Here is a 144,179-nt window from a genome sequence, read left to right as displayed (position 1 = left end):
TTATGGTTTTGTAATGAAGTACAAGGATCATCTAAGATATTGGTTAAATGATGTATTGATAACATACTTGAAGATATAGAGGTTGGTCACACTTAGAAACTTTGGAGGAATAAGTTGCAACAAGGTTGACTACAAATCATAAACTAAGTTCATTAGCAAGTTCCAAGAAAGCTAGTTTAAGCCGAGAAAATTTTTAGTTGGAGCTGAGAAAATGTAAAATCTAGTGTGTGCTGTGTAAACTTTAGGTGTCAAGTGAAGTCCAAGTGGTGAGTGATATAGAAGGATTTGAGTATTAGAAAATCTTAGTAGGTGCTGAGTAAACTTTAGGTGCTGAGCATTAGTAAAACATAGTTGATGCCAAGTAACACAGTATGTGCCATGCACTAGAATTTCAATAGTATCGAGCTACTGCATTATTGGAAATGTTAAAGATTCATTGAATCCGAGACAACAAAGTTGTTACCTTGAATTTTGTGAACTAGTTGGAGGATAAGGATGATGAGTTGGTGACACATAATTTTATGTAAACATTTTTTGAGTGAATTCAAGAGGATTCTTCATGATGTTTTTAGAAGAAACCAAATATGGGTTAGATTCAATAAATCCTAGATAATCCATACGAATTGAAATTAAAGGAGGAAAGAATCAAGAAAGAAAAGAAATTTCAGATTTATATTTAGGAAGTCACAAACCAAGAAGCAAGAGCTTCTGGCATGCCAAATTATGAAGTGATTGAAGTGTGTCAAAGAGAAGGCATTTGGGAGAAGGAAGAATAGAGCACAGAGACTTTGCTTCAATAAGTGGTTAGAAAGAGAGGATTGAACTGGTACATTGAGCATGGAGACTCAAGGAGACTAAGTTTGAAAGGAGGGCAAGCTATTAGAGCTATAGAGACTAAAAGCCAAGCAATGTCATGAGCTAAGAAGTGATCTAAAATTTGCAAACTACATTGTATGCCGTAATCAAGTGAAAACCCCTTCTTGGTACTCTCTAGTAATTGTATCAGTTAGGGTAAAAGAAAATCCTATGGAGTTAGGTTGGTCTAAGAGCCATTTCTAAATCCTTTAATAGGGTGGCATTCCAAGTGAATGTTCTAAAGTCCTCTAACTAGGCTGACTTCTAACAGGGTGGTTAAATCCTTTAACTAGGTCACATTTAACCGTGTGTTGTAGCCTTTAACAAGGCATGCCTTTCATAGGGCATCACTTCAAAAGAGTGAGAATTAAGTAGCATGTTACTGGTGATTTTTCTCAAATTGGGTTTCCATTTAAATCATTATGTTATGTGTTGTTCTTTTTATGTGTTATGCTTGCATGTTGATTTACAGTAACTTACTGAATAGGAAAGTCAAAGCTTGGATGAATGAATAAGTTTGATGGGCACACTTTACTTGATGAAAAAGTTTGAATAGGAAATTTGGACCTTGAATAACTAATTCACTCCCCCTCTTAGTTACTCTAAAGCATTTTTAACAATTGGTATCAAAACCATCTGTTGATTTAGTTTTAAGTACTAGAAGTAGGAATATCAAGATGTCAAAGGGAGAAATTTCCAAGCTCAACTAAGACAACTTTTTTGCATGAGAAATTCTAACAAAATTACATCTTGGATGAATAGGTGATTATGCAAAAAAATCAATTGGAATAGAACATGTAGACCCAACTAGGCCCCTCTCTGTAGATGATTTGAATAAAATGAAGGAGCACAATCAGGCAATGCTGGAGATTGCCTCTACACTCAGTTATGCTGAATTTGATGATATCAAGGGTGGTGATATTGCATTCAAGATGTGGAAATCCTTGTCAGATATCTATGGAGGAGATTAGAATGTCCAGAGAGCAAAGATAGACATGAAAATGGAGGAAGGTGAAAATACTACTCAATATGCTGTTAGAATGAAAGAAGTGGTAGGTGCAATAAGAAGTCTAGGTGGTCAATTGGAAGAAGAGATTATCAATAGAAAATACTTAATGACCCTACTCCCCATCTATGCTATTAAAGTTTCAACCATTCAAGAGCTAAGGTGTGTACAAGGAAACACACTAACCTTTAAAGGAATAGTAGGAAGACTTACTACATTTGAATTGTCCAATTTTGACAACTACAAACTTGAGAACCTTGAATTTTATTTCAAGGCCAAGCTAATATTGAAAGACACCAAGGAGGTGACATCAAGGAAGAAGAGTAGAAAATGAAAACATGCATCCAGTGATAGCAACACAGATGTGGAAGATGTGGAACAATTAGAAACATGACTGGCTAGAAGATTCCATTGAGGCAAAGGTAAATTCAAAGGTAAGCTACCTATCATTTTTTTTAATTGAAATCAAGTAGGTCATATTGCTACAAGTTGTACATAGAAAAACAACTATAAAGAAAGAAATAAGTACAAGAAAAAAAGAGAAGATGATAGCAGAGATTACAAGGACAAAGGGAAAAGATGCTACATTGTTGAAGAAGATTCTGATGAGAGTGATGATGAAGTAGTCTATGTAGCTATGAAGGATGAATCAAATGAAGATGAAGCAACAACACTAGTGACTTGTGTGAATAAGAATGACAAGTGGATCATAGACAATGGTTTCTCACATCACATGACAAGAGATAAAAGTAAGTTTATTACCTTCACTCAATATGATGGAAAAAGTGTTAGATTTGGTAATGATGCTCCATGTCAAATCAAAGAAAAAGGCTCAATTAAACTTACAAAGAAAATTTCATGTGATAATGCTTACTATGTTGAAGGATTGAAGTGCAATTTGTTGAGTGTATCACAGTTAGGCAATGTAGGTTGTAAAGTAGAGTTTGGAAACAAAACTACCAAAATCTATGACACTAATGGAAACTTGATAGGAAAAGGTGAACAAACTAAAAATAATTTGTTTTACCTAGATATGGAAGATGTAACCTATCTTGTTGTTAGAGTTGATGATGTGTGGCTATGGCATAGAAGATTGTGTCATGTTAACTTTGACGATCTGATTAACATCAGCAAAAAGAAGAAAGTCAGAGGTTTGCCTAAGCTAAAGAATCCTTAAAATACAATGTGCAAACAATGTCAACTAGGAAAGATGACTAAATCTAGTTTCAAAAGAAAAACATACACTTCCAAAGAAGTACAAGAGTTAGTCCATATAGACTTATGTGGTCCAATAGAAGTGCAAAGCTACCTAGGAGATAAATACATAATGCTATTTGTAGATGACTATTCCAGGATGATGATTGCCATATTTTTGAAGCAAAAATCTGATTCATTTCAAATGTCTAAGTGGTATTTGACTAGAGTTGATAAGGAAACAAGAAAGAGTTTTAAATTCCTAAGATTAGATAGAGGAGGAGAGTTTACATCAAAGGAATTTGAGATATTCTATAATGACAAAGGTATCAAAAGGAAAACATCAGCACCAAGAACTCCACCATAGAATGACATTGTTGAAAGAAGAAATAGGTCATAAATAGATTGTTCTAGAACCTTGATGATGGAGAAAAATCTTTCTCTAAAGTATTGGAGAGAAGTTGTAAGTACTGCGATTTACACCTTGAATAGAGTCCAAGTCAAGAAAGGTACAAATGCAACACCTTTTGAATTGTGGTATGGTCACTCACCTAATGGAAAAAATTTAAAAGTCTTTGTCTGTAAATTCTATATTCTTATAGATACTAGAAATGGTAAGTTTGATGCAAAAAGTGATGAAGGCATATTCCTTGGATACACCACTAGAAGCAAAGCATATAAGTGTTTGAATACTAACACTAACAAGATTGTGGAGAGTGCAAATGTAAATTTCTATGAACATGTAGAAGTCCAAGTCCATGAGTCTAAGCAATCAAAAGATTATAGATCCTTTTTATACTTCTATGAAAGTATGACTATTGAAGATAATACTACTGATCAAGTTGAAAATTAGCAACAAGTCTCAATATCAGTCGAGTCACAACAATTGAATGCCAAGCTACATTCAGAAGCCGAGTTGTAGAATGAAGAAAATGCACATTCTAATTCTAAAAATAGAATACATGAAAAAAATGATGAAGTCTAGATGAAGAAGAGAAAAATGACTATGAAGCTGAAGGATCAAACACGGGAAGAAGGATAGAACCAGGATTAGCCAAGTATGTAAGGAGACATCACCCTGCAGATCAAATAATTGGTGACAAGGATGCAAGAAAATTGGCAAGGAATATACTAAGAATTGAATCATACCTATTGAGCAAGGTTGAGCCCAAAATAGTGACAGATGCACTTCAAGATGATGATTGATATAAATCTATGGAAGAAGAGACAGACTAGATTGAGAAGAATAAAACATGAACCCTAGTTCCCAGACTAGCTGATAAGAATGTAATTAGTACCAAATGGGTGTTTAGGAGCAAAATTGATGAGAATGGTGAGATAAGTAGAAACAAAGCCAAAATATTTTGTAAAGGCTATGGACAAGAAGAAGGATTGGTTTATGGGGAAACATTTTCCCTTGTTGCAAGAATGGAAGGAGTGAGAACATTGCTCGCATATGCTGCTTACAAAGGTTTCAAAGTCTACCAAATGGATGTGAAGTCTTCCTTTCTAAATGGTATACTAGAAGAGGAAGTCTACATAGAACAACCAGAGGGATTTGTTGATGACAACAACAAGGATATGGTTTGTAAACTACATAAGGCACTTTATGGTTTGAAGGAAGCACCTAAAGCATGCTATGAGAGACTGCATAGATATCTTGTAAAGATAGGATTTTAGAGAAAATATAAAAAAAACAACCTATATATCAAGATAGAAAAAGGTAAAGACATTTTGATATTTGAAATCTTTGTTGATGATATAATATTTGGAGGAAAATATGTTCTATGCAAATATTTTTCTGATCAAATGAAACATGAGTTTGAAATGTCAATGTATGGAGAAATTAAATTCTTTGTTGGATTACAAGTACATCAATTGAAGCATAAAATATTTGTAACCCAATCAAAATACATCAAGGAGATACTCAAAAAATTTGGATTAAAAGACTCAAAACTAGTTAGCACACCAATGGTGATAGGACATAAGTTATCAAAGAATGATGAGTGAGCTGAAGTGAATCAGACAATGTATAGATCAATGAATGGAAAACTGCAATATATTATTCATAGTAGACTAGACATTGCATTAGTTTTTCGAATAGTGGCAAGATTTTCTACAAATTCAAGAGAAAATCATTTGATGGTAGTAAAGAAAATACTGAGGTACCTAAAAGGAACTGATGACTTTGGTTTGCACTACAAGAGAAGTGAAAAGTTTGAACTAAGAGCCTACACTGATGTAGATTGGGGAGGTAATATTGATGATAGAAAAAGAACCAATGAAGGAGAACTTTTTTTAGGAAGAAGATTGATTACATGGACCAGAAAAAAGAAAAGTTATATCTCATAGTCCACAAAAAAAGTTGAATATGTTGCAGCTGCTATAAATTGCACTAATATTGTATGGATCAAACATCTATTGCAAGGTACGAAGGAAGAGGTGAATGAGCCTATAATAGTTTATTGTGATAATACAAGTGCTATGAACATATCAAAGAATATTGTGATGCATGCCAAAACTAAGCATATTGCAATCAAGTATCACTATGTAAGAGAATTTGTGGAAGACAAACAAGTGAAGATGGAATATGTTAGCTCAAAGGAACAAATTGCTAACATTTTCATAAAAGCACTACCTAAAGATGCTTTTGAGTATCTTAGAGGTAAGTTAGGGGTAATAACTCTAGCCAAGGCTACTTAAGTAATAGCAAAGACTGCCCTGCATCAAATGAATTAAATGCTTGAAGTATTACACACTAATGTAGAGGATATTTACTTTAGGATTCATACTTAAAGTAATTGAGGTGATGAAGTTCCAAATCAGTCACAAGCAAGGTGACAGAGGGGAAAATTGAAAGAACCTGCAAATGTTACACTTGCATAATAAGATGCTGAGATGTTAATATGTCTTTGGCATTGTTGTCAAAGAGGGAGAATATTGGATACTAATAAAAAACATTCAATAAGATTAAGGGAGAAATAGTAGAAACTAATCTGAAAACATGGACATAGAAAGAAATAGTAGAAGATAAGCAATGCATATAAAGGGAGAGAATGAAAGAAAGGATAAAATAGATAAGAGGGAGAAATAGAAGTAAAGCAATCAGGAGAGTAGATCAAGAGAATGAGATGAGACAACTGATGGTAATACAGTTTCCTTTTGGCATTTGACTTACTGTTCTAACCTAGTTATCACTTTGATAACATGGTTGAATAGTTTGGTTTTCCATCAATGTAGTGCCTCTCCCATTTGAATTTTTTAAGTTGTCCTGATGGATGCAACCTTGCTAATCTTTTGTTGTGATGGGAATCATGATTGCGACCTTGAGTGGTCTACACCGTTGAGGTGTTTGGATTTATGTTTCTTTATCAGTTGCTTTGTTTATGCTTTTGACTAATCTATGAGATTATGTTGTGATTTTTGGTTCACTGAGATTTTTGCTAGTGGTTACCAAGATTGATATGGTATCATGAGGTTGTTCTTGATTACCTTGAGATGTGTGCAGAGATTGCACTATGTACTATTACCATGCTACACTGGACTAGGTTCCTGTAGCAGTGATTAGTCATGTTTATGATTGTGTTTGCTTATGTGTTTTAAGCACCTTTTTAATGTAGTGTAATCAACCATTATTAAATTCTTAAGTAATTAAATGGGTTGTTCTTGTTGAATTCTTTGGTTATGTGTTGCGGACATTTACCTTGTTATATTTTTGATTAGAGAGATATTTGTTACTCATGTGATGCTTTACATTTGAGATGACCTGAGGATTAGATGTTACACTTTGATTTCAATAACATAGATATTAGACTACTATGATGTTCAGTTAATCATATTGCATGATGATGCCATTTTGAGATGACAGTGTGTTTTTATGATGATATCTAGTTATCTAGTTTTTGGTCATTCCTCTGATTATGTTATGTGATGGATTGAATGCTATGGTTATTTACTTCATTCCTGCATTGTTATGCCTTATGCGAACATGAGTGATGTAAATAGATTATTTTAATATAATTAATTAAATGGTTAAATTAGGCAATTTAATGCATTTATTTTTTCGGCTATGTTATTATATGCAATTGCACTTGATCGTGTTGTTTAGTGTGCAAGATTTATATCCCTGGCAGTGGCACATGGAGTTAGTGATTCAGCCATTCATATTTTACCAATGTCGTCCTTATATGGTCAACGTATCCTTTATTAAATGTTTAATTTAAACCTTTTGGTGATTATTAAATCCAAGCTCATTTGCATTATGTGATTGGACTAGTAAGCGTGTCTGTGCATTTAGAGGTTCGCTTTGTCGTGAAAGTTATTAAGGAGATTTATGTGTTTTTGGGTTTTCGAGATTTTTAATTGATTTATTTTAATTTTTGGCACTTTTTCCATAGATGAATTCCTATTTATAGGAATAGCCTATTTTCGTTTGGGTCAATTTAGAGTTTAACTAGGTTGGCTAGTTATTTGCCCTAATCGATTATTCACTTGAAAAGTGAATAAGTATCTAAAGAGAAATTTAATTCCTCACTTCTCACTTTCAAATTGGAAAGTTGGAGAGTAAAACCCAAAATCCTCTTCATGAGGATTTACTATTTTGTTTGTTGTGGGAGCTACGGGCATGGGATCATCGCGAGGTTGGGCTCATTGGATCCAGCTCAGGAAAACTTTGGATTGCCATGATTTTCAACTACTTCTGTGGGATATTTATTTTATACTTTAGATTCCCGTTTTGCCCTTTTGGCTATGAGGTAGGGCTTTCCTGTTTTATTGTTTCTACTCCATTTCTACTTCTGTTTTTGGTAGCCATTTGGTTGGAGGCTGAGAACTAGTGTTCCCCTCCGTTTTTGTATTTTAGTTCTACCCAGTTGGGCAGGTATGAACATTTCCTTATTTTTTGTAATGAGGGTTTGAGATTTTGCACCGTTATGCTGGCCATTTTTGCATACGATGTTTGATTCTATTTATTTTTATATTTTTGGGGTTTTTGAACCCAAAGGCCAAACGGGTTTTAATTTTGGAACTTTTCTAAAATTTGAGGTTTTTACCTCATTTTGCATACCACCCTATTTTCTCGAGTTTTCTTGGCACAATGTGGGTCGTGCACTTGGATGATCCATTTGGATATCAATCAAACCACTTCTACACTTTTATGTTGCATTAAGATGCGTGTTGCATCCGTACTCCCGACTTTGTGTTCGGTTGAGTGATTTGTTACCTGTTATGGTTTCTTTTGGACCTTTGCTTTTGTTTCATGAACGCTAGGATTCGTGTAGAATCCATACTCTTGGATTGAGGCCGGTTGAGTGAGTTCATGATGTTTGGTCTTGTTACATCATTGAGATTCATGTAGAATCCATACTCTCAGATTGAGGCCGATTCAGTGATTTCATGATGTATGATTTTATTGGCTTTGGGATTTGTGTAGAATCCATCCTTCCTGTGTTGCTTTCAGTTGGGTATTTTCTTTGCATTGTGTTCTCATTCCTATCCTTGTTTTATGATCTTCATGATGGTGGTGTGCCACACATGAGTACGTTCGCATACATTTCTTGAGTGACTTGCGAGGCTCGATCTTCTGTGGTACTTTTGAAAGTTATGATCATTGGGGTTGGGATGGGAGTATGCATGCCCACGGGCACTTGTCGTAGGATGAGCATGGGTAGGGTAGGGTAGCATATGGAGGGGGCTTCTATCTCGCAGCCTGGTGACCTTAGTCCCGTAGGGTTGACGGAGGATAGGAAGTTTTAAATAAGTGATAACTAAATAAAATGTGTGACTGGTAATAAAACTTAAGATAATAAAATGGTACTTTTGTGTATTGGCCTTCCGTTAAGGGAGTTGAGCTACACAGTGTATTGGCCTTCCATTGAGGGAGTTGAGCTACATAGATCCGAGCTTGGGCTTTTCGATGCCAAGTGACTCTCCATGATGTTAGTCCCTACTTAGTAGCCTATTGAGTGTCTGACCGGGACTTGTACTCCTTGCATTGTCTTAGGTTCTTGGTTGCAGCCATCATACTGTCAGGCATGAGTGTTAGCCTTGGATTTTGTGCTTTATGTGTGTTTATGGTTTGATCTTTATCTCCATTAGCATGATGGGTGTGGACCTATGGGTTCCATGTGGTTGGGAGGTGTAGCTACCTTCACCACTGCTAGGGATTGATGTACAGAAATGATCTTTTGTCCTAGTGTGACTGTTGCTGGATGTCTTCACTTGGTACTTCGGGTTCCACAGTATGCTTTCTTGTGATTTATGCTTTCATTGGGATGCTTGTATATGATGTTTAGATGATGTTATTTTATTTGATGCATTCCCTTATTATGATATTTAGCATATGATTAGATGCTATGAATTGTTGTATTAGCACATCTGTTGCTTATTGTTGTTTAGCATATGATAGGTGATGTTATCTACTGTAGGATTATCTTATGCTTTTCTACTAGCATGTTAGATTTCCTTATGCTTATATTGTTGCATGTTTTTAGTAGTGATGTCCCTATTACAACAGTACTGACGATCTGGTCAGTGGCTTGGGATGTTATGCGCGGGGGATGGCTAGGACCTACAATGGTCTTATGATGCTATTGATGGTTGGGAGGAACCACGCACTTAGTTTGGTTGTTCAGTTCATTGTGATGTTTATTTCAGTGTGTTCTTTGCTGCTATAGTTTAGATGGATCGATGTTCTTCTTTCTGTGTTATTCTTGCACTCGAGTCTTCTTTCCTTGAGCCTTTGTGGATTCGGTACTCCTTGGTGTGGAGGTTCTTTGGTTTGTTTTTCCCTTTTCTGAGTTCTAGAAGTGTCTTTTTTTTCTTTAGGTGACATTTGTTCAACATGGTGTGACACTTTAAAAAGTATCGCACGCCCATGCAAACTATGTCATACGACACTGGAAGAGTGTCGTACGCCTTCTTGAGAAATGTCATACGATGTTGAAAAGTATCGCATACCTTCTTGAGAAATGTCGTACGACACTGGAAGAGTGTTGCATGCCTTAAGGAGAAGTGTCACCCTCCCTTAGTAGAAAGTGTCGCACGGTTTTTGTGAAAAACCTGCGCGTGCCATCAGCAGGCACTTTTCTTCATGATCCGATCTTTTTGAGAGTTGTTTTGGATACCCTTTTGGATGTTCTTCGACCCTTTATTGTTGCATTTTGTATTCTGGTAGTTTTCGTTCAATGCAATTTTTTATGTTTTGTTGTTGTCTCTTGGAGTTTAAAATATATCATTTAATTCCTTATACTTAAGATATATTTTAATATATGCGATGAATCTTTTGAGATAGGTTTTAGACCTCTCGGAGACAAGTTAAAGATTCTAGGAAATTTCAGGGCTTCATAAATCTAGACTTAGCCATTTTCCAGGGCTTCAAGATTTTAGACTTAGCCAAATTTTGGGATTTGCATTTTACCCCAGCTTGGTGTTTTGTTGATGAGTGGTCATTTCTTGTGCCCTCATCTTGTTGTGGTCGTTGTTGTCTTTAGTTTAGGTGTGTCAGTTTGGTAGTGGCATTTGGAGATTTGTTGATTGCCAAAATTGTGTTGAAGTCTTCCGTTGCAATCTTTGTGATCCCTGTATGATGTTGTCATGTGCATTCGTACTTGTAAAAAAAAAAAATCTTGGCTTGATTTGAATCCTTGTTTCCAAGGATCTCCGAGCGGGGCATTACAATCAATGCCAAAGTGGGAGATTGTTGGAAATCTAATTGAAAAGATCATTGATGAAGAAAATTGATTGAAAGAGAGATTTTTGTTAAAAGAATGTTTTCAATCATTGTTTTTTCATTAATGTCAAACCTGCTATTTGTAGGAATGACAATTGCTTATAAGATCCAAGTACTATCACTTAGTTGATTGATGAAGAGGATTTAATCAACAAGATGTAACAAGAGCACCTAAGGGAAAGGTTGAGTTATGGTTTCATAATGAAGTACAAGGATTAGCTAAGATATTGGTTAAATGATGTATTGATAACATACTTGAAGATATAGAGGTTGGTCACACTTAGAAACTTTGGAGGAATAAGTTGCAACAGGGTTGACTGCAAAGCTTAAACTAAGCTCATTAGTAAGTGTCGAGCAAGCTAGTTTAAGCTGAGAAAATTTTTAGTTGGAGCCAAGAAAATGCAAAATCTAGTGTATGCCGAGTAAACTTTAGGTGCTGAGTGAAGTTCAAGTGTTGAGTGATATAGAAGGAGCCTAGTATCATAAAATCTTAGTAGGTGCCGAGTAAAATTCAGGTGCTAAGCATCAGTAAAAAATAGTTGATGCCAAGTAAGATAGTATGTGCCATGCACTAGAATTTCAATAGTGTTGAGTTGTTACATTATTGGAAATGTCAAAGATTAACCAAATCTGAGATGAAAAAGTTGATAAGGATGATGAGCTGGTGGCATAGAATTTTATGTAAATCAATTTTGTGTGAATTCAAGAGGATTCTTCATGATGTTTCTAGAAGAAAAAAAACATGGGTTAGATTCAATGAGTCCTACCTAATCCATATCAATTGAAATCAAAGGAGGGAAGAATTGAGTGGGAAAAGAAATTCTAGATTTCTATTTAAGGAGTCACAGACTAAGAAGCAAGAGCTACTAGTGTGCCAAATTGTGAAGTGGTTGAAGAGTGTCAAAGAGAAGGCATCTAGGAGAAGGAAGAATAGAGTACAGAGACTCCACTTTGACAAGTGGTAAAAAAGAGAGGATTTCACTGGTACATTGAGCATGGAGACTCAAGGAGACTAAGCTTGAAAGGAGGGCAAGCTGTCAGAGCTGCAAAGACTGAAAGCCAGGCAATGTCATGAGCTAAGAAGTGATATGAAATCTATAAACTAAGTTGTATGATATAATCGGGTCAAAACCTTTTATTATTACTCTCTAGAAATTGTGTCGCTTAGGGTAAATGAAAACCCTATAAACTTAGGTTGGTCTAATAGCCATTTGTAAATTCTTTAATAGGGTGGCATTCCAAGGAATGTTCTAAAGTCCTCTAACTAGGCCCCCTTCTAATAGGGTGGTTAAATCCTTTAACCAGGTCACATTTAATAGTGTGTTGTAGCCTTTAATAGGGCAAGCCTTTCACAAGGCATCACTTTAGAAGAGTAAGAATTGAATAGCATGTTATTGGTGGGTTTTCCCAAATTGGGTTTCCACATAAATCACTATGTTATGTGTTGATCTTTTTATGTGTTATGTTTGCATGTTGATTTACAGTAACTTGTTGAATAGGAAAGTTAAAGCTTGGATGAATGAATAAGTTTGATGGGAACACTTTACTTGATAAAAAAGTTTGAATAGGATATTTGGACCTTGAATAATTGATTCACCCCCCTTAGTTATTCTAAAGAATTTTTAACACATAGTGCAAAATATTAAAACAAAAGTATTTCTATTTTAGTCTACAAAGAGATGAATCCTTTTAGAAATTATCTATCACATATTTATATGGCATAGGGCTAGATAGTTATCCAAAATTACCCTGCAAAGAGTAAATTTTCTCTTAGTTAACACAACCATGCTAACTAAAATGCATAAAAAGAAATAAATGAGAGGAAATGAAATGCAGCCTTGCAATGAACACGTGCCATGTTAGGAGGAACTACGTGTGCCTATCATAATTCTTATGACTTTCCATGTCACATAAGTAGTGGTAAATGTAGAGATAATTGATTGATGAGTTAAGTTGATGTATGCAATTCTCTACTTCTAGACTTCCTTTTCCCTTGTCAGTTTTGTTATCTTTTCTTCATGCATCTCCAAATGTTTTAGGTTTATTATCAAGATAGCCTCAGTATGAGCGACATTAGAAAAATCTTGTTGACATGGAATTTTCTTCTCTTGAATCTCTTGAAATTTCTTCTTGACTTCATTTATTAATTCTTCTAGGTGGGCTATGGAGTCATTTTCCTTACCTATGCAATGCTTTCTAAGCCACTTTATATCACCTTGGATTATTTCATGCACAAGCTTAAGACCATCAAAGATTTCCTTGATCTCACTTACTACCTGGACTAGTGCCTCATTCCACCATTTGATGCAATCTTTAATCACATACAAAGTTTTATCATCCAGGGTAGCCACAAGGTATTCAACTTGGAACCTTTGCAATCCAAATCCTTGAATTTCCTCTATGCAGAGCACCACTTTTATCCAATTGTTTCTTTCTTTCCAAAAGCCTTCATTATTGGAATCCACCTTCTTGATGATGGTAGTAGTTTCTTTTGAAGCTTTGTCCAAAAGGCTTATCTATTTCATAGTTTCACTCAAGACATATTGCAACCATTCTTTAGATGTCCTTACAATAGCTTTACATTTTTGCAAATTATTGAGAAACTGTTGATTAGCCGAAGACGATACATCCACAATTGTTGACGTCTCATTTAGAGGCTTCGGTTCTAGATGCAGGATAACATTGATGTATTGCACCATGCTCCTCATTGTTTCCTTCATATCTTTCTTATACTGAGCATCTTTCTAGACTCTATTTTGTAATTATTTTAACTGAAGCTTCAAAAATCTTCATATCCACTACATGACTCCCCTTTCCAAGATCAATCCTTGATACCTTATAATCTTTAGTGGTGAGATTCTCATGTGAACTGCCTTTTGGTGGCTTGGCAATATCAACTGACCAATGCCCTGAACTTTCAACAAACTTTATCTTGGATTCAGTTCTAGCTTTTTGTGATTTTCAAAGACTTTCCCAGACTCTTGCTAACCAGGTCATCAATAGGCATTGATAGGGATACTAACCTTCTTTTCTTCTCAATGGAAGTTTCTAACCACTTAGGTGTAGTAGGGTATTTTCCTATCAAGGGAGAAACCTTAGTTAAAGTAAGGGTACCTAATTGAATACCAATGCTTTCAGGTAACTTTTGAGGATTTGATATATTATCAGCCATGGGAGAACTAGGAGACTACTCTGGAATTGACTTTTTTTTGGTAGGATCTAGATCAACTATCACTATGTCCTTTCCTTTGCTTGGTGCTGCTTTCTTAATACTTGAGTGAGTTACCCTTATGACCTTCAGCACCTCCTTATGAACTTGAAGTTGAAGTAGCTATGAAGTTACTTCAGCTTCAACTTTAGAGGAACCTACAACGGGATCATTGATACTAGGTTTAGTGATGGCCTTTGGCTTTGAGTGTACCTTTTTGTGTTTGGCTCTTGAGTGTTTCTCTAGGGCACTATGAGTAGTTGATTCAACATTCTTTGACTTCAACCATTTTTCAATTCTTCTCAATACTTTTGAGGTATGAGAGAGTAGATCATCCTCTTCCCTTCTAGTCTAATCAATTTCAGAGATGGGCATGCATTCAATTTGACTACCATAAAATGGGTTAGTCACTTCTTCAACTTCATCCTTTATTATTCCATGGGTGCTAAGGTTAACTTTAAACATATTAATCTAGCTAGCCATCAACCTAGACCACAATCTTTTTCAAACTTCAAATTCATCAAGACAATTAGCCCAATAATATTCCAAATGTGAAACATGGACTAGTGAAGTTGCATGCTTGAAATTATCTCTAGAAAAGCTTGTATAATCAAAATCTCCTCTAGGAGAGTAGGGTTTGAGTTGTAAGCATGATAATGTTATTTTTGTTAACACAGCTTGCTTGAAGTTTGAGCATCTATAATGGTCAATTTCAATGGGAAATATGAAAGAAGATGACTTTTTAGTTCTTTCAAGAGACTCTATCACAGAAACAAACTATCTACATATCTTAGATAAGATAAAATTGTCTAGACAATAGTGTGGTAACCTAAGAGGTTCACCAAAATAACCTCCAATTTTGAGATACATAAATTTAGGAAAATGGATATAGAAATAGCCATAAATATTGATGGCTTGCATTGATTCTTCTAATAACCTATGATTTTCGTGTCCTTAAATCTCAAATATTAACCTTCTAAGGAATACATTATTAACCCTTCTGAATTCTTTGCAAAATTTAGTTGCCAAGAGATCTTTGTAGTACTGATAGATTGTCATTTCATTGGTCCAAGGCATGTGTCGAAGTCCCTCCCATTTCTTAGATGTCACTAAAATGTAGATTAAGAAGGAATAAAGAATGAATGAGCTAAAATTACTCATAGCTAATAGGCCCTTATGTATTTTTGATGATTAAATAAGCCCAATCAATGAATTTTTCACCTTTGGAAATCTTTTGAATAAAGAGGTACATCCAACTCTCCTAGTGGAAGGCGTGGTCATTACCCTTGATTTTTTAAAAGAGAAACACAATGTATGCAATCTCTGTAATGAAATACTCAATTGTCAAGGGTTTGGGCAATCTAGAACCTGCTTTAGCTAATTTTAAAAGCTAGGTTTGAGCTACAATAGCATCATAGTCCTTCTTTCTATCACCATACAAGCATTCTACTTCCTCAAATGTCCAAGGCTCATAAGGTTCTTTGTGAGGAATTCTTAGAGTTGAACTGACACTGGGTAAGTGCACCAAGTTGTGGTGCCAAAAGGGGGCTATAAGTGGACAGCTTTTTTCTAAAATTAGTAATTTCTGAACTTCAACAAGAATTTGAAGATAGTTACGCTCAAAATTTTAAGATATGACAAAAAAAAAAGTAGTAGTCCTTTGAATCTAGTTTCTAAACTACCAATTTTTTTTCAAAATGGTTTAGTTTTAGGTCCTCAAAAAAGGGGGCCATAGAAAGTGGTATTATTTATTCCAAAAAAATATAACAAAGTACAAAGTGTGGCCCCCCTAAAATTTAAACTTTTTTTTCAAATTATCTAATCACTTTAGTCAAAAGTTACTTAACACTATGTAGTTTATCCTAGATTTTTTGGGTAATTTTATAATGTGTATTTAATTTTTTATGAATTTTTTCACTAGACACATCCCAAAAAAGTGAAATATTTATGTGCTCTCTCTAGAAATGATTGAAAACTAATCTAAAATCAATTTTTTTTAAAAGTGTGTAGAATGGAGCCTAGTTTCTAAAAAACTATGTTGTTGCAAAATTTGATGAATGAGCTAAAATCTATAGTCCAATTAGTACATGTTGGTTTTTGACAACAAATGGACATACATTCAAAAGAAATTATAGATGAAAGGCTTGAAATAGTTCAAATAAAAAATAAATTATATAGGTTTATAGCTAACACAGAGACCTACAATGTCATATAAATTGATCTTATTGATGCTCAACCACGAGGAATCTTGAAGGAGAGCACACAAGACAAATCAATCATTTTTTGTATGTTTGCAGCAAAACACGTCTCAAACTAGTTTATAGACTCCAAACCTTTGAGTTGGATCCCCAAGGCAAAAACAAGCCTTAGGCTTCGTAGAATGCAAAGGTTTGAATAGAACATGTGAACTATAGTGCACACACACTATTTAAAGCTTTTTAAATTTGGCTCTCAATAGCACATGCGCACTATAGGGCACACACACTATAGTGCGTGCACACTATTGAGACCTAAATAGTGCATAGAGAGGGAATAAGAGAGGCAAATCAAGAGTCAAAGAAAGAGAGGGGGGACTGGGTATGTGTGTGTGTGTGTGTGTGTGTGTGTGTGTGAGACAGAGAGAGAGAGAGAGAGAGAGAGAGAGAGAGAGAGAGAGAGAGAGTAGGGGATGGGAGAGGGGAGAGATAGAATAGGGGATGGGAGAGAGGAAGTGAGAGAGAGTATGGGTAGTAGAGAGAGTATAGGATGGGAGAGAGATGAAGTGTGAGAGAGAGTAGGGGTGACAAAGAGAGAGTAAGAGATGAGAGAGAGAGAGAGATTGAGAGTAGGGGATGGGAGAGAGAGGAAGTGAGAGAGTGAGTAGGGGTGGTAGAGAGAGTACAAGTGGGAGAGAGAGATAGAGAGTACGAGATGGTAGAGAGAGAGAGTAGGCAATGGGAGAGGGGGAGAGAGATAGGGGGGAGGATGGGAGTGTGTGTGAGAGAGAGTAGGGAATGGGTGAGAGTGTGAGAGTGTGTGGGAGAGTAGGGGTGGCAGAGAGAGAGAAAGTAGGGGATGGGAGAGGGGAGAGAGAGTAGGGAATGGGGGAGAGAGAGAGTAGAGAGGGAGAGAGTGAGAGAGAGAGACAATAGATGGTGGGAGAGGGAGTGGGAGATGGAGAGAGGGGGGATGGGAGTGTGTGTGAGAGATCTAGAGAGTAGGGGATAGGAGAGGGGAGATAGGGGTGGGAGTGTGTGGGTGTGTGAAAAAGAGAGAGTAGGGGATGAGAGAGAGAGGAAGTATGAGAGAGATTAGGGGTGGTAGAGAGAGAGTACAAGATGGGAGAGAGAGATTGAGAGTAGGGGATGGGGGAGATAGAGTAGGCAGTGGGAGATAGAGTGGGAGAGGGAGAGCAAGAGAGAGGAGGATGGGAGTGCATGTGTGTGAAAGAGAGAGAGAGTAGGGAATGGGAGAAGTGAGAGAGAGAGAGAGAGTAGTGCATGGGAGAGAGAGCATAGGTGGTGGGAGAGGGAGAGAGGGGGGATGGAAATGTGTTTAAGAGAGAGAGAGTAGGGGATGGGAGAGAGTGTAAAAATGCGAGAGAGAGTAGGGGGTGGCAGAGAGAGAGTAGAGAGGGAGAGAGTGAGGGTGAGATTGAGACAGAGTGAGAGTGTAATGCCCTGCTCGGAGATCCTTGGAACAATGATTCAGTACAAGCTAAGATAAAAATTTTTTACAAGCATGAATGCACATGAAAACATCATACATGGATCACAAAGATCGCAATAGAAGACTTCACCAAAATCCCAACAACCAACAGATCTCTGAATGCCACTCCCAAACTGATACATGTGAATGAAAGCCAAAACCACCACAAACAAGATATGGGCTCAAGAAATGACCACTCATCAACAAAACACCAAGCTAGGGTAGAATGCAGAAACCTAAAATCTGGCTAAGCTTGAAATCTTGAAGCCCTAAAAATTGGCTAAGACTGGATTTCTGAAGCCCTAAAATTTCCTAGAATCCTTAACTTGTCTCTAAGAGATCTAAAACCTATCTCAAAAGATTCATCGCATATATTAAAATATATCTTAAGTATAAGTTGAGAAATTAAATATACGTCAACTTATACTTAAACGATATATTTTAAACCCCAAGAGACTGACTACAGAAACACACACAACAAAAATCAAAAAGCAACACCAAGGGATTGAAGAACACCTAAGAGGGTACCCCGAACCATCCCTAAAAAGTTCAGATCAGATTGAAAAGTGCCCGCTTCCCACCCATGCAGGTTTCATAAAAATTGTGCGACACTTTATCAACACTGCATGCGATACTTTACCAGTGTTGTGTGACATTTCTCTAGAAGGAGGGTGACACAATCAGGGGTTGAGCAATACTTCTCCAAAGGGCGTGTGATACTGGAAGTGTATCGTACAAAATTTATTCTAATGGAGTGTGATACTTTAAAGTATCATACAACAAAAATCCAAGAGGCGTGTGACACAAACAGGGTGTGCAGGACAGAGTTCAAATGGGCATGCGATACTTTATTTTATTGCACCATGTTGACACATGGTCAGCTAGGAAAAGACAAGAAGACTACAAAGGAAGAACCTTAAGCCAAAAAGAGCTAGAACCTCCACACCGGAGAGTACTAGATCTACATAGATCTAGGAGAAAACACTCGAGTGCATAAACAAAAAGATGCCAAGATCAAGAAGGAGATACATCTATCTAGCTTAAACTACAACAAAAAAGAATGCACTGAAAGAAACATCGCAATGAACTGAACAAAAAAACTAAGTACGCGGTTCCTCCCAACCGTCAATAGCATCATAAGACCATTGTGGGTCCTAGCCATCCCCCGCGTGTAACATTCCAAGCCATTGACCAAATCGTCAGTATTGTCATAATAGGGATGTCACTACTAAAACATGCAACAATATATGCATAAGGAATCTAACATGCTAGTAGAAAAGCATAAGATAATCCTACAGTAGATAACATCACCTATCACATGCTAAACATCAATAAGCAATAGGTATGCTACTACAACAATTCACATCATCTAATCATATGCTAAACATCACAATATGGGAATGTGTCAAGTAAACTAATATCATCTAAAAATGATATCCAAGCATTCCAATGAAAGCATAAATCACAAGAAACCATACTTTGAAACCCAAAGTACCAAATGAAAATATCCAACAATGGTCACACTAGGAAGGTAGCTGTAGCTCCCAACCACCCACCGTGCTGATGGAGATAATGATCCAACCACAAACACACATAAAGCACAACATCCAAGGCTAACACTCACACTAGATAGTATGATGGCTGCAACCAAGAATCTAGGACAATGCAAGGAGTACAGGTCTTGGTCAGACACTCAATAGGCTACTAAGTAGGGGTTGACATCATGGAGAGTTGTTTGACATTGACAAGCCCAAGATTAGATCATACATTTCAACTCCTCAACGAAAAGCCCCGTACACACATTTTATTATCTTAAGTTTTATTACCAGTCACCCATTTTATTTAGTTATCACTTATTTAAAACTTCCTATCCTCCGCCAACCCTATGGGAGTAAGGTCACCAGGCTGTGAGGTAGAAGCCCCCTCCATATGCTACCCTACCCTACCCATGCTCATCCTATGACAAGCCTATGGGCATGCATACTCCCACCCCAACCCCAATGATCATAACTTTTGAAAGTACCACGAAAGATTGGGCCTCACAAGTCACCTGACAAATGTACACGCATGTACTCGTGTGTGGCACACCACCATCACAAAGATCAAAATACAAGGATAGGAATGAGAACACAATGCAAAAAAAACACCCAACTAAAGGCAACACGGGAAGGAGAGATTCTACATGAATCCCAAAGCCAACAAAATCATACACCATGAAATCACTCAACTGGCCTCAATCTGAAAGTATGGATTCTACATGAATCTCAATGATGTAACAAGACCAAACATCATGAACTCACTCAAGTGGCCTCAATCTAAGAGTATGGATTCTACATGAATCCTAACGTTCACAAAACAAAAGAAAAGGTCTAAAAGAAATAATAACACCAAGTATAAAATCACTCAACTAAACACAACATTGGGAATACTGATGCAACATGCATCCCAATGCAACATAAAAGTGCAACAGTGGTTTGACTGATATCCAAGTAGATCATCCAAGTCCACGACCCACATTGTGCCAAGAAAACTCGAGAAAATAGGGTGGCACACAAAATGAGGTAAAAACCCCAAATTTTGGAAAAACTGCAAAATTAAAACCAATTTGACCTTTGGACACAAAAACCCTAAAAATTCAAAAAAAATGGAATCGGACCCATATGCAGACACGGCCAGCATAACGGCATAAAATCCCAAACCCTCATCTCGAAAAATAGGAAAATATTCATACCCGCCCAACCGGGTAAAACTAACATACAAAAATAAAGGGAAACACTAGTTCTCAACCTCCAAACAAACGGTTACAAAAAATAGAAGCAGAAACGGAGCAGAAACAATAAAATAGGAAAGCCCTACCTCACAGCCAAAAGGGCAAAATGGGAATCTAAACCATAAAATAAATATCCCGCAGAGGTAGCTAAAAATCGTGGCAATCCAAGGTTTTCCTAAGCTGGATCCAATGAGCCCAACCTCGTGACGATCCCGCTCTCGTAGCTCCCACAACGAACAAAACAATAAATCCTCATGAAACGAATTTAGGGTTTTACTCTCCAACTTTCTAATTCAAAAGTGAGAAGTGAGGAATTAAATTTCTCTTTGGATATTTATTCACTTTTCGAGTGAATAATCAATTAGGGAAAATAACCAGCGAACCTAGTTAAACCTCGAATCGACACAAACGAAAATATGCTATTCCTATAAATAGGAATTCATCTATGGAAAAGCTACAAAAAATTAAAATAAATCAATTAAAAAGCTTGAAAACTCAAAAACACATAAATCTCCTTAACAACTTTCGGGACAATGGGAACCTCTAAGTGCACAGACATGCTTACTGGTCTAATCACATAATGCAAATGAGTTCAAATTTAATAATAACCAAAAGGTTTAAATTAAACATTTAATTAAGGATACGTCAACCATATAAGGACAACATTGGTAAAATATGAAAGGCTGAATTACTAACTCCATATGCCACTGCCAAGGATATAAATCTTGCACACTAAACAACACGATCAAGTGCAATTGCATATAATAACATAGCCGAAGCAATAAATGCATTAAATCACCTAATTTAACCATTTATTTAATTATATTAAAATAATCTATTTACATTACTCATGTTCGCATAAAGCATAATAATGCAGGAATGAAGTAAATAACCATAGCATTAAATCCATCACATAACATAATCATAGGTATGTCCAAATACCAGATAACCAGATATCATCATAAAACACATTGTCATCTCAAAATGGCATTGTCATGCAATATGATCAACTAAACAACATAGTAGTCTAAAATCTATGATACTAAAATCAAAGTATAACACTTGACGTTTGGGTCGTCTCAAATGTGATCATAAAATGAGTGACAAATATCTCTCTAATAAAAAATATAACAAGGTAAATGTCTGCAACACACAACCAAATAATCCAACATGAACAATCCATTCTAATTACTTAAGCATTTAATAATGGTTGATTACTCTGCATTAAAAAGACATTTAAAACACATAAACTACCATAGTCATAAACATGACTAACCACTGCTACAAGAACCTAGTCTAGTGTAGCATGGTAATAGTACATAGTGCAATCTCTATACACATCTCAAGGTAATCACGAAACAACCTCATGATACCACATCGATCCTGGTAACCACTGGCACAAACCTTAGTGAACAATAAATCATATCATAATCTCATAGATCAGTCAAAAGAATAATCAAAGCAACTGATACATAAACATAAATCCAAACACCTTGATGGTGTAGACCACTTAGGGTCACAATCATGATCCATCACAACAAAAGACCAACAAGGTTGCATCCATCAGGATGACTTACATAAGTCAAATGGGAGGGGCACTACAGAGAGTGAGAGTGAGAGAGAGAGTAGGCAGTGGGAGAGGGAGAGTGAGTGAGAGATAGAGTAGGGGATGGGAGAGGGGAGAGAGAGGGGGGATGGGTGTGTTTATGTGTGTGTGTGAAAGAGAGAGTATTGGATGGGAGAGAGAGTAGGTAGTGGGAGAGAGAGTAGGAGTGGGAGAGGGAGAGAGAGAGGGGGATAGAAGTGTGTGTAAGAGAGAGTAGGGGATGGGAGAGAGAGAGTGAGAGTAGGTGATGGGAGAGAGAGAGTAGAGAGGGAGAGAGTGAGAGAGAGACAGTATGGAGTGGGAAAGGGAGTGGTAGAGGGATAGAGAGTGGGGGATGGGAGTGTGTGTGAGAGATCTAGAGAGTAGGGGATGGGAGAGGAGAGAGCGAGGGGATGGGACTATGTGGATGTGTGAAAGAGAGAGAGTAGGGGATGGGAGAGGGGAGAGAGAGTAGAAAATGGGAGAGAGAGTAGGTGGTGGGAGAGGGAGTGGGAGAGGGAGAGAGAGAGGGGGGATGGGAGTCTGTGTAAGAGAGAGTAGGGGATGGGAGAGAGTGTGAGAGAGTGTAGGGGGATGGGAGAGAGAGAGTGAGAGTAGGGGATGGGAGAGAGAGAGTAGAGAAGGAGAGAGAGAGTGAGAGAGAGATAGTAGGTAGTGGGAAAGGGAGAGAGAGGGGGGATGGGAGTGTGTTATAGATTTAGAGAGTAGGGGATGGGAGAGGAGAGAGAGTGAGAGAGAGAGTAGGGGATGTGAGAGAGAGAGAGTGTGAGAGAGTGAAAGTAGGCGATGTGAGAGGGAGTAGGAGAGGGAGAGTGAGAGAGAGTAGGGATAGAGAGAGTAGTGGATGGGAGAGAGAGTAGGTGGTGAGAGAGGGAGAGAGAGGGGGGATGGGAGTGAGAGAGAGAGAGAGTAGGGAATGAGAGAGGAGAGAGGGTGAGAGAGAGTAGGGGATGGGAGAGAGAGTAGGTGGTGGGAAGGGAGAGCAAGAGAGAGTAGGGGATGAGAGAGGGGATAGACTAGGGAGAGAGAGTAGGGGATGGGAGAGGGGAGAGAGAGTAGGGAGAGAGAGAGAGTAGGGGATGGGAGAGGGGAAAGAGAGAGTACCCCAAGAGGGAGAGAGGGGGGATGGGAGTGTGTGAGACAAAGAGAGTAGGGGATGAGAGAGGATGGATGATGAGAGAGAGTAGGTGGTGGGAGAGGGAGAGTGAGAGAGAGTAGGGGATGGAAGAGGAGAGAGAGTGAGAGAGAGAAGGGGATGGGAGAGGAGAGAGAGTGAGAGAGAGTATAGGATGGGAGTGGATAGAGAATGAGAGAGTAGGGGATGGGAGAGAGAGAGTGAGAGAGAGTAGGTGATGGGAGAGGGAGAGTGAGAGAGAGTAGGGGATGGGAGAGGAGAGTAGGGAGAGAGAGAGAGTAGGGGATGGGGGATGGTGGGATAGGAAGATTTGTGTTTTGACATAGTGCATATGCACTATAGTGCATACATGTTTTATAGTGTGTACGCACTATGTGAAATCACCTAAAAATGGTTAAAAATAAAGTTTGGGTCCCTTTTGATCCATATTCTACTTTTTTTCTATTATGAATTTTGTTGTTCTGATAGAAAAAATAAATTTCAAGTTGTTGAAATTCAGCAAACACTATCTAAAGACTTTTTGAAGCTAGCGAACACCAAATTCAATCACTGGATCAACTTTTTGAATATTCTTTCTATAGAAAAGTTGAGTGTAGTCCTTTTAAATTATTGTTTATTGATATATAGAGACAAATTTGATTATAATTTGACATGTTGTTTAATATATAGTGAATTCATTGAAATTTGTATGTTTGAATGAATTGTTATTTGGAAATGGTTAGAAATTTGGCAAGTTGTTTGATATATATTGTGTATTCATTAAAATAATTGTAATTTTTATATTTATTTGAATGATTTGTAATTTAGAAATTGTAAGTAATTCAGATGTTTGAATAATTTGACATATAGAAATCATCATCATGCTAAGAAAGAAATCAAAACCTCAAACAAATGAAGATAGGGAGAGAGATTTGGCATATAAAAGAGATAAAATGAAACTACTACATGAACAAAGAAAATTGCAACACAATGACGAACAATTTACTTTCAAAGAGGATCAAGAATGACCGATATAAAGAAACAAAGAGGAAGAATTGAAAAGACAAAGAGGAAGAATTGGAATGACAAAGAGAATGAATGAGACTGTTATGCTCAAGAAGACAATTGAATTGTGAAGCTACACCATCTTTCAATGTTGGAGTCATATCATCCTCTCATGTTGAAGAGACACTAATTTTTAGATCCAATGATGTACAAACTCCATCATGTCATGTTGAAGGCACAACATCAACATATCAAGTAGGTTATATTCCATCTTTTGCATCTTATTTCCAAGGCACATCATCTTTGGTTCAAGATACACAAAACACTCAACCTTATGTTGAAATTCAAAATGTTGAGGGAATGGAAGAGAATATAACACCTTCTAGAATTCATTTTAGAAGACAAAAATATTTTATTGATATTGATATTAACATTTTGAAATCAATGCCTGACAAGATTAGCATGTGTGCTTGTCAAAGAAAAGTTAATCGTATGTGGAGATTATTCTTTGAAGAATTAAGTATTATAGGTCAATGCCAATTTTTTGTTGAAATGATGAGAAATTTGAAATTTAGGCCTATCATGAAGATTCTTTGGCTAAGAACGATGCACGATTCAAATGAAAAAAACATTGTAAAGAATCTAATGAGTGCTTATGACAAAGTGGGTTCTAAATCATGCACCAAAGATAGTAATATCACCAAATGAGTACTTACATCAACAATAATAAGTACCCAAATGAAGAAAGCTTGACTCATGAGAAAGACAAGAAAAACATTGAAAATTGGTAGAGGTACTCTAAGGAGATCCGTGCTAAGGCGTTAGAAATTGGAAGATCCAACATAAAATGAGTTATGGACATTTAGCGGTAGAATACCATGAAAGGATAAAGAAATTAGTGAAGCTTTGAAATCATTGATCGAATATTTTTGGAAAAATAACACAAGTGTTTCCCATAATCAAAGATATGTTGTAAGGAGGATTAGTAGCCAAAATCATGACCCACATGTGAAACATTTTTTTGACTTAGCTTAGACACAATTTTTTGCAAAAATTTATTATTATGTATTCTCAAATTCAAATAGGTCAAAGATTTCTTGAGATGGGTAAACTTTTTTATGTCAAGATAAATCACACACACACACACAACTTCTTGTTGTAGGATACATATTGAATTTTCTAGCCATTTTGATGTTTTTAGGTATATATGTGTGTTTCTACATTCTAAGTTTGTTTTGTAGGACTGTGACATGAATGAGCCACTGAGATCTTCAAGGGAATTCATATCCAACATTTTATGTGAAATAGGGGACGACCAAAATTTTTAGAAGACATCGTGCTTGGATGGTTCATGTTTAGTTTGTGGTTCTTCACAACTTTTATCAAGTTGTAAACATATGGATAGTACACATGCAATTGGAAATGAAATAGTAGATTACAAAAAATTTAAGATAGTGACATATGCTCTAAAAGATGGGAAATAGGGTAAAACATGTGATTTAGTCATTGAAAAGATTCCAGTGTATGAGTTCATGAAGATTTTTCAGGAAAAGATTATTTACAAGTATGCAAGGTATACACATAGAGCTTGATGGCTGGATTTGCAATTTAAATTGTGCAAGGATACATTTTCATTAGATACCATTGTTTCAGTTGTAGACTTCACAGTGAACTACACACTACAACCACAAAATGAGGTGCAAGAAAAGTATTATACTTCTCAATAGGTTTCCATATTTGTTCACATAACATTCATGCATTCACCTAAAAGTACAGAGGATGACAAGAAGATTTTGAGGGAGTACCATTTTTATATCAATGATGATTGATCACATTCTACAGAGTTTATACATGGTTGTTTTCAACTATTTTATGGAGATTTGGCTAACATGAGCATAACATATCGTCAACACATTATTTGGCTAGATAATTGTGCATCTCAATTCAAGAATGCATGGATGTTCTATTGGTTGAGTAGGATGCACAAGTCCTATAGAATTTAATATATGTGGAATTTCATAGAGGCTAGTCATAGAAAGGGAGAGTACAATGGTGCAGGTGCATGCATCATGTTGGCCAGGTTTTTCACTACCCTTGTTTTGTTATATTTAGCAGTGAAAAACCCTAAATGTGTACCCCAAATAATTTGAAATTTGGTCAAAACCCTAGGCAAAATTCAGTAAGTAACCTTGTACCTAGCCCTATTTGGCCCTAGCCTTTGAAAACCTTAGAAAGTATCATTTCAAATAAATTTTGGAGGGACATTTTATCCTAAAGGTTTATTTATGTAAGAATGGCCTTTTAATCTTTTTTATAAACCTTATAAAGCTTGTCTTAATTGCAATTTCATTCGAGCATTGTAGATCCTTTTGAGATTAAGGGTTGAGGCTTGCTCACAATATGGAGTTGCAAGGTCTTTAAATATTGCAGGCAAGCACCTTTTCGACACATAGCCCTTCTTGACATTCCAGCTTTAGTGCGCTGCAAAAGGTTCATGGTTGTCAGAGCTAGTCAGATCTTTTTGCAGAGTTGTCAGTGCTCTCGTACAAATTTTTAAATTCTTGCAATATCATTGGCTCATTCTTTAATGAAGGTATTATTTTATATTTTAGAATTTCTGATCATCGATCTTGCAAGAATTAAGGGCTAGCACATGCCCACAATAACAAAGAGCACAAATGTAAAGAACAGCTTGATTGACAATTTTTGCTCCATTAAGTGGCTTTTTCAGGAAATTGAGACTCTGAAGGATAGGTCCAACTAGACCAAAAATAGGGGGGATGTCAAGGATCATGAGGCCAGAGGTAGTAAAGACCAGGTGGGCAGCCAAGAAAAAGACAGAAGCCAGGACCCCAGAGACAATCAGGAGGACAGAATCACCTGGCTCGAGTAGAAGGTCCAAAGGCTAGATTCCGTCCACTAGATTGTGACTAAACAGATTGTGGATACCCTCCATACCTTGAATGAAAACATTGTTAATCTGGGGCACTATCTGACTAATGCCGATCTTGTGGGGAATGTGGAGCAGAGTACAGAGCATGGAACCAGTCAGGAAGATCCTCAGAAAGAGACTGGAATCCAAGAAAGTCAGGGGGACTAGATACTTTTCCTCCCCACGATCCAGGAGGAAGAGGCCAACCAAAAGGAAAGTGATGCTGCAAAAATCCTGCAGGAAATGGAAAAGAAGGGACACTAGTTTGCCTGCCAGGATCTGTTCCTGGCCTTTGTTTCTTAAGCTTCGGGCCTTTTTGTTTCTGGCCTTTTGAGGCAGGTTTTTTTCTATCTTTTCTGCTTTAAGTTTTTTTCTACTGTAAAACTTTGGGTTTCAAGATCCCTGTAAAACCTGTTTTCCTAATAAAAAACAAAGAGCACAAATGTTATACATTGTAGGGAAGTGCCCATGCTACACATGGCACAATGTGACTTCATAGGCCCACCTTTCTTAGAATATAATAATAGCTTGTCTTTCATGGCAGTTGTCAAGTGAGTTGGAATACAAAGGAAGTGTCTCATTGGTTCGTCCAGCTGATTAGGGATACAGTTGTGCAAGATTTTTAATCACCATAGATTTAAACAAGATCGATGGAATGTGCTTGCCCACAATATGGAATTGATTGAGTTTTAAATAATGTAGGCAAGCACCTTTGTGACGCATGGAAAAGTAGGACCGAGCCTTGAAAGGAATGCTATGTCATGCCATGCTGGAAAGGTTAGATGAAGTAAAGAAGGCTAATTGGTAGTAGGTGACAAGTATTCCAACTTGGGAGTAATGTTGTCATGGGAATGAAAACTTTAAACGCTACAGTTAGATTAGTCAGAGCATGTTTGTTAAAAGATTATATTTTATTGGTTAGACAAGCTAAGTGGGCCGTCAAGGAAAAAGATTTGGACTTTTCATCAATATGGGTAAGATTGATAGAGAGAACATGCCCACAATAAGAAGTTGCAAGAATTTGAAATAATGCGGGCATGTGCCCTTTTGACACGTGGCTAGGTGCTTTGAAATTTTAAAGGCTTTTTGTGTTTTCAAATAGAGTTGTCCGATCATCATAGGATCAATGGGTGAAATTTAAAGTTGAAGCACAAACATGAAAATAATGGCTATAGGAGTTAATATGATTCAGAGTTCTTTTGTACGACCTTAATGCATAGGTATAACATGAAAATTTGCCATTACTGAGTCACAAGATTGTAGATTTCTTAGCACAAAAAGATTTTTTGAGCTAGGGCACAAAATTTCATAGTGGTTTCAACAAATTTGCAAAAAAAGTTGAGAAATAAGAAGGGAAAATTTTGTGGGTAAGTAATCTGTAACCTGTAAAAATCAAGAACGTGGTGTTTGGAAGGTTTTAAAATTTTAAAAGATGTCTCCATGGAAGGAATTTTATGGGCAAACTAATTATTTAAAGAGAGCTATGCATGATGATTTCCTAGAACAATTTCCCTTATCAGTAAATGAAATAATTAAAGGAAGGAAACTCATTCCTAAGAACCCTAGGGTAGTTGTCGCTAAGGGTTTCTATGATAGGGTAAATTGGGTAAGAGATGCCCAGGTATCTATGGGAGGTTTGAAATTGTTCAAAAAATGGTTTGTAGAAAGGAATTTAGATACCCCCATGAGAAATGTCTGGGAATTCAACATTGGAAGATTAACAGTCCCTATATTTTTCTTTGATAGTGATCTATTGACTGACCTGGCTAAGAAATATGATGCTATTATGCAGTGGGTAAAGAATCATTCTAGAGTGAATCTTTTTAGGGTTTTCCCTGAGCTTCTCAGTGAAGTTTTTAATCTCAACCCTAACCATGTTGTGTATGAGATCATTGATATGGATGATTTGCAAGCAAGATATGATGCACAAAGAATATACCTAAGGATAGGGCCATTGTAGGAGCATGTTGCTAAAGTTAGAACCTTGTCTATGATTATTGCTAGCACACCCGAGCCATTACTAAAAAGAAATTTTAACCCTAGGGCTCAAGCATTATATATTTCTCTTTGTAAGATTTTTGGAATGGATGAAGCTAAGAAAATCCCAGGCTCAATTGTCCTCATAATGGCTCAAACTCTTCAATTTGGAATGAGCACTATTCTAGATTTTGCTACTTTTCTTGCAAAAGAGATTCACAATAGTTTGGTGGGGATACCAAGGGGAAAAGTGGATAAACCTTTCTATTGGTATTCATTTCTTATGTATGTATGTTTGTATAAGGGACTTGCCTTCTTTTCTAAGGGTATGGAGCTAGAAACAACTAAGAATGGAGAGAGGAATCTAGTATAGTTATGGAGTGTGGATTTGACCTTAGAAGCCACAGATGCCACTTATATGAGGTTTGATAGATATTTTGCATCAAAGCTTTGCTTTTGAGAGGAGACAACCCTAGAATTCAACAAAAACTGTTAGAATTGGCCAGACCCAAGGACCATTCATAAGGGCTACTAGTTAGTCATAATTAGGGGGATATAATTCCCTATAATGTTTCAATGTAATAAGAGTATATGGATTTTTGGGAAAGCCTCATGTGCTGCCATTTCATGTGCCTCTGAAGATAGGAATAATTGAGCTGTTATGGAAAAGAGGCACTATAGATGAGAGGGAGTTTCCAAAGAAGGGTACATTTTTTCCAATTATTACTATGGCACATGAATTTGTCTTCGTAATGAAAGGGTGGAAGCATTTGAATTTGTCTTCGTAATGAAAGGGTGGAAGCATTTGAATTTGTTCCTAGATAGATATAACATAGCATAATCTAATGCTAGGTTTATTGATCCTAAAGGATTCCATGACCTCTTAAGAGAGAGAATAAAAGCTTCACACATGGTGCAACAAGTTTACTAGCTAGAGGATGTGATTAGAAATGTTCTTACTTTGCAAGAACAAGAATTGAGAAAGGGGAAATGGATAGTCTTTAGCAAAACCCTAGAATTCATTAATGCTTTTGACCCCCATTATGATCCATTGAAAGATAAGAAGTAATGGGGAGCCAAGATGCAAGAATTGATGAATAATTTTGCTACGATAATACAAGCCATGAATGAGAAGAAGGATGCATATGCCAAGGCTTATCTAGACAAGGCTACAGAGGTGCAGAGGAGAATAAATAGTAGAGATATGGTTTCTCTAGGTCAATATACTTTGCAGAAAAGGGTAGGATATGTAATGATCAAGAATGTGCAACAGGTTCCTCCTCAGCAGAGACCAAGGCCAGAAAGCCCATCTATAGCCAGTGCTCCAAAAAGACAAAATTTAGAGCAAGGATCTTCTTTTCAGATGGAGCAATATTCCCCAAGTCAGTCTCCCATCAGAATTGATGATGAAACATCTATAAGAGAGAAGCTTAGAAAAATTGGTGGAGAGGGAGATGTAATTGTTACCACCATAGATTTGGAGATTGGAGAGCCATGAGAACCACCTACACCTTCCTTGGATTTAACCATTGCTGATTACCAAGGTAAGGAAATTGATCCAATAGTTTCCCAAGCCTCTGAGAGGCTTATTAATGATGAAAATTTTGTGAAGTCTAGGGCATTTGCTCAATTTTTATGGAGGCTAAATATAGGAAATTTTGAGAAGACTTGTGAAAAGATAAAGGCAAAATAACTTGATAAATTGGATTCTGCTATTAAGGAGGAGGTAAAATCTAAGTTTCTAAATGAATTTTCTCAATTTACACCTGAGGCCAAAAGGCATGTAGTTAGACAGTCAGAAGTCCTTATTTTACTTGAATGGGATATAGTGAATGCCATAGTTTTTGATTTAGTAAGGAAAAAAAAGGATGTCCAGCTTAAGATTGAGGAAGAGATATTACAGGCTCATAAGGGAGTCAAGTTTAGTGATGACCACCAAGCCCTTGTTATTTGGTCAATGGAAAAAAGAGACAAGACTAGAATGGAGGAAATCTCTACTGCACAATATACTGGTGCATTGACAATTTTTAGAGTTGGTGAGGTAGGTAGTAAATAGATAATAGGAATGGCCTCAAAAATGCTGAAATTTGGTAGTGTGGTGTCTTGCTAGGAAGATGATAGATTTTCTCAACTAAATGCTAGGTTTGAAGAAGTATTGAGATCATATGAGGAGATGGATATGCAGATACAATCATTAGAAAAAAAAGTATCTCAAATGGAGAAAAAACTAGGGAAAAGAAAAGTTGAAGAATCTAGTAGACCTAGGATTGTATACCCCCCTAGGCCACCTATTGAACCTTTCAAGTCCACTCCAATTGTTGAGGTACCAGATACCCCTGAAAGGATAGAGTTCTACATTGTAGAGGATTTTGAAGAGGAAAAGAATAAGTTGTATGCATTGCATGTAGAAATAAATAATTAGTTTGAGGAGAAAATAAGGCAGGCTATAATGTATTTAGTAGATAAGATTGAGTTGCAATCATTTTTTGATTTATTAACAAAGATTGTATCTATTAATGATGAATTAAAGAGAAATGAGGGTAGTTTCAGACCCCTTATTCAGAAATGGATAGAAAGGAATGAAGATATAACTGCTATGCGTATATCTTTCATTCAACTACCATGTCATCAAATAGAATAGATCTTCAATTTGCTAAATAAGTTGCAAGGTTTCGATGAAAAACAAGATTCTTTTCAAAAAAGATTAATTATTTGTTTTTCCAAGTATATTGTAAAGGAGTTTGATTTATTTCCTTGTGCTTTAAAGACCATTGATAAAGTGAAGGAAAAGGAAGAATGGAAGAAAGAGCTAGATGAGATCTTTTCTGAAAGGATGAATAAAGTCATTAATGAAATCGGTCATTTGTTATGGGCTCGGACAAATGAGGAGGTGGTAAAAGTATAGTTATTTTATAAAGATGTCAAGAAAAACCTTGTTCATATAGAGGCAGTTGCAAATTCCTTAATAACTATACAAAGGGAGGTTCTAAATTTTGATTGGCCAGATGACACTACTTATAATGAGTGGAAAGATAAATTCATGTCGATAAAGCAAATGTTAGAAGATGATGAGGTAAAAGATGATGCAAGTGTAATTGTTACTTTAACAGTTGATGATGAAGATAGAGAAAATTCCCAAGTTAAAGTAAACTTGCAAGTAACTGAAGAGGACACATCACTTTCAAGCCTCATCGTCACTTATTCTAAGGAATTAGATTGATAGAAGAATCAAATCATTGTACTTTGCTGATTCCAAAGGATCTAATAGAAAGGGGCCCACAAAAGGAATGTTTGATGTATAAGTCTTTTTGTTACTCACATTTTGTCATTTTGTGATAGGTGTGTGTAAATATCTCTTGTAAAGGACACCTATCAATTTATTTTAGCCTGAATTTTGTTGCATCTCACATTATATAACTGAGACTCTAAGGCTATAGAATGGTTTGATTTTCTAATGCTTAAGTGATATACTTAGTTTGTTTTCAGTCCAATGTTTGGAGCAAGTTTTATGATGTATTATCTCTGTTAGTTCCTGAGAATGCATTAATATATAGAATGATCTCCGTGTTTCTTCCTAAGGTCATTTTGAGTTTATTGTGAATGTATACAATTTTAAAAGAAAATGAGTACAAATTATGAATTGTCCCCATATCAGTTCTTTCTGAATTTTGTATCCTTTTATTTGTTTGGTCATCTTGATATTGTATGAGTAAAGGCTTGTGCAATTGAATGCAATCCAGTTAGGTTGTATATCTGTTCACCACTGTTATTAGTTCAATGGATTAAGTAAAAGCTTTGATGGATTTGCTGAGGTTACTATAGTAGTGGGAAGGATTTTTTGAATGATGAATTGTGATAAGAATTGCTGATAATATTTGTTGTAAGGCAACAAATTAGATCTATGGATTTGTAGTAGACTTTGAAGCCCAATGGATTAGGCACTGGTTAAATTGATTCAGCTAGAAGAGAAATATGTCATAAATTGTTTTCAAATGCAGAATTATAATCAATTTTACTTTTATTTTGTGAAGATCTTCAAAGTTGGCCGGTATTTGTTTGCATGGAATGTTTTAGCTTCGGTTAGCCACTATTGCTAAGAACACGTGCAGATCTATAGAATTTTTTTTGCCAGATCTGTTATATGGGATGTGTTTATCAAATTATCAAGAATTATGCATGCATTTGAGGATTTGAGATGAGAATTAGAATGAAACTAAAATAATTCTCATACAGTGTTTCCCAGTCTTGAATCATCCCTAGGTATACCCACCCTGGTTTTGCAAAGCCTAAAGAGTAGAAAGCCACCCTTGGTTTTGTTGAAGTTGGGTCCAAGTGGTTTGCACATATAATTGTTAATAGGTATTAGCTAATCCTTAGATTGTGTGAGTGAAATCATTTTGGTATAGAGCATTTTGTTGATTCAATAGTTTTAAAACACCAACAAAATGGCGACTCTATTAGGGAGTTGTCCAACACATTTGTGGAAAGTACTGCAATTTCTTTGGTCCTATTGTGTACATGTGTGTCAGATTATCTAAGTTTTTCCTATGGTCGTGTGCAAATATTTTAGTGAGAAACCTTGAGAATTTAAAGAAAAATAGCCAGAATGCCATGAAGATGCACTGATGTAAGTGTCTTATCTAACGAGCAAGAGTTGCAGTCTTATAATCTCAATGAATTGTCTATCTATGTCAGATATTTCTTTTTCTATTTGTGTGTTTCTCCTTGGAGTTAGGAATAATTGTCATTGTGTATTTTCCAAAGAATAGGGTGGCGACTCAGTCAAGGTTTTGAAGCTAGTGCTTGTTTTAACAAAAGGTGAATATGGCTAACAAGAGAAAGAATACAAGAGCTTACATGAGAGCCAATCTTGATGTACCAATGTATATCGATTTACCCCAAGGTGATAGGAAGAACCAAAATAAGAAAAGGACAGATCCAAATCCCACCTAGAAACCCAGAGGTAGTGTATCCATCAATTCCTAGTATCGACCAGTATTGGGGAGAGAGTCTTCTTCACTCAGTTCTGAATCCAAAATGACAAGACTCTTAGGAGGCATTTTTAGTACCCCAGTACTAGATGAAAAAACATATCAAGATAAAGATAGGGTTCTAGTAGGGAATGCTTCACCAAGGCTAGATCTCATAGTAGATATAAATCGTAGGCTAGGATTTAAGAGTTCACTTGATGATCCTTTTAATCCCAGAGTAACCCCATACATGGAGCCCAATCTTATAGATCTAGACAATCTTGCTGATTTAGAGGCTACTTCTATAGACCCTAAAGAAGTCCAATCTGAGATAGGATTTTTGAAGAAATGGGTTGTTGAGGAAGAAGCTAAATGCATTCATCTTGAAAAAGAAAAGGAGCAAGCCACCTTAGATGCCATAATAAAAAGAGATGCTCTGCTAAGAAGGATGGCTACCTTGAAGGAGCAAAATAAAATTTTTGAAGAAAATACCACAACTCTCCATACTGATGTTTTTGGAGATGTACATAGTCTGAGAACTAAAGTTCAAGAACAAGAACAATGCTTGAATCAAAAGCAAGAACCAGTTATTGCTCAAGTCCAAGACTATAAACCTGTCCAAGTAAATCCAATAGAACCCATTGTGAAAGTTGCAGACAAAGGAAAAGGTAAAGCCATAGGAATCCAGATAAATGAACCTCAATCTCAACCAAGAAAATCCACAAAACCTTCTATGTCAAAGTTAGATTTAGACCTGGAAAAGGCTAGAAAAGAGAAGGAAGATCTTGTGAAAGAGCTTGAGAAGGTGGAGAATGAAGCTCAAGTAGCAAAAAATAGGAGAAAAATTTAGTTTAATAAAATGAATTCTGCATTAGCCTCATGGCCAAATTTATCCTTCCCAGCTTTAGCTTCTATACCTCCCTTTAGACGTATAGTTTCAATGCAAGGAATATCTCAGTCTACTCCTACCTCATCATCCACTAATTATACTCAAGTCCTTGTTGTCCAACCTCAACAATACCAAGTTGCTCCTCTAAACCATGCTAACATAGTGAGTACCTCAAATGTTCCTAGTTTCTAGAAGAACCCTGTATACTTCCAAAAGTATAGAAAAATATCATTTTATGGTATTCCTGGTGCTCAACATCCCATATTGTTTGATTTAAGAGACAAATTTGTTAAGTTCTCTGGGAATAATGCTATTAATGGTGAAGAATATTTGAGAATTTTCATATATATGTTAAATGATTATGAAGTTGAACATGAAGATGTGGTCATGAAGTTGTTTGTTCATTCACTAATTGAGGATGCAAGGGATTGGTTTAGAAGGTTACCTGATGATAGTATTACCTCTTGGAGTGACCTGGAAAAATTATTCAAAGAGCAATATGGAGACAACACTAATGCAAGATTCACATTAAATGAATTAAATAAATCAAGAAGAATCCTAATGAGTCTGCATTTGATTTCAATGTTAGGTTCCAGAAAGGTATGTACAAACTATTTCAAGTTATGAGGCTAAATGAGGATGTTTATCTCACAACATATTTTAATGCTTTTGATAGCAAAATGGCTTATCAATGAGGGATAAGGATCCCAAAACTTTAAGGGATGCCTATAAAGTTGCAATAAATATAGAAAACAATAGGAAAGCATCTAGCAAAATGGTTAGAAGAGATGACCCAAAGTTTTTCAATCCCAAGAACAATAACAAAAGGGAAGGTGATAAAACTCCTACAGGAAAAAAGCTAGAAGAACCTATAATAGGCCAAGTTTTGGAATTACTAAAGAAGATGAAACCCACTAGTTTCAATAAGCTGAATGTTGTTGAGAAAACCCCTAGGAGTAACAAAAATTTCAATAGGCAACCTAGAATGCAAAATTAACCTTACACTACCCAGTGGAAAGATGGTAAGCCAGTTCCTAACTAGACAAAAAATGTGAAGGATAAGGGTACCCCAAACCCCCTGCAAAGGAACACTGTAAATATGAATGATGATGTACCATGGTGCATTGTATTTCAATCACCTCATTCTTCTGATTATTGTGCTATTGCTTAATCATTTTCCCTAGATCAAGGTGTGCAACTTGAAGAAGAAAATGAAGAGAAAAGCCATCATGATATAAGTTGCAATATGGTAAGCATGTGTGATGATTTTATAGATTCTAATTCTGAAGAACCTAAAATTGATATTACCAGCCAGAGAATTGCTAATCATTTACATCATTAGCAAGTGCTTTTAGATGATGAAGGTTACGATGAAGATAAGGTATGTGTTACATCTTCTGATGTAGGTCACAGAAGATTAAGAATGTCCTCCAAAGAGGAGATCGATAGAATCACAATAGAAATGATTTCCCAAGTTCATAGTAACTACAATTTGAGAAATAGAATAGTAAATAATGATGTAGGAAAGCCATCTACTGTATTCATCAAAGATATTACCCATAAGATGAATGATGAAGATAAGAAGGTCAATATAGATGTGCCTAAGATCAAAGACAACAAGGTTAAGAAGTGGGAACCAAAAAAGAAGGTTCAATTTCAAACAAATGAAATAAAAAAAGTAGTTGTGTAAGAAAAGAAATTAGGACCTGATACTATCAAGCAAACAGTGGTGTGTGTTGTTCAAAAGACTTCAACTCCAAGTATTCTTGTAAAACCCACTATTGTTGAACCTGTTGATATGATATCCATGTTGTCCCAAATAACTATAAAAGTACCTTTGTCTAAACTTCTTAGAATTGAAGAGCATAAAAGAAAGGCTTTATCATGGTTGGGAGGGATAGGAAACAACAATATTGTTGTAGAACAAAGTGTTATCCAACAAACCCCATTAGTAGTAGAAGATAGTGGTACCATATCTCAGATTCCCCAAATGTTTTTAGATGATTCCTCAGTGCCATATATAGAAGATATTGCCCCATTTTTCCTCAGTTTTGATCATAAATGGAAAGACCCTTAAAAATTGCATGATAGATTTAGGAGCCTCTAGTACCATCATGCCCTTCAAGATAATGGAAGTATTAGATTTGAAAGTAGACACTAAGTAGGGACGATGTAGAGGTATGGATGCTAGGGAAGTCCCAGTCATAGGTACCATAAATGCTTTACCATTCAAATTAGCTGTATATCCTAAAGTAGAGTCCATGTTAGTCCTTGTAGTGGATATACCTCCACACTATGTAATGGTTCTTTCTAGAAAATGGAGTGCTGCTATGGGAGACAGTCTGCAATGTGACTTAACCTATGCTACTTTTCACATTAGAGATAAGGCTGTCAAAGTGGATAGAAAGCCAAGGGTCAGTTACCTTTTAGGGGAGGAAATTGATAGAGACTCCACTTGATTCTTAGATACTAGTGTGAATGCATTCAGAGCTGAATTGATTATTCAAGAAGTTGAGAATTTTCCTATTGTAATTGAACATGAAGTTGATTGTTGTATGGACTCATCGGTATTATGGACAATTTTTTTTGATGGGGCCAGTTCAAAAGAGGGTTTAGGGGTAGGGGTAGTTTTTGTTTCTCCTGAGAAAAATACTTTTAGATACTCATTCACTTAAAAATTTTCTTGCACAAATAACATAGCTGAGTATGAATCCTTTTTTTTAGGGTTGAAAGTTACTACCCATCATGGAATTAAGAAATTACATGTCATAGGGGATTCTAAACTAGTTATATCCTAGATAAAAGAAACCTATGCATCCAAGAACAAAAGATTAAAGCAGTATAGAAATGTTGTTTGGGACCAGATAGAATCTTTTGATGCATTTGGTATCTCATGGAGAGATAGGACTCAAAATAAGATGGCTGATTTATTAGCAAATGTAGCAATCAAACCTAAGGAGATATCATTTGTAGGAATTTCTCAAATTGAAGTACAGAGCAAACCTTCAATACCTAATAATATTGAAAATTGGCAAGTATTTGAAGATGACAAAGACATTATAATTTTTTTGTTAAATGAAGACAAATACCATGGTCAAAAAATGGATTGCAGTGATTTAATTGAAACCATAGATGGTAAGGAAACTATTTTTGGTCAACAGATTATACAGTTGAAAACCAACAAGGTGCCAAAGGGGTTAGTGGTTTTGAAAAGTATTTTTGATAACCAGGATAGAGTCAAACTAGGAGTTAAGGACCCTAAGCCTCAAGAATTAGAAGAGATAAACCTTGGTACAGATGAAACTCCCAAGAAAGTTTATATTGGCCAAAATCTGCCTACTGAAATCAGAAAACCATTGATTGACTTGCTTAAGAAGTAAAGACATGTTTTTGCATGGTCATATGATGACCTTAAGGCTTATAGGGAAGATTTTTTCCAACATGTCATACCACTAAAGGATAATGTAAAACCTTTTAGACAAAAACAAAGACCAGTAAACCCTCCCCTAGCTCCCAAAATGCAAGAAGAATTGATGAAATTAAGGGATGGGGGGATAATCAAACCAATTAGACATTCCACCTGGGTTTCAAATTTGGTACCTGTTAGAAAGAAAAATGGAGACATAAGATTATGTGTGGATTTCAGGAATTTGAACATTACATCCTTGAAGGATAGTTATGGATTACCAAATATGGAAGCCATGTTGCAGCAAGTAACTGGTTCTGAGCTAATGTCCATGATGGATGGTTTCTCTAGGTACAATCAAGTTCTAGTAAAGGAAAATGAACAATTTAAGATAGGATTCACAACCCCATGGGGAATATATATATATGTAAGGATGCCATTTGGCTTGATCAATGTAGGAGCTACTTTTCAAAGAGCTATGGATGTGGCATTTCATGATTATATCAACAAATTTATGGTTGTATACCAAGATGATCTTACAACCTATTCTAAGAAGGTTGAGGATCACTATAGGCATTTGGAGAATTTTTTTATCAAAGCTTTGGAATATGGAGTATCATTGAACCCAAAGAAATGTACATTTGAGGTGACAAAAGGAAGATTTCTAGGACATATAGTGTCTAAAGATAGTGTGAAGATAGATCCTAAAAGAGTGGAAGCCATTGATAAGGTGCCTAAGCCCAAAAATGTGAAAGGAATACAGTCTTTCTTTGGGCAAGTTAATTTTTTGAGAAGATTTGTTACAAAATTTGCTGAAATTAGTAGACATATTTCTAAAATGCTCAAAAAAGGAGCTAATATTGACTGGAATGGAGAACTTTCACAATCATTTCAAGATATTAAGACTGCCATAAAAAATACCCCAGTCCTCAGAACCCCAGATTATACAAAGCCTATGCATATTTTTTCTTTTGCATCCTTTCACACTATAGCCCCAGTCTTGTTGCAAAAAAATGAAGAAGGATATGAACAACCCATTGCTTTTTTCAGAAAGTCACTATAGCTTGCTAAATTGAAATATGACATAAATTAAAAACAAGCATATGCTTTAGTAAAGGCTGTTAAGGCTTTCAAATGCTACTTAATAGGTGCTATTGTCATTGCATTTGTGCCTAGTGTTGCTATTAAAGACATATTTTCTCAGCAAGAAGTGTCGGGAAGAAGGTGTAGATGGATCAACATGATCCAAGAATTCAATATTGAAATACAGATAACTAAGTTGGTAAGAGGTCATGGTTTGGCTAAACTCATGGCTGAATCTAATTTGGATGCTAATCAAATAAATGTGGTAGTTGATGACCTCAGATCTGACTTATGTGACATGGATAATTGTAATTGGTATGTAAATGCTATCTATTATTTTCAACACATGGAAGCTCCTTCCCATTTGATAGAAAATGAAAAAAGGAATACTAAATTGCAAGCCATCAGATACATAATTGTCAAAGGCAGTCTATGGTGGAGAAATTTTGAGGGAGTGTTACTAAAATGTATTTATCAAGAAAAAGCAAAAGAAGTTTTAAACAAAATGCATGATGGAGTTTGTGGAGGACACTATATGGCCAAGACCACTGCACATAAGGTGGTGAGAGCTGGATTTTGGTGGCCCTCGCTTTTCAAGGATGCTCAAATCATGATTAGAAAATGTAATGCATGCCAAAGATTTGCTGGAAAATTGAAATTCTTAGGTAATACTCCATTAAAGCCAGTTGAACTCCAAGCACCTTTTCAACAATGGGGTATGGATTTCATAGGTGAAATCTCTCCCAAATCTAGCACTGGCTATTCTTGGATTCTAGTTGCTATAGACTATTTCACAAAGTGGGTAGAAGCAATCCCTGCAAGAAATGCCACTAGTAAAGTTTTTAATAGTTTCTTGTTGAATAACATTATTTTCAGATTTGGTTGTCCTCAAAAAATTGTAACAGATAATGCAATATGCTTTAGGTTTGAAGAATTCAAGAAATTCTATGACAAATATGGGATCACTAGATCAACATCATCCCCATATTATCCACAATGAAATGGACAAAATGAGTCTACAAATAAGAGTTTGTTGAAAATAATAAAAAGGACATTGGATGATAATAAGGAAGCCTGGGATTCCAAGTTACAGTTAAAAATATGGGCCGACAGGGTAACTATGAAGAAAGCTATTGGTGTGGCACCATTTGATTTGGTATATGGAATTCAAGCAAGAATGCCTCAGAACAACCTAGTAGGTCTGTATAACTACATTCAAATGTATGATGAGGATATCATTGATGATATGCAAGAAAGATTGGATGAACTAGTTGGGCTAACTGAGACTAGAAAATAAGCATCAATTAGAAACCAAAAGTTGCAACTACATGTTAAAGTGCTCTATGATAAAAGGACAGTGAGCAAGAAATTTGAAGATGGAGATTTAGTCCTTATGTGGAATGCTAGGATAGAGGATAAATGAAAACATGGCAAGTTTGGTCCGATATGGTTAGGTCCCTTTCTGATTGAAAACACATGGGGAGAAGACTCCTATATTCTTAAAGATCTATCAGGTAACATTCTTGAACTATTCTTGAAGAGGTATTTCTACTGAAATACTTGTTTTTCCATGAACAATAGTCTAGGTTTCCTTGTACATTTTGTATAATCTTTGTGTCTTTTGTACAGTCCGTATATATTTTTTTGTTCTATGTCTTTCCTCTCTCTAAGTTGTCTTAGTTTTTAAGGTCAAGGTTGTGGTCTACTTCTCCTAGGGATTCTAAGCCCTCATATGAATCTTGCTTATTCATTTTCCCTAGATAGAGCCACTGTTGGCCTGGTTTTTAACAACCCTTGCTTTGTTATATTTAGCAGTGAAAAACCCTAAATGTGTACCCCAAATAATTTGAAATTTGGTCAAAACCCTAGGAAAAATTCACTAACTAACCTTGTACCTAACCCTATTTGGCCCTAGCCTTTGAAAACCTTAGAAAGTATCATTTCAAATAAATTTTAGCAGGATATTTTATCCTAAAGGTTTATTTACATAAGAATGACCTTTTAATATTTTTGATAAACCTTATAAAGCTTGTCTTAATTGCAATTTCTTTCCAGCATCATAGATTCTTTTGAGATCAAGGGTTGAGGCTTGCCCATAATATGGAGCTTCAAGGTCTTTAAATATTACGGGAAAGTGCCTTTTCGACACATAGCCCTTCCTAACATTCTAGCCTCAGTGCACCTAGAAAAGGTTTGTGGTCGTCAAAGCTAGTCAGATCTTTTTGTAGAGTTGTCAGTGCTCTCATACACCTTTTGAAATTCTTACAATATCATGGGCTTATTCTTCAATGAAGGTATTATTTTATAGTTTAGAATTTCTAATCGTCGATCTTGCAAGAATCAAGGGCTAGCGCATGCCCACAATAACAAAGTGCATGAATGTTATACATTGTAGGAAAGTGCCAATGTGATGTGTGGCATAGTGTAACATCATAGGCCCACCTTTCTTAGAAGATAATAACAACTTTTCTTCTATTGTAGTTGTCAGGTGAGTTGGAATACAAAGGAAGTGTCTTATTGGTCTGTCTAGCTAACTAGGTATATAGTTGTGCAAGATTTTTAATCACCATAGATTTAAACAAGATCAATGGAATGCACTTGCCCAAAATATGAAACTGATCAACTTTTGAATAATGCAAGCAAGTGCCTTTGTGACACATGGCAAAGTGGGACCAAGCCTTGAAAGGAATGCTATGTCATGCCGTGCTGGAAAGGTCAGATGAAGTAAAGTACACTAATTGGTAGTAGGTGACAAGTATGCCAAGTTGGGAGTAATGATGTCATGGGAATGAAAACTTTAAATGCTATAGTGAAATTAGTTAGAGCACGTTGGTTAAAAGATTATATTTTATTGGTTAGACAAGCTAAGTGGGCCATCAAGAAAAAAGATTTGGACTCACTATCAATCTGGGTAAGACCGATGGAGAGCGCATGCCCACAATAAGAAGTTGTAGGAATTTAAATAATGTAGGCATGCACCCTTTTGACACGTGGCTGGGTGCTCTAAAGTTTCAAAGGCTTTTTGTGTTTTCAAATAAAGCTGTCAAATCATCATAGGATTAATGGGTGAAATTTAAAGTTGAAGCACAAACACAAAAATAACGGCTATAGGAGTTAATATGATTCAGAGTTCTTTCATGTGAGCTTAATGCATAGGTATAACATGAAAATTTGCCATTACTGAGTCACAAGATTGCAGATTTCTTAGCGTGAAAATATTTTCTAAGCTAGGGCATGGAATTTCATAACAGTTTCAACAAATTTGTAGAAAAAGTTGCGAAAGAAGAAGGGCAAATTTTGGTGGGTAAGTAATCTGTAACCTATAAAAATCAAGAACTTGGCATTTGGAAGGTTTTAAAATTTTAAAAGATGCCTCCATGGCAAGAATTTTTTGGGCAAACTAGTTATTTAAAGAGGGCTGTGCATGATGATTTCCTAGAACAATTTCCCTTATTAGTAAATGAAATAACTAAAGGAAGGGAACTCATTCCTAATAACCCTAGGGTAGTTGTCGCTAAGGGTTTCTATGATAGGGAAAATTGGGTAAGAGACACCCAAGTATCTATGGGAGGTTTGCAATTGTTCAAAAAATGGTTTGCAGAAAGGAATTTAGATACCCCCATGATCAATGTCTGGGAATTTGACATTGGAAGATTAATAGTCCCTATATTTTTCTTTGATAGTGATCTATTGACTAACTTGGCTAAGAAATATGATCCTATTACGGGGTGGGTGAAGAATCATTCTGGAGTGAATCTTTTTAGGGTTTTCCTTGAGCTGCTCAGTGACGTTTTTAATCTCAACCCTAACCATGCTATGCATGAGATCATTGATATGGATGATTTGCAAGCAAGATATGATGCAAAAAGAATACTTTTGTTAAACCTACTCTTACTGAACATGTTGATATGATATCTATGTTGTCCCAAATTACTATAAAAGTGCCCTTGTTCGAACTTCTTAGAATTGAAGAGCATAAGAACAAGACTTTATCATGGTTGGGTGGAATAGGAAACAATAATACTATTGTAGATCAAACTATTTCCCAACAAACCCCATTAGTAATAAAGGATAGTGGTATCATATCACAGATTCCCCAAATGTTTTTAGATGATTCCTCATTGGCGTTTATAGAAGATATTGATCCCTTTTTCCTTAGTCTAATCATAAAAGGGAAGACCCTAAAAAACTGTATGATAGACTCAGGAGCTTCCAACACCATAATACCTTTCAAAGTAATAGAAGCCTTAGGATTGAAAGTGGATACCAAGCAGGGCAGATGCAGAGGAATGGATGCTAGGGAAGTCCTAGTCATAGGTACCATAAATGCTTTACCATTCAAACTAGCCGCATATCCTGACATAGAGTTAACCATGCCTGTCTTGGTGGTGGATATACCTCCACACTATGGAATGTTACTATACAGAAAATGGAGTGCTGCCATGGGGGGAAGCCTGCAGTGTGACTTAACCTATGCTACTTTCCACATTGGGGATAAAGCTATCAGGGTAAATATAGAACCAAGGGTTAATCACATTTTAGGGGAAGAAATTGACAAAGATGCCAATTGTTTCTTAGATACTGGGGTCAATGCTTTCAGAGCTGAATTGATTATCCAAGAAGTTGAGAATTTACCTACTATAATTGAACATGAAGTTAATGTTGTACAAACTCACCAAAATTATGGACAATGTTCTTTGATGGGGCTAGTTCTAAAGAGGGTGCAAGGGTAGGTGTAGTTTTTGTCTCCCCTGGGAATAATAACTTCAGATATTCATTCACATTGAAATTTTCCTACACAAATAATATTGTAGAATATGAGGCATTATTGCTAAGATTGAAAGTTGCCACACATCATGAGATTAAGAAGTTACATGTTATATGGTATTTTGAGTTAGTCATCTCCCAGATAAATGAAACTTATGCATCCAAGAATAGGAGACTAAAGTAGTATAGAAATGCAGTTTGGGATCAAATAGAATCCTTTGATGCATTTGGTATCTCATGGAGAGATAGGACTCAAAATAAGATGGCTGATTTGTTAGCAAATGTAGCAATCAAGCCTAAGGAAATATCATTTGCAGGAATATCTCAGATTGAGGTACAAAATAGGCCTTCTATACTTGATAACATTGAAAACTAGCAAGTCTTTGAAGATAACAAAGACATTACAAATTTTTTTTTAAATGAAGATAAGTACCATGGTCAGGAAATGGATTGCAGTGAACTGGTTGAAACCATAGATGGTAAGGAAACCATTTTTGGTGAAGAGATTATGCAATTGAAAACCAATAAAGTGCCTAAGGGGCTAGTGGTCTTGGAAAACATTTTTGATAACCATGGACAGAGAAAAACCTGGAGTTAAGGATCTTAAACCTCAGGATTTAGAAGAGATAAACCTAGGTACTGATGAAGCCCCCAAAAAGGTTTATATTGGCCAAAATTTGCCTGTTAAAATCAGAAAAACATTGATTGACCTGCTTAGAAAGTATAGACATATTTTTGCATGGTCATATGATGACCTTAAGGCTTATAGGGAAGATCTGTTCTAGCATGTCATACCCTTAAAAGATGATGTAAAACCTTTCAGATAGAAACAGAGACTAGTAAACCCTACCCTTGCTCCCAAAATGCAAGAAGAGTTAATGAAACTAAGGGATGGGGGAATAATCAAACCAATTAGGCATTCAACCTAGGTTTCAAATTTGGTGCCTGTCAGAAAGAAGAATGGAGATATAAGATTCTGTGTCAATTTCAGGAACTTAAACATTGCATCTTTGAAGGACAATTATGGATTACCCAATATGGAAGCCATGTTGCAGCAAGTGACTAGCTTTGAGTTAATGTCAATGATGGATGGTTTCTATGGATATAATCAAGTTCTAGGAAAGGAAAGTGAACAGTTCAAGACAGCCTTCACAACCCCATGGGGAACATATGTATATGTAAGGATGCCTTTCGGCCTGATTAATGTAAGAGCTACTTTCCAAAGAGCCATGGATGTGGCATTTCATGATTATATTGAAAAATTTATGGTTTTATACCAGGATGATTTTACAACATATTCTAAGAAGGCTAAGGAGCACTACAAACACTTGAAAAAAATCTTTATCAAAGCTCTGGAATATTGAGTATCCTTGAACCCAAAGAAATGCACATTTGGGGTGACAAAAGGCAAATTACTAGGACATATAGTGTCTAAGGATGGGGTGAAAATAGACCCTGAAAGAGTAGCAGCTATTGATAAAGTCCCCAAGCCAAAAAATGTAAAAGGAATTCAATCCTTCTTTGGCCAAATCAATTTCCTTAGGAGATTTGTTACCAATTTTGCTGAGATCAGTAGACCTATCTCAAAGATGCTCAAGAAGGGAGCCACTATAGATTGGAATGGTGCACCTTCACAAGCATTCCAAGATATTAAAACTGCAATAAAAAATGCTCCAGTACTGAGAACTCCAAATTACACAAAGCCTATGCATATCTTTTCTTTTGCATCTTTTCACACTGTAGCTGTAGTTTTATTGCAGAAAAATCAAGAAGGATATGAGCAACCCATTGCCTTTTTCAGTAAGTCACTACAGCCTGCTGAATTAAAATATGAGATAAATGAAAAGTAGGCATATGCTTTAGTAAAGGTTGTAAAAGCTTTTAGATGCTACCTAGTAGGTGCTACTGTTGTTGCCTTTGTACCTAGTGCTGCAGTGAAGGATATATTTTCTCAACAGGAAGTATCAGGCATAAGGTGTAGATGGATCAACATGATCCAAGAATTCAATATTGACATACAGATAACTAAGTTGGTAAGAGGTCAAGGTTTGGCCAAACTCATGGCTGAAGCTAATCTAGAGGCTAATTAGATAAATTTGGTAAGTGATGATCTCAGAGTTGACTTATGTGATATGGATCAGTGTGATTGGTACACCAATGTTATATTTTATCTACAACACATGGAAGCTCCCCCTCATTTTCTTGAAAATAAAAAGAGAAGTACTGAATTGCAAGCCATCAGGCATATAATTGTCCAAGGAAACCTATGGTGGAGAAATTTTGAGGGAGTATTGTTGAAATGTGTTGATCAAGGAAAGGCAAAAGAAGTCTTGAAGGAAATGCATGCTGGAGTGTGTGGAGGACACTATATGGGCCCAAATGCTTTGCACATACAATTGTTAATAAGAATTGGCTAGTCTTTAGATTGTGTGAGTAATGTCAACTTGGTATTAAGCATTTTGTTGCTTAGTAGTTTTAGTCTTTTTTAAAACACCAATAGATCTTACTCCACTTTTATTTTGCGATGCCATCTTAGGTGATGTTGAAACTTGTAGTGTTGGCCAGTACAAAGTTGCCAATTGCCAAATCTCTCACCTTTCATCGTGGGATTGAATTTTCTATTTCATTAGCTCTAGGTGGTCAGGTAAACCCTATCCCCAACCTCATCTGATCTTGTTGAGTGCTCAAACATTTTTGGGCACACCGAACTGAAATGTCCCTAAGGGTCACTAAATGCCATAGGGCAGCAATCTTTGATGGGGCATATCTCAAAGCTTGTGCGAGGTATGGATACAATTCTAGTTCCTATTGGACCATATTGTAGAGACCTACAATAGCCTCTCTCATTTTTTGAAGATCTTACTCTATTTTGTTTTTTCGATGTTATCTTGGGTGATATTGAAACTTTTACTGTTGGCCAATACAAAGTTACCAACTGCCAAATCTCCCTCACCTTCCATCATGGGATTGAATTGTCTATTTCGTAAGCTTCGAGTGGGTGGGTGAACCCTATTCCCAACCTCATCCCATCCCATTGAGTGCTTGAATGTTCTCGAGCATGCCAAATCGAAACATCCCTAAGGGTCACTAAATGCCATAGGATAGTGATCTTTGACGGGGCATATCTCAAAGCTCATGCAAGGTATGGATACAATTCTAGTTCCTACAGGACCATGTTGTGAAGACATATAATAATATCTCTCATTTTTTGAAGATATTACTCCATTTTGATTTTACAATGCCATCTTGGGTGATGCTGAAACTTGTAGTGTTGGCTAGTACAAAGTTGCCAACTACCAAATCTCGCTCACCTTTTGTTGTGGAATCAAACTATCTATTCTGTTAGCTTTGGGTGGTTGGGTAAACCCTATACCCAACCTTGTCTCATCTCATTGATCGCTCAAACATTTTTGGGAATGTTGAACTGAAATATTCTTAAGGGTCACTAAATGCCATAGGGCAGTGATATTTGATGGGGCATATCTCGGTGCTCGTGCAAGGTATGGATGCGATTCTAGTTCCTATAGGACCATGTTGTAGATACCTACAATAATGTCTCTCACTTTTTGGAGATCTTACTCTATTTTGATTTTGCGATGCCATCTTAGGTGATGCTAAAACTTGTAGTGTTGGCCAGTATAAAGTTTCCAATTACCAAATCTCTCTCACCTTTCTTCATGGGATCAAACTATCTATTTTGTTAGCTCCAAGTGGCTAGGTAAACCCTATCCCCAACCTCATCCCATCCCTTTGAATGCTTGAATGTTCTCGAGCATGCTGAACCGAAATGTCCCTAAGGGTCACTAAATGCCATAGGGTGGTGATCTTTGATGGGGCATATGTCAAAGCTCATGTAAGGTATGGATGCAATTCTAGTTCCTATAAGATTGTGTTGCAAAGACCTATAATAACCTCTCTTGCTTTTTGGAGATCTTACTCCGTTTTGATTTTGCAATGCCATCTCGAGTGATGCTAAAAATTGTAGTGTTGGCTAGTATAAAGTTGCCAACTACCAAATCTCTCTCACCTTTCATCATGGGATCAAACCATCTATTCCATTAGCTCTGGGTGGCTAGGTAAACACTAGCCCCAACCTCATCCTATCTCGTTGAGTGCTTGAACATTCTTGAGCATGCCGAACTGAAACATCCCTAAGAAAGACTACGGAGAGTGTTATATTCCAAGTAATGATTGGTTGGGATGTACGTTATAGACTAAGGGAGATGATATTCATGAAGGGTTTTAGATAAAAGGCTACTATAATTGTCAAAACAATGTTAATGATAATCAATGCATAAGGTAAAGGCATTACAAAGGAATGAGATCAAAGGAAAATATTCAAGGCAACAATAGTGAGTGTGATGAACAACTTTTTAAACCTTTGTAGTAGTGTAACTATCAATATCTCTTAAAAAACTCTAAATTTTTTTAATCAAAATACTAATTTCCATGAAAACAATGACATGGTATTAAACTTAATATTCATGTTCATTTCTAGGGCTTTGTGGTAGGGTTAAAGAAAGTGGAATTGTTTCCTATGTAGATGGAATAAGTAAAAGAATGTCAAGTGGAAAATTATGGTCATGAAAATATTTAAAATCATCCTAACTTTTCTTTCAACTAAGCACAACAATAGTGCTTAGTTCAAACAAGTGAAAAAGTACACGTGAGAAGCCTATGTAGTAGTTATGTGCAAATGGAATAGAGGTGTCCAATTGAGATCAATGATTGATGAAAGTATAATGAAAAACCTCTTAAAATCTACTTTACTACTATATCATATAGATTATAGTCATATGGTAAAATTCATGGAGAACCTTTAGGGTAGAGGTATATAAGAACTAATTTAATGGATCACATGATAGTGAATTTAAAAAATAATAAGACATAGTGAAACAACAATCTTAATAAATCTAGTAATCATGTGTAATAGAATAGAAGAAATTTAGTACTATTTATAGTAGGAGTAATAAATTAAAATCTTTCAAGGATCTTTTAACAAAACACCTAGTTTTTAATGTGCAAGATGACTCACAATCAAATACTACAATGAGTTGTAAATTTGTGAGTTAGTTCATAAAGGGATAACAATGAAGGAACAATCATAGTTCTAAAGCTATGAAGAGGAGCTCCTAATGCCATTTAAGTGGTGGTAGGTTGGTAGTTTGAGGAAACTTATTATCTACTCCTAGTTTTTCAATGTTGAACTCTATTAGAATAAATTTACAAGTTTCACCAAGCATGAAATGAGAATTCAACAAAGGCTTTCAAATATTTTTGCATACATGTCAGTACACTAGTGATATATGGTGATTTTGAGGCTATACTATATCAATATATTATTATATTGTTATGATGAATGGTGATCTAATGAATAAGAACCTAACAAATCTAGAGGTCCAAAGTTGTGCAATTGTCATAGCATTAAGAATAAGACATTGAAATAGTGAGGTTTTCCCTTTGGAGAATGTGATAGTTATAGCATTATGGTAATAGTAGTGTTAAAGAAGATGAAAAATAGGTGCTCCAAAATTCATGGCCTAAATAAGAAAAGGGATTCCAAAAGATGTCAAAACAATGAAGTTCATGGCTGTCTTGTTGGTGATGTGAAAGATGATTTGTATAGTAGACAAAGCATCAAATTCAAGAAGTTGAAGAACAAAAAGGTTTTGGAAAGTAGTTTTGGTGTAGAGCACCTAATTCTTTTTCATTTATATGTTGTAATTAGGTCTAGGAGTAGATCTAATGATCTCCCTATGACCCATCCATCTTGTAAAGGACACAAGACCCTTTGGTATGAACTATAAACCTTGGGCATCATTTGGTCCTAATGGGTGATTTTTCTTTCATTTTATGTTTTTAGGGTGTGTCTAGAGGTTTGGAAACCTAATAAGGTTCTAGGAGTCAATAAAATCCAATTTTCAACACTTTCTTGCAACCTTTTCAATATTTCTTGCTATAGTGCAAAAATTGCAAAAAGTTGTTAAGCAACTTCTTTTTGTGAGCAACCCAATGGTCCAAACTATCAGGTGGTTGGGAAAATTAGTTGAAATGATCTATATAGGCCTAAGAAATTTGAAGATGGATCAGTGTAGAAGATCCAATTGTTATATTTCTTTCAAATCAATAGAAACTGTTGTGTTTTAGTGCATTTTCCTAATTTTGCAAGTACAATACAAAACTTAAGGCCTGCAAGATGACCTTTATGTACTAAAAATTTGATACTATATATCTAGGAGATTTTGGTATTCATTTGAATTCTTTACTTATTCTCTTGCAAAAGTTATTGAATTTATTAGTCTGTTGTTGTGAGAAACCCTTGATTTCAAGGTTTGGGCACTTAAATTACCCTAACTTGTTAATCCACAGGTGGAATTCCTTCTCCACTAGCATGGAGAAAGTTAAGAGTGTATACTATAGGATTTTTGCAGCTTTGAAATAGGAGTTGAAGTTTATGATTTTTGGGAGTGAGGCCTAGGTCAAATATCATCATGTATTTGACCCAGTTTTAAATAAATTAGACTAATCAGAGTGATGGAGAGAGTTTGAAGACTTGATGATAAAAAAAAAGTTTCCTTGTTTAAGCCATTAGAACATCCTAGGAGTGGAAATGTGATCCTATGCACCCATTCTTAACCACTTGCCATGAAAACCAAGCCTAAACTAGCTAATTAGGTTGATGTACTTGGTTATGGTTATGATATGTTGGAGTAGAATTGGTATCTATAACTTTGGAGTTTGTGAGAACTTGGAAAAGGGTACTTGAAACTATAATTTGTTCCTTGGGTCTTTTGGAGAGTTTTAAAGTTATTGGAAAAATCAGTTTGGAGACTTAATAGGATTCTAGGTCTATTCTTGCAAATTGTATTGTGGGTTGTTAGGAGTGCAACCAGTGGTTGATTTAGCTTAATTGGGTTGAAACTAAGTGGATCCAAGCCTTTGTTGGAAGTTGTAAGGTCTAGAACCATAAAATCCCCATTTTTCCCTATTTAAGGGAGTTTGTCCTTATTTCTTAATTTTGGATCAAGTTGCATTGTGTCTTACTTGTGGGTGGTAAGATTTGAAACCTTTCTTAGTGATTCCTAAGAGGGGTAGATACTTATAAAGAAGAACAAGCCATAAGTTAAAACCTTGGAACATTTTTGATGTGTTGATTAGGGATTGGTCTTGTATTGTGCTTCCATTTTTGTGCACTCTCCATCAAGTTTTTCATAGATGAACATGGGACATGAATCCCATTATCTTAAAGCACTAGCATAATACACTTTTAAGGATATTAATGCCATGAAAGTAGAACCTTAAGCTAGGAGACATGGATTGAATGAGGTCAAGCAATAGATATATGAAAGTTCTTTGTAATAGCTTAAAAACATTAGATACTTTTAGCCTCTATATTCACCATGAATTAGTTATAGTTTGTGACCAAGTTTTGAAAGGTTTTGTAAATTTCTTCAAAGATACCTGTCTACTGCTAGTTTTGGAGTTGTTTATCATAAAAGGGTTGTAAGTCTTTTCTCCACCATGGAAATTCCATGGTATTCTAGATTTCAAGGCTATAGACCCTAATATATTATATTATGCAAGCAAGGGCCCTAAAAGTGAGTGCAAAAAATTCTTTGACCAAGCCCTAGGCAAGCTAGGCAATGCCCAGCTAGGGACTGTCAGCAAAGAAAGAGCTCTTGAGAAAAAAGCTTGAAGAATAAAGACTTTACCTTTGATGTATTGAAGAGGGGTATGAGGAGGTTCTAAATTGTGGAGGAGGAGTCTTGATGAAGTGTGGAAGGTGTCTTAAAAGTGGGGATAGCAGGCAGCCAAGAAAAGCCTACCAAACCCTCAATTTTGCTATTTTTTTTGTACGACCTATACACACCCTGAGACCCTAAAAATCCTTGAGCATGGATCTTATATATTGATTTTTATTAAGGCTAGAGGTGTTGAACCTCTAAGAAAAAGGAGCTCTTGGCCCTAGAAATCCAAGTGGAGGCCTAATTAGGGGCTCTCCTTGTAGCCCTTTTGTGAGGAAATCTTGAAATTGGGTACAAACCCATTGTTGTTATCCATTAAAATATAGTACAAGTGTTCCAATAACACCTTAGGACATCATGGAAACCTTGGTTGGACTAGAAAATGCTATGGTATCCTAGTAGATCTATAAAATCTTTGGAGGGATACTGTTCCTAGAAGAGTAAGGGAGTAATGCTACAAGTTGGATCAGTTAACCTAGTGAGGAGGGTGGGCAAGGTCAGGGGATTTTCTGAGTAGCAAGAGATCCAATAGACCACATAGGTGTATAGAAAATGCCAAGATCCACATATAATATACAAGGTTGCATAGGGACTGGGGTACTTGGGGTACGGGTATGGGTATGGGTAATGGTACAACTATTTTTTATAATAGGGGATAGGGCTACTTGGGTATGTAAAATTTTATTTTTAATTATACTTTTATATTTATATAAAACCTGAATTTATGAGTCATGACAATGATTTTTCAAATCAATAATAGTGATAAAGTTTGCAAATGTAATGTATTTTTTTAGTCTCAAATTTTTTATATGCTTGTAATAATAATTTATGATAAATGTTTAGATGCATAACATAGAAGGTAGGTTTAAACATGAACAAGAAGATCATAAATCATGTGATAATGACATATTTCAAATGATGAATTCCTAGCTTTAACACTGATAAAGTTCATTGTTGATCAATATTGTATCAAAGTGTCAAACTGATTAGGTATTGCATTAAGCTTGATAAACAAATAATAGAGAAGGAAAACTTTAAACATGAACAAGATCATAAATCATATGACACTGACATGTTGGAAATGATAAACTTATGCTTAAACAGTGACAAAGTTTATTGTTAATCAATATTCTATCAAAGTTTCGAATTGATTAGGTATTGAATTAAGCTTGATAAACAATGAGTTGATACACAAACAAAAAACTGAAAAAAAAAATCTCAAATCTCAATCAAGGTCCTTAGCCATGATGCTCTCCATCGAGTACCTGGTACTTGGGATACATGTACCTAGTACTTGGGTATGTGGGTACAAGTATTAGGGGTGTCATACATGAAGAAACATATAATATATTATGATAACCGATAATGTCATACATTAACAAAAATATAATATAAAATGATAACCAATAATGTCATACATGAAAAAACACATAATATATTATGATAACCAATAATGTTGTACATGAACAAAAATATCATATATTAACCAATAATTTCATAACTCTAATAATGTCATACATCAAATAAATGTCATACATCAAATATAAAATGTCATATATACATCAAATGTATATCAAATATGTCCATTGACATAAAATCCAACATATATGTCTGTTGATACCTATACATGTATGTCTATCAACTATATCTTCTCCTTCCCACAAGGGGAAGGAAACAAATCTCTAGAGGTTTTTGGTCATCATGTGGAGGGAGATGATGACAATGATGGGGTCTTCCTCACACACTTGCTCATCCTCTTGTTGAGGCTCTTCTCTACCTCGAGTTGATACAAAAAAAAGTAGCTATTAATCAATAATTATTATACATTAAATCAAATATATGTACACATAAAATTAATTATTTTCTTACACCATCATATAGTCACTCTGCAAGTCCACCTTGAAGGCTCATGGATGATTGAGTGTGACAAGATCCTACAACAATTTAATCAATATAATCACTTATAAATAACATTAGAAATTTTGATACTAACTATTATAAACAACAACTAAAACCTCAGTTAATGGCTATGAACTAGCCATAGTTATAGCCATTCTATGATCGATAGACTGCAGAAGATGAGGAGGAGTCTCAGATGTCAAGAGTTGCATGTCATACAATACACATTACATGTAACATGAAACATGAAACAAATATAATCAAATGAATTAAATTAACATAAAACAAATGTACCTCTACGAAGCTTGTATCATGTCTAGGCTTGAAGTTTGTAGTGAACATCGATAGTCCTGTAGAGAACTGATGCACATGCATAAATATTTTTGTTAATCCTTCATATGATTACTTAATAAATATATGTATTAATTTAAATGATTAAATCTATAAGTACATCTAGACTTGTAGATGGGACAAAAAATGAGGCTGGGGGATCGCTACTAGGGCCACCAACACTCTGACCCTAAATTTTGAACAATTTCAATACATGCTAATTAATTAGTCATTCACTATGCATATGAAATGTGATCAAATTAGTTTTTTACAATTGTAATTTACCTGTGTGTCAACGCCAAATGTCTCATTTGGAATTGATTAGTCACTAGCCCATCATCCACACCATCTCCAACATGACTACCAAATTTGCATAAGGATCCGCATGATGTGCACATGTGACCGTGATGTGCAGAAAGCTCCTCCTCAACTAATAGACTTGTGCAATGAATGAGGGTTTGCATCAAAGCACTAATAGTCCCTAGAGTTCTGGTCTCTACATGTTCTTTCACAACTGAAGGAATAGTCACATGCTCACCTTATGACTTGACCATAGGTGCCCTAACTACATTAGGGTCACGACGTGCCCCTAACCTCTCAAATGATGACCCCCCACCTCTACCTTGAGAGTCTAATATGTCAAAATAATTGGGGATCTCCCCAAGGAAAAACTCACAATACAATTTCCTTAAGAAATACATTATGACCTAATGATTATTGCAAGGAGGGGCATCAAAAACCATACATCATCTATCCCAAAAATTATTTCTAATACCATCATGTATGCACCAATGGATGGGGAACTATTCAGTTCTCTCTCTAATAGTATCTTGTCCACCAGGCTTTCTAAATAATGCACAAATCCTCCTTTTTGGTATATCTTATTTTTTAACATCTTGATATAATAATTTATTTGCATAATATATTTTTTGTTCATCCCTCTTAACCTACTAAATATCTAATTGACTACTAACAGAAGCTATGTGGGTCTTAATGGACTTGAGGGAGGATACCAATTGAGCTCTCATAGGATTGGTTTGTCCACAAGCTTTCAACCTATCAATGAGTGCTTCTAATTTCGTTTTGCCTCTTTCTATTTCATTTATTATGTTTTCTTTTGTGCCAGGAGGAGGTCTTCCAATTGGTGTAGGTTGCATAATTTTTTTTTCTTGTTGTGGAAGGTTTTGGTTTGGATCTTGTTGAGGGTTTTGGTTTTGATCTTCTTGGGGATTTGCTGGTTTATTATTCACATTTCTTGATAAGAAATCAATTGAAATCTAAATAAATAAATAAATTTAAAGAAAAACAACAAAAAATAATGTACAAAACAATACGAAAAACATATAAAACAATGCAAAAGGAAGGTCAGATAGCATACGGCATGCTCGTGATCTCGAACTTTGATAGTTTGGAGGCATATTGACAAGGTGGGTGTAGAAAAGCTTCAATTTGTTGAAATCACATACACACTATGAGGAGGTGAAGTTGGAAAATGAAGATAAAATGAATGGGCTATGGGTTTGCAACCCATTTACAATAATTGGGGTTTTTTAAAAGCGCATACATGCTATAGCATGTATGCACTATGGTTTGGAATACCCAAGCCATAGTGTGTGCATGCTATAACGCATATGTGCTATTGAAAATTAGAAAAAAGAAAAAAATGGCGTCACCTTTTTGGCAACACAACTTGGTGCACTTACCCCACTAGCCCTATTTATCCTAATCAACACCTCTCTAGAAACCTTCTTTATGCACCTGGTGCTGGGGTCATAATGATTTGCATATTCAACAACCAATTTTGGACACATCTTGGCTGATGGGAAGGTGGCAGCTTTTAGTAACCCACTATTGGCTAATTTCTAGTATATGGGTCCAAAATGAACATTTTTCTCCGCTTGACTATATCAGATAGGTTTTTATTAACCAAGAAAGTATCCCAACTTTTAGGGAGGGAACTCAAGAGACATGGTTTTTCTAGCCTAGGCATTTTAGGGTGGAACAGTCTCATGGTTTAATTTAAATGATGAAGATTTACAAAGATAAACTAAAGCACTTAAAAAAAAATTAGGCACAAAAAATGACAGAGTAGAGGATAATGCACTTACAACTCTTGCTACAGCTTAACCTTTCACCTTTTTGCTTACCAATTGACACCAAGAGCTCAAAATGATTAAATGAGTAATTATACTACCCAAATGGGTAATTGTAGGAAATGATTTTTTGAAAATCTTAGGACAAATATGAGCCGATGAAAGTATTTATAACAAGCGTGTCGCTTGTACCTGACAAGACTTGCAAGGTTGTTTGTAGTTCATGCCCATCAAATTCGCATGTAACTCTACATCTCATGATATAATAAAATATCAATGCCACCTTTTCCCATAAAAATAACTGTACTTTGAATGATTTTTCATAGCTCTCATATTTATTGCCTTTCACATCTTCAAGATTGCCACTAGGTGGGACCTATTTCTTGTCTTGCAAATGAGTTCATTATTTCTAATATATAACTTGTGAGAAAACAAAAAAATGTCGAAAAATCATGAAGTCAAGGTTAAAGTTGAAGTTTTGAATCAACTCCTACTTCAACTTCAACTTCAAGAATATGAACTCAAGCCAATGGGTAAAGACCTTGCCGGAGTGATGAAAAGTGGGTGGAGCTGAACTTGAACTTCAAGTAGGTTAAAACTTCAAGTTACAAAAAGAACTCTTGGCTAACAATATTGTGCATTGCAAAAAAGTGTAGGGTAATGCTAGCAACCCTATCTTCAACATTAAATAAGAAAATATTAGATTATTTCAGATCAACTTTCTGCCCTAAAAAAAATGTATATGAATCCAAAGTGTCTTTTATTTGCCACGCTTCCTGAAAAGATTCTTTCCCAAAAAGTAATGTGTCATTTGCAAAGAGAGAGTGTGTGGTTGAGATGGATGTACCTATGATTTGAACAACCTTCTAGAGACCAGTGTTATGTTTGGACTAAATATTTTTTCTTAAAGCTTCAACTATTATAATTAATAGAAATGAGGAAAGAGGGTCACCTTGCCTTACTCCTTGTGAGGATTGAAAAAAGCCGATTGATACCCCTTTAATAATTACCAAAAACTAGGCTCCATATATGCAAGCTCTTATCCATTTACACCATGCTTCTAAGAATCCAAATTTACGCAGGACTTTGAAAAGGAACTGCTAGCGAACTCAATCATATGCTTTCATCATATCTAACTTGATAACAAAACTAGATAAGAAGTCCTTATTAACAGATGTGGGGTCTCATGGGCAACTAATGCACCTTCCATTGTTTCTCTACCTAGAACAAATCCACCTTGATCTGGAGATACAATGTGTGGGGTGAATTGTTGTAATCTCATATAGATGGCTTTAGTAAAAAAATTGTAAACTGTATTGCAAAGAGAAATAGGACAAAAATCAGCAAATGTGGCTGGAAATTGGTCTTTTGGGATGATAGAAATATTTTTTATATTAAAATATCTTGACAAAGCCTTTCTTTTCCTTGAGTCTTCAAGAGTTGTGAGTAGATCATCACATATAACATCCTATTATTTTTGGTAAAGCAATGTTGTAAAACCATTTGGACCTAGAGCTTTATCTACAACCAAGGAAAAGACAACTTCATGTTGGGCCTATTTTCCATTGCACCAAAAGCCATGACTATTAGTGAACATGGAACACCACATAATTAACCACTTGTTGGCAGGGGAGCGCGTCGCATCACCCAACAATCTCCCCCTCGACGTGCATACCAGGTGCTTACGCGGGTCGGGAAGGCACCGGGGAGATTTGAACCCATGACCAAGCCAAAACCAGGCTCTGATACCAATTGTTGGGCCCATTTTCCGTTGCACCAAAAGCCATGACTATTAGTGAACATGGAACACCACATAATTAACCACCTATGGGCAGGGGAGCGCGTCGCATCACCCAACACTTCATGCAATTCAGAGATGGAAAAAGGGGCCATTAACGCTTTGTTATTTTGATCTGAAATAAGACATAGGACAAATTCCAAAAATTCTTCCACCCTATCCTGATTCAATTCCATAGATGAAGAAGAAGTAGTCAATAGTTCTTTAAAGAATCTAACTCCTTTCTCTTGAATTCCCTTTTCATCTAGAATGGCAATACCATCTTTGCAATCTTCAATTGAGAAAATAGTATTGTTGAAAATATAAGAGGATTAACTAAGAGTGGAAGGGTGAATCAGTTACTACAAAAATAAATCCTAGATCCTTTTTGATGTCAGTACAAAATGCAAACAAATAACTGAATACTGCTGAAGCTCAGTAAACACACAAAATACTATAACTGAAAAGTAATTGGATTAGCTTGGTAAAATATTAACATATAAACCATTATATGTTATTTGTGATTACCATTACTCTAACTTAGTTACAAACACATTAAAAAATAGCATGAACACATTTGATACTAGGATTTAACGTGGAAACTCAATTTGGAAAAAACCACCAATAGAAACTAGTTACTAATTTTCACTTTTTTGAAGTGAGCCTTGTTAGCAACCAACCTTGTTAAAGGTTACAAAACACACTGTTAGGTGTGACCCTGTTAAAAGATTTAATCACCCTATTAGGAGTGGCCTAGTTAGAGGTCTTGAAAACAATTCAATGGAATGACCACCTTGTTAGAGGATTTACAAACAGTTGTTAAGCCAACTCTGTTAAGAGATTTAGATCACTACTACAATGGTTAGAGAGCAACAATGAGATGACCTGATTTGACTGTAACTAATTTTTTGATTTTAGATCTCTATTATGGCTTGTACTTGATCCTTCTAGAATGAATATGACTTTGTTGCACCACAAGGATATTCTACTTATCCTTCAAATTCTCTTCCTTAGCTTACCAATAGATCTTCAATCACATCACCATAATTCGCACATTCTCTTGCACTCACACATGCGCACTTTGAAATCACAACTTGACCTTATACTTATACCTTCCACTTTGTCAAGTTGGCTCAAATACAACTTATAATAATCAATATTTATCACCTTAGTCAGTTGGAATTAATAGATAGATCAATTAAACTCAATACAAAAAATTAGAAAAATCCTTTGTTAGCCAACCTTGCTTGGTAGAAACTAACTCTAAAGTGATTTCTTTTGTTAACCATCAGAAGCTTGATTAACACTATTAACTTACAAAAATTCTTTGGCAACCGAGTGAGCATGGTTAGCACTAGTTCCATCCAACTTTCTTTCGATACTCGAGTGAGCTCAATTAACACTTGTTTTCTACAACTTTTTCTTCGACACCTGAGTGAACTCGATAGACACTTCATTCTGAACTAGACAAACATAGGAATGCTTAGTAGACACTGAGAACTGTCTTCACTACCTGAGTGAGCTCGACATATTTGGACTAATAATGATTATGACATTTGTGTAACATCAAGGACAATACACAATTAACCAATTGTATCCAATAATCTCCCTCTTGGAATTGATGGCAAAACATATCATAGTACAATGAAATTTTGGATTTGAGAATTTCCTCTATCAGTATGAGCTCTTCCTTTCATAGAATTCTATCTACAATGGTTGTTACCAAGTTCATTTAGAACATTCTCCCTCTTTCAGAATACTTCATCTTTAGAAGACTTCTCCCTCTTTGGTTTCTAACTATATTCTCGTTCCAAAAAATTTTCAAAGATATGACAGTAAACTTCTCCCTCTTTGACAACACATGCCAAAGACAATGACTCTATAAATTCTAATGTACCTTAAGTACTGATTCATCTGCAATATACCATTGCTAATTCTGCACCAACTAAATGAGCTTCAATAGGTTCTAGTTGATGCATTCACTAAACTTCATTTAGTGAATTTCAGATAGGGGAATGACCCCTAGCTTACCTCTTAGATACAAAAATGCATCCTTAGGTAATGGCTTGGTCAATATTTTTGCAATTTGTTCCTTTGTATTCACATATTTCAATTTGACTTCTTTATCTTGCACCAGTTCTCTTAAGAAGTGATATTTTATAGCAATATGCTTTGTTTTGGAATGCATCACTGGATTCTTTGATATGTTGATTGCACTGGTATTATCACAATATATGACAACTGGATCTTTGATATCTACCTTCATTCCTTCCAATAGTTGTTTGAACCAAACAATGTTAGAGCAATTGACTACTGCTGCTACATATTCTACCTCTATTATGGATTGAGAAGTAAAATTTTGCTTCTTACTTGTCCAAGATACTAATCTTTTACCAAGAAAGAATGCTCCATCACTAGTGTTTTTCCCATCATCAAAACTTTCTGCCCAATCAGCACCAGTAAATATTTTCAAGTCCAAATTGCTTTCAAGTTTGTACCATAAATCATAGTCTTCAATACCTTCCAAATACCTCATGATTCTCTTGATTGCCATCATGTGATTTTCTTTGGGATTTGCTGAGAATCTTGCTACTATTCCAACTGCTAGAGCAATATCAGGCCTTGTGTGAACTACATACTGCAATTTTCCAATCATTGATCTATAAGTAGTCTTATCCACTTCTTTGGAATCATCATTTTTGGAAAGCTTGTCCAGTAGACATAGGTGTTCCAGCTGGTCTTGAATCTTCCATTCCAAATTTCTTCAGTATCTCCTTGATATACTTAGATTGAGTGCTGTAGATACCATTCTTGTTTTGTTGTATTTGCAATCCAACAAAGAATTTTATTTCACCAAACATGAACATCTCAAATTCTTTTTTACAGGTTACACAATAGCTGTCTTCCTAAAAATACCTTTGCTGTGCTCTCGCCATGCCCATAAAACCCTGGTGAACTTTTTCATCCTCTTTCTATGTTGCGATGATAATGAATGTTTCTTCTCTGTCTTTTCCCAACTTCTTCAAATTGCCTGTCTGCAACTCGACCATTCTTCCTGAACAAGCCACACCGTAATCTCCCATGATCGGCTGCCCAAGATGATTCCCCACTTTCAAGTGTGTGAGTGCCCTTTGGATTGTAAAAGAGGAATTTTTTTGTAGGTTGAACAAAAGCTGTCTTCCTGAATATCTCTCTGCAACGCTCTTGCTTTGCCTGTGAAACCCTCACGAAGTCTCTCATCGCTCAATCTTCTGGTCATATCTTAATAAGTGGGTTTTTGGCCTTTTTCATGTCTTACTACTGAGGATTTTTGTGTACAATTTACAGGCCTCAGTTGACATCATGTCAATGTGTATAAAGAAATTGGTGAAGGAATGGAATGAGATTTTGAAGGAAGATGTAGATGGGCCTCATGAATTAGAGCTGACTGGTTTCCTGGACAAGCTTACTACAGACATTTTCATGAGGATTGGATTTGGAATGGACTACAGCAAAGAGGGTAAGAAATATACGAGGACATCAGGGGTTTAGAAGATATAATGAATCACAGTATCCAATATCTATGGTTGCCAGGTTCCAGGTAGGATATAACTATTCTAATTGGATTAATCTATGTTTGGATTCATTTGTATCATCAATGTTTTTATCATATTCTATAATTTATTATCAGAAGGATAGAGAACATAAAGAGAAAGCTCTCTGTTCTCTCTTTATGTTCCTTTTAATCTGATGATAGATTACTGAAATATTAATTCTAGTTCAGTTTTTTAATTTTCTATCATTGTAATGAAAGTGATCGAAAATTTGATTAAAAGAGATTCACACAATCAGCACACAGATTATCTCATATCAAAATCTACTTGTTCTTCTGCTAATTAGGTTCAATTTGGGATTTCGATTGTTTTTGACATAGAGAATATTCATTTGAATTCATTTATCCTTTTCCAAAACAGTTATTTCCCCACGCCCTCAAATCTGGAAAAGAACTTGAAACAGATTATAGAGAAAAGAACAGAGAGCGGGTCATATGGTGATTATCTTCTTGGCTTGATACTCAGAGAAGTAGAAAATGTTTCTTCAGATGATAAGAATTTGAGGTACACAGAACAGCAAGTAATTGACGAGTGCAAAACATTCTTCTTGAGAGGAAGAGAAACCATGAGTGTTCTGATAACATGGGCAATACTCCTGTTGGCTCTCAACCAGGATTGGCAACAAAAAGCTCAAGAAGAAACAACTGCAATCTTTGGAAACAGCAATCCCACCATGGATTCTTTAGCGAAGCTCAAAATTGTAAGTATTCTAAACAAATGTTGGGTAAGGAAATCTTCCCAGGAGAAACGTATAATCTGAATTAATTGAGCAAATCTTTGTTTTTCTAACAGATTGGGATGATACTGAACGAGGCTCTGGTGTTGTACCCCTCTGGAGTAGCCTTTGCCAGGCAGGCATTCAAAGACTTAAAATTAAGAGATGACTTTATAATTCCAAAGGGTGTGAATGTGATAGGAGACATTTTAGCTATGAACAGGGACCCATTATACTGGGGAAATGATGCGGGTGAGTTCAGGCCAGATCGTTTCAAAGATGGAGCAAGCAGAGATACAAACAATCATCCGCATACCTTCATTCCATTTTCTAGTGGACAAAGAGTGTGCATAGGGCAGAACTATGCGCTATTAGAAGCAAAGGTTGTGATTAGTATGATTGTGAGGAGGTTCAGATTTAGTTTAGTATGAGTAGTAAGTACAGGCATGCTCCATTAGCCTTCATCACTCTCAATCCTCAACATGGGATGCCAATCATGGTGGAAAGAATTCAATGAATGCAGTGTAGATTAGTCGATATGGTCGCCCAACGTCCTTGCATTTGCACCCACTAGTCGTGTTTGACGTAAAACATTCTTGTCTGTTTAACGTGCTTTTCAATGTCATTCTCTTGTCTGTTTAACGTGCTTTTCAATGTATGTATAGTCCGCGAGCAAACAGTTGATTTTGGGACAGGCTATTCTCCTAACCAAAAAAATACCAAAAATAAAATAAAGTCATTTTTCTTTTCAGATTCATGAAATATAGTGATTTAAAAATAAATTAAAAAAATTTCTTGTTTTTGACTACAAACTATATAGATCATGAAGATTGAACCCTGAAATTTTCAAAAATGTCCATAATGTTTTTGATCTTGAGAAAACTGGTCAAATGTACATTTTTGTGAGAGGATAGCCCATTGATTTTACCTACTAGTTTTACGCTTGTATGAAGACTACATCTTGTTAGTCCTACAGGTCTGTTATGAATATATACTCCAATGTTAGCCATATACCAATTTATAATGGTTTGTTATTTTGTTGGAGGGTTCTTAAATTTACAAAAAATTCTAGTATTAGCCAACTGTTGGAGAATACATATGGATTTGGAGAGATCAATCTATTCTTAATATTGATCATAGATAAATCTAATGTGAATCAACCATTGAGGTGTATTCTTTTGGTCAAAATCATTTAAACACTATCCTTACCTTGTCCCTTATACTAGTGGATCTTATACATAATTGTGTCCTTTATAATATTAGGCATTGCACCTAACAAAATCTATTATGTAGGGAACTCATTTAGAGCTATTGAACTTTTTTAGAAGACTAGATACTCATTAACATAATATATTATTTTGAAACTACTCAAATTTAAGGTTTATTTAGTTTTTATTTAATTCTGAAATTGATTTGTTAACATCACATTCAGGATTATTATCTGATATTAAATATTTATTATTGCTCTTTTATTTAGTTGATTTTAAATCATATCAATCATGACTATTTTTAATAAACCACAAAATTAGTTAGTTATTGAGATTTTTCGTCATATTATATATGATGAAACTGGCATTTAAAAATATTATTTCCATCACCGTAGTCATTTGTATTCTTTCATTTAGTACAGTACAAATATTGCATATGACTGAACAATTAGACATGTGCATAAAAATGAAGACTAAAAAGGGCTAAGCAGGATGCAAATGATAAACTATATTCAAGTCCAAGATAAAAGATAAATGTTAAATTATATATATATATATATATATATATATATATATATATATATATATATATATATATATATATATATATATATATATATATATATATATATATATATATATATATATATATATATATATATATATATGCACATAAAAAGTTTCAAAAATCTATAGTTAACAAAAAATGTAAAGCATTATATCTTCATCATCTCAAATACTTACTATCCTTATGTGGTGTAAAACTCTTCGAAAGAATAGAGAACTAGGACTGACCAAAGCAGGCGGTAAGAATCAAGTTCTAGAAAATATCTACCATTGACTAAAGTTGTGTTCTCTTTGTCCACTCTCACCTTCTCGTCCATGGCCTATGTATCTCCCCTCTAATGTGTTTGTATAGGGTGTACATGTAAACAATGACAAGAAAGACTCACAAACCATTTAACAAAGTTGCCTCAAATTAAATGTGGTCTAGTAGAATGCAATGGTTGCAAGATACGCACATAATGGATTTGTTCAAAAGGCCTTAGAAACTTTCAAGAAAATGCAGTTAGCACATGTGAACAATTAGATTGGGATATGGTTTCTTGAGGAGATTAAGCTTCAATTATTTAGGAAAAGGAGGCCCCATGAAGAAGATAAAAGTTGCTAGAGGATTATTCAAAATGTTTTCCTAGAAACTAAGAACTCTTAATTTTTAGGCTTGCATATTTGAGTGGGTGACAAAAGGGGTGGGGCTAGAAATTGACCCACCAACAATGGAACGCTATTTTGCACTTGTCAAACATCTAAGTTTGGATTTTAATATTAAAAAATGGAGGGAAAATAGTTTTTAAACATGTTTTTATTACTATAAAAATTATACAAGATAAAGATATTACATTCATGTAATCACTAACTTCCTTAAATTTTGGAGTTCATAATTTTGAATTGAATTAGACAACAAAATTCATGGGACTAGTAGCTTTATAATATTTCTATTAAAAAAATTACAGCTCCAACTCTACTTTTTGGGAAGCCCTGTTCCGTGGGACCCAACCTTACACAACCTTTGCCAATACCAGTTCGCCTAAGTCAAAATGAAAGCTTTTCAACAAGGTATGGGCATTGTGGATTTTTCCAATCATTATATTGCTGAAAATACTCTATTTGATATGGATGCAAAAATTGGCGAAGCCCTCAATCATCATTTGCATCCCAACTTGTAGGTTAAACCCATGCTTCCTAGAAGACATGAAAGTGTATATTAGACAATATTCCTTTGAGTAATGTCAAGTTTCCACAAATATTTTTCATATGTAATTTTGCTTCTTGATTTGATTGTGTATGAGTTTTTAAGCATCAACGTTTCAAATCACACTCTTTGATCCATCATTAAGATAAGAGAGAAAGTAAGAATGTGATAACAAGAAAAGATCACTGAAAATACTCTAGTTAATATGTATGCAAAAAGTGGTGAAGCCCTCAATCGAAGGCAACCAAGAAAATTCCACTACACACTTGTTATCATGATAGAACAAGGAAAGATCGATAAAATAAAAAAAATAGGAGCACATAGAATATGGTCACATACACATAGCTTAGCATAAACTAATGGATGCATACGATATCTAAGAATTGATAAAATAAATGAACGATGATCAAGTAATCATATTTATCCATGAAATATATAATCATCCATAAATGAACTACATAAGATGAGGAAGAAAGATCATTATGCATCATATTATGACATAAGGAAGTAGACATATTATTTAACAATAAGTATTTCTTGAATAAAATGTCACCTTGACCTATAGGAAATATCATCATTAAAAACATCACAATTAAGGTAGTAAGTTGAAATTATATGATGAGTACACAACTCACAAGGTAGGGAATTGCTAGGATTACACTCTCCACTAACCTAAGCCAATATTAATAGTTACATGCACAACTTGGTGAAATGATCTTTCTAATAAGCATGGATTGTTATTAATTATTTTCAAGAAGAAAATAAAAGGTGAGACAAGTTAGAGTAATTTCTTCATAGAGAGATAGTATTGTTCCCAAACATGAATATGTTTAAAGTGTAATAATGGAATAATAATGTTTTGTCACTTGACTCTATAAGATCTAAGAATCTAGAGAAAAAAATTCCTATACATGAATACAATGATAACACTATCTATGTTATATAGATTTGTTAGCTTAAATTTGTATAATAAAGGAATAATTTAATAATTTACAAAGTTCATAATCAAGGGCCTTACATGTCTAAGAAGAATGATATCACCCACTAGAAGATCTCAAGGGTGTTATAGGAAATGGACTCAAGGACTTTAGACTTTCAATATTTATCTCTTTCCATATATTTCATTATGTATATAGATTGCATTACTTCTTTATCCATACAAAAATGTATTTTAAGAAACAAAGCTCAATACTATTCCTAATTTACATGATGACCTTTCATATTGGGGATATGCAAGCTCTTTGAAGTGAATAATGGGAAGATCTATAGTTATTGTGCTTTCTTTTCTACTTTTGTACTAACATCATACCCCTTTTATAATGTTGGCTTATCATTAGGACAACTCTAATATATAGGAAGAATTCACTTGTAAATATCTTTGAGATCAACAAAATTTCTAGATCACAATGTGTCTTTGTTTGTTGTAGCTATTGACTCCACTTTAATTTGAGTGAATAAATGTGTGAGTTCTTGAAGGGTTTTCATAATTTTAATTTCTCGAGTAGGCTTTTGAACCTCTTGAATAATTCTGGTGATATGGGCTATTTGTAGGTTTAATATTTCCCTCAATGAGTCAAACTTATCCGTTGTTTGGTCTTGCTAGTTCGATAGTTGTTAAATTTGTGCATGAATGGTTTTAATGTGTATCTTAAATTGGACAATAGTATCTTGTAGAACATCATATTTTGTGGCTACCTAAATGATCTACATCTTTAGTTGACACACTTGATCCTTAATAAGAGTTTTCATGGTAGACCATTATAAGGAAAATTAATAGAAAGTAGCATGATGTTTTCATTAGTGTTCTTCATAATACTACTATGAGATTTACAATAAAATTGGCTAGTGGTCTAGATTTTTCCTTTCCATGTCCATTATTTCCCTATCATTCAAACATTATTTGCAATTACATGGTTTTCTTTTGCATTTGAGTGTCTTTTAGAACCCCATCTGCCAATGTCTTTAGTTGGACTACAAGGGGTTGAGAAGAATCCCCTTGAATTTGAGGAAGTTGTCTCTAATGTCTTTTACCATGCTAGAGAGTACAAAGTTAATCTAGATAATAGTAATCAAATATATTAATTTATGCATAATTTAAATGAATAAGGATAACTAGCTCTAGATTTAGTGTTGATTTACCAAAAAAGTATATTATTTGACTCATTTTTGTTTCATAATTCTATAACCTAGGAAAATAAAAAACCGTACTAATGAGTTTGTTGTTTGATATTCTATGTCCTTTTCATATGCATAAAAAATATATTATTATTATAAGTTTAATCTTTGTTGATAGAAACAACTTGAGTATATGCAAAATTTAGGTTCTTGTTTTTCTTAATATATTGGTCTTTGTTGTTGAAAAGCACATGTGCGAGTTTTCTAAGCAAGGATTTTTTCTTGTTCAAGCCCATAGTTTGACTTTAATGATTTCGACAAAACTAAAGACATATAACCAATTATGAAATGTACCTAGTCACATGTAGTTATTGATGTGGTGCTCATATGATGACTATGTAGGGTATAATGGAACTCCAATATGATTTCTTACATAATCGTAATAAATTACACTTTGCATTTTTATACAATACTTGAACATGTAATTTTAACATTTCATACTCAAGATAGAAAATCATTCAAAAAATGCTATATTATTTTTAATTTCAAAATTTTTAAATAAAAATAATAATTCCACCCATAAATTTATCCTAATTTTATTAAAAAATAAATCATCTCAACTTTGATTCATAATAAGATCACACATCTTAAAATCAAGTTACAAGTTTTTTGAGTTTGAAAATGCTTGAAAAGAATAGATTGACTTTTCAATGTTGTATAAAAATACATTGATGATCAAATTCATATGAATAGTAAAATTTATATTACTTTTTTTACTACAATACTTTATAAAACAAAATTTATAATAAAATATTACATATAAGACACTGACTTTGGTGTGATAATCTTGTAAATAAAAATGTACTAAAATAAAATAAAATTATTGAAAATTTAAAATAAATAATATTTTAAAATAATTCAAATTATTTTAAACAAAATGATAAAATCATCTTAAGAAAAATGATATATATAATGAAAAGAAATCAGTTATCTTAAGCAAAAGGATATACATATGTATATAAACTAGCACTTGCACCTTTTAAGGGTGCAAGGGTTACGCCGATAGTTTTATATATATCAAATAATGTCACAAAAAGTTTTCTTATTAGATTTTCTATACATAGTAGAACATTATAAAAATACTTTTAAAATCTTTATTATTTTTTCTTCCTTTAAAACCATGGAATACATGCTATTAAACCATTCTTTTGTTGGTGTTTGTCCTTTCTTATCAATAATTTATCTTCTATGCAAGTTTCATTGGTATCTTTGCACCCTTTTTCATCTATAATGAACTTGATAGGATCTTGGTCATTATGGCATGTACATTACTTATCCTCCTCCAAAGGCATGGGTGCTATATGAGCATTGGCATTGTTATTAATGAAGTACAAACTATTGTAGTGGTTTCCATCATGATATGAGACATGAAGTGTGGGTTTTTCTAAGCTATGAATATTGTAGATTTGGGATTCATGGCCCTTCAAATAGTGCACATGAATGTTAGTTTGAGTCATCATGGAGGCTGCATAAATCTCGCAATGGTCTATCCGAGTTCTATCTTCTGCCATTTTTTCATAGTATTCTTCTAAATTCATGTCATCTTTCTAAGAAAATAGAGGCTCAAAGTATGAACAATTCTCCATAATGTACTCCACTACCATCTTATGATACTTTGAGTTTTGCTCTTGGTCACCTTCAAGTTGATCTGCTAGGGCTCTGAAAATTAATTTCCATCTGGTAGCATTTGCTCCACTCTTATTTGCATTATGTTGAGCCTTTATTTCTACTTGGCTCTCCTCCTCACTTTCTACTTCATCCAAAATGTCTCTTAATTGAGATTGTTTATCTTCTTCTTTGATGTGCATGTTTGATTGAGATAGAAGTAGTTGTGGTTAAATATTTCTTTAACATATAATTCAAATAGATAATGAAATGTATAATTCAACCTTACATATAAGTCTTAAGCATCTTATTTCAAAGTGAATAATTCTATGTTCAATTATTCTACAATGGTCTCAACCTTTGCCTAAATTATCGATTGTATTCATGTGTGATCCTAGAAAATATGAAGACAACCAATTTTAGAATTCATTTAAATGCAACCTTGAATAATTAAAGTTAAATAAATTCAATTTTATGAACATGCAAATAAGACATTACCTCTCATGGTGTAGGAGACAAATAGTTACAATTAGAAGTGATGGGAGAGCCAAAGGCGAAGCTAATACATCTTTTGTAAGATGTTAGAATCCAATACTAACATGTCTTCTATATATAAAAACCACTTACATGTCCTTGACATATTTTGAGGAGAATACAATTGCATGTCTATAATATATTGACATGATTCTACTTTAGGTGGTGATAGGCACAATTTTTGAGCTTTATCATGTTCACGTGGATGTTCAACAAACTAAGATATTGTTAGATTCATTTCCTTGTCATGGTATTTTACCATATAAAATGTGTATACTTTCATTCCATTGTGTTATTCTTTTCCATCAAGACTTTCAATCATATTGTAGGATAGATCATTGATCTATTATTCTAATTATCTATATTTCTATATCCCATCCTATTCTTTTATAGTATAATGACAGAGTAAAATAGAAACACTCAATTAAATTTATAAATAACTAAGTGAAATTTTATTAAAGAATCTATTCAACTACTACCAAAGAAAGCAATAAAAAATGCTTTGAAAAATATCAAAGAATGCCAAAGAAACAAACAACACTTGTTGTAACTACCAAATCAATAATTTTGAGTTAAAATGTAATATGACTATTAAATAAGTAATTTTGAATTAAAACCTAATAAGACCATCAATCACTGTAAAATGTCACAACATTAACCATAACATGGTAGCATTACTTCCATTAAAAGTGTTCTATCAAATAAAAAATTTAGCATTGGAACATTGGGCGTGTTTCTAATTTATTAAAAAAATTGTGCTTCCAATTAATTAAAAATTTAAAATAGATATATTCTTATTTTTAAATGAATTATATATTAAAATGCGTATGATGTCTAAAAGTGGAATACAAAATAATTTGGTTGTTTGAAGTTTATAACTTAACATAAATAAAATGCCTATAAATTGTAATATTTAAATAATCTAAAGTTTTTTTAACAAATTAAAATATATATTTAATATTTAATAAATAATAAGATGGAATATCTTAAGTAGCATTGGGTCTCCTTGTACTACCATAAATATCTTACGTGGAAACTAACTTTCCAATTACATGAATATGAGAACAATATTTTAATGCACCATAAAAAATGAAAACAATCCTGAATTGAGTGCCAATACAAGTATGGATTTCTCCTAGCAAGTAGACATTAGAAATAGAATTCATGACATTACGAAATTCACTCATAATATGGAACCTTCCAAAATAATTTTATTTCAAACTCTCACTATGTTCATGGCTAGAGGAGAAAAATTGATATACATTTGTACCACCTGAACCCTAAACCAAGCAAAGAATAGTAAAAAACAATGCACATCTCAAGCACTTCCAAATTAAAATGACTAATTAGCAAGAAAAATGTGATATATCTAGAAACAAAGAGAATTGACTTACAATAGACTTAGTAAGAAGAAAGTGGTACTTACCAGTGTGGCGAATGTGGTTGGGTGGACAAAGTAGACTTGCTAACAATGTGTTTCTCATAATGGAACTAGGGACAAGTGGTCAGGGAATATGCATTCAAACATATATATAAGGTCACTTCCATCATCATAATGACAATCATGTTTTTGTGCATGTGGACATATTGTGAAATGGTGCCACATTGATGTACTTGATGCCTTTGAACTTGTGTTTCTTCATGTGGCCTCTTTTACTATTCTCACTGTGATGTGTACACATTTCATCTGACATGAATCTGCTGTAAGATCTTGGGTAGAAAAGTTATTCCTGACAATTTCAATGTTGGAAATGGCCAAACCCATAACCCTTCAAAAGATGTATTAGTTCTTTATAACCTAACCAAGTTTTGAATAATTTTTTAGTTTTGTTAAACTTGATTAGGCTTTGGATAACTTTAAACATTCTCAAGTTTATTTTCAATATTATTTTTCACTAGGTTTGACTACTACACCTTATATGATGTAGTGCTCCACATATATGAAAAAGAAACATCTCATACCATACTTTTCTTTTTATTTTCTTTTTCTTTTTGCTATTAAGAATGTTTATGTAAAGCCAAGGAACAAGCTATCCTCAAAAAATTGTATTTGTGCAAGAAATGTGAAAGATCTAGCTTTCTTCCCATATGTGTAGATACCCACTATAACAACAAGGAGTTGACCTACTAACAAAGTGCGTATAGTGTCAAACAAACTGCAGTGAACCATTGCAATGGCTTCTGATGAGTGAAATTTTCATTACAATGGAAAATGAAGAATGTTATAGAAATTATCATGCCTAGAATTGTATCTCTAAAGATGAAATAGTATTGTCCTTTATGCAGCCACATATTTTGATTTGAATTTAACAAGTTAGAGAAGATATGACAAATGAATAATGGAAGTATTTTATAGGTAAGCAACCATATATATTTTGTATTAAAACTACTTTTGTTAAGAGTACATCGATGGTTTATAATGTAAATTTTAATTATGAAGTACATCGATGGTTTAGAACATAAATTATCATTACAATGGGTTTACATTTATTTGAGGAACATTCTTAATAGATGGTCTCTTAAGCAACATTAGTAGTGGATGGTGTTTTGTCTTAATGGTCTTCATATTATAATCTCCTAAAATTTCGGTCTATCGATGTGTTGAGTTTTAAAATGGAGTATTATGGTAGAATTAGAGATAATGATAAAACCATTACTATATGAAAACTCACATTTTTATGCAACTTTGTAATTCAACTTTGACGTTTTATAATTTGCATCTTTAGTGCCACAATTATTATTATGTTTAAATCAAATTTTTAATCCTTATTTAATCTAAACCATAGTATAATCTTGTTGCTATTGTTTCAGGCCACTACTTCAATGAGTATTTAGATTCCACACAATTATTTGTGACGAGAAATTTAGATCTATATATTCTACAGGTCAAAGGTAGTGAAAATTCAAGAATCTGTAGCACGCAATCCATTATATAGATTTAGATTTTGTAGCTAAAATATATTTTAATTTTAATTTTAAAAAAACCATTGGTTGTATTTGATATTTTAGATTTTAAATGGTTGGGCATTTGTAAATGCTCATAGCTATCAAATGTTGTATATAAAGAAAAGCTAGAGATATCAACTTTAATTTATCTTTATAAAAATGACACATTTACAAATTGAAGTATGGATAGAATACATAATATATATAGCTAATCTTAAATCTTTAGGAAAAGGTTTATGTATAGCATAAAATTATGTAGACAAATAAATTTTTAGATGTCTAATAATGATAAAAATTTGATAAAGTGAATGCATAACTCAATTGTCAAACACTTAAAAGTGTAAGATCAAGATTTTCTTAAGTTTATAATTCTCCCCTTTTAATTGATCATCTTATATTAAGTCTTCTACTCGGGCATTGGTAGTAAATAGGAAAAAAAATATATTATGCATTGATTTGAATCGATCTATCCTTCCAAATTTATAAAACTCAATTTTAATATTTAGTTCTATTATGAGATTTTTTTATAATAAAAAATTGAGCATTCATTATATATTTATTTTATAGTATTTCAAAAACTTACAAATTGATCTCTAATAGATTAAAATGTAGAACATATTAGTCTATGTAAAATAGAAAAGATATCCTTATCAGACATTTACAATTGTTTTATCTGATCTATTTTACATATTTTATACAAATTTGTGTGTGTGCGCACGCGTGCACATGTGTGTGTTTTTCTATGTTTAATGAAAAAAAAGAGAGAATGTTTTAAATAAGAGAATAGATGTTATAATAATATTATAATTAAGTTGAGAGACTTGCAAAAAGTATTAGTACACTTTTTAAATTTTGAAGCAATATATTTTGGAACTGTTTCTGTTTCAAATGAGAGACCTGGGGTTTACATAGTACAGATGGAAAAATGTGCTTCAAAGAATTAAGCTCTATATTTAATGAAGCGGGATGCCATAGAGTAGAAGGATAGGAAGAATTATGTTTTCGTGCTACGTGATTTTCTTGTTCCTTCGACTTTTGCTTGCACGACTAATCTGGAATGCTACTATAATTAAAAAAAAAAAAAAATTCCAAATATTTGTTTTATGTTGAATGCAATGAATTTGGGACCAATTAAGATTAGGCTCATTGGAAGGACCTATGCCAATTCACGCTCATAAAAAATAAACACCCATGTATTTGGACTGGAGAGCCTCATGACCTATAGAGTGGTGTATCCTATAGTGATCCATGAAATCCAATCAAAGTTGAGTATGAATCCTTCAAAGCCACATCATAATTTATCAGTCAGGTAAAATTTTAACTTGAGTGGAACATTTTCTCCTTGGTATATCATCTATTAATTAGTGAACACTTTGAATGCTTTGATACATGTAAAGAACTAATAGACATCAAACTAAAACCATTTTTTTAAAGAATGGTACCTTTATTTTTAAATCATTTTCTTTATAAAACTTATGGTTTGGTACCAACTAATAATGAAAAAAATATCATATAATTTTTTACTTCTATACCCCACAAAAAAAGGGTCATAAGTGGCATGAAAGTATGAGATGGATGATTCATTGGAAAAGATTGATGGAAATTAGAAATGTTAAAAAATATAATCTTTTGGTAATGCAGATGAGAATAACTTATTATTTTTTGCAATACGAACCTATTCTAAATTTTTATTTTGTCTTGACTTGGTGCCTTCGGTTATGTGATTTTAGGTTTAGGGCTTTTGTTTGCCATTGTAATGCTTAAAGGTGATGGTGCACGAGCCTCTGATCTAAGAATATCATATACAAAAGCAAAAAATGTAAGATAATTATTTACATAAAATTAGACAAAAAATATAGATCTAAATACACTATCTTTTGAACACCAACAACAATCTGCCTATAGATATTAATGTTTATTACAATATGCCAACAATTCATTTCAGAAAAAAGAAAACTAGTTTCCATCGATTCTTTCCACCATGATCGGTATCCCATTTTGAGCTCTAAGAGTGGTGGAGGCTACAGGAGCATGTCTATATTCTCTACTCTACTAAACCTGAAATTCTTCAGCATCACAACTATCACAAGTTTTGCTTTTGGCCAATGCATGCTCATGGTCCACTAGCAAATGGAATGAATGCATACGGATGATTGTTTGTTGCTCTGTTTACTCCATCTTTGAAATGCTCTGGCCTGAACTCATCTACATCACTTCCCCAGTACCTCTCATCTCTATGCACTGATAATATGTTCACCACTACATTCACACCTTTGGTATTATAAAATCATCCCTTTCAAGTCTCTAAATGCCTGCCTCACGATTCCTCCTCCAGGTGGGTACACTCTTAGCATCTCATTCAATATCATCCCAATTTGCCATGTTTAATCTTGGTTCATTAGTACAGACATGTTTCTCTTGAAGGAGGAAAACCTGAGCCAAAAACATATATTTTTATATGGGGCTTTTATCATACTTACAATTTTGAGCTTTCCTAAACAATCCATGGTGGGATTGTTGTTTCCACATATTGCAATGGCTTCTTCATGGGCTTTCTCTTGCCAGTCCTAATTGAGTGCTTGGAGTAGTTGTTAGAAATAGATAATATTAAGAGGGGGACGGGGGGGGGGGGGGCGGGGGGGAGGGGGGGTGGGGGCGGGTGGGTGAATGAGTATTTTTGATCCTTTTAATCACAACTAAATATTATTGTTAATCACTTTATGATGTGCATAAGAAAATAAAACAATAGTGTTGAGCAATGTAAAGAACCATACACAAAGAGAGATCATAACACCATATTTTGTTAACTAGGGAAACCCTGGCCAAGAGAAAAGCTCGGTGGGGATGGAACCCACTAGATGATTCACTATCTATAAGAATCCAATTAAGGATATTGACCCTATTAGAAGTCTATGAAGCATGCATAGTGTCTTACATTCCCGTTAGGAGACTTATGCCTTGTTAGAAGCCTCAACCCTATTATAAGTTGCTTCAACCCTATTAAGAGTTGGTGGATCATATACAAATCTATGCAAGAAGAGACCACTGCCCTAACATGCAACTATACAATAAGTTCTTCAAGAAATAGTTATACATACAATGCTAACTTGTTTGCTATATTGCACAAACCTTCTGACTAATGATTCTTCACATAATAATGACTACAAATATATGAGTTTGCATGAGATCTTCACATAATATATGAAAGTGTCACATTCACTTGTTACTCTCATTTCACAAGATCATATCAACTTTGCATCAACTAATTGCTGAATCATTTGCTTTCACCCTTTTTACTGAATCATTCAATTTCACCCTTTTTAGAATCAACTTTAGAGTGAAGGATTATCTACACATACCCTTCAATCAAGTCCTCACTCATTTCATATCCAATAGGTTCCATAAATTTCACTCGAGGAACTGCTGCTTCCATGCATGTAAAGTCTGTTTCAACCATAAAGCATATTTCATCTTTGTACTTCTCTACAAGCATTGGAGGTATCCTATACTTCTTCATTTCCATCTGAAAATTCTTTATTAATCTATCCAAATAACTGTCTCTAGTTGCTTTAGATCTTGATCTTATAAGCTTGAGTAATTTGAAGCATTGTGCACTCACTTTCATTCTAAATTGTGATACTAGGAAACTTCTTGATAGCATAGAAGAATATATGCATTAGAAGGGATTCAACTCTGAATACTACACTTTTTGACTTCTTGATTCTTGAGATATTATCCGACAACATTCTGATAATGTCACACATGTTCACTTCTTCACCTCTTATAGCTAGGTAAGCTACATGTAGGAATCCTGCAGGGACTGAATCAATTCTTGATCCACGGTTATACTTGTAACCCAAAATTTTACAAATATGTCTTAGTCCATCATCTTGGATTGAGTTGACCTTCATGTTCCTTCTATAGAAATATGTGTTAAGATTCTCCTCAACAAGTTTGTGCACATTCTTGATATTTACTAGATTGCCGCCCTGATTGCTCAATCCTGTGACCTTGTGAATTAGGTCATTATCAATGCTAATGATAGAATCTCCCAACCATAGAAGAACATCATGTACTCTGATAAGAATAATTCTTGTCCAATAATTAGTATTGAAATTTGTGTAGAACATATGCTTAACTAGGTTAAGATGTTCTAGATATCTATGTTTGTATTTCAATGATAAATCATTGCTGCACATCTTTTCTAGTTCCTTGTGAATCTCAAAGTTACCTATACTTTCAATCTTGTAGTGGATGTATCCTTTGATATCTTCCACATGAAGAACATTTTTTAGAACTTGCAAAAATGCTCCAATGGGGTTGTTGAGCAAAGAAGCAAATGGGTGTCTCTTAAAATTATACCTAGGTCTGTTGCTTACATTATGAACTTCTTGCCTTGCCATTCTTGAAGGATTTTTGCTCAACAATTCAAAAAAATACCTTAATTATGTGAACTAGGTTTTCCAATGACTTCACATTCTTCAAGGTTCTTTAATTCTCCAACTCTTTCTTCAATCTCGCTCATAAACTACACACAAGAAAATGATGTGTGCAAGTCAATTCACATCCTTTAAATTTTTCATAATCTGTATTGCACAATAAATGTGTATCTGCCACTAGTTCAGTATATTGTCTATGTGCAATAGAGAGTTTGATCTTTACATATATCTTCATCTTGATTATATTAGATAATGCACACTTTACTATATACTTTTGTCAATGTCTACTACCTTTTTTCAACTGTGCAACCCTTAATACCTTCTCCAACATCAGTTATCAATAACTGATGCTTTGTTCCATTGAGAATGCTTAATTCTGGTGAGAAAAGTCACTAACAATAAGTGACCTTATTGTCTTGTTAGGTACATCTTTTCTAGCTATATGAGAGCTTTCTGGTTACTTTTCCTTCACAAATGAATCCTTCAATTCATTTGACTATTCTTTTACTTTATTTCTTTTATTGTTTCTTTTGTAATTCTAATTCTTGTTTAGATCTCTTTTGTCCATTCTACAAAATCTTGCTGTGTGTCCAAAGTTGTTGCACAATTAACATACAAGAACACCTCTTTTTTGTTCATTTAGTTTGTCATCAGATGTTTTGCAATTCCTTGTAATGTGTCTATGATTATTGCATCTATAGCAAATAATATATCTTCTTTCTCCACTTTCATTACTATGAGTTCTTCTTCTAGTTCTTGCATGGTTAGCATTCCTATGCATCCTACTATTTGTATTATCATTATCAAATTTAGGTTTCTTACAATCTACTGCATAATGACCATATCCATAAAAATTATGAAAATAAAATTTAGAAATAGGTTTAAAAGACTTACCTTTTCTATTAACTTTAGTGTCTTTAGGTTCATCACACCAAGCAAAAGATTCCTTTCTTTTGGTATTCATATCTTGATCAGATTCTTTGACTTTCTCAGAGTGGGCAATATTTAGTTTGTCTTTAAATGTATCATCTATCTTTCTTAGGTCTTCATTGACTTTAGGAGTAACAGGTTCTTTTGTTTCAATAGGTTTCTTAGTGGATTGACCAAGAAAGAATCCAAGTCCAATCTTATCATAACCAGGTCTTTGCACACATATTTTTTCTTCAATTTTATCACTACTGGTATATAATTTCTCAAGTTGCTACTTGGACTATACTAACTCACCTTTCACAATGATGTTGTATTTCTCTAATTTTTCATGTTCTAACTTAATAGATTCTAGTTCTGATGTTACCTTGCTCACCTGGGATCTCAGATCTGCATTTTCAACTTTTATCTTAGAGTTAATCTTTCCTTCATTTTTCCTAAGACTCAGCTTAAGTTCAACTATCTTTAACTCATGTTTTAGGATCTCATTTCTTTCTTTATATCTTCAATATCATCATCACTAGTTCGATTAGTAGATCCTTTCTACTTTAGGTAATCTATCTTGTCCTTTAATTCACCAATGTAGACTTTAGCATCCTTGCATTTATCTTTAAGGCCATCTCTTTCATCAATAAGAACATCAATCTATTCAAGTGATTCTTCAAGATTTTTCTTCAGTTGTTCCATATCCATAGGGATCTTATTCAAGATGTTAAGCCTCTTTTGAATAACCAAGCTCTGATACCAATTGTTAGAAATAGATATACTAAGAAGCGGGGGGCGGGGGTTGAATTAATACTTTCAATCCTTTCAAGCACAACTAAATATTATTGTTAATCATTTTATGATGTGCATAAGAAAATAAACCAATAGTGCTCAGAAATGTAAAACACCATACACAAAGAGAGATCATAACACCATATTTTGTCAACTAGGGAAACCCTGGACAAGGGAAAATCCCCGTGGGGATGGAACCCACTAGAAGATTCACTATATATAAGAATCCAGTTAAGGATATTGGCCCTGTTAGAAGTCTATGAAGCATGTATAGTGTCTCAAGTCCTTGTTAGGAGACTTAGGCCTTGTTAGAAGCCTAAAACCTATTAGGAGTTTCTTTAACCTTGTTAGGAGTTGGTCGATCATATAAAAACATGTGCAAGAAGAGCCCACTACCCTAACATGCAACTATAGAATAAGTTCTTTAGGAAATAAGTATGCATACAATACTGACATGTTTGTTGTACTGTGCAAACCTTCTAATTGATGATTCTTCACATAATAGCGACTGTGCATATATTAGTTTGCATCAAACCTTCACATCATATATGAAAGTGTTGCATTCACTTGTTGCTCTCATTTCACAAGATCATATCGACTTTACATCAACTGATTACTGAATCATTCACTTTCACCCTTTTTACATCTCATAACACACTTTAACTCCACAAATAAAATACTTTATTTATATGGAACATATTAGTGAATTCTTCTTTAGTCAGCTCATGTAACATCATTAAGTCAACTCAATAACTTAAAACAATAAATCAAACCTTTAAACACATTCTGCTGATGTGCTCTATTCTACACTACGTTAGCACTATATCACTATTTTCATCATAACTCAAGTTTTGTTGACTGTATGGACATGTGCACTGGTATACGTCATCCTTATGATGTCATGCATCTTTGGTCAACTGCATAAGAGAATATTCCAAGGGAATATTCTTTTATCATGAAAACTGTCCTATTGCTGAAACATTGTCTGATACTTAAACAATTTTCTTCTACAACTAAATGAGGCTAATTTGCAAAGCAAATATGTTGCCATAAATGAAAACAATGACTTACTTTATCTGATTAATTAGACATATTGCCAACATGTTAGCTATATCATGAGTCACCCTATTTTGAGCTTTTCCTAAATTGCCCACCTAGTCATCGAAGCTTTTGATTATCATTTCATGCTCTCTTGATCATTGAAAATATTGTATAAAATCACTCGAAGCTTCCTATCATTCCTTGTGTTTGTTCAAACCTCTTTGAACCACATTGAACCTCAGTTCAAAGCAAGTTAGAGTAGTTAAATCAAAGGTTTTTATGCTGACCTTTATTTTTTGCAGGTAATTCGCATGAGACTTCGAAGTGTTCTTTTGAACTACTTCAAATACCTTTGAATCTTGGTTCAAAGCAGTTCAAAGTAGTTCTATAACTAAGGTTCTTTGGAAAAAAATGATTGTGGGTTGGTAAATCCACCATTTTCACATGGCATAAATTACCATGTCAGGAGGTAATAATTCAAAAGGGGTGCCTTAATTTCAAGCAAGGAAAAAAGCCATCATGACTTAAAGTGGAAGATCTTTTCACCAAAAAAGAAGGATTGGCTATTAGAAAAAGTTAATCATTGTCAATATAGCTGTAAAGGGAAGTATTTAATAAAAGGTCATGTGAAAATATTTTGAACATGTGAGCCTAGCTGCAATTGATCTATCATGAATGCCTCATTATAAGGCTATACTTTCGCATGTATGTTCTCTTTCCCTTAAAAAGAGCATAGATTTTCTTTTTGTTTATCATGCGAAGGGGAGATTTGAAGGAGCTACTAAGGGACAAGAAAAGAGGTTATTTTTCTCAGCAAGTTGTAGGTGAGAACATAGAAAAAACCTTGTTTTTGTTCTACCATCTATGTGAATTTCAAAATAGAATTAGTTTGAGCCTTGCTTTCCTTGTTTAAGATGAAATCTGTGTTACATTTCTTTGGGAATGTGTCAAGTTCGGAGTGAAAGAAACCCATTATTTTTTATACCAATTTAGAATGCATTAGGCTGGAAAAATTACAGTCAAATTTCCTTGAGCAAGCTGATGAATTGAATGGTTGGAAATTTTGACTAGTGGTCTAATTGAAGCCACAACTTTCCCTCCTACCCTGTTAAGCCCTAAATTACTCCCAACTTTGTATTGACCATTATGCTGTAAGGAGTAAAAGTATCCTAAATAAAGATGGAGAACCTATGCTATCAATATCTAGGGAAACTATTGCCTCAGTGTTGCATCTACTAGAAAGTACACTTTTTGCATTCTCTACCATCCAATCCCTAGCTAAACACCAAGAAACCCCAAGAGAATATTGTAACATCCTAGCGAGGAAGTGGACAATGGCTAATTATGGTGGAGGTTCAAGGCTACCCAAGATAGTTAGAAAAGATCACCTAAAACCCCATATTCATGATCTTGTAGTTATGTTACACTGAGTTAAGGGTTCAGTTGATGTCCTAATTTTTTAAGAATGGATGTTTCATTATGTTGAGATTATTTTAAAAGGAGAACAATGGATGGATTGGACTGAAATAATTGCTATATCATTAAGAACACAACTTAGACATGGTAAGGAATCCAAGGAAAATTTATATATAGTCTCTTATCTCACATACTACATTTCTTGTGTCAGTAGTCTTACTTCCCTACCTCATGAAATTTTGAGTGAGGAAATAATAGTCTATCAATATTGTCCCCTGCTTCAAAGAGATAAAGTGTTAGAAAATTTTAGAAAGGTAGATGATGTATTGTTAGAAAATGTGCATTTATCTCTAAAAAAGGCACCCATGCCTAGGTTATCCTCAGAAGCCCATAAATTGATTCAAAATTATGGAAGCTATTACACAATTCCCTAAGTTCACCTATTTAAGAGTAGGTGGATTTGAGGATGAACCAATGAGTTTACCATGTTATGCACTTGACTATTTTGTTTTAGTCGAAGTCTCAAGTAGTTATTCTCTATCATTAAGGATAATATACCACAAGATAATTGGGAGTTGGTGTTTCCTATCAAGCTTGGCCCTTTGACTTGTAGTAGCATGATCAATGCTTCAGTCATAGGAAGTAATTTTCTTGTCTTTGGTTTTGAGTCTTGCAAAGGAAGAAGGGATTTTGATAGTAAAGGATTTGCAACTCTAGTTCTTGGTTTGAAGGGTTGGTTATCCACAATCGCACACCTAGAGGATTTATGAAAAGACTATAAAAATGAAGAAGAAGTGTTAAAAAGAGACCACTCATGATTAACACTTCAACAAATCAATTCTCTCAAATTGAAGTTTCAACTTGAAGGAGTAGTTGAAGGTGGTTCAAACATTGTTGAACCTGGGTAGGAGGAAGTTAGTGAGTCAAGAAAATTATAAGTGGCTTGGAATCAAGAACAAGAAGATGATATAAATCTAAGAACTAGATCCATTCTCACTCATACAAAAAGTTGGCTAAGGAGGCAAAGCATGAAAGTAGTCAATGAACTATCTCCAAAATGGTTTCTTTTTCTAAACCACTAACCTCTGACATCCAAGTTTCATCTCCTATGTAGGTGGTGTGTTGACTTGTAGCAAGAAGAAAAAGATGCCAGAATTTGCACACAACATAGCTCCTCGAACCATATCTAAAACCAAGTTTAAAGCCCTCATGCAACAAGAAGTTCAAAAGGAAAAGATACTAACCCAAGGATAGGATTTGGGTGATGGTTTTGGTTTCTCAAACAATCTTGATGGTGATGTGCAATTTATTGAAGCTCCTAGGGAAAATTAGCCTAAATTCATGACTCCTACCTAGGATACTCAAGAAATCTTTACTAATCCTATTGTCCCATCCTGGTTATCTAGCTTAGTCAGCAAGAAAAAAAATTGCAGCTAGTATGTATGCCTATAAAAGACATTGTAACAAAATATGCAACATGTGGTTCCAAAGTTAAAAGGCTAAAAATTGATGCCCATTTAATTAAAGACCCAGTGACTAGGAAAATCATAGTAAAATTGGCCACATATAAGAAAAAATTTGAATCTAGAGAAATTGATAGCGAAGGCTTCAAAGTTACTTTGGTTGAACTTGGGACCATCAATAGAAATACAGACAATAACTTCTTTAAGTTTTCTATTGATCATATGTTAACCTAGTTAGAAAAAGATAGTAGGGAGAAAAAGGAACTCAAGGCCTTAGTGGTGACCATGGCTACTTATATTGATTCATTGATGAATCTCAGAGCCCTACCAGTTGTTCAAGGTCCTCAATCTTGTGATCCTAATTTTGTAGATAGCCAACAACTAGTAAAATAGATGCGAAAGGGGAAGTTGTTCTCAGATGCAATTGAGGATTGGGCGAATTCCATTATCAAGTAAGGTAATAAGTTAATTCTAGAATTCACCCACTATGTGGGTTGAAGGGGAAACACTCTTGGGAGAGATTCAAACTCTTATTCTAGGGTGGGAAATCAAACAGATTCAGTGTTAGGCTATTGTGTTTTAGGTGACAAAAGTTGAAAATTTTGGAGTGCTTAAATTTCTAAGTGAGAACCCTATGAAAATTGTGGATTCCTATATGTTTTTCATCATAAAAAATAACATGGGCTGGAAAGAATTGATCTATGAAGAAGCTATTAAAGAAATGTAATCCATCGAAAGAAAGATTGCTGGGATGCATGAGGAGCTTCTTAAAGATATGAATATAGTGAGTCCTATAGGAATTCTATAGTTTGATGATGGAAAAATGGATTCTAAAGCATTAACAAAGAGCTTTAACAATGCTATTGCAAAGATTAAGAATAATGAATCACCTACTGCTAGTGATTTCACCACACTAGCAAATATTGAATCTAGGTTATGTCTAAATAGGAATCTCATCCATGATAGAACCTAAAAATCAAAGAATTCAAATGGAAAAAAATTCTTGTAGGACTAAGTCATGAAAACCTTCAGAAGCTAGAAATTGGTAAGGCAAACTATGGGTAAAGAGGAAAAGACCGATGATGAAGTTTGATTGAGATAGTTACTTCTAGTCATGTTTTAAGGAACGATTTTGAATAGCTATTTTTTTTTTTAATCATAACTATTTAAATTGAAATGGCTGGGCTTTAATGGAGGCCTTTTGGATTTGTAATGAAACTATAGATGTTGGAGCATTGAACTAATTAAGGGGTAGAATAGAATGCTAGAAAATATTCTGATAAATAGATACTTTTATAACAATAGATAGATAGCATATATATATTTTCTTTTTGAATGACTATATATATATATATATATATATATATATATATATATATATATATATATATATATATATATATATAAAATCTTTGATCCTACTTTAAAACTTGGTGTTTGAAGTGCTTAAATCATTGTTACTTTGTGGACATTTGATTTATTGTTTGAAGATATCTGTTGCTATTTCTTATGCAGTGCATGTTGATCATTTATTGAATGAATATTATGAATTTGCTGCATCATCCTTTCTTTGAATAAATGGTTATGATTAAAAGATTATGAGTTCTTTTATTTTTATCATATGAATGAATTATCACCTCACTACCTAGGAGTATGTGAGAGTCCTTATGCGCTTTCTGGATAATGTGCAAAATTGGTTTTTGATTCATTAATCAATATTTTAAAGGAAGTTGTACCCATAAATACAGAGAGAAAACAAATAACATGAATTTTTCTCAACTGTTGTGAACATTTTTTTACTTTACAAGTCTTGGGCATAGAGAAAATTATCATTATGTAATTAGAAAGACAATCTGTCCACTAATAGATTTTTGGTGACTCTACTGGGGAGAGTCCTTGTTGAATAGAACCAACTTTAAAAAAGGACTATGAATTATAATGGTTCTCCCACATAACAATGTGTTCCCTATGTTACAGCATAATCTTAGATTTGAAGATACACAGGAAGATATAGTCTCAAATTTAACTGCAATTGCCTGGACATTACATCAAAATAGCCAACAATTTCAACAAGTGTTGAGGGTCCTAGAAAGAGAAGAAGAATGGGCTGAACTATTAATGTTTTTTCCTAAGATTCAAGAAGAGGCAATGGCTAATAGGATTTCTCAAGCACTTGTAAGACCTTAAACAATAAGTGAGAGTTAGAGCTAGCTACTAGGAGATATACAAGAGGGGAAAGAGAAAAGGAGATTCTAGATGAGAACTTTGAACCTTTAAAGAATTTGACTTTCCTGCCTGATTTTAACAATCCCAAAAAGAAGAAAAGTAAGTCTTGTAGTAGACCCATTTACCCACTAAAATAGTCCCCTTTCTCAACTTTAGCATAGTCTTTACTTGCATTGAAAGCTCTTGTTCCTTCTCATTTGAATATCCAATCCCTACAAGTCATATTACCAAACATGGCTATCAACCAACCATGGGGACAGAATATAGGTCCATTGGACCTTGGTGTCAATCCTACAACATTTCCTAAAGGTGCCTTAGAAATCCTACCTAAATTTAGTGGAGATAGTAAAGTTTCAACAAATGATCACTTGAGCACTTTTTATACAGCATGTGGCATTATAAGCATCCTTACCCAAGAAATTTCTATTAGACTATTTTTTCGAATGCTAACTAATGCTACTACTAATTCATTCAATCACCTACCCCAACATTCCATTACTAGTTGGAATGATATGAAAAATGTGTTCAAAAATAGGTTCAAAGCCCTTGAAAATGAGTGCTCCTTGTTACTTCAACTTAGTCAGATGAAAAAGGAAATACATAAACCTATGAGAGAATTTGTGGCAAAATTCAATAGGTTAATTCAAAGAATTCATGTAGCATCTAGACCTAATGTAGAAAACCAAAAGATATTCTTTGTCAATGCTATCCCTTTAGATGTAAGTTTTCACCTCATCAAGGACATAGTTGCTAATTTACCCACTGCCCAAAGGCTAGCTATTCAATTGGAGGATGCATTTATTACTACAGGTAAATGGAGAGGAGAAGGTCAATCTTCTAGGACCACTTCATCCTCTTCTTGCATGGACCCCACATTAATTTCCCCACAAACAAGGTTGCAAATTGAAGAGGCCCCTAAAGAGGTGATGTGTTCTTTTCATATGACCACATATCATGATGGACAAACTTATCCTAATTGGCTAAATTGTGTTCAATTAGCGAAAGATGTCCTTGTAGCAGAACAATCACTTGAAAGTGAAAACATAGAAAATGAAAGTGCGGGTGCTTATTTTCTTGAATATGAACCGAACATAGAAAGGGGAGGTGTTGTTTTTGTGACACTTCAAAACCCTTCTTGTACAGTAATGACCAGGGGTCAAAGAAATCAAAAGCCCTATGTAGGAGCCAATCCAAACTCATCGAATGCTAAAGGGAAAGAACACATGCAAGTTGATTCTACAAAAAATGTAGAGCCCAAAATATTATCCAAAACAAAATTAGTAGTTGGTACATTGACTTTTGATATTGTAGAGTTCTATAAGTCTTCTTCCATATCTATTTCTTTAGCAAAATATTTGAGGTTGAATCCTAAGGAATTAGATAATTTGGTCCAATATGTAAAGGGAGGATCTGCTACTAATGCTTAGTTTACTAATAATATGATTGAAAATTCAAAGGTTGCAAGTGAACCTGTCTTTCTATCTTAAGGATGCAAAAAAAATGCTCCTTATAGGGAATCAACTATTAATACTATTGAAGGAGAAACAGAAGAGAAAAATTCCAATCCTTTCTATGTATCATTATTATTAAATGCACAAAAGATGAACAATTGTATCATTGACTCTAGAGCATCGGATAATATTATACCAATGCCTATTGCAAAAGCCCTTGGTTTAGATCTTATGAAAACTTTTGGATGTTGTTATTCTATGGATGGGAAGCAAGTGCCTTGGTTGGCAAAGTGAAAGACATGTAATTTGTTCTTTATACCTGCCCGAAGGAAATGTTGAAACTTACTACCCTGGTAGCTAACATACCAGCCAGTTATGGAATGTTGCTTAGCAGGACTTTCTATAAATATATGGGTGCAGAAATCAAAATGGATTGGTCTGAAGCCTACATTCCAGTAGGGAAGAAAAAGATAAAACTAGAGCCAGAACCAAAGAATAAATACATAGTTGTACCTTTAGACAATCCTAAAGCACAGATACTATATGAAGAATGTCAATTTGGAAACTATGTTATTTTTCCTAAGAATCAATGTGAGGAAATTGAAAAAGTAAATGGTGATGAAGCCTCGTGGACACTAGATTTTGATGGAAGCTGCTCAAATTTTGGGTCAGGTGTAGCTGTTGTTCTAATCTCACCTTCAGGAGACATTTTTCCATTTTCTTTTAAATTATATTCTTATAATACAAACAACACCATAGAGTATGAAGCATTGCTTCTAGGTTTGCAAGAAGCCAAAGCAAAGGGGGTAAAGCAATTGAAGGTGAGAGGTGATGCCAAACTCATTTCCAAATAGGTAAGGAAACAATTTTCTGTGAAAAATGATAGGCTAAAACACTATAGAAACCTAGTTTGGGATGAAATTGAATCTTTTGAAGTCTTTTCTATTGAATTTGTTCCTCATTCTCAAAATACTAAAGCAGATCCCTTAGTTGTTTTAGCTTCCTTGTTCTTACCACATCTAGAACTCAAAAGTGATACCTATAGGATTGAAATGATTTATAGACCTAGAGTCCTAGATAATGTCAATCACTAGCAAGTTTTTGATAATGATGTACAGTTGAAGGATTTCATCGAGTGTGCTAGAATTTTGCTAAAACATTCTTCAAAGGATCAAACCATGAGGATAAACTTGTTCAAGAAGGATCATTTGAAGTAGGAGAAGTTGTTCAATTAAAAGGTAATTGTATCCCAAAGGGGTTGGTGTCTCTAGAACATCTTTTTGGTAGAAAAGATGATACTGCCAAAAATAGAAGAATTGACCTTGATAAAGGTGTAGAGGAACATGACAAAATAAATATTGGAAATGAAGAAAACCCCAAATGGATTTCCATTGGTTGAACCTGCTCTGAGAAAGAGAAGGATAAGTTGTCTAAACTCCTCACCTAGTATCAAGATGTCTTTGCCTAGGGATATGAAGACTTGAAGAAATTAAAAATGGAGAATTTGTACATTATATACCTTTAAAGATAGGAGTTAATACCTTTAGGAAAAAACCCATAATCTATAATTCTAAGCTATCTGAGGTTATTTTCAAAGAAGCAGAGAAGATGCTAAAAGCCCACATAATCTACTTGATTCATCACTCAACTTGGATAAAAAATATTTGTTGGATACAATTAAGTAATTGTGTATTGTCTTTGATGTTACACAAATGTCATATCATTTATCAGACAAAGTCTATCGAGTTCTGTCGGTCAGAAAAATAGTTTACAGAGTCTACCGAGCTCAGTCGGTCAGTAAAGCCTTTTGCAGTGTATACCGAGCGTTCCTGTATGTCACACGGTGAGTTAGTATTAACTGAGTTCGCACGGTAAGCTAAGGAAAGCTTAGTTTTCACCGAGCTCACTCGGTAGTCGAAGACAGCTTTTACCGAGTCTAGTCAATTTCCAAAGGAAGTGGCAGGTTTACCGAATTCCTCGGTAATTGTAGTTTTTACCGAGTTCTGCCGGTTAACACAAGAAGCAATTTTTTTTGTTCTATATTGATCGAGCAGCGTCGGCCAGTGAAGAATTTTGTTTTGATTGTTAGTTCAAGCCGACTTTGGAATATGTTTTGTCAAGTTGGTTGGGCCGACCTGGTATTATGTATAGTATATAAAGAGGTGCTCAAGATGCGGAAAAGTGTGGAATAGAGAGTGTATACGGATAGTGCAAGGAAGTGCAAGGAAGAGACTTGTGTGTGCCTAAGCAGAGTTGAGCAGAGGGAAATCTTGGAGCTGCAAAGTTATATTTAATCAGTAAGGATCTTGTGGAGCTAAACTGAGATCTGTATTCAGCAAGATAAGTTGCATGTATTTTCAGATCATTCATTGTTGCTTTCTAACCATTGTAACAGTGATTCCAAAATCTCCTAACAGAGTTGGTTTAACAGCCATTCCATAAATCCTTTAACAGGGTGGCAATTCAGTTGAATTGTTCTAAAGACCTCTTACAAGGCCACTCCTAACAGGGTGATTAAATCCTCTAACAGGGTCACACCTAACAGTGTGTTTTGTAACCTTTAACAGGGTTGGCTCCTAACAAGGCTCACTTCAGAAGAGTGAAAATTGGTGACTAGTTGCTGGTGGTTTTTCCCATATTGGGTTTCCACGTAAATCTGGTGTCTACTGTGTTCATGATTACTTTATTTTACATGGTCGCTTATTTCAGTAAATGCTTAATAAATTAACTAAACATCTATCAAGTTTTAAGCAGTAATTTTTGTGTTTACCAAGTAGCAGCAGCAACTAAGTTTAAGGCATCTTTGGGACTGTTGAATTTGTTTTTGTGGTAACTGATTCACCCCTCCCCTCTCAGTTACCCCATCTTCATTTTCCAACAATTGGTATCAGAGCTTTTGGTGCTTGCAGGAGGAGATTTCAAAGATCTAAGCCAAAGATCAAGATGTCTTACAAGAGGGAAATCCCAAGGCTTAACCGAAACAACTTCTCAGGATGGCATGAATTAATGAGACTTCATCTAGCTTCCATTGGTGACACTGGTCTGAAATATCTTGATGAGGAATATGTAGAACCATCAGGTACATTATCAGTCAATGACATTGCTATAAAGAAGACTCATAACATTATGATGATTGATATTGCATCTGCCTTGAGTTATGAAGAGTTTGATGATGTCAAGGACTGCACTACTGCCTATGAAATGTGGGAAAGACTGAAAGAGATCTATGGTGGAGATGACAATGTCAGAAGAGCCAAAGCTGAAAGTCTGAGAGGACAGTTCGATCAGATGAAAATGAAAGAAGATGAAAACATTGCCAAATATGTTGAAAGAATTAAAGCATGTATCAGTGCTATCAAAGCTTCTGGAGGAAGTATCAGTGAAGAGACAGTCATAAGTAAAGTTCTTAGAACTCTACTTCCAGTTTATGCCATCAGGGTATCAGCCATTCAAGAAAGAAGGTGTGAGGCCAATCACAAGATAAACTTAGAGGCCATAGTTGGAAGATTGACAGCATTTGAACTAGATAATTTTGATAATTATGTTCCAGCTGCAAAGAACATTGAGTTTGCATTTGAAGCCAAGCTTTCACTCAAGGACAAAGGCAAGAAGCAGAAGGAATCTCAGTCAGAGAGTGAAGATCAATCAGATCAGAGTTCTGACAGTGACCTTGAAGTAATTGACGCTCTACTTGCAAGGAAATATTCAAGACGAAGAGGTAAATACAAAGGTAAAGTACCCCTAATCTTCTTTTCATGTGAAGAAGTCAGTCATATTGCTGCAAGGTGTCCAAACAAGAAAGATAAAGATGAAAAGAAAGATAATAAATGGAACAGTAAGAAAGATCTCAAATCATTTAAGGATAAAAGTAAGAAATCATGTTTTATGGCTAAAGATTCTAATGATTCTAATGATGAAGAAGAGGATGAGATTGTTTACATTGCTATAAAAGATGAATCTGACAATGAAGAAATGGCACTCATCTCTCACATAAGTAAGAATGATACATGGATCATTGATAGTGGCTGCTCACATCATATGACTGGAGATAAAACAAAGTTTGATCAATTTGAAGAGTATGATGGTAGCAATGTAAGATTTGGAAACAATGAACCTTGTTGCATCAAAGGAAAAGGAAGAATCAATCTAACCCAGGAACTTGTATGTGATAATGCTTATTGGGTAGAAGGCCTAAAGCACAATTTTTTGAGTGTGGCACAGTTACTCAACAATGGACTCAAAGTAGAATTCATCCAAGGCAAAGCAAGACTGCTGAACGGTAAAGGAAAGCTGATTGGATCTGGTACTCAAACTAAAGGTAACTTGTTCTATCTTGAACTTGGTGAACATTCATGTTTTATTGCTCAAGTAGAAGAGAGTTGGTTATGGCATAAAAGGTTATGCCATGTGAATTTTGACAATTTGGTAAAGATAAGCAAATTCAAGAAAGTGAGAGGCATTCCTAATTTAAAGAAACCAGAGGTCGATTTATGCAAGAATTGTCAAATTGGAAAGATGGGTAAGTCTAGTTTCAAAAGCAAAAATTATCAGTCTGAAGATTTATTAGAAATTGTGCATACTGACTTACGTGGACCTATTGGAACTGAAAGCTATACTGGTGAAAAATATTTTATTCTTTTTGTTGATGATTATTCAAGAATGATGACCGTCATGTACCTAAGGAACAAATCAGAAGCATTTGAAAAGTTCAAATGGTATTTGGCAAGAGTAGAAAAAGAAACAGGGAAAAGATTGAAATGCCTAAGGTCAGACAGAGGTGGTGAATTTATTTCACATAAATTCAATAACTTTTGTATTGAAAGAGGAATCAAAAGACAGGTTTCAGCACCAGGTACTACTGAACAAAATGGCATAGCTGAAAGAAGGAACAGATCCATCATGGATTGTGCAAGAACCTTGATGATAGAAAAGAATGTTGCTATCAAATACTGGAAGGAGGCTATCAGTACAATAGTTCATACCTTAAACTGAGTACAGTTGAAAAAAGACTCATTCAAAACTCCCTATGAATTATGGTATGGCTATAAACCCAATGTAAGTTATCTGAAAGTATTTGGAAGCAAATGTTATATCTTGAAAGAATCTAGAAAAGGTAAATTTGATGTAAAAGGTGATGAAGGTATATCTCTTGGATACTCATGCAAGAGTAAAGCATATAGATGCTTGAACTTATCTACTCACAAAGTCATAGAAAGTATACATGTGAAAGTTGATGAGTTTGCAGAAAAGACTGAAGAAGAAAGCAGAAGAGAACCAGAAGATTACAAAAGATTCGTCTTCAGTGAACCAGATATAATATCAACTGCATCTGAGAATCAAAAACTTTCTTCTACCGAGTCATCACTAACTGAGTTGCAGGAAACATCTACCGAGCCAACATCTACCAAGCCAATGTCTACCGAGTCAGAGAATACCGAGTTAGAGATTACCGAGCCAGAGGTAACCGAGCATGTGCATACCGAGCCAGTTGATACCGAGCCAGACCAAACCGAGCATGAAGGAGAAATGCAAGAAGATAATGACAAGATTCATCCAAAAGGAAAAGAACCTGTTCTAGCCAAGTATGTCAGGAGACATCATTCAGCAAATCAGATCATTGAAAATAAATCTGAAGGAACCATCACAAGAAGTAAGTTGAAAGGTACTTGTTTACTTGCTGATTTTGAACCTAGAACTGTCAAAGATGCATTAGAAAATGATAATTGGATTGAAGCAATGAATGAAGAAATAGAGCAGATAGAGAAAAATAAGACATGGACTCTTGTACCCAAGCCTAAAGACAAAAATGTAATCGGTACAAAGTGGGTTTTCAGAAATAAGTTGGATGAAAATGGTAAAGTATCAAGAAACAAAGCTAGATTAGTATGCAAAGGATATTCTCAAGAGGAAGGCATAGATTATGGAGAAAATTTTGCTCCCGTTGCTAGATTGGAAGGTGTTAGAACCTTATTAGCATATGCTGCTTACAAAGGATTTAAAGTTTATCAGATGGATGTCAAGTCAGCATTTCTAAATGGTATACTGGATGAAGAGGTCTACAATTGAACAATCTGAAGGTTTTATAGATCCAAATAAAAAGAACATGGTTTGCAAATTACACAAGGCATTGTATGGTCTGAAACAAGCCCCTAGAGCATGGTATGAAAGATTGCATAGCTATCTTATTCAAATTGGATTTCAAAGAAATAATGATAACAGTAGTTTGTATATCAAGGAAGGACCAGAAAATAAGATTGTCCTGGCAGAAATATTTGTAGATGATACTGTTTTCACAGGGAATGATGATCTTTGCAAAAAATTTTCAGAACAAATGAGCAAGGAATTTGAAATGTCAATGTTTAGTGAAATCAAATTCTTTGTTGGACTTCAAATTCAGCAAAACAAGAATGGCATCTACATCACTCAAGCAAAATACATCAAAGAGATATTGAAAAAGTTTGGTATGGAAGACTGTAAACCAGTTGGAACTCCCATGTGTACTGGACTAAAACTTACCAAAGAAGATGATTCAAAGGAAATAGATCAGACATTGTACAGATCTATGATTGGAAAGTTGCAATATGTAGTTCATACTAGGCCAGATATTGCTCTTGCAGTTGGAATTGTGGCAAGATTTTTAGCCAAAGCAAAAGAAAATCACATGATGGCAATCAAGAGGATAATGAGATATCTGAAAGGAACTGAAGATTATGGATTATGGTATAAATTTGGAGGAAATCTAGACTTAAAAGTGTTTACTGATGCTGACTGGGCAGGAAACCTTGACGATAGAAAAAGTACAAGTGGAGGTGCATTCTTTCTTGGAAAGAGGTTGGTTTCTTGGACAAGCAAAAAGAAAAATTGTACATCTCAATCAATAGCAGAGGCAGAGTATGTTGCTGCAGCAGTAAACTATTCTAATATTGTTTGGTTCAAGCAATTGCTACAAGGCATGAAGATGGAAATCAAGGAACCAGTTGTCATGTTTTGTGATAATACAAGTGCAATCAACATATCTAAGAATCCAGTAATGCATTCTAAGACTAAGCACATTGCAATCAAGTATCACTTTGTCAGAGAATTGGTGCAGGACAAGGAAATCAGATTGGAATATGTCCATACAAAGGAACAGATTGCTGACATATTCACAAAGCCTTTACCTAAGGATGCATTTTTGTATCTCAGAGGTAAGTTAGGGGTCATTCCCCTATCTGAAGTTCACTAAAAATAAGTTTTAGTGATGCATCAGCTCTTACAAAATTGAACAATCATCAGTTGATGCAGCAAATCAAGGAAATATTGCATATGAATTAGTACTAAAGGTACAATGAAATTCATTGAAATTGGATTGTCTTTGGCATGTGTTGTCAAAGAGGGAGAGTATTACTGTCATATCTTTTTGAAATTTGATTATGTAATTCCTTCACAGAGGGAGATTACTGTAAGAGGGAGAGTTCTCTATCTTAGAGGAAGAATTGTTAATTGTGTTGTGTTGTTGTAGACTTGGTTTCAAATTTCATTTCTGCTATGACATGTTGTGTTGCCATCAATGCCAAAGAGGGAGATTGTTGGATACAATTAAGTAATTGTGTATTGTCTTTGATGTTACACAAATGCCATATCAGTTATCAAACAGAGTCTACCGAGTTCTGTCGGTTAGGAAAATAGTTTACAGAGTCTACCGAGCTCAGTCGGTCAGTAAAGCCTTTTGCAGTGTATACCGAGCGTTCCTATATGTCACACGGTGAGTTAGTGTTAATCGAGTTCGCACGGTAAGCTAAGGAAAGCTTAGTTTTCATCGAGCTCACTCGGTAGTCGAAGACAGCTTTTACCGAGTCTAGTCGATTTCCAAAAGAAGTGGTAGGTTTACCGAATTCCCCGGTAATTGTAGTTTTTACCGAGTTCTGCCAGTTAACACAGGAAGCAATTTTTTTTATTCTGTATTGACCGAGCAGTGTCGGCCAGTGAAGAATTTTGTTTTGATTGTTAGTTCAAGCCAACTTTGGAATATGTTTTGTCAAGTTGGTTGGGCCGACCTAGTATTATGTATAGTATATAAAGAGGTGCTCAAGATGCAAAAAAGTGTGGAATAGAGAGTGTATACGGATAATGCAAGGAAGTGCAAGGAAGAGACTTGTGTGTGCCTAAGCAGAGTTGAGTAGAGGGAAATCTTGGAGCTGCAAAGATATATTTAATCAGTAAGGATCTTGTGGAGCTAAACTGAGATCTATATTCAGCAAGATAAGTTGCATGTATTTTCAGATCATTCATTGTTGCTTTCTAACCATTGTAATAGTGATTCCAAAATCTCCTAGCAAAGTTGGTTTAACAGCCATTCCATAAATCCTTTAATAGGGTGGCAATTCAGTTGAATTGTTCTAAAGACCTCTTACAAGGCCACTCCTAACAGGGTGATTAAATCCTCTAACAGGGTCACACCTAACAGTGTGTTTTGTAACCTTTAACAGGGTTGGCTCCTAACAGGGCTCACTTCAGAAGAGTGAAAATTGGTGACTAGTTGCTGGTGGTTTTTCCCATATTGGGTTTCCACGTAAATCTGGTGTCTACTGTGTTCATGATTACTTTCTTTTGCATGGTCACTTATTTTAGTAAATACTTAATAAATTAACTAAACATCTATCAAGTTTTAAGCAGTAATTTATGTGTTTACCGAGTAGCAGCAGCAACTAAGTTTAAGGCATCTTTGGGACTGTTGAATTTGTTTTTGTGGTAACTAATTCACCCCTCCCCTCTCAGTTACCCCATCTTCATTTTCCAACAATATTATCCCTATGAGAAAGAAAAATGGTGAAATTCAAATTTGTGTGGATTATAGAAATTTGAATCAAGCTAGCCTCAAGGACAATTATGCACTTCCCACTATGGATCATATTTTGCAAATGGTTGCTGGGTTTGAAGCTATTTCAATGCTCAATGGGTATTCAAGATATAATCAAATTAGCATTGCATCCAAGGATCAACACAAGACAACCTTCATCACTCCCTCGGTCACTTTAGCTTACAACTAGATGCCATTTGGTTTGATCAATGCAAGAGCGACTTTCCAAAGGGCAATGAATTATTCCTTTAAAATTTTGATGGACAAAATAATTGTAATATATCTTGATGATTTGACCATATAATTTAAGAGAAGGAAACACCACTTGAGAGACTTAGGAACAATGTTGGACCGATGTGGGCAACATAGTATATCCTTTAATCCCAAAATTTTTGTGTTCTTTGTAGAGGAAGACAAATTTCTTAGACATATTGTTTTCAAGGATGGTATAAGGATTGACCCAGAAAGGGTGAAGGTAATATAGACATTGACACTGCCCACTAATAGAAGTTATTTGAAGTCCTTCTTTGGTCAAATCAATTTTCTAAGAAGTTTTGTGCTTGAATTTTCTAAAAAGGTAAGATACATGTTGGGTATGATGAGAAAAAAAACCCCTTCAGATGGTAGGAAGAGGGCAAGAAATATTTTGAGGATATTAAAAAAAATATTTCAAATGCACCTATGCTAGCAAGTCTTAATTTTGAAAAAGATTTCATTATTTACTGTGATGCTTCAGAACACACTCTATCTAGTGTTCTGACTCAAAAGGATGATGAAGATAATGAAGCCCCAATTGGTTTCATGAGCATTACATTGAAGAAACATGAATTAAATTATATTCAAATGGAGAAACATGCATTCTCTATGGTAAAGGTGTTGAAGTAGTTTAGGTATTACATTCTACATTCTCATTCAATTGTCCATGTGCTAGAAATAATGGTAAAAAGCATATTAACTCAGCAGGAGATTGGGGTAAATAAAAGAGTTGTATGGGTAACTAAGGTTCAAGAATATTATTTGACTATCAAGCCTACTTCTTTAGTAAGAGAATGAGGTTTATGCAAATTGATGGCTGAAAAAAAAGATTCGCCTCCTGATAATACTAAAGAATCACCCATTGTTTTGCTAGTAAGTTCAATAGACCCCAAGTTCTCCAATTTAATCTACCTTTTGACATATGGTGAATACCCTCCAAACATGAGCTATAAAGAAAAATGGAATCTTAGGTTGAAGGCTACAAAATATGTGATTTCTAATAGTATTTTATATAAGAGAGGGATAGATGAAACCTTTTTGAGATGTGTAGATGTAAAACAACATGAAAAGTTGTTAAGAGCATATCATTTAGATGTATGTAGAGGACATTTCTCATCCATAGTAATTTCCTTTAAGATCCTCAGGAATTGCTTCTACTAGCCAGGTATGTTCAAAGATGCGTACAAGTTTGTGAAGAATTATGAAAAATGTCAACTTTTCGCTAGGCACCCTCAGTTGGGAGCCTTACCCCTTAGGCCAGTGTGATTGATGAACCCTTCTATCAATGGGGAATCGATTTCATTGGACCTATAAGCCCTCCATCTAGCACTGAGCATATATACATATTAACAACCACTAATTATTTCACCCAATGGGTGGAATTTATCCCAACCAAGAAGGCCAATTCTCAAGTGGTATGTGAATTCTTATTTGAATATGTATTTGTCAGGTTTGGAGTTCCTAAAAATATAGTCTCAGACAATGCAACCTATTTTTCATCGAAAGAGATTTCTCTTTTCTATTACGAGCATGGCATATGCCTATCTCATTCATCATATTATTTTCCTCAAGGGAATGGGTAGGTAGAATCTAGTAACAAGAACCTAGTTGCAATAATAAAAAAGTTGGTAGTTGATAATTCCTAGAATTGGCACAAAAAGTTGTACGAAGCATTGTGGGCTAATCGTATTACCCCTAAAAGGGCCATTGGCATGGCTCCATTTGAGGTGGTATATGGAATTGGTGCTCAAATATCCCTACCTCTGGAGTTGTCTACTTTGAAATTGCAATTTGTGATTGAGGATCATTTTTTTTTTAGAATCTCTAGAAAAGAGAATAATGTATTTGAAAAAATTAGAAGAAGAAAGGGAAAAGGTTGTTGATCATATTACGAAGCATCAGATGAGGGTGAAGCAAATTTTTGATATGAGAACCAAGCCTCATAGTTTCCTAAAAAATGATGAAGTCCTTTTGTGGGATAAGAGGAGAGAACCTAAAGGAGCACATGGAAAATTTTATTCCCTCTAGAAAGGGTCATTTATTATCTCTAAAGTTGTTGGTCCAAACATTTTTCATCTAAGTTACCCAAATGGCATGATTCTGCCCTTTATCTAGATAATGGGCAGGATTTGAAGTTAATAAGGATCTAATGTCTTAAAGGTCTTGATCTTGTACATACCTTTTGCTTGTGGCTTTGTTTCTATTTTCTTTCTTATTCCTATTGTTTTTTGTGTGGTTTTGGTGCTTCTTTTGTTTCTAGTTTTCTGCGTTCTTTGTGTACTCTACATACCCGGTCTCCATTCAAAACCCCTATTAGCCATATCATGACTCACCCTATTTTGAGCTTTTCCTAAATTTCCCAACTAGTCATTGAAGCTTCTGATTGTCATTTCATGCTCTCTTGATCATTGAAAATATTGTATAAAGTCTCCAAAATCTTCCTACCATTCCTTGTGTTTGTCTAAACCTCTTTGAACCACTTTGAACCTCGGTTCAAAGTAGTTCAAAGCAATTCAATGAAATGTTTTTACCCTAAACTTTGTTTTCTACAGGTAATTCGTGCAAGACTTCAAAGTGTTCTTTTGAACTACATCAAACCCCTTTGAATCTTGATTCAAAGTAGTTTGAAGTGGTTCTATAACTAAGGTTCTTTGGCAGAAATTGATTGTGGGTTGGTGAAGCTGTCGTTTTCACATGGCGTAAATTACCATGTTAGGAGGTAATAATTCAAAAGAGGTGCCCTAATTTCAAGCATGAAAAAATGCCATCATGACTTAAAATGGAAGATATTTTCACCAAAAAAGAAGGATTGGCTATCAGACAAAGTTAATCATCATTACTATAGCCTCAAAGAGAAGTATTTAATAAAAGGTCATGTCAAAAGATTTTGAACGTGTGAGCCTAGCTGTAGTTGATCTATCATGAATGCCTCATTATGAGGCTATACTTTTGCATGTATGTTCTCTTTCCCTTAAAAAGAGTTTAGTTTTTATTTTTGTTTATCATGCGAAGGGATATTTGAAGGAGTTGCTAAGGTACAATAAAAAAGGTTATGTTTCTCGGTAAGTTGTAGGTGAGAACACAAAAAAAACCTTCTTTTTGTTCTACTATCTATTGCATTTCAAAATAGAATCAGTTTGAGCCTTGCTTTCCTTGTTTAAGATAAAATCTATGTTACATTTTTTTGTGAATGTGTCAAGTTTGGAGTGCAAGAAACCCATTATTTGTGATACCAATTTAGAAGGTGTTAGGCTGAAAAAGTTATAGTTGAATTTCCTTGAGTGAGTGATGAATTGAATGGTTGTATGGAAATTTTGACTAGTGGTTTGATTGAAGTTGCAACTTTCCCTCTTGCCCCATTAAGCCCTGAATTACTCCAACTTTGTATTGACCATTATGATGTAAGGAGTAAAAGTATCCTAAATAAAGATGGAGAACCTGTGCCATCAATATCTAGGGAAACTATTGCCTTAGTGTTTCATCTACCAGAAAGTACATTTGCTACATTTTCTCCCATCCAATCACTAGCTGAATACCAAGAAACCCCAAGAGAATATAGTAACATCCTAGCTAGGAAGTGGACAATGACTAATTATGGTAGATGTTCAAGGCTACCCAAGATAGTCACAAAAGATCACCTAAAACCCCATATTCATAATCTTGTAGTGATGTTACACTAAGTTAAAGGTTCAATCGATGTCCTCCTTTTTGAATAATGGATGTTGTGTTATGTTGAGATTATTTTAAAGGGATAACAATGGATGGATTGGGATGAAATAATTGCTAGCTCATTAAGAACATAGCTTAGACATGCTAAGGAATCCAAGGAAAATGTATATATGACCTCCTATCTCACATGCTACATTGCTTGTGTTAGTAATCTTACTTTTTTACCTCACAAAATTTGGAGTGAGGAAATAATATTCTATCAATATTGTTCCCTGCTTCAAAGAGATAAAGTGTTAGAAAATTTTAGAAAGGTACATGATGTATTGGTAGAAAGTGTGCATTTATCTCTGAAAATGGCACCCATGCCTAGGTTTTCCTTGAAAGCCCAAAAATTGATTCAAAACTATGGAAGCTATTACATATAGTTCCCTAAGTTCACCTATTTAAGAGTAGGTGGGCTTGAGGATGAACCATTGACGTTACCATGCTATGCACTTGACTATTTTATTTTAGCCAAAGTCTGCAAGTAGTTATTCTCTATCAAGAAGGATAATCTACCACAAGAGAATTGGGAGTCGGTGTTTCCTGTCAAGCTTGGCCCTTTGACTTGTAGCAGCATGATCAACACTTCAGTCATAGGAAGCAATTTTCTTGCCTTTGGTTTTGGCTCTTACCAAGGAAGAAGGGATTTTGATAGTAAAAGATTTGTGGCTGAAGTTCTTGGTCTTAAGGGTTAGTTATAAATAATCCCACACCTGGAGGATTTATGGTAGGATTGTAAAAATGAGGAAGAAGTGCTAAAAAGAGACCACTCAAAATTAAAAATTCAACGGATCAATTCCCTCAAATTGAAGTTTCAATTTGAAGGAGTAGTTGAAGATGGTTTAGACATTGTTGAACCTAGGTGGGAGGAAGCTAGTGAGTCAAGACAATTAGAAGTGGATTGGAATCAGGAAGAAGAAGATGATATAAATCTAAGAACTAGATCCATTCTCACTCATATTGACAATTGGATAGGGAGGCAGAGCATGAAAGTAGTCAATGAACCATCTCCAAAAATGGTTTCTTTTTTTGAACCACTCACATCTAACATCCAAGTTTCATCTCCTGTTGCAAGTGGAGTCTCGACTCTTGGCTAGTAGCAAAAGATGCCAACACCCACATAGAACATGGCTCCTAGAACCAGATCCAAAACCAAGTTTGAAGCCCTCATGCAACAAGAAATTTAGAAGGAAAAGACATTGACCCAAGGATAGGATTCGGGTGATGGTTTTGGTTTCTCAAACAATACTAATGGTGATGTGCAATTTATTGAAGGTCCTAAGGCAAACCAGCCTAAATTCATGAGACCTACCTGGGATACTCAAGAAATCTCTGCTAATCCCATCGTCCCATCTTAGTTATCTAGCTCACTTAGTAAGAAAAAAATTTTAGCAGCCAGTATGTACACCTGTAAAAGATATTGTAACAAAATATGCAACACATAGTTCCAAAGTTAAAAAGCTAAAAATTGGCTCCCATTTAATTAAAGACTCAGTGACTATGAAAATCAAAGTAGAACTAGCCACATTTAAGAAAAAATTTGAATCTAGAAAATTGATAGTGAAGGCTTCATAGTTACTTCGGTTGAACTTGGGACCATCAACAGAAATATAGGCAATAACTTCTTTAAGTTTTTTGTTGATTATATGTTAACCTAGTCAAAAAAACATAGCAAGGAGAAAAGGGAACTCAAGGCCTTAGTGGTGACCATGGCTGCTTATATTAATTCATTGATGAATCTCAGAGTCCTACCAGTTCTTCAAGCCCCTCAATCTTTTGATCCTAATTTTGCAGACAACCAACAATTGGTAAAATGGATGCAAAAGGGGAAGCTGCTCTTAGATCCAATGTAGGATTAGGTAAATTCCATTATCAAGGAAGGTAATAAGTTTATCCTAGAATTCACCACTATGTATGCTAAAGAGGAAATACTCTTGGGAGAGATTCAAACTCTTATTCTAGGGTGGGAAAACAAATGGAGTTGGTGTTAGGCTGTTATGTTTCAGGTGATTGAAGTCAAAATTTTTGGAGTGCTTAAATTTCTAAGTGAGAACCCTATGAAAATTGTGGATTCATGTATGTTGTTCATCATGAAAAATAACATGGGTTGGAAAGAATCGGTCTACAAAGAAGCAATTAAAGAAATGAAATCCATCAAAAGCAAGATTGCTAGGATGCATGAGGAGCTTCTTAAAGATATGAATATAGTGAATCCTATAGGAATTCTACAATTTGATGATGGAAACATGAATTCTAAAGCATTAACAAAGAGCTTCAACAATGTTATTGTAAAGATTAAGGATAATGAATCACATATTGCTAGTGATTTCACCACAGTAGAAAATATTGAATCCATGTTATGTCTAAATAGGAATCTCATGCCATGATAGAGCCTAAAAATCAAAGAATTCAAAATGCAAAAATATGTTTGTAGGACTAAGCTACTGAGTTTAAAGAACCTCCATTCCCATGTGATGGAATAATTCATGAACACCTTCAAAAGCTAAAAATTGGTAAGGAAAACTATGGGTGAAGAGGAAAAGACCAATGATGAAGTCTGATCGGGATAGTTACTTATAATCATGTTTTAGGCAACTATTTGGAAAAACTATTTTTTTTATTTTTTTATCGTAACTATTTTTTGAAAAAATATTTGTTGCATAATCTTTTCTTTGAATTAATGGTTATGATGAAAAGATTGTGAGTTCTTTTATTTTTATTATATGAATGAATTATCACCTCACCACCTAGGAGTATGTGAGAGTCATTATGGGCTTTCTAGAAAAATTGCAAAATTGGTTTTTGATTCATTGATAGATCTTTTAAAGTAAGTTGTACCTATAAATACAGAGAGAAAACAAATAACATGAAGTTTTGTCAACTGTTGTGAACATTTTTGTACTTTCCAAGTCTTGGGCATAGAGCAAATTATCATTGTGTAATTAGAAATACAATCTATTCACTAACACAACAATACTATTGTCCATGGAAGAAGAACACTGGTGGTTTCTCTTCCTGCCAAGAAGAATCCCTTGCACTCATCAATTACTTGATGTGTTGTGTATTGGAAATTCCTGTCATCTAAAGAAACATTCTTTTTTTCTAATTAGAGCATCAAAATAAGATCATAGCCAAATGATCCACTCTCTTTTCTTTTCTCTATCATCTTCTTCAAGTTTTTGTCCAATCTTCTTCTCTTCTAGGCCTCTAGATTTGAGGGCATGGGGATATAGCTTTTTTGGGAAAATAGAAATGTGAATTCAAAGTTCAAAAGAAACAAAAAAATCCCAAATTACTCTTTCTTTACAGAGTCTATTGGGTAATCATGGTGTACCTGGTACATGGAAGCCATAGATAATGATAGTTCTGATTCATTATATCCTCTAATCCCTTGATGTCATCACATATTTCTTTTCCACCTTTCTTTTAGTCCACTAAAAATCCTACCCTCATAAAAATGTTTGCAAAAAACCTCCTCATATAACTAGTAAGCTCTAATTCACAAGGCTTCTATGCAACTTCCTTTATAATCTCATTCCATTCCTTTACCAAATTATTGTCAAATTTGGGGAAAATGATGGAGGTAAAAACATTTCTTCACTTATATCATCATGTAAAAGAAGTCTGTAAGTCAATTGTCCTACCTAAAATTTAAATCAACCTCCTATGAATTTTATATAGTTTTTGAAACAAAAAGTGACAAAAACAAGGAGGTTGGTTCTTACAACCAAAAAGCTGACAACTAGCACATTGCCAATAGAAACAAGTAAAGAGAAAACACTGCTATAGACAACAACAACTAGTAACCAAAAAACAACACATGATCATCAAAGCTAACAGAGTATCATCTATACTAAATCTAATAACCACCGTACTAAACATACTATGATTTTTTAAAACATAATTATTGGCATAAACAAGCCAACCCAACCAAAAAACAACACACAATTGTTCACAACTACCAGAGTATCATGTATACTAATTCTAAACACTATAGTACTAAACATACTATGATTGTTCAAAACATAATAAATATTGGCATAAACAAGCCAACCCAAGTCTAAGAATAAGCTGTAAACTAGTAAACAAGGTAACTGCATAAACAAAAAAAAAAAACTAGGGCTAAAACTCCTAGAGACCAACATTATTTGTCATCCTTAACTTTTCCATTCCCAACTAGAAGCATCTTAGCCCAATCCTTAGCAAGAAACTTATACAGGAGTTTGTTGTCCTCCATGTCCAAGCCCAACTCATCCTTCTCTTATGCTAGTAATTAGAGGGTAGTTGTAGTAGCATGGGTACCCTTTAGAGAAAATTTAGAGGATGAGTAAACCCATCCTCTAAAAATTTGACCCTTTTCTCCATCTGTGTGTTCTTCTCATTCTATTCCTCCTCCTTCTCCTTGTTTCCTTTTTCCACATTCTTAGGCACCTCCTTAACCTTTGTCAATGACTGGGTCTCATCTTGTGAAACTTGGGGTTAGCAAAAACATTGGTTTTTTCCTTTTCTAGAGAGGATATGGTGATATGGGAGCTATCCACTTTATTGCTATCCTCATAGAAGGTGATAGGCTGCAAAGTAAAACTAGACAACACATGAGTAGTCTCAGTGGTTTTGACATTGCTAGTAGACACCCAAGTGTTATCAATAAAGTTTTCACTTTTTTCTTTCTCCTTATTCACCTTTTCTCTCTTGGAGTCAAAATGTTTCTCATCCTCCAACTTTCTCCCACTATTCTCAGAATTCTCCTCCTTTGCTTCCTTGACCCTATATCTATTGGCCTTTTTTTTATACCTTGCTTGTAACTTGGCTAACCTCCTCAATCTTCTCTTACCATTTCCTCCCTTCTCCTTTGAATCCCCAATGTCCACCTCCATTGGATTTTTTATTTTGATTTTTTTACTACCCTTTTGTTCAATTACCAGGTCTGGGTTTTTCTTTTTCTTATTATCCTTACTAGGGGAAAGGGTGTGACATGTGGATTCTAATTCTAGTGCTGGTACTTGCAGGGGAATTCTTTTGGTATTGTTTATTATCAATAAAAATGACCCTAAGGGGATAGAGGGAAAGATAAAACTGATAAAGTCTAAAAGTCAGACCCTGGTGAATGATAGTGAAATTATTACCCTTACTTCTCTTCTCCCTAACATCACTAATCATGTCCTCAAGGGAATGTAATAGAAATAATAAAATAGAAATAAAGTCTCTATTTCTAAAATGGTTCAAGAAAGGGAAGTGATAATAATAATAGACTCCAAACTTGCCTTCGAGTGTGAGGTACTTCATGGTCACTAGATTGACATCATCCCAAGGATTTGGTAGCTTATCCCTCTGGAAGCCTCCCCTATAGTGAATATGTTCTTCATCCTCAGCAAAAATATATTCATGTTGGCTTCATCCACCATTTTTATAACCTTCTTCCATTTTTTTCCCTTCAAGGAAAAACTAGTGGCCATAGTAATAACCTCCTCATTTACTTGGAACATGATACCATTTATGGTAACTCTGTGGTCATTCCACCCATTCAAAAATTGAAGAGCACAATTTTAATCATAACCCACCTTTGCTTTCATATAAGGAATAAAGCCCCCTTCTTTTAGTTGGAAGCAACTCACCATGCTCTCCTTAAAATTTTCCATCTTAGTTGGCTCTAATCGATTCAAATCTCCACCCATTTCTTCTTCGTTGATTCTTGAACCTGCCACCTCAATAATTTGCATCTGAGCCTTATTACCCTCAAGATTTTTTACAATAGGGATATTTTTAATCTCTATGACCTCTAAACATCCTACAAGCATGGTTTTGAGTTGGTTCAAAATCCTATGCCTTTTCATTATAGGATTTGTGCATACTTTTCATCATAACTCTAATGTTCCTAAAATATCTGATAGTATCCATGATGATTTTTTTCACACTTTGAAAAATAAAATGTTTAAAATTTTGCATTATGTTACCATAATTGCAAAATAACTCTTGCCTCAAATTGCATCTATTTATTGTCAAACTTGAACGAAAGTGTCTAGTCATCTTTCCTTTATACTTCTTGTTAAGTTTAGCAAGCTTCGCCTTCCTAGAGATGATACTACCAAATTTGGCATTGATCTTATTTGTTTAGCCATGCTCAAATTTTGATCATCCCCCTTCCTTGCAAATCAAGGCCTTAATTTCCTCCTTTAGGATATCCATACTTCTCCAGCACATCATTTATTTTAACTCAATCCCCATGGTAGTAGTAGCATCTACCACCATATTACCTTCCCTATATATGTGTTGTAACTGAACTTTCCCATCCCACTTAGGATATGTCTAATATTCATGATAATATTTTGGATATTTCAACATGGCTGAGAGACTCCCTTTTCCATATCAATTATTAATTTAGAATCACCTTCTATGGTTATTTCCTTTATTTGCATATCATTAATCAATTGTAGGCCCCAAAGTAGAGCCATCACTCTAACCATATTATTACTTTCTCCACCAATTTTCCTAGAATAAACTAGTAGTCCTTCACCATTTCCATTCATCAACACTCCACCCACTACCCTCACACCCTCTCTTGAAGCACCATCAAAGTTTAATTTAAGCTGAGTTATTGTTAGTGGTTTCCATCTTGTCTATTGTCTCTTTATTGCCTTAGAGTTATCAAAATGATTTAAGTTCTAGTGAATACCCCATCTTTTGTCTATTTGTTAATATTTCTTTCCTAGTTCTTTCTTCAGTGCCTCACATTTGGTAGTCATTATATTTTCCTTTAGTAGTCTCTCCATAATTCTCATAACTACCTTCACAGGTCTTTCCTCTTCATGAAAGATTCTATCATTTCTTTCCTTCCATGTGTGCCAAAAAATGTATGGTGGGACAATTATCCATAGGAATATTAGCTTGGGGTGATAAAAGGGAAAATCGTAGTTTTCAACAAATTGACTCAAATTTTTCTTTAGCACCCAACATAGTCCAAATTTCTCCCACACTAGCAACTAGATCCTTAGATTATATGGGTACTCAAGGAATAGGTGAGAGATGCTCTCCTCTTTTTCTTTACAAAGATAACATCTATTTATGATAAAGAAACCCCTTTTTTTCAAATTGTCCAACAATAGTATTTTACCATGTTAAATAGTCCACTAGAAGAAGTTGATTTTGGGTAGAAGATTGCTAATCTAGACTTTACGCCATGTTGTAGGACAAGGGTCCTTACAAAAGAGAAGTTTGTAATAAAATTTGAATTTAAAATGGCCACTAGGAGTTATATTCCACACAACTTTATCCTCTAGTATTAGAAGTGGGAGTCTTTGAGCTTCCATCAACTCTTCAAGTTCTTTAAGTAGTTGAATATCTTCTAGAGGATAAATATCTTTTTGTGATTTCTTCCACTTCCTTCTAGGGTCAATATAATCTACCACTCTCAACCCCACCTCTACCTTCAATGTTTCCATTAGTATTCTAAATTTTTTGTAAGCTAACAGTTTCCCCCTACTCCAATTATCCTCCCATAACCTAATGTTTTACCCACTGCCCATAATCCATCTCACCCCTTCCCTAGGTATACCTCTGCTATTGACAATATTCATCCATATTTTGGATCCTCCTAAGAGGTCATTATTAAAAATATTGTGAGTAAATAGGAGTTAGATAGGTATTTAGATTTCATGATCTTGCTCCAATCTATGTTGTTTTCTCCTAGCCTCCATCTAATTTTAACAAGGGCTTTATTTAGAATCTTGATTCTTCCCACTTCCAAACCACCCTTCTCCTTTGATTTGCAAAAATCCTCCCAATTGATAAGATTTAATTTGTTTTTTTCCTTCATTCTTGACCAAAGAAAATTCCTCTATATTCTCTCAATTCTATTTGCCATGTTTTGGTTTATTTTAAAAAGGGATAGAAAGTAAATTGGAAAGCCCTAGAGAGCTGTAGAGAGTAGCTATAGTTTTCTCGTATTACTAAGAATTTTCCCTTTCCATCCTATTAGCTTCTTTGGATTCTTTCAACAATGGTATTCCAAAAGTTATTTGTTTTTTATTAGGAAAACAGGTTTTACAAGGATCCTGAAACCCAAAGTTTTATAGCAAAAAACAACTTAAAGCAGAAAAGATAGAAAAAAAGCTACCTCAAAAGGCCAGAAACAAAAAGGCCCGAAGCCTAAGAAACAAAGGCCAGGAATAGAGCCTGGCGGGTAGACTAGTGTCCCTTCTTTTCCATTGCCTACAGGGTTTCTGTAGCATCACTTTCCTTTTGGTTGGCCTCTTCCTCCTAGATCATGGGGAGGAAATGCATCTAGTCCCCCTGACTTTCCTAGATTCTAGTCTCTTTATGAGGATCTTCCCAGCTGGTTCTGTGCTCTGTACTCTGCTCCACGTTCCCCACAAGACTGGCATTGGTCAGATAGTCCCCTAGATTAACAATGTTTTCATTCAAGGTATGGAGGGTATCCACAATCTATTTAGTCACAATTTGGTGGACAAAATCCAACCTTTGGACCTTCTACTCGAGCCAGGTGATTCTATCCTCCTAATTGTCTCTGGGGTCCTAGCTTTTGTCTTTTTCTTGGCTGCCCACCTGGTCTTTACTACCTCTGGCCTCATGATCCTTGACATCCCCCCTATTATTGGTCTAGTTGGACCTATCCTTCAGAGTCTCAATTTTCTAAAAAAGCCACTTAATGGAGCAAAAATCATCAATCAGGCTATTCTTTGCATTGTTTAGAAAGTTGAAACCCGTTTCACAAACATTGTCAGAGAGAACCAGAAGAGTCGGGTCAAGGAGCTCGTCATAGTGGGTGCTATTGTCGAGATCCCCCAACACTTGGATTTTAGTAGGTTCTCTGACAATGCCCATACTAACCCTATCCACATTGAAATTGCTCCAGGCTCTTCTCTTATTTTTCCTGATGGCCTCCCCCCCCCTTTTCAACCATGATTTCTATCATCTCTTCTGGGGGCGAAATGGGGACCTCCAGGGAGGAGGTGGGCACAGTAGGGCTAGGGGGAAAATCAGCGTGGTCATTGAGATGATCATGGGTTGGGGTATGGTCCAATTTTCTTTTCTTGGGGTTATCCTGGGTTACCAAGGGGGTCACCTCCTTCTTGTCATTATCTTTCTCCTTGTCATCTTCCAACTCACTTTCCTTCTCTGCCACCGAATCCACCTCCTCCGACTCCGTATTTGACTCATCACTAGACTCCTTAGGATAAGGGGAAGGAGGGTTAGGGGGAGGGCACCTAGGGCTCTTCCTACTAGGGAGGAAGGGAGAGGGATTGGCTTTTGGGGTTTCAGACTTGATAGATTTCACAATGCGCACTTCCCCTGAGTCTGAGCTAGCAGTGTCCTCTGAGGAGCCACCCGAAACCCCAATGGACTTGACTCTTGTCTGGGTTTTCAAAAATTCAAAAGTGACGAGCAAAAGACCTTCGTGAAGGGTAGGGTTCTTGATAGGACATTTCTTGTAACTCTTTATATTCTTAGTCATAGAAGTATAAATATAGAAAGGAAAGGAGATTTTCACTTTATGTCTAAAATGATTAAGCAGAACAAAATGATTGATCCTGACTCTATCAAACCTGGGCTCCAAAGTGACATACTCTATGATGATCCTCAGAACATGCCCCTAGATCTTCTTGATGGACTCAATTTCATAGTAGGTGTCAATCTTTACCAATTTTCTTTTCTCCTTGTCGTTCTTGACAAAAGAATTGACAGCATTGGCAAACATCTTCTTATCCCTGAAGAAGCTCATGCCTTCTTGGGAGAAGCCTGTCACCTCCACAATGAGACCCTCTGTGATTTGGTGGGAGACACCATCAATTTTGACCTTTTCGTTGTGCCAGGTTTCAACCATAATCTTGGTAACCCCCACGTCGAAACCATGGAGCCTCTCCATGAAGCTAGTTATGCCGCCCTTCTGGAGTTTTTTCCAAAACTTCCCTTTTTCTTTCTAGCTCTCCATTTCTCCCCATGGCTCTCTTCTAATCCTTTCTCCCACCATTGCGATATTATACCTCTCTAACCCTAAACCCTTAATAGAATTGTAGAGCTCAAAGATGAAAAACTTGCTAGGGACGAGAGCTTTAATGTGTGTGTTATTGGATTTAACTCTGGCTTTCTTTTTCTCGTGTAATCCGTACATGTTATTATGAAACGGTGTGGGTTCCGCATAATTCCAAATGATTCCCTTTTTAAAACATGATTTAGCATGTCTCATCATCATAAAAAATATTTTGAGTTGGTGGCTTGAATTTTCTCCTTTTAGATGAGCTCCATAGCCACCGCCGGAAAATGATTATTGTTTCCCCACGTCATCACCAAATTGAATGTGACCGTTGTGTTTGCGAAACAATCAACAACCACGTTAGCTTCACAGTAGACATGGCTGATGTGGTAATTTTTAAATTTACTCAAGTCCATTTTTAGGTCCTCAATTATGCTTTCAATGGTCCATGATGGTTTGGTTACTCCTAAAATACAATTTATTATATTTAGGGAGTCTCCTTCAAGCCATAGTTGTTCAATCCCTGAGTACAAGGCTAGCTTAATAGTGAGTTTGGCTTCACTGACTTCAACCAAATGGTTGGTTTGGTGACCAATAGGGGAGGAGATAGCAGCATTGCCCCCTCCCAAGCTGTTTCTTATGATTCCACTGCATCCGACGAGACCAAGGTTCCCCTTAGCCACCCCATCAAAATTGGCTTTATGCTAGTTTTCAAGGGGGAAGGACCAAGTAGCTTGCTATCTTCTTTTGATCTTGTCTTCTTTCCTGGTCTTAATTTTCCCTCCGTCCTTTATGTTTCCATCTCTAGTTGTGGAATAGTTCTCTTTCATGAGGCTATCAATTTTCTCTGCTATAATACCCTTAGGAGCTTCTCTATCTCTGAATCCTGTTGTTGGGCTCCTTCCAGATTCCCTAGCAAAAGTGTGGGATAATCCAAGAATTCAAAATTTGGTAGTTCAGGCCTTTGTGGTTGCTACTCCACTGTATGAAGAATTCTTGGATACTGGTTGGCAGGCACCAGTAGAAGTTCATATTGGAAGTCAGAAGACTCCACACTCTAGAGGAAAAGGGGTAGTGAATGAAAATGTGTTTAACCATTTCCAGGTCATGCTTATAGAGGTAGCATCTACTGGGAATAATTTGGCCTCTCTCGGCTAAATTATCCAAGGTAAGGATTTTGTCTTTCAAGAGGAGCCAAAAGAAAATGTTGATTTTTGGCGTTAATCTAGGGGTCTAGGCCTTGGCCCAAATAGGTTTCTCCCCTATGCCCACAAGGGAAAGATAGCCTGAGGCTATAGTATAATGGCCTCCAGAAGAGTCTCCCTAGACTATGGTGTTGCCTATCTGGTTGATGTTGATAGCGTTCAAAGAGGCCATCAAAGGCTCAAGATCCTATGAAAGCTCTGCCAGATTGTGTCATTCATTCCCATTTCTATAGTTCCTAACCAACATACCATATCTGCCTATTGCCTAATCAGCCCACCTGTTGAATGAAGGATGGTTATTGAGAGGTTCCTAAAAAAGCTAGCTATCCTACCAAAAACGGATTTTGTCTCCCATTCCAGCTTTCCATTTGGCCCTAGATTTAGCAACGGGAAGGGCCTTCAAGATACCATTCCAAATGTTAGAACCCAACGACAGCTTGGACCCCTAGAAAATGGAGGAGAGAGACAGGCCTCCCAAGTACTTCTCAGCCAAGATGTCCCTCCAAACCCCTGTGCCTTGAAAGATGCGCCAAGGGAGTTTAGCTAAGAGGGACTCATTGAGGTGAGAAATTTTCCTGATTCCAAGACCTCCCTGGCTTTTGGGCAAGCAAACCTCGTCCCAGGCTACTAGGTGGTATCTCTTGTGGTCATCAGTTCTAGTCCAGAGAAAGTCCCTTTGAATCCTCTCCATTCTATCCGCAAACTTAACCGGAATCCCAAAGAGACTAAGGGCATAGGTGGGGAGGTTTTGGAGAATCGAGTTAACTAGGGTGCATTTACCTACCTGACTGAGGGTGGCCCCTTTCCAACCAGCAAGTTTCTTAATGAAGTTGTCGATAATGCTTGTCCAAAAGGAGTCTGAGGGTTTGGAGCCTAAAGGAAGCCCAAGATAAGTTGTCGGCAGGGACCCAATGCCACAACCCAAAATTTGAGCAATTTTTATTTGCCTCTCCAGAGGAGTGTTGAGGAAGAAGATAGAGATCTTGTCTAAGTTAATAGCCTGTCCAGTACCCTTGGTGTAGGAATTAAGAATGCTTTTGAAAGTCCTGGCCTCCCAAACTGAAGCTTCACCCCCCAAAATCATGTCATCCACAAATTGCTGATGAGTGAAAGTGGATGGACCCGAAGAAGGCCTCAAACCCACTAAACACCTATCCCTGATCTTCTTCTGGATCAGTCTACCAAGACATTCCGCCATGATAACAAATAGGATCGAAGAGATGGGGTCTCCTTACCTTAGACCCCTAGAGGGGGAGAAGAAAGGAGAGAGGTGGCCATTGACCAGAACTAACAAAGAGGGTGAAGACACAAGCTGGGAGATGAGCTTGCAAACCTGATCATTGAGGCCAAAGGCATGAAGAATAGCAAAGAGGAACTTCCAATCAACCCTGTCGTAAGCTTTTGATAGGTCCAGCTTAAGAAGGAAGCCTTCCTTTTTTCCTGCCTCAAGAGAGTGGATAACCTCATGAACCGAAGCAATTGAATCAAGGATCTGCCTGCTTGGGACAAAGCTAGTTTGCTGAGGAGAGATAATTAGAGGGAGAACTCTGAGGAGCCTGGAAGTGAGAACCTTGGCAATGATCTTATAGAAGGAATTGCAAAGGCTAATGGGCCTGAATTTATCCAGAGAATCGGCACCCAGGATTTTAGGAATGAGGACCAGAAAGGTAGCATTAAGTTCTTTAAGAAAATTCTTGGTTCCAAAGAACTCTTGAACCACTTTAACCACATCCTTTTTCACTACATTCCAAAAGATCTAAAAGAAAAAAGTTGGGAAACCATTCCAGCCAGGAGCTTTATCCTCCAGGAGAGAGAAGAGGGCCTGATGGATTTCCTCCAAGGAGGGGATTGCCTTCAGCATGGAGTTGTGGTGAACTTCAAGAATGAGGGGAATGGTCGACAAGATTTCCTCTTGTTCAGACCCAGAGAGGGAAGGATCAACTGAGAGGAGAGATGAGAAGTAGCAGATAGCTTCCTTCTCAATTTCATCCTCTTTGGTAACCTGAACCTGGCCCTTAACAATGTTGTTTATTCTATTATTAGCCCAGTGCTTAAGGGTGGTCAGGTGAAAAAATCTGGTGTTGCAGTCTCCTTCCTTCAACCAACTGACTCTTGATCTCTGTTTCCAGAAAAGCTCTTCCTTAGATATGATGTTGTGCAGATCTGAAAGATGGCCTTTTCTTGTTGGCTATTATGAGCATTGTATCCTAAATGTTGGATTTCATCTTGAATAGAAGAGAGCTAATTAGATATCTCATCTTTCTCTTGGAAGATGTGGCCAAAGTCAGTTCTATTCCATGATTTGATGTTTCTTTTCACATTTTTTAGCTTCTAGGCAACTCTGTACATTACAGTGCCTTCAACCTCAATGCTCCACCAATGGGAAATATTACCTTCCAGCGCAGGGTGTGAGAGCCACATTTTCTCAAAGTAGAAAGGGAAGGCCTTGTTGCTAGAAAGGGGGGAGGCAGAAAGAGAAATTGGGGAATGATCAGAGCCCACCCTGGGGAGGAGGGATACTCTACAGGAGTGGGAGAGGAGCCATTCAGGGGAGATGAGGGCTCTATCAAGGTAAACCCGAATACTATCACCCTTGATTCTTCTGTTAGACCAAGTGAAGCTACCACCTTGAAGGTCCAAATCCAAGAAGGTGAGATGTTGAATGAACAAAGCAAGGTCGCGTTAACTATCCTGATCTGGGGCATGACCCCCCCTTTTGTCTGCATTAGATAGAGGCGAGTTGAAGTCCCCCATTATAATCTCTTTATTCAAGTTACAATTAGATAAGATGCCAAGGAGCTTGGTCTAGAATCAGTTCCTTTCTTTCTTGGTATTGGGGGTGTACAAGTTAAGAATTAACCAAGATTCATTGCTTTGGAAGTGAAAAACCTTAGAAAGAAGAGCATTAGTATTTCTGTAAAGAGTAGTTAACTTGAAAGCTTTGGTGTTATACAAGCTTAGGACAACACCTGAAGCTCCATCCGAATTAGAAGCTTTGCAGCAAAAAGTTGTACTGAAAGATATCCTTCTTACCAGGCCCCTTTTCATCTTAGTTTCCTGTAACATCAGAAGTTAGGTCTTTGATCTCTAATCATATTTCTAATGAGTTCTTGTTTGTGAGCCCCATTAAGGCCCCTTATGTTCCATGAGATAAATTTCATTTCTTATTTCATGAGAAATCCTTGATGGACCTCTGGCTTCCATCTACCAGGTTCCTTCTTGTTTCTTCTTGTAGAATCTGATTTAAGTTCTTTCTTCCTACTCCCTTGGGGGGTGACCCAATATTAGCTTTAACCCTACTTCCGGTTGAAGCAGGAGATGGGGGGGGGGAGTTTTCTTCTAGTTCTTCTTTTTCTTCTTGACCATGCACCAATCATCAAGGCTATCCATTGCACTATTATCTAACCTATCTTCCCATAGGGCGAGCTATGTTGGATTAGTGTTCTTAATGAGGAGATGAAGCTTGGCCTCAATTCCTATAAGGGTAGAAGAATCTCCCCCCTTGCTAGTGATGACCCTCGGAGAAACGAGAGTGTCCTCAAGGGCAAGACACTTAGCTTGGCTATCCTTTTCCTGGGCTGGGGATTCCCATTCTAGGCGATTCAAGACTGTAGCTCCCAAAAGAGGGCCTTCCTCCACTGTGGGAGAAGACTGCACTATAGTTTCTAGAGGGAGATTCTGCTCCACAATGGGACCCGTGGCTATGGAGGGGGAGCTTACCTGCACCTTTGGGTCCTCCAACAGGTCTGAGATTGTCTTTTCCAAAACACGACCCTGTTCAAGGTGGGGGGAACTAGCCTTCTCCTCGGGGGATCCTTCTTAATAGTGTCCTTCGCTACTGTGTCTTTTAGGCTAATAGCCTTTCTCCCCTGCACCACAGAAAGTTTGTGCCTCCAGAGTAGCTTCATCTTTCCCTTTCTAGAAGGGTGTGTAGCAAGCTTCACGGTATGATCAAGGATGACTGGTTTCATGATCTTCTTCTTTGCCTCATTGGGGCACTGGTGGGCCTTATGAATAGCCTTCAAGTAGAGGAAGCATGTAAAGGGGATCATTTCATAGATGATTTTTTGGTTGTGCACTCCAAGTTTGGAATGAAGTTCAATGAACTCAGGCATGTCTGTTCCTTCTCTCACCCTAATGCAGATGCATGCAAAATTGAGGCGATGCTTGGAAGTAGTAATCAGATCTGTTGAGAGGAGTTCCCCAAAGATCCTAGCTATTCCCCCAAAGACGTCCTCATTCTAGTATTCAAGTGGCAGTTCTGGCAGTCTTACCCACACAGGAGCTTGGGTGAAAAAAGAATCATTCAAGCTCATGCTAGATGACCACTTCTGGAGCACAAGGGAAGAATGACCCATGGCCCATTGCCCTTGACTCAAAATGCTATCAAGGTCTTCTGAGCAAGTGAGATCGAAAGACATAAAGCCTTTCTCCATAGCCTTGACCGAGACCTGGCCCTTGAGAGCCCATTTTTGTTTTATGAGCTGCCTAACTTTTTCAATGCTCGGTCTAGGCCCCAAAAATTTCCCAACCAAAGTAGAAGCCATAGTCTGAATATTTTGGTCCACAATCTCATCTAAGATGGCTATCGCACAAGAACCTTTCACCAAATTTTGAATAGTTTTAACAAGTGAGAAAGAGGACTTACGAGAAGGTTTTACCCTGAAAAGTGAGGACTATTTTGTAGTTCCTTGCACATTTGTTTTGGAAACCAAAGGAGACTTGGCTACTTCCTTGATTAGGACAGCTGGACCCGCAATCATGCTTTTTGACCTATCCCCAATGCTAGGAGTAGCTAGACAGCCTCCATCTTGCTGTCTATGCTCCAGTATAGGGACCCAAAATAGACCATCCAAGGAACTCCCGCTCTTGCATGAATTTGAATTTTGAAAACACCCGCTCCCTCCACTCCTATCGCTATCACTTCCCATCGCTATTGCTATCTCACAACATTATTTGTTATTTGTTACTTCCTTGGTGGTTAAAGGTATACCAAGATAAGTATTTGAGAGGTTAGCCGACTGACAGCCTAAAATGTTCCTAATCTTCCTCTGCATAAAAACATCAGTGTTAAAAAAATAAAGTTTACTTTTAGAGTAATTGATTTGCTAACTTGAGTTGTCTTTTAGTTTATAAGGATACTCTTCCACACTTTGGCTTCCATTATAGTGGATTCTCCAAAAAAAAAAGTGTCATCTACAAATTGTTATAATAGTTTAGTTTCAGTAGGAATGGTAGGTTTAATACCTTTAAAACATCTTGTATTTACCACTTTGGTAAATGATCTCCCCAACATCTCTGCCACCATAATGAAGAGGTAGGGAGATAGTGGGTCCCCTTGCCTTAATCCTCTCCCTACATCAAAATTACCCCAAGGAGAGCCATTTAGTAGGACTGCATACTAGATAGTACTCACCATCATCCTAATAAGGTTTATGACCTTTTTATTAAACTCCACTCTTTCAAGAACATCTTACCTTATCATAAGCCTTAAAGATATCTAGTTTGAAGGCCATACTAGGTATTTTGTTTTTCTACATTGAATTTATGATCTCATGAGTGCTTATCATAGCATCTAGAATTTGTCACCTTGACACAAACCCCCTTTGTGGTGTTCTTATAATGTTCTCTAGGAAGGGCTTAATCCTATTGACCATTACCTTGGCAAAAACCTTATAGACTATGTTACAAAGGCTTATGGGTCTGAAGTCAAGGAGACTCATGGGTGTTGGAGTCTTAGGGACCATAGAAATAAAAGTCTTATTTATCCTTTTTGGCATCTTCCCCATTTTAAAGAAATCTTTGGTTGCACAAATTAGATCATTTTTAATAATATACTAGAATTTCTAGAAGAATGTTGGGGGAAACAATTCAATCCTCCCCATTTCACTTCCTCCTCTGTGATATTTCCTAGAATGCTATTATTTTCAACTTCTCCTAGAATTTGTGGGATCATGTTTATCAAACTTCTTCTTATGACCTAATTTCCTATTCTAATTTCCTTTTTATAAGCCTTCTCCTTTCAAAATATTGATCATGTTTCTTCTTTTATGTTTCAAGGCTAACCTGTGGAAAAAGGTAGTGCTCTTGTCACCTTCAGTTAACCATTGAACTTTCAATCTGTGCTTGCAAAATATTACCTCTCTCAAAATGATGTCCTTCCATTTTATTTTTGTACTCTTCTTCTTCTTGTGTAGCTTCTTCCAAATTATTACCCTCAGTAATATCCCCCTACAATTTTTTAATTTTCTCTTCCACTTCTCTTTTAACTTTGAACAAATCTCCAAAGGAACTCTTAGCCTATCCCTTAACATTTCTTCTTATATTATTTAATTTTTGAGTTAGTTTATACATTGTAGTACCATCTATCCTTATGTTCCACCATTCTTGGATTTGATCTTTAAATCCTAGGTGGGAGTCCCACATTATTTCATACCTAAAAGGTTTTAGACCTCCTTTGCTCCCATCCTCCAATGGAAGATTAAGGGGGAATGGTTAGAAGCTATTCTTAGGAGGTTCTCTAGAAAGGAATCACTCAGCTGATTCTAGTTCCCCATCACCATCAGTTTATCTAGTTTTACTTGAATAAGATCACTTTCTTTTCTATTATTAGTTTAGATGAATGGGTTTCCTCTCAAATCTACATCTATTAAATTTATTTTTCCCATAAAATCATGCATATCTTGCAAAATTTTAGGGAAGTCTCTATTTCCACCTAACATTTTTGAGTGGTAGAGTGGGGTATTAAAATATCCCATACACATTATCTATTTTTCCTTCATAGTATCCATTATCCTTTCTAGCATTCCATAAGTTTTTTTCTCCCTATCTTATTATTAGAAGCATAGATATTGATAGGCCCCCATCTTTCATTACTAGTTTGGAACTCATTTATTTGGAAATTTTTGTCTTTCCATAACTCATATCTAGTCATAGAACATGGGTTTTACATGGTGGCAATATCCCTTGAGGCTCCATCAGCATCCACATGCATAAAGGCAGTCCCTAGCCAAATATGACCAACAAGTCTACTAAAATTTTAACTAGATATTTTGGTTTCTTGGATTAACAAACAATCAACCTTTTCCTAGAATATACATTGCTTTAAAGAATATTGTTTCTGGGGGTTATTTTGCCCCCTTAAGTTCCAAGAAAGAAATTTCATTTCTTACCTCTTGTTACAGTCTCTAGTGTAAGCTACTTACCATTGGCCATGTCTCTTGATACTTGTTTTGTCTTGGTTGCTCTACTACTTGGTCTTCTAGCTATACCACATGTCCCTACATCTATTTTTCTCCCCCACTTTTCTTCCTTTTCTGAACTTCCCATTCATTATTATCACCCACCTATGGGGAAGTGGGGCTTAGTTCTTTTTTAGCTTCTGCTTTATCTAAACTTGCCATCACTTTTTCTAGTATCTCCTCTAGAGAGGCCTTCATAATTCTTAGAGAGGTGCATAACCTCTCATGGGTATCACAATCTAGAGACTTTTTTTCCTGTAATCCCTTGCTTCTTAGACTAACTAGAGAACCAGGAAGGGGGTGGTGTACCATTATTTCACCTTCCTCCATCATCTCACCTTCCTAGGGTTCCCCCAAAGGTGACCTTATTAATTCCTCTATCTTTTTTCTAAATGGATACTCTTCCATTTTCATCTTTTCATCTAAACCTTCCCCCACTTTGGGTTCACTTAGCCCCTCTGACCTTGTGACAGGGGTATCCTACACCTTGGTAGCCTCCAAGATTTGAGTGCCAACAACAACCTTCTCCAGTCATGGAGTTTCTGAGGATTCCCTAATAGTTTCTTTTACAATTCTCGGGGATCCTTCCTTTTTGTTTCTCCTTTTGTAGTTGGGCTTTACAGTCCACTATGACATGCCTGAATTGCCCACACTTCTGATAGAACAGTCCCACGTTCTCATATTCTATACATTGGTATATCTCTCCTCATTTAGTTTTTAGAGTGACCATAGTCAAGAGAGCCCGATTAGATGCAACACTCACATAGAATCTAGCATACACTAGTCTAGATTTTTGCATTGTTCATTGTGTCTATAGTAACAAAATGATAAAAGGAATTCCCTACCCATCTTAGAATCTTCTCATCCCATAATTTAAGGGGTAGTCTAGGTAGTCGTACCCAAATAGGAGCTAGTTTGTTGAGCTCTACACTAGCATCAAAGCCCAGGTGTCACCTTGTCAAGGCAAGGCAATGCTTTTCATAATACCAAGTTCTTGAAAGTATTAAATTGATATCCTCCTCTACAGTGAATTTGAAACAAAAAAGGCCGCTTGGCATTGCAGAAATACCAACACTTCCCTTAATCTTCCATTTTTGGCCTACCCACTTTTGGACCATCTCTATCATGGATCTAAAGGTAAAAAATCTACTAACCACACATAGTTTGTGGCCAGAAGTAACACTATCCACCAAAGTATCTAGAAGAGAGATCACTTTCCCATTAACATTGTGTGCAATCTTGGGATCCTCCATTGAATCTCTAGCCACATTGGTATCCACTAGTGCATTCTTCCACTCAATGGGGGTTCCAACCATTAGCTTTTTTTTGCCTTCCACAGAGGCGCCAATAGGTTTTCCATTTCCTAAGGGGGTAGGGTTAGAGATTTTCTTCATCTCCACATCAATGGTACCACACCTTTCTATCAAAACATCCAAATCCCTATGCAAGGTTAACACCATCTACAAGTTTGGGCATGGTGGAGGGTTAGGAGGCTTAGAGCCCACCATGAGACTAGTTTCATAATTTGAAAATGAACGAAAAAGGTAAAAAAGTTATAGAGAGAAAAAAATAATGACTACCTATCTTTTATATAGTTTATCAATTTATTTGTGTATAATTTTCATCTTCATTTTCAATCGTTCTTGGTGTTTTATTAATTCTATAATTTATTTATTTTCATACATTCTATATTCAAATTTAGTAATTATCATACAAATAATTATTCTAATTATACTAAAGGTGCCACCTTATTCTAATTTTAGTAAAGGTGTTATATGATTGAAATGAACAATCCCAATTTCAAAATCAATGTGATTGAAATGAACAATCTCAATTTCAAAATCAACCACAATTGTTAGATCTAGTTTTATTTTCAATATTTGGTTTTTCATGGAATATAGTCACCAAATTTTCTTGAATTGTCATTTTAGATTCATCATATGTGTATGTACAAATGTAGTGATGAAGCACATCTACTTACAAATTATTTGTTCCTTATACTACTATTTCACACTTCGTCTATTCTAAGTCACCATTACCAATGTAGTCTTGTTGCAAACCAAAAAAGAATAAAAAAACATTAAAAAATAATTATTTTTTGTAAATATTTTTGATGTTAAGATATTAACCTGAGCAGTACTAGATGAATGTATTTATGCATGTGGTTGCATCCATAAATATAGGCTAATTAGGACTGTTTGAGTACTAGATAAATTTCACACTAATAAGTACACATCTAGAGTACATGTATAATTCTAGTAAAAATTCTAAACCTAATTTGCTAAGGATCCATTAAAATTATAGAACATATCTTGTGAGTCACTCATGTTTTAGGATTATGTGTGTAGTGCTTACTTCAAAATTGTAGAGATGTAGATTTTTTTTGTGAATGATAAGTTTTGAGGCATAGTATGCTAAGTTTTAATAATTGTTTATTACTCCTTTGATTGAGGATTTAGTGAATGAAAAATATATATTAATTTTATGTGTATAAATTTATTCAACTTTTATGTATGATTTTAATTTTAATTTTTTAAAATTATGGAGATCCTCTATAGAATATTTTTTAGCTATCTAATATGAGAGCATGAGCCTTATGGTTGAACCTCTTTGGCTAAGAGCCAAGGACTAAGGAGTATCTATTCTGCCAACTTCACCTGGGACATGATCCTGACCTTGACCCCAACCGCTTTCAATGTCAAAGCTATGCACTCAACGAGACTTGATTGTTGGTGGGCTCTTCAAGAACCTTTCAACTTCACTAGTCGACAAGAGCCCATTGACTATGATTTATGTTCTAAACTATAATGTTTTTTCAATGCATAGTTTGATTTTTTAAATTTTTTATAAATGTTTTTTTTGATTTATTATTGTTTTATTTTTATTTTTTCATCAAAGTGACTAAAATCAGTAAATAATTTTTTAGTAAATTTAAAAGGTTAAAATATAACAAAAATTCACCCATAAAATCAATTCTAGTGACATATAAGTGTTTATGAATCCCAATCATATAAGAAAAGAGTGACAACCTAGGAGACAAATGAATCAAAGGAACCATCCCACAAACCCCTATAGATGTGTGCTAAATAGGTAATTAGAAACATTACAATTCATGTAATCATAAAATATGCAAAAATAAGATGCATCTTGAGGGTAGAAATTATCCCCCAAGTCATCTACAAAAATAAAGCTCAATACATCACTCTAAGAGGAAACTATAACAAAGATCATTAAGACCATTTGAAGTTGACCTTGAAGAACCTTCCTAATGTGTATCTAAAATACCTTCATAGGATTAGTTCAATCAATTCAAATCAAAATAATAAAAAGATATAAGCTAATAAGAACATTGAATTGAACAAATTAATAAATATCCCATGGTTCTTAAATTAGAAGGGCACTATGAATGCCATCAAATTTGCACAAGCATTCCTAAAGTCATACCCTCTAAAATGAGAGTGCAAATTAAGCTTAAAAGATGTTGAATCGATATATTAAATTAATCTAACTATGCTAAAACAATGATAAATGCTCGCAAAGAGAAACTATGAAGTCATATGAATATAATGTGGATGCAATGAGATAATGGATGAATTGCTCTTAGAATGCTTCATTTTTATAAATTTTCCCAAAGGTAGGGGGTAGGGTAAAGATAATAAAAAATTTATGATAATTATAATAGTGATTTCAAATATTGGACAAGAAGACAAAATGAGTGGTTGAGATTAAAAGCTAAGATGAGTGGTGTATAATTAAATGGTCTTTGATCCATGTGAGCTCATTATTTTCTTTCCATTGGTTGATCTATTTTTTTCTTCATGTGGTTGGTGAGGGGAGATAGGATTTATTAATTCCAACAATTAATTAAATTAGCTATCTAGGATTTAAATCAGTTGAAAATGAACTATATAACCAAATGATTAAATTAATTGCATATTTGTTTGGTGTTTAGAGTTTACTTGATCCATGTGACTTTAATATTTAATTAATCAAATATTTTAATATTCAATTGATAGCTTTAACTTTATTTGACCACTTTGATTTTGGTTGACCAATTTTGGATGCATAAAAATGTCCCTCTTCAAATCGATGAGTGAAGTGCATCAGTTCAAATAATGTCTAATTGATTTGATTGGCTGATGTTTGATATGAACTTAATTATTGATTCAATGATTAACAACTTATTTTAATGATGACACCCCAATGCAAGTGTTGGTCAGTTTTCACTTCATGTCTATGTAAATATATCTCAAAGTGAATGTTCCAGGTTCCTTTTGTGAAAATTAGGGTTTGTTTTTAATTTTGTTAACCCTTAAAAAATCCTTAATTTTTTTCGCTAATGTTTCCATAGAAGAACTTGTGGGTTATGTACCTTTTCAAATTAATTTGAGTAGTAGAAATCATTTTAAAATTTGGCCTTTTATATTTTTGGGAACCTTTTAAAGGTTGTTTACATTGTTTCCTAAAAATATTGAAATGATTTTTAGCTATTGGATCTTCTTAAGATTGATGGTGGTCACTATGTCATTATAAGAAATTGTGTGCCTTTTTTTCTTAGTGACATAGCAACCAAGAAATGTTTTCCTACAAGACCTAATTAATAAGTAAATAATATTTCAAGGTGAGTGACCCACACTATCAGATCTTCCTATGATAAATGGTGGTCACTTTGTCACCATGGGAAACCACAAGGTTTTCACGCTTAGTGGCATAGCGACCACCCATAAAAGGATATACTACGGGACCAAACCTAAAGATGATGTTAGGATTGTATGATGTTAGAGGCCATTGAGGATTCATAGTGAAGGAAATGTACATATTGATTTGCACCATCATATCTCTTCAAGATCGATGGTGGTTGTGTTGTCGTAATGAGAAGTTGTGTGAACTTTACCGCTAGCAACATAGCGACCAAATGGAAATACCTTGGGCCCACTCTAATTACAATCAAGTTACCTTTTGATCTCTAATATTTGATTAAAAGATCATCAATGATGGTTGCTATGTTGTCAAAGGGAGTTGCTCAATTTTTACCCTTAGCGACATAGCAAGAGCATGACAATGTGTCCAAAGGAAAAAGTGGGTCCGATTTAAATTGCTAGTAGTGAAAGAAAAGGCTTATATTGAAGAATTTAATTGGATTGATTGCCACCTTGGAGGGTTGAAGATAAGTCATTAAAGGTTTTATTCCTCAATCATCAGATTTTTCAAAAATTGATGGCTTGTTTTTAAAATCGAAAAATGGTACCACCCTATTTCTCTACAATCTATTTATGGAAATTAAGGCTTACTATTTGAACTAAAAACTAGGGATATATTGCAGAAATCAAAGATTTTCTTCATGCAAAAATATTTCTAATTTTCTAAGAGCTAGAACATATTGAAGAGTTTTTCTTGCCTACTTGAATTCTGAAAGAATTTTCTGTACTAGTAATTTACTGCAACATTTAGAAAGAAGATAATAAAGAGCCAAATTTTGTTCATGAAAAATAGTTAGAACTTGATGAAACTAATGATGATGAAATGGAACAAGATGAAGTACAAATAATTGACACATTAGTAAAAGAAGAAGAGGACACAAGTAAGCAACCAATTACAGTTACAAGCATAGAGGTCCAAATAGATGATTTGGCAATAGGACAATTGAATGTGACTATCAATCTATTAGTGCAAGATGACATGGATGGAGAACCACATGTTCATCTTAGCTTTTAGGTACTAGAACAAGGCCCATTACATGCAAGTCCAATGGTCATACACTCTGAGGAAGAATAACAACAACAAAGCTAATCATAAACTCTTTAGCAATGAAAAGTGCAATAGAAGTGGTCCCATAGGAGAATATTCATGATGAACTCCATTTTGTTGCACCAATTTTTGTCTTTTGTGATAGTAACTTTGTAAATATCTTTCTATCTTAGGGACAACTTTAAGTATTCTCTAGACTTGAAGCTTGTTGCATCTTACATTATATAAGTGAGATTCCAAGGCTAGAGCAAGGCCCTAAATTTTGGGAATTTTCTCACTATTGAGAGACCAATAAAAAGTTGGCAGTTTTCATTGTGAGACCACGGTTCCAATTCTTGATATGTTTTCATGACTGTGATACCATTCTTTAACATATTTATCTTGTGTGAACAACAATAGTTAAGCTAATATAGCTAGTTCTTATCTATTTAGTGGTTTCATGAGTTGTTTACATGCATCTTGAATTTATAGTTTCAAATAAATGAATACAATGAGAAAGAATCTTCTTAGTTTGATTTTGATTCTTGTCTCATATCTCTGTAATCTGTAATTTTATGTGATTTAGGGACAATGAAATGAGACTCATTTGCATCCCTGTATAGCTGTATGTCTAGTATGTTTTTCTATTGGAACAAGGAGCCAAGTAAATGGTGGATGTATTTGACAGGTTTGCTTGTTATTTGAGAAGGATATTTCATGAGAATGAGGTCTTTATGAACACCAATGTCTAATTCACAAAGTGATAAGATAGATTTGATATCTTGATGTATGGAATATGTCAATGGCATCATAGATGCATGTGTATGATTCATGAAATTTCCCAATGGATAAGGCACTGATTAACAATAGGATCAACTTGTTCTTACTGTTGCATATTTGGGAATTTTTTGAAATTAACATTTTAATCATCCATTTCCCTTTCTTTTTAAGAGCTAAAAGGATGCCCTCACTTAGCTTACTAATTTCTTAGGACATGTTATTAGTTATTTCATGTCTAGGATCTTTGCATAAGTGTTAGAAGATTAAGGGTTTTATCTTCTTTGTTAGATTCAAGTGTATGTTTTGGTATTAGTACCATATAAGTGAATCTAAGGTTCACCCACGTAGGTTTTATAGAGCCCGAAGTAGAAGAAGGGTCTAGCCTTATAGTTGGCCCAATGTCTGAAAGGATATGTTGTAGATGGGAAGTAGCTAACCCTATATGTATCTTGTTCTCATCAAGGTAATTTGAAACCATGATGTTTCAAAACACTAAGTAAATGGTGACTCTGCTGGCAAGATAATGGCAAATAAACCTTGTTAAAATGGTAAGAATCTCTGGTGTAAATTGAATATTTCAATCCAATTTTTCAAAATGGTTTTTCCCATTTGAGTCACCAAAAAAATGGTGACTTTTTTGGGAAAGCATAGAATCTAAAAGAGAGACTCAACATGGTTGTGAGAAAGTCATGTGCAAAGTTTGCTACAATAGCAAGATCATGAAGTTTTTTCCATCTCTTTGTTGAATATTCATGTCTCTCAATAATGGTTTATCCATTTGTAGTAGTAGATTTGAGGTTGAGTGTAAATTGTAATGTTAAGAGAGTTTATCTTTGATCAATTTAGTTGGATTTTTTTTTCAAAGTGTTGTTTTAAAATTAGAGTCAAGAATGAACAAAAGGTTTTGTTCACTTTTTCAAGTTTGTAGATCTATAAGAGCAATTTGATGATTTGCATTTCTCGTACATTTGAAGGTCTGGTTTAGATTTGTTAAATGACAAATTATGTTTTATCTCTTAAAAGTGTGAGTGACAACTCTAAATCTTTGTAAAAGTTGTTTCCTACTTGATTTCATTGTAGTATTTTGAAGGACTTTTAGTTGTATGGGTAGATCTAAAGCTTTTTATAGTCTCTTGAAAAAGAAAGTACATGTTCTTGATAATTTGTAAGGTGTTTTTTGCATCTGTTGTTATAAAAAATAGAAGTGTAAAAAGTAAATCACAACAATGATTTCTTTATCCTCTTGCAAAGAGGTAGTGGCTCTATAGGGTTTTGATCACTAGTGTGAAGAATATTTAGTTTTGCACCTATGCCAAATCACCAGATCATCTAGTTTAGCATCAATACTTGAAGTATTTTGATTTTCATGTTTATATTTCATGGAAGTCAAGTGTTAAAATGGTTTCCTCTATTCAATGATTTTTAGCACTATTAGAAAGATGTAGAAAGTTTTGTTTCAAGATGGAATCAAATCTCAGAACTAAAGTTAGTTTACCAAGTCATGAAGATGTGCTGGAAGATATTGTAGAGATAAGAAAAGAACTTTGTTATCAGATAGTCAATTTCATAAGAAACATGACAAGAAGTGTTCAAGGTCAATGAGATTATCAAATTTATGTAAAGTTTAAATCAACAGTCATGGAGTTTCATTTTGATTTAAGACCTAAGGAATCTTCTTGGCCTATTGTTTTCCTGGATGTCCTTTTTCCTAATTTAGTTAATTGGCCAACACATTTAAGATTATAAAAGCTTGTAATAATTAAAGAATACATTAAGAAGATGGAAATTGTTTTGTGTGAAAATAGAATTCATGTTGAGTCTTCTAATGATGATGGTAAATGTTCTAAATATCATAATGAATGTTATGAGTCTATAGAGAAAAATGATTTGTCTTCCAATTGTGAAGAGAAGGATTTGAATTTTAATGAATTAGATGATTGTAGGCAGCATAAGGAATATGGATATGAAAGTGAAAATGAACCTTGTTATAGTGAATATGAAGTTGGAGAATTATATAACAATAGTAGAGGTAATTTTTATTATGATGAAAATAAATGTAGTGAAGGTTCTAATGATTCAGATTCTACTACTAATGTTTCTTCCACTATAAGTTCTTTATGTCATCCAAATAATAATCACAGCTAGGAAAAAATTTGTGAGGCAATCTTCTTGAGCCCTAATGAAATTTCAGCTTTATTGGCTTGTGATTTTGAAAAGCATGTAAGTATTTCTAAGGATGCTAATATTTTCCCCCATAAATTTTTTCATTTAATCAAGTCACTTCCCCAAAATTTGATATGGAAAGCAATATAGAATTTTAACAATCTTTATCAAATTTTAGAGGTGTATATGACAATACCTCAAATTTCTTTGCACATGGAGACTTTTTAGAGCAAGGTATGTTAGTAAAGAGAAATTTCACACTATTTCACATTCTTCTCATGTTGGGATTGCTTCAATATGTTTTAATGTTTCATGTGTTGAAGAAGAAAATAGTGAAGCTACAAATTGTCAATCTAACTATGGATTTCCTTTATGTGTTGATAAATCTTGTAATGATAAGTTCAAGGTTCCTTTTGAAAACTTGTTAGATGAAGACTATGATTTTGATCAACATATTTTGTGTTAGTATGTTCAAGACAATTTTTCAAGCTTGGTGATTGACTAGTTTTTTCAGTGCGAACAAGTTTCAATGAATGACAAATTTGATTTGATGAGTAACAAGACTGCAAGTAGGTAGGAATCATATTTCATGTACTTTCACCTATTGGTACACAAGGTGAGTTGCAAAATTTTTATGAATATGACTATTTAATTAAAAAAGAGTATGAGCACTTTATGTTTCCTATTTATAGCATCCATGAACCTTTTAATATTGAAGATTCCCAATTTGATTGTTGTATTCAAGGGCATGCTAGTATGCATTTTCATAGTGAGAAGGATGAAGAAAGTAATTCAAGTTTTGATATGCACTATGAGAATGGTTTTGTTTCACCTAATATACTAATGGGTAGTTCTGATATGTTTGGTGAAACAAGTGAAAATGGTACTTACAACTTACCTCAAACAGATGTAAATAAAAATCAAGTTTTTGACAGAGGTAAGAGGTTTTGAATTTGGTGGTCTCAGGCCATCACCTTGTACATTTAGTTTTAGGTTTGCCTACTTTCAATAAGCTATTCTGAGAAATTTTTTTTGTTAAGTGTGTGATCTACTTCTTCTAGAGATCTGAATCCTTGCCATGCTCACATGGGACATGCATCCCCAGAAAGAACCACTATTGGCCATGTTTTCACTTCATTTCTATCTGAATATATCTCAAAGAAAAATTTCTAGGTTCCTTTTGTAAAAATTAGGGTTTGGTGTTTTTAATTCTACTAACCCTAGAAAAACCCTAAATTTTGTTTCAGTAAAATCTTGCACATATATGAACGTTTAATGTTTATGCAATGTTGTACATGTACATGTGATAATGCTATGAATCTACATTGTTATGATGTTAATGATTCGATAAAATACCTCTAGTTTGCAACTTATATAATACATGATGATATGTAATTGATCTAATAAATAATGAAATGATCTTGATTTGCAAATGAAATTGCATTATTTTTGTTAAAGTACAATATATTATATCCAAAGAAAAATTGAGTTATGTACTCATGATTAAATCTAACCCCATGATTGAGGAAAATACTATAATTTCTTACATGCAAGATTTATTTGCATGAGTACAAAGTGGAACTAAATTATCACTTTTCACAGGAATCTATTTTTTTCATCATTGAGCTTTTTGGAACAAGAAGTTGGAACAACCATTACTAGTTATATTTTCAACCATGATAATATGAATACCTCTTTCCTTCTTAGTTTTAATCATGAAATTGGTACAACCCTCACTGGTTTCATTTTGCAACCATGATGGTCTGAATACCACTTTCATTGGATTCAATGTTGTAAGTCTGTTTTGACATTAAGATATGAGAGATTTAAATGGCCAAGGTGTCCATTTGCGTAAATAGATAAAGATTTGATCCCTTCTATATACAAATTTCTTGAATAATTCTTTGATGATCATATCATTATATGAGTGTGTCTATTTCATTAAATCAAACCTACAAATAGACAAATGGAAATCAATAAAATATCATGTTATTGTCATCGTTCATCTTGTCATAAGATATTCTTGATTTACTAATGATACGTGATTCAAAAAATTAAGTAACACATTTTGACTTTGTTGGTGTAAATATGTATTTACTATTTACACTTTACTTAATTTTACTTAGGTTAATACATTATTTTATTACACTGTATTATTTTATTATTTATTTGTTGAGATACTTAGGAGTTTGCATACTTTTATGAGTTATCATGTTGACAACACATAAGTAAGCAACTCTAATTCAACACATAGTGTCTACAACACTAGAGTTTGCATCATTGACTAAGTTGTCATGTAGACAACATATTTATTTACACTCCTATTTTATCACATGGTGTCTACAACATTAATTTTTGTGCTACACCTTTGTAGGCTTATCCTCTCATCATCACACATACTCCTTTTCTTAATGGATGATAACCCATATCTTGTGGACATGTACCTAGTTGTATGACTTATCATGTTGTTCAATCTTATGCATTCTAGAAGCATTCTAGAGGCCTTTATATATAGGTACTCCTAGTGTACTTTCACATTGAATCAAATATATATCGATATACTTGGGTGAATTATTCCCTGAGGAAAATTCTTACATGGTATTAGAGCTTGGAGAATTTCTCTTCACATTGAATTGAATACATATTGATATTCTGATCATACTCTTTCTAGTCTACTATTGTGCTTGTGCTTGAGTTCTTTGATCTTGGGCAAATTTTTCCCTAACACAAATTCTCAATGACCATGACTATTTATTTGGCACCGCTAACTAGTTTCAAGGCCACCTGCCATTACATTTTGTTGGCACCACGCCAACCTTCCTGTGACATGCATCATCTTCTAGCCCACCCCTTCACTCGCCAAGTGGCCCTGCTTATGTCTTCCACATGTACATCAAACTTTTTTGGTGACCACTGTTTTTGTTTTCCATCAAGGCCAATCCTTTCTAGCCTGCTATGATATTTTTTTAGCCCCTAGCATAGGGCCACATTGGAGCCTCCACAGTCTAACATATGGCACTACCACCTTAGCAACTATATGCCACCACTTACAAGCCACCTATACCTACATACATTAGACATGAGTCTAGCTCACTTGCCACATTAGCTACCAATAGTGTACATGATTGCCCCATCATCTCACTCGCTAAGTAGCTATACAACACATGCCATTTCTATACACCATATGGTCTAGTCAGCTGCCATGTCAACAAGGGAGGCTAATTTTTTGCTTGTGTCAGCATCTCATGGTATTAAATTTGATGACCATTTGACCATCATTACTAGATATTTTTGAACTATTGGGACAATCGTTTAACTATTAAATTTAAGCTCATAGTTTTCTACCCAAATCCCTCTCCAAATGTAGTTTTAATTTGATAGTTTGACTTTGGGAGGCCATAACTCAGTCATCCAAACTCCAAATTAGGTATAATTCTTTTGATTTTGAGTAGAATTTCTTAAAATTTTTAGTGGTGGTATTATTTTTTGGTGTTGGTGCAACGAGTTGTTAGAAATTGTGTTTTTTGGTGACTATACCTGTCCAATCCTACATTTTTCAACTTGAAATGCTCTGTACAGGCTCATTTGGACACATTTTCATGTTCTATTTTTTTGAAAGTGCATTATTTTTTGTCTACTTTCCAGATCTACAATTAGATTATAGGGCTATGTGGATAAAAATCTCACTTTTAGACTTAGGTTATTTTCTATATTGTAATGCTTTGATTACTTTTCAAAATTGTTTTACATCGGAGCTACAATGCTTAGTGATAGATTTGGGCTTCAAAAGGCAGTTATAAATAGAAAAATTAGAAGTCCACTTTATACATTTTGACAAGTGGCCTATTGTATATGCATTGCATATAAAGTGCCAAAAGCTTTTTTTTTTTTTTTTTTTGGGTGGGGGGGGGGGGGGGGGGGGGGGGGTTTGCTTTTAATTGAGTGAAAAGGGGGGTGTGTATTATGTTCTTATGTCTCTATTTTGTGCTCTTTTACATTTTTTGCATCATGGGTTCACTTAAAGGTCCACTTCTAACTTCATGTAATTATTCTACATGGAAAGGTATTGTACTAAGCAGATTAATGAAAAAAGGTTTAAGTCTTTATGTTGATGGTACAATTCCCAAACCCACTGATGCTAAAACACTCATTGATTGGAAAACTAAAGACCAACAAGCTTTAAGAATTATCAAGATTTGTGTACACAGAGATCTCTTCTTCCACATTTCTATTTTTAAGGAATTCAAACCTACATGGGATAAACTTGAAGCATTGTATGGTAAGGTGGATGAGGAAAAGGGATTCCAGATTGAGGATGATCTACTTCTATTGGATCCAAAGAACTTTGACACAATTCAAGATTATATCAACAAAGCCAATGAGTTTAGAGAACTACTTAAAGATTGTGGTAATCTCATGAAGGATGATAAGTTGATTCATCACATCCTAAAGAGGCTACCTTTATAGTATGCTTCCTTTGTTTTGAGTTATAATACTCATAGGTTGACCATGGAAAGTGCTTTCCAAAAGCCTAAATTTGATGCATTCGTAGAAATGTTGATTTTTAAACAATCCCACTTGATAGATATGTGACTTCTCATATCATCAAAGACCAAAGCATTGGTGATAAGTGATGAGAACCAATCAAGTCAAGGAGGAAGAAGTTCTAGCAACAAAAAGAAGCAGTGGAAGCAAAAATCACAATCTGAGACACAATAATCCTCATCACAGTGAGGCAGTTCTTCTTCCAACAAGAGAGGAAACAATGAAAAGAAGGACAAACTACTTTGTGCATATTGCAAGAAACCAAATCATGATGAGCATCATTGCAAGACTAACAGAATCAATGAGTTGGAAAACCTACTCAAAAAGAACAAAATTCAAGTGCCAGGTACTTCTAAGGATTCAACTCCACCCACTTCAAAGGGAAAAGGGCAAGCACTTGTGGCAAACACAAGTTCTTCAATGGAATAGATTCTTAACTTAGGTGCTTCCCATCATATGGGTTCTTCAAAGGGATACTTTTCTTCATTGAAGAAGTTATAGGTATTGCATATCTTTGTGGGAGATGACACAAAAATGGAAGTTGAAGAGAAAGGACATGTAGTGATGGAAAATTGGGAATTCAAAGATGTTCTCTATGTTCCAAAACTTAGTTCCAATCTTTTCTCAATTTACCAAATCACTCACTTTGGAGATGGTAAGAAAGTTGAGTTCCTTCTAGATTTAGTAATGGTGCACAGTCTTAGAGATGATTCATTGGTTATAGTGGGGAAAGTCAATCATGACAAGAGGCTTTATTCCTTCTCTCACATTGTGCCTAAGTCTCCTTCACAAGCCTTCTTGACTTGATCACATTCACAAACCAAATTATGGCATGAGTGGTATGGTCATCTTGCCTTCTGTTATCTTTAGCAACTCTGCTCAAAAAACATGGTCAAAGGTCTACCTCCAATGAACTTTTCTAAGGGTGACTGTTCAACATGTTTAGTGGATATGCATCTAGAGGAGAAGTATGATAAAGGGAAGTCTTCAAGAGCACCAATTGTTCTTCAGTTGGTTCACATGGTACTAGCAGGTCCTTTTGTAGTGACTTCAGTCCACCAAGGCCACTATATCCTTACTTTACTTGATGACTTTTCACACTACACATGGGTCTACTTTCTTCAACACAAGAATGAAGTGGTTGATAAGCCTCAAGCCTTCAAGAATCATGTTGAAAAGCACTCAAGAAAAGTCATCAAGGTTCGTTGGATGGATAATGAATGTAGATATGTGGACAAAAGACTTAAAGACTTTTGCAAACTTGAGGGAATTGATCTTTAGAATCCACTAGCATTCAATCTACACAAGATGAATGTTGCAACACTGAGGATTAGAACTCTTAAGTCCATGGCAAGTGGCATGATACAAGCCAATTCTCTTGATCCTACACTAGAAATTGAAGCTATCAGCAATGCCACTCACATACTTAACAGGTCTCATCATAATGCCTTAGATGGAAAAACTCCTTTTGAGGCATGGTGCATCAAAAAAGTAGTTGTGATTCACTTCATAGTCTTTTTTTGTCTAGCATGGGAAAACATATCTTCTAGGGGATGCAAGACACTAGCACCTAGGCCTTGTACTTTCATCAAATATGAAAATGGTGTTAAGGCAGACTTATGGATCCTAAGACTCATGAGATCTTTGTGAAGAAGGATGTATAGTTTAAGGTAAGTGTTGGATACAATTTTCCAATTGTATGTTGTCTTTGATGCTAAAAAAATGTCATATCAATCAATAGACAGTATCTACTGAGCTCATTTGGTCAGCAAAGAAAATTTCAAAGTCTACTAAGCATTCCTAAAATTACTCTGTGAAAATAGTTTCTATTGAGCTCACTTGGGTTTCAAAGGATTTTATGGTAGAAGTCAGTGTAAGCCAAACTCACAAGGTTAACAAAGGAAAGTCAATGCTTACCAAGTTCACTCGGTCTCCAAAGGATTTTGTAGGATTTGTAGTGTTAATTGAGTTTTAGTTGGTTAACATTGGAAATCATTTTTGGAGTAGTGTTTACCAAGTAGGGTCGGCCAATGAAGCATTTTTTTTTTTTGAGAAATAAAGTTGAATTATTTTATGTAATGATCATAGCCAACTGATGTAATGATTATTGGTAATTGTAACTTGTAAATGAGCTGACTTGATAATTTGTAAGGTATAAATAAAAGGTCACATTGAGAATTCTAAAGTAAGAATGAGTGAGCATGCAAGTGTATTGATTAAAGAATAAAGTGTGAGCAAATTTTGAAGGATGGTCAGATATCCTTGAGGAGTAGCAATGATTTATTCAATCAAAGAAGATCTAGTGGAACAGAATAAGAGATCTATATCAGTAATTTAGTTGCATCTCATTTAGGTCAATTCATTGTTACTTTCTCACTATTGTAGCAATGATTTCTAAATCTCTTAATAGAGTTGGTTTAATAGCCATTTGTAAATCTTCTACCAAGGTGATAGTTCTATTGAATTGTTCTAAAGTCCTCTAGCAAGGCCACTCCTAATAGGGTGATTAAATCCTTTAACAAGGTCACACCTAATAGTGTGTTTTGTAACCTTTAACAGGGTTGGCTCCTAACAGGGCTCACTTCAAAAGAGTGAAAATTAGTAGCTAGTTACTTGGTGGTTTTTCCCATATTAGGTTTCGATGTTAAATTTGGTGTCTCATGTGTTCATGTTGTTTCATTTATGCATGCATGTTAATCACTATGAATGTTAAAGTTAACATACACTACATCTACTAGGTTACAACATTTTTTCTATATGGTTACTAAGTAACAATAGTAAATAGTTTTATCAGACATATAAGGGATCTATGGATTTTTTTTTGTAGTAATTGATTCACCACTCTGCCCCCTTCTCAGTTACTCCCTCTATATTTCTAACAATTGGTATCAGAGCTATTGGTGCTTGCTAGAAGGATTTCAAGGATCTAAGCTAAGGATCAAGATGTCTTACAAGAAGGAAATTCCAAGGCTTAATAGGGATAATTTTTCAGCATTGCAAGGTCTAATGAGACTCCATCTAGCTTCCATTAGAGATATAGGATTGAAATATCTTGATGAAGAATATACAACTCATTCTAGTATACTATTTGTTAATGACATTGCTGAGAAAAAGACTCATAACACCATGATTATAGACATTGCATCAGCCCTAAGCTATGAAGAATTTGATGATATCAAGGACTACAAAATTGCCTTTTCTATGTGGAACAAGCTGAAAGATATCTATGGATGTGATGACAATGTGAGGAGAGCCAAAGAAAAAAGTCTAAGGGGAAAATTGATCAGATGAGGATGAGAGAGGATGAAAACTTTGCTAAATATGTTGAAAGGGTCAAAGCAAGTGTCAGTGTAATCAAGGCTTCTTGAGGAGATATCAAAGAGGAAACCATTTTAAGTAAAGTTCTTAGAAAATTTCTTCCCATTTATGCAATTAGAGATTCTATAATTCAAGAAAGAAGATGTGAAGAAAATCATAAGATAAATTTAGAGGCCATAGTAGGAAGATTGATTGCATTTGAGCTAAATAACTATGACAACTATGTTCCAACTTCAAAGAACATTGAATCATCATTTGAAGCCAAGCTTTCACTCAAATAAAAGGGAAAGAAGATAAAGGATTCTCATTCATAAAGTGAAGAAGAATTAGAAGAGAGTTCTAACAATGATCTTGCGGTGGTTGAAGCTCTACTTGCAAGGAAATATTCTAGAGGCAAAGGAAAATACAAGGGTAAGGTTCCTCTAATCTATTTTTCATGTGAGGAAATTGGTCATATTGTTATTAGGTGCCCAAACAAGTAAAATAAGGATGAGAAGAAAGGTCACAAGTGCAATGGCAAGAAAGACTTCAAATCATTCAAGGACAAAGATAAGAAAACATGTTTCATGGCTAAAGATTCTACAGATTCTGACAATAGTGAAGATGAAATTGTTTGCATTGCTGTGAAAGATGAATTTGATAATGATGAGGAAGATAAGATGGCACTTATCTCTCATGTGAGCAAAAATGATACATGGATCATAGACAATCGTTATTCTCATTATATGACTAGTGAGAAAAAAAAGTTTGAACATTTTGAAGACTATGATGGTGGTAGTGTGAGGTTTGGTAAAAATGAACCTTGTTGCATAAAAGGAAGAGGAAGAATATCTCTATCAAAAGAGCTTATATGTGATAATGCATATTGGGTTGAAGGACTAAAACATAATCTGTTGAGTGTGGCATAGCTAATCAATATTGGATTCAAAGTGGAATTCATGCATGGAAAGGCAAGACTACTGGATGACAAAGGAAAGTTGATTGGATTAGGCATACAGACAATAGGTAACTTATTCCATCTTGAACTTGGTGAATGCTCATGTTTTATTGCTTAAGTTGAAGAAAGTTGGTTATGGCACAGAAGGTTATGTCATGTGAATTTTGACAACTTGGTGAAAATAAGCAAATTCAGGAAAGTAAGAGGCATTCCTAGTATAAAGAAACCTAACGTTGGTCTATGCAAGAATTGTTAGATTGGTAAGATGGGAAATACTAGCTTTAAAAGTAAAAACAATTAGTCTGAAATTTTTTTGGAAATTGTGCATACTGATTGTGTGGACCTATTGGAATTGAAAGCTATATTTGAGAAAAGTTCTTCTTTCTTTTTGTTGATGACTACTCTAGAATGATGACTGTCATGTATATAAGAGAGAAGTCAGAAGCATTTGATAAATTCAAATGGTTAATGGCCAAAGTAGAAAATGAAATAGGGAAAAGATTGAAATGCTTGAGGTTAGACAGAGGTGGTGAATTCATCTCCCATGAATTCAATAATTTTTGCATTGAAAGAGGAATCAAAAGACAAGTATCAACTCCTGGAACTCTTGGGAAAAATGGAATAGCGAAAAAGAGGGATAGATCTATCATGGATTTTGCAAGGACTCTAATGATTGAAAATAACATTACTATGAAATACTAGAAGGAGGCTATTAGCATTGCAGTTCATATCTTTAACTAAATACAGTTGAAGGACTCATTCAAAACTCCCTATGAGTTAAGGTATGGCTATAAACCCAATGTAAGCTACCTAAAAGTATTTGGAAGTAAATGTTATATTTTTAAAGAATCTAGAAAAGGAAAATTTGATGTGAAGGGTGATGAAGGTATATTTTTAGAAAATTCTTGCAAGAGTAAGGCATATAGATGTTTGAATTTGTCTACTCACAAAATCATAGAAAGTACACATGTGAAAGGTGATGAGTTTGTAGAAAGGACTAAAGAAGAAAGCAAAAAGGAACCAAAAGATTATAGGAGATTTGTTTTCATTAAACCTAATATAGTGCTAGATACATCTATCAATCAGGAGATTTCTACACCTGAGTCTTTAGTCACCAAGTTGCAAGAAGTTCAAACCAAGTTGAAGGAACCCAAGTTACATTTAGATGCTACCAAGCCAATTCCTATTGAGCTAGAGCAACTAGAACCTGAAGTTGAAGTTCAAGAGGATGATAATGCAATTCATTCAAAAGGCAAGGAACCTATATTGGCCAAGTATGGCAGAAGACATCATGCACCCGAGCAGATTATTGGAGATAAATCTGAATGTACTATGACAAGAAGTAAGCTAAAAGGTAATTGTTTACTTTCTGATTTTGAACCTTAACATGTCAAATATGCGTTGGAAAATGAAATTTGGATTGAGGCTATGAATGAAGAGATAGAGAAAATAGAGAAGAACAAAACATGGACTCTTGTACCTAGGCCTAAAGATAAAAATGTGATTGGAACTAAGTGGGTATTCAAAAATAAGTTGAATGAAGATGGTAAAGTATCAAGAAATAAAGCTAGACTAGCATGTAAAAGCTACTCTCAAGAAGAAGGAATAGACTATAGAGAGACCTTTTCTCCTATTGAAATACTGGAAGGTGTTAGGACCCTACATGCATATGCTCCACACAAAGGATTCAAGGTATATCAGATGGATGTCAAATCAACATTTCTTAATGGTATTCTAGATGAAGAAGTCTACAATGAGAAACCTGAAGGTTTTGTTGATCCAGATAAGAAGGACATGGTCTAGAAATTATATAAAGCATTGTATGGTCTAAAACAAGCCCTTAAAGCATGGTATGAGAGATTGCATAACTATCTTATTTAGATTGGTTTTCAAAGAACTAATGATAACAATAGTTTGTACATTAAGGAAGGACTAGATAACATGGTTTTTTTGGAAGAAATGTTTGTGGATAATACTTTGTTTATAGGGAATGATGATCTATGAAAATATTTTTCAAAGAAAATCAACAAAGAATTTGAAATGTCTATGTTTGGTGAGATTAAATTCTTTTTTGGTCTTTAAATTTAGCAAAGAAAGAATGGTATCTACATCACTCAATCTAAATACATTAAGGAGATACTCAAGAAATTTGGTATGGAAGATTCAAAACTAGTTGGGACTCCCATTTGTACTAGACTAAAGCTCACCAAGGATGATGAATTAAAAGAGGTAGATCAAACCTTATATAGATCAATGATTGGAAATTGTAATATGTAGTTCATAGAAGGCCTGATATTGCTCATGTAGTTGGTATAGTGGCAAGATTTTTGGCAAAACTTAGAGAAAATCACATGATGGCAATCAAAAGGATCTTGAGATACTTGAAAGGCATCAAAGATTATAGATTGTGGTACAAATTTGGAGGAAATATAGAGATGAAAGTGTTATTAATGTTGATTGGGCAGGAAGGATTGATGACAAAAAGAGTACCAGTGGTGGAGCATTCTTTCTTGGACAAGTAAAAAGAAAATTATACATCCTAATCTATAGCTACAGCAGAGTATATTGTCATAGTAGTAAATTTTTCTAATATTGTTTGGTTTAAATAGTTATTGGAAGGCGTGAATGTGGAGATAAAAGAACCAGTTATTATGTTTTGTGATAATACAAGTGTAATCAACATATCAAAGAATCTAGTAATGCATTCCAAAACCAAACACATTGCTATAAAGTATCACTTTGTCAGAGAATTAGTGTAGGATAAGGAGATCAAACTGGAATATGTCCATACAAAAGAACATATTGCTGACATATTCACCAAGCCATTACCTAAGGATGCATTCTTGTATCTAAGAGATAAGTTAGGGGTCATTCCCCTATCCAAAGCTCACTAAAAATAAAGTTTTAGTGATGCATCAATAGGAACCAAGTTGAAGATCCATTAGTTGATGCAGCATAGTCATGGGAACATTGCATATGAATCAATACTTAAGGTACATTGCTACTCATTTGGTATGTGTTGTCTTTGGCATGTGTTGTCAAAGAGGGAGAGTTTACTATCGTATCTTTCTAAAATTTGAATTTTTTTAAGGAAGATTTGGTTGTTTGAAAAGAAGCTATGTAATTCCTTCACAGAGGGAGATTACTACATTAGAGAAGTTTGTGGCATAAAATCTAAGAGGGAGAAGTGTTCTATCAGAAAAAGACTTGTTTTAAAATTTCATTGTGCTATAGCTTGTTGTGTTGACATCAATGCCAAAGAGGGAGATTGTTGGATACAATTGTCCAATTGTGTGTTGTCTTTGATGCTACACAAATGTCATATCAGTTAGTAGACAATATCTACTAAGCTTAATTGGTTAGCAAAGAAAATTTCAAAGTCTATCAAGCATTCCAAAAATTACTTTGTGAAAATAGTTTCTACCGAGCTGACTCAGATGTTGAAGGGTTTTATGGAAGAAGTTAGTGTAAATCGAGCTCACAAGGTTAACAAAGGAAAGTCAATGCTTATTGAGTTCACTCAGCCTCCAAAGGATTTTGTAGGATTCATAGTGTTAACTGAGTTTCAATTGGTTAACACTGGAAATCCTTTTTGGAGTAGTGTTTACAGAGCAGGGTTGGCCAATGAAGGATTTCAATGTTTTGAAAAATAAAGTTTAATTTTTTATATGTAATGATTGTAGCCGACTGATGTAATGATTATTGGTAATTGTAACTTGTAAATGAGCCAACCTGATAATTTTTAAGGTATAAATAATAGGTCAAGTTGAGAATTTTAAAGTAAGAATGAGTGAGCATGCAAGTGTACTAATTAAAGAAGAAAGTGTGAGAAAATTTTGAAGGATGGTCAGATATCCTTGAGGAGCAACAAAAATTTATTCAATCAGAGAGGATCTAGTGGAGCAGAATAAGAGATATGTATCAACAATTTAGTTGCATCTCATTCAAGTCAATTCATTGTTACTTTCTTACCATTGTAGCAATGATTTCTAAATCTCTTAATAGAGTTGGTTTAATAGCCATTTGTAAATCCCCTAACAAGGTGACCATTCTATTGAATTGTTCTAAAGTCCTTTAGCAAGGCCACTCCTAATAGGGTGATTAAATCCTTTAACAAGGTCACACCTAATAGTGTGTTTTGTAACCTTTAGCAGGGTTGGCTCCTAATAGGGCTCACTTCAGAAGAGTGAAAATTAGTAGCTAGTTACTTGGTTCTTTTTCCCATATTGAGTTTACACATTAAATCTGGTGCCTCATGTGTTCATGTTATTTCATTTATGCATGCATGTTAATCACTATGACTGTTTAAGTTCTATTAAAGTTAACATACACTGCATCTACTTAGTTATAGCATTTTTTTTGTATGGTTACTGAGTAAAAGTAGTAACTAGTTTTTATCAAACATCTAAGGGATCTGTGGATTTTTTTTTGTAGTAACTGACTCACCCCCCCTCAGTTACTCCTTCTATATTTCTAATAGAAAGTTCACCTAGCTTATCCTCTACTCCTCTCAACACTTCATACATTGTGGAAACTGACAGTGATGCCAGTGATAGTGCTTTAATAGATTTAAATACGTGGGGTTCTATTGATCTAATCATGAGAATGAACTGAATGAATGAAACAAAAAATGATAAACAATTGTTATCATTATTTATTCATTAAATAGAATAATAAATTTGTACTTTTTTTTTTCTTTACTACCATTTCTAACGATCTTTTCTTTATATTCCTAATCATTTTTCATCTTAATATAATGTCAAGCATATTTTTTGGATATAATAAATCTACTATTTATTTTTTATGGTGAATTTGTTCAACAGATCAGATTTTTTCCATCACAGTATCAATATAGTCCACACACATATATCACCATAGTGATAGGTCTAGCACAGTAGGGTACACCTCATCTTCTAGCTCTAGCAACAGGGGATGACTACATAGCAGACATTTCAGGTTTTTTTTTGGAGTCATACATAGTAGACTTGGGGGACATAATTGATGATATACATCTTCTCTTTGATGAGCAAGATCCTTCTACATTTATTGCAATGGTCACTTTGACCCTCATGTCCATTCTTTACATGATCAATCTTCATAGGTTGATATGATTGTGGATTCTTATGTATAGTAGTTGCAGGAGGTCTCTTTATCAGTTGAGGAGATAGATGATTCCTTGGGACAAGTTCTATGGACATCCTTGCCAGATCTGCACTTGTTCTTTTTAGCACTGTTGGAATGGACAACCATCAATATCGACACAGGGACAGTTGAGTAGGTTTCAAAGGTATCATCAAGCATTGAGATTCTTTCCACACATAGGGGAAGCATCTCATTCATACCTTAGCCATTGTTTCTTCCAAAGGGGAGGAACAGTATTTAACAGTCTTGGACCAACTTCTTCTTTGGAGTAGCTATCACTGATCGACATTCTTCATTAGGGGGGGACTACCTTGTCTCTCTTCCTCTTCTTTTTTATGAGGGGGACATTTTCCTCGTATGAGGTTTTGTCCTCCTCATTCTTCTCTTTTGTATATATTGGATGTATGTCATAATGGGGAGGTCTTGATTACTCCATCATCCATGCATCTTGTCTTTTCATCTCTCTTTTTTGGGAGGGTTTTTCCCATGAAGTTTTTCCTCTTTCTCCACTTTATGAAAGATTGCATTTCATTATGTACATGGGTACCTAACATGGCCTAGTAGCTAGGATCCATCTTGCATTTCATCCTAGTTTTTGTAAGCGTACAAAATTCCCCTAAGTTGCACTTAAAGGGTGGGTGTTGGTGTAAATACATATTTACTATTTACACTTAAGTTTACTTAGGTTAATACATTATTTTATTATTTTTTTGGTGAGACACTTAGAAGTTTGGGTACTTTTATGATTTGTCATGTTGACAACACAGAAGTAAGCAACTCTAATTTAGCACATGGTGTCTACACCACTAGAGTTTGCATCATTAATTGAGTTTTCATGTAGACAACATAGATTTTGGCACTCCTATTTTAGCACATGGTGTCTACAACATTAATTTGCATGCTACACCTTTGTAGGCTTATCCTCTCATCATCACACTTACTCCTGTGTTTGATGGAGGATAACCCATATCTAGTGGACATGTGCCTGGTTGTATGACTTTTTATGTTACTAATTCTTATACATTCTAGAAGCATTCTAGAGCCCTTTATATATAGGAACTCCTAGTGTACTTTCACATTGAATGAAATATATATCAATATTTTGATCATATTCTTTTTGGTCTATTTTTGTGCTTGTGCTTGAGTTCTTTGGTCTTGGGTGAATTTTTCCCTAAGGTAAATTCGTAGAGATTTTTTTTGTCGATCCATATTCTAGTAGAACTTTATCCATTTTGATCTTTGTTCAAATTTTTAATAATGAATAAGTTTTTTGATAAGATTAGATGTAAGGTGTGGGGATTTTCATCAAAGCTTGAATTTTTTAGATGGGATGCAAATCAAAGGGTTCAAATGTCTCACTTTTAGCTTGATACAAATATTTGTGTCAACTCATGTTTGTTTTTTAGAGGCTCATTGATTTTGGATTTTGTGACCCTAATTTGATTTGACAACGATTTTGGATTGAGGTAATTTTCAAAATCACAATAAAAGGCTTAGGTATGAAAATGCAATTTTGATGTTTTTTTTAAAACATTTGTTGATTTAATGATTTAAATTTGTAATGACATTTTTTGGGGGGCTTTTTAGATTTTTTTTTAAGATTTTGGATTTTTTTCTACTTGAATATTTTTATTAAAAAACGGTGTCTTTTTTTTTTAATTTTGATTTTTTGATTTTTTAAAAAATGTTTTTTTAATATTTTTTATTCTTTTTGTTGAATGTTTTTAGGAATGATTTTTTCTTTTAGATTTTTAAAAGATTCCCATCCCTCAAGCAAGATCACTTTTGTTTTACCCACAATGTCTAGCATTGTATAAGATAAGTATGAATAGAACTGACATGCATGATGGATTAGAGACATATACCAATAGTGGATGAAGTTAGTAAATGTAGGCCTTGAGGACAATCTCTTCAAGATTACTAAAGCTAGGGAGAATAATAATAGCAATGTAGGCTTGTAATGTTGTGCTAGATAGCATATAAGATAATGAATTGATGTCATGAAAGCATTCAATCCAAAAGAGTGGATAAGATAAGTTTTTTTTATAATAAATTTTTATTGTACATTATTCATTGTGATCAAGACCAAGGGGTCAATCTGGATAGGATAAGTATAAGATAACACAATCAGGATAAGGGTGATGTAGGCTATGAGTTGATGGTTTGGGATTTGGGTAAGGATTCTTAAGGATAATGAGGATTTGTTTAGGATAAGAAATTTAATGTTAGAGTAACATGGATGGAAGGTATTGGACAAGCCAATTGAAATGATATTAGGTGTCAAGATAAATGATTCTCATGGATAGTCTTAACCTTTTCAAGACAACATTGAAAGAGGAAATATAGATCCAAGCGGATGCATGATAATGTAATGCCTACCCTTACTTGAGTTTTCTAATTTGTTTTGACTGGATTCTTTTAGGCCTATTCTATTATTATGTTTTGTGATTAATGATGTTGGATTACTGAAATTGATTAGTTGTATTTCAGATTCAATTTATGTGTGTGTGTGTGTGTGTGTGTGTGTGTGTGTTAAGATACTTAGTGCTAGTTATTTTAGTTATTGAATGATGTTAGTTAGATAAATGACTTTTATGTGCTTTCTATGGATACTTACTACATACTTGCATGTGTATGGTGTGCATGTATGTTTTCTTCATGTTTGACATTTTTGATCTGGTTGAGGAAGGGAGTCATAGTCACATACTAGTTAGGATCTACATGATGAACTACTTCCTGCCATTTCCTATTGTGTTTGTATATGCATGGATTTTATGCAGATTGCAAGTATCGGGTATCAACTTCCCTAAATTATCAAGATGAGTGTACCTTATTGCAATATTTTAATGGTATAAGTGGGGAGATAACTCTTGAGTCCAAATCTTAAACCCTAAGCCAATTGTCCTAGAAAATATGACAAGTATCTAAGTTAGCTTACCCATCTGAATTCATCAAGTGATGTGAGTGTACCTTATCCCAATATTTCAATGGTATAAGTGGGGAGATAACTCTTGAGTCCAAATCCTAAACCCTAAGCCAATTGTCCTAGAAAATATGAAAAGTATCTAAGTTAGCTTACCCATCTGAATTCATCAAGTGATGTGAATTCATTATTTTGACCCTGGAGTTTGATTATGTTCTTTGCCTTCAGTTGAGTTGTCATTTTTAGTTTTGTCTGTATGTGGTGATTTCTGTTATAATTAAATCAAATTAAAAGATAATTTAATGGAAATTTTATAAATAAATTTGATATTTAATTATAATTAATTAATTGAGAAATTAATTAAATAAAAGAATTAAATTTGATGATATTATTAAAGTTCAATTTTGATGTATTTATATTTATTTTATTTAATCATAATTATTTAGGAGTTTTATTTTAATAATAAACTCTAAATAATGTTATTAATTAAGTTAATAAATATATTATTAAAAATGTCTCGTAAATTAATTAAATTTAAATATTTTATTAAAGTTCTATATTTTATGTATTTATATGTATTTAATTTAATAATTATTATTTAGAAGTTTTATTTTAATAATAAACTCTAAATAATTTTATTAATTAAGTTAACAAATATATTATTAAAAATGTCTGTGAATTTAATTAAATAAAAGAATAAAATTTAAAGATAAAGTTATAGTTCTAATTTTGGCATATTTATAATTATTTAATTTAATAATAATTTATTTAGGAGTTTTTATTTTAATTAATAAATATGATATAATTAACGAGTTTGGAATTAAGCAAACTATGAAGAGGAGTGAACCATGAAATTACAAAGTTTTTTGGTTGAAGGGCTATCAGAATACAACTTGGCATCGGTGGAAAAGGTGGCATCCAAATCTAGTAATGAGGTTGATAGTAGTACAGATGGTTGTCCCCGTGTGTAGGACCTCCCCAGGTGCTTCCTTACCATGCCCTAACTTTAATTCTATTGTTTCTTTAGCCACTAACCCCTCTGGCTCTATGGCTTCTCCCATCCCCCCTCTATCTATTTAATTTAATTCATC

The 144,179-nt window shown here is 34.9% G+C and overlaps 2 pseudogenes across 1 annotated transcript; one reads left to right on the top strand and one right to left on the bottom strand.

Annotated features, from left to right (window-relative positions):
• The first annotated feature begins 30,206 nt into the window (after nt 1–30,206).
• LOC149562566 (cytochrome P450 709B1-like) lies at nt 30,207–62,923 on the top strand (annotated as a pseudogene). Its single transcript, XR_016364261.1, has 5 exons — nt 30,207–30,465; nt 60,929–60,993; nt 61,370–61,622; nt 61,996–62,335; nt 62,428–62,923. The product of XR_016364261.1 is annotated as a cytochrome P450 709B1-like (transcript).
• Nucleotides 62,924–74,527: 11,604 nt separating this feature from the next.
• LOC149562565 (cytochrome P450 709B1-like) lies at nt 74,528–114,859 on the bottom strand (annotated as a pseudogene).
• Nucleotides 114,860–144,179: the final 29,320 nt, after the last annotated feature.

The sequence above is a fragment of the Cupressus sempervirens genome, chromosome 4, assembly GCF_028749045.1.
Source record: "Cupressus sempervirens isolate cs-2001-9-10 chromosome 4, ASM2874904v1, whole genome shotgun sequence".
NCBI classification, from domain to species: domain Eukaryota; kingdom Viridiplantae; phylum Streptophyta; class Pinopsida; order Cupressales; family Cupressaceae; genus Cupressus; species Cupressus sempervirens.
This window is presented reverse-complemented; position numbering and strand designations above follow the sequence as displayed.